The 121,896-nt window shown below is 45.4% G+C and overlaps 2 protein-coding genes across 2 annotated transcripts; one reads left to right on the top strand and one right to left on the bottom strand.

The window, feature by feature from the left end:
* Window positions 1–20,717: 20,717 nt before the first annotated feature.
* Window positions 20,718–62,559, bottom strand: GEN1 (GEN1 Holliday junction 5' flap endonuclease). Its single transcript, XM_066596982.1, has 15 exons — window positions 62,479–62,559; window positions 61,994–62,130; window positions 59,257–59,446; window positions 57,340–57,526; window positions 55,056–55,232; window positions 50,698–50,808; window positions 42,397–42,470; window positions 41,755–41,846; window positions 38,538–38,688; window positions 38,291–38,327; window positions 38,134–38,214; window positions 33,235–33,365; window positions 30,945–31,006; window positions 27,130–27,273; window positions 20,718–24,151 (listed from the first exon to the last, which is right to left on the bottom strand). The coding sequence occupies exons 3-15, from the start codon at window positions 59,415–59,417 to the stop codon at window positions 22,332–22,334; spliced, it is 3,228 nt and encodes a 1,075-aa protein (XP_066453079.1). The 5' UTR covers window positions 59,418–59,446; window positions 61,994–62,130; window positions 62,479–62,559; the 3' UTR covers window positions 20,718–22,331.
* Window positions 62,560–66,946: 4,387 nt separating this feature from the next.
* SMC6 (structural maintenance of chromosomes 6) lies at window positions 66,947–120,801 on the top strand. The gene is made up of 27 exons (XM_066596995.1): window positions 66,947–67,066; window positions 71,307–71,455; window positions 73,536–73,653; window positions 76,361–76,466; window positions 77,766–77,902; window positions 78,755–78,816; window positions 80,039–80,119; window positions 80,271–80,372; window positions 81,735–81,854; window positions 82,094–82,192; window positions 86,185–86,331; window positions 86,760–86,848; window positions 89,709–89,873; window positions 91,252–91,430; window positions 92,077–92,278; window positions 93,561–93,675; window positions 94,269–94,429; window positions 94,856–94,991; window positions 96,624–96,704; window positions 99,477–99,647; window positions 111,202–111,339; window positions 113,166–113,311; window positions 114,125–114,250; window positions 117,826–117,931; window positions 118,011–118,163; window positions 119,785–119,882; window positions 120,182–120,801. Exons 2-27 carry the CDS (start codon window positions 71,342–71,344, stop codon window positions 120,291–120,293), a joined length of 3,264 nt encoding a protein of 1,087 aa, XP_066453092.1. The 5' UTR covers window positions 66,947–67,066; window positions 71,307–71,341; the 3' UTR covers window positions 120,294–120,801.
* The last annotated feature ends 1,095 nt before the right edge of the window (window positions 120,802–121,896 follow it).

The raw sequence follows: 121,896 nt of genomic DNA on the forward strand, positions 1-121,896 counted from the left end.
GGTCAGGAATCATGAACAATGTCCATCTCCCTCTAAGAGAACCCAACAAACAGTTGCAGGATGAATGGAGGGAAATACCAGCTGAAGTGTAGCAGAGGTTAGTAGAAAGTATCCAATGTCATTAGGGCCAAAGGAGCCCCACTCAGTATTAACACATGTAAATAAATACTACTGTGGAGTTTTGCTCAAGTGTCCAATTACTTTTAGTACAATAGTTTGTATAGGGGAACCCAGCTATAAGTGTTCAATGTCCCTGCAGCACCCCCGCAGGGGAAATGAAGCAGGCTATCATGCATGGATGCGGCGGGTCCTCCATAAAAAGAGCGTTTTTTGGAATAGCCCCCACTCTAGCTAATAGATGAAGGTCCAGCACAGCAGACGCCTCTCTATAAACTCAGAATTCCCTAATAGGATATTCTGTATGAAAATGGGTTTTCTAAATCACAGTACTAGATTGTGCTAATAAAAGCGCACTGTGCAAGCCCCAGAGTTTCTCCATCTCACAAATCACTCGCACCGCCGCTTTTTTTGGCCGGTTCTTTATATGGGAAAAGCAATTCCTTGCCAATTTTAACACAAATTATCAAGTGTGGAGTTTAGAGCAGTATTTGTTTCTCATAAATGGCATGTAGCCCCGCTGTAAATCAACTGTGTAATTTAGGCTGTAAACATAAAAGACTTTGCACCATCATAGGAACAAATCTCCTTTTAACCCCTTAACAGCCAGTATCAAAGTTGCCAGAATAATTAAATTACCAAAAATAAAAGTTCTAGAAAGTGATAATAAAGTTAATCTGAACTAACATATAAAAAAAAAAAAAAAATCACAACATAAAATAATTGTCTCTAAAGGCAGTTGATTGAGGATGTAGGTTTGACTCCTGGAACTCTTAACAGTCAGATGTTATTGGTTGAAGCTTCATTCAGCTATACATTTTCGCAACAGCAGTAATACATGTATGGGCCAAGTCAGTGATTGGCTTCTAAAAGGTGGTTAGGAGTAGGGTACCCTCCACTATGACGTCCATATGCTGTCAGAGCACAGAAATGCACTAGACAATGCCCTTGAAAGAGTTCCTAGCAGCAGAATTATCGCTAAAAACTGCCCCCATAGCGCTATTCAGCATTTTCTATGCAGTGCCTATATGTATTTGTATAAAAAGAGAGCGTAAACTCCATCACAAATCCTTAAATAAAAAGAGAGTAAACTCCATCCCAAATCATGAAATAAAAAGAGAGTAAACTCCATCCCAAATTCTAATTTTAATCTTTGGTGCCTTGTATGTAAATACCCATTCTCGAGTCAAATGGGTGCTCTTTCCAGCTCTCCTCCTCCTTACCGCCTTCCCCTAGCTTTTGATATCAGTTCTTGCCGCACTAAAATCCCGCATATCGTCCTCACCCATGTGCAGTGAATCAAGATTAACTTCACTGCCGCGCTGCGGTTTCTACAGCTCTTCGAGTCTCTACGTCACCAGAGAGACCCATGCCCTCCTCCTGATCGCCACCTCCCCATGTGACAGTGATTCAGTGAGCTGGAGGCACTGTCTCTTTAATTTGAGACGGGGTATTTACATATAAAGGCGCCAAAGATTCAAAGGATTTGGGCTGAAGCTTAGTCCCCTTTTACACGGAGCAATAAATCGTTCGCACAAGCGAGCAATGGCAGAGTTCACTCGTTCGAATTGTTTATAAGGGCAGATATGTAAAAGATCTATGATGTGCCCGCTTGTTTAGTCATTCACATCTACGACTAAACGATCACCGTTTACATGCAATGACGTGCAAACGCACGAACAGTGATTTTTTCTTTTTTTTTTCCTGCATAAAATGAACGGTCAATGAGAAGCGAATGAATTCTCATTTGTTGTTCAGTCGTTGGCCATGTTTACACTTAACGATTATTGTTCAAATTCACACGATCCATCGATTTTTGAACAAGTTGTTCAGTTTTTGTCCAATTCTGGAAACTTTTCTTCTACTTTTTTGTGATGGCTGATTCATACAGAGAATGCCCATTTGATATGAGAGCGATAGTACGCCCAGAATTTGTAACATAGGGGCAGTCAATCAAAGTTTTTATTCGAACGTTTTAAAAAGTTGCATCCCAATTTGGGCAGACAGCGGACCGCTTCTTCCAACATGACCGGCCCACATAGCGCCACCCTTTTCTCACCCTCTGTATTCACCTTCTCCGTGCGACTTTTTTGTTGTCTCGGGTTAAGAGACCTCAAAGGAAAATGTTTTGCTGATGTTGAAAAGATTAAAGGGGTTGTCCCGCGAAACAAAGTTGGGGTATACACTTCTGTATGGCCATATTAATGCACTTTGTAATGTACATTGTGCATTAATTATGAGCCATACAGAAGTTATTCACTTACCTGTTCCGTTGCTGGCGTCCCAGTCTCCATGGTGCCGTCTAATTTTCAGCGTCTAATCGCCCGATTAGATGCGCTTGCGCAGTCCGGTCTTCTCCGTGTTGAATGGGGCTGCTCGTGCTGGAGAGCTGCTCCTCGTAGCTCCGCCCCGTCACGTGTGCCAATTCCAGCCAATCAGGAGGCTGGAATCGGCAATGGACCGCACAGACGACCTGCGGTCCACCGAGGGTGAAGATCCCGGTGGCCATCTTCGCAAGGTAGGTAAGAAGTCACCGGAGCGCGGGGATTCGGGTAAGTACTATCCGTTTTTTTTTCAACACATGCATCGGGTTTGTCTCGCGCCGAACGGGGGGGCTATTGAAAAAAAAAAAACCCGTTTCGGCGCGGGACAACCCCTTTAAATAAAAACTGGCACAAGTACTAAAAGACATCAATAACGACGAGTTTAAAAAATGCTTTCAGCATGAACGAATATATTGCTTCACATGGGGACTGAAGGGCCAAAATGTACAGATAAATATTTTTAGAAATGGAGCGTCTGCTGGACCTTGACACAGATTATATGACGGGGTCTGTCCTCGACCACCTCCCCTTTTCCTGCTGCTTGTGGGGAGTGAGACGGTCTCCGTTAAAGTTGTTAAGTTCGTTCCTGTTTTTCTACATTTCAGGTTCGGTCTTGGAGGAGCCTTCCGTCTATCAGAGAGACAAGAGGGGATGGTTATATAACCCCCTTCATGACGCAGTCCTTTTTTTTTTTTCCATTTTCGTTTTTTCCTCCCCCCTTTAAAAAAAAAAAATCATAACTCCTTTATTTATCCATCGACGTCGCTGTTTGAAGGCTTGTTTTTTGCGGGACGAGTTATAGTTTTTCTTCAAAATATGTTTATTGGTTTACAAAGACATATGCAACATTGCATTGATAAATGCTTCAAAGAAAATGAATTAACTTGACAGTCTATATGCCTAAAGGAGGCGCGGAGGGGACGCCGAGGATAGACCCATTTGGAGGCGCCACCCAGCGGACATGTACCATTTGATCTATGTGTCATTTTCCAGTGTCCTGAGTCAGTCGCCTCCCCCGCCTCTCCCACCAGTCCTCGGATGACTCCCCTTTCTCTACTGATGTTGTTGGTTGTTACTGGGGGTTCCCGGCGTCTCCCACGCCCCCCCGGCCTCTGGTGAAATCTTTTACATACCTCAGGCGAAACAGAACAAAAACATCAATGCAAGATATACGATTTTACTAGTAGGTATAATTTTTAACTAAGACTATAGTCGTAGCTGAGATGCCAGGACAAACATAGTAGGGTAAAATAGGGGTGATCAGTGGCGGGATGAGGGGAAAAACATAACGGAAGGGAGGAAGATAGAAGAAGGGGAGGAGGGGAAGGTGGGGAAGAGAGGAGGGGGGGGGGGCTTAGGTCCTCTACCGCCTCTAACCAACATTATACATATATGCACAACAAATAGAGCCTAACTTAGGGTGAGCTATAACCGGGCTAGGTTCCTTCTGATGACTCGAGTCCTCTAATACTTGAATGCTCATAATGAGCCGTTAATCAGCCACGTATGGTAGGTGGGTGACTCTTTAAAGTCTATCCAGGTAGTCCAGACATCGACTGTAGTTTCTCGTGTGGTTCCAGGAACTGAATCTGAACTCCTGAGGACTTCCATGTGTTTTATGTGTTCCATTGCCTCTATCCAGGCCGATCTACGGAGTTCGCCTCTTTGTCTCCAATGTTGAGAAATGATGAGGCGCATAGCCACTAAAAAGTGTCTCAAGAGGCCTTTTTTGATTCTTGATATGGTGCCCGGTATCATTGATAGAAGGGCAATTTCTGGAGTCAATACTATATTGGACCGACAAATTTTGTTATATAACCCGGCAATGTCCCCCCATAATGGAGCAACTAATGGGCATATCCACCATATGTGTATCATGGAACCTACCTCCAGACCGCATCTCCAGCACTCCTCTGGGACATCAGGAAAGATTCTGTGGAGTCTCTCTGGGGTCCTATACCATTGCGAGATGATCTTATAATTGAGTTCCTGGGCTTTAGTGGAGATGGACATCTTGTGGGAGAGCTTGTACGCTCTGCCCCAGAGCTCCCCGGAGAACTTCCTCCCGATTGCTTCTTCCCATCTTGTCTCCCACTGCAGCCGTGTGTCCCCCAGCCTACTATCGAGCCACAACCCATACAGCAGAGATATCGTATGTGTCGGGGCGTTAGGGGCCATGCAGATTTCCTCAAACAGAGTTAGGTCTGAGGTTAACTGTCTTGGTGTCCCCAGTAAACTCAGGTAGCTCCTGATTTGCAAATATTGCATCCAGGCTCCCGGTTTGGCTCTATGATTCCCCAGGATGTCATTCAAAGGGCGCATACCCCCCGTTCCCCAAACCTCTCGCGTAATGCATTTAATGTTGTCTGGGAGGATGTGTAATGTCTTAGTCGTTAGTGTGGCCGTAAGTTGAGGATTTCCGGTTAGAGGTGTGAGGGGGCCAGGTATGTTCGCTATCTTGCTGTGTCTGGTTACTCGCCTCCATGCTCTTATTAGGTGTAGCGCCAATGGGGAAGTCCTCTGACCTTTCCAGTCTACCCTTCCTGGGATCCAGAAAGCTCCCTCCAGGTTCAGGTCATTTTGTTCTAGCTCCAGCGCTACCCACGATTTTCTCTCTGAGTGGTGAAATATGTCTAATATGCATTTGCCTATAGCTGCTTTGTGGTAGAGTTCGAGGTCTGGCAGACCTGCTCCCCCGGATACCCTAGATCTTGTTAAGGTCTTGTGGCTGATTCTAGATTTTTGTTTTTTCCACACAAATTTCACTAGTGCCTTTTGTAGTGTGCAGAAGAAGCTCCGAGGTATGTCGTAAGGAGCAGTCTGAAAGACGTACAAAATCCTGGGTAACAGATTCATTTTAAGGGAATTAATCCTGCCGAACCATGATAGATTTAGCTTTGACCAGTCGTTCATCTCGGATTCAAATATCGAGAGGAGCGGCCTGTAATTCAGATTGAAGATGTCTTGTGGGTCGGCAGGGATGTGTATGCCCAGGTATTTTATAGCGTCGTTTCTCCAGGTATATGGGAGGGACCTGCTCATCTGATTGGCCTCTAGGATTGGTAGGGAGACGTTTAAGATTTCTGATTTTTGGGCATTAATTTTGAGATTGCTGAGGCTCCCGTATCCAGCGAGTTCCTTTTCAATCTCAGGAATTGATGTGCTAGGGCTTGACACGTACAACATTAGGTCATCCGCAAAAATGGATAATTTGTGTTCTCTGCCTCCTCCCACTATTCCCCTAATGTCGGAGTTTCTTCTCAGGGCCTCCGCCAGGGGTTCCATCGCCAGGATGTATAAAAGGGGGGACAGGGGGCAGCCCTGTCTGGTGCCATTCCGAATCGTGAGGGGTGCTGATAGGAGCCCATTGACCCTGATTCTAGCTGAGGGGGTACTATAGAGGGACATGATCCAGGAAAGGACCCTCTGACCTAGACCCACCCCCCTCAGCACCGACTCCAGGAAGGTCCATTTCACCCTGTCGAAGGCCTTCTCCGCGTCTAGCGCTAGTAGGCACAGTGGTGTATTGGTGCTTCGAGCTTTGTTAATTAAGGAGATTGTTCTAATGGTGTTATCGCTGGCTTCCCTGCCAGGGACGAATCCTACTTGGTCCATATGTATGAGGGCCGGTATAAGGGGATTGAGTCTATTTGCCAGTATTTTCGAAAAAATTTTTAGGTCACTGTTTATGAGGGAGATGGGTCTGTAGCTTTTGCATGACCGAGGGTCCCCTCCTGGTTTCAAGATTACCGCGATGTTGGCCTGTAGCGCCTGGGGGGGGAATGGACATCCCCTTGATACCGCGTTAAACGCGGCCAACATGCTTCCTGCTAGCTGGTCCCCAAAGGTTTTATAGAATCTCGGCGTGAAGCCGTCGGGGCCGGGGCTCTTCCCTACTTTTAGATCTCGTATGACCTGACTTAGTTCCCCGGCAGAGAGGTCCACTTCAAGGGCCTCCGCCTCTGTGTTTGAGATGGTTCTATGGATGTTTTGCTGAAGATAGTGTGCTGTTCGTTCTTTTTGCATGGGCTCTTCCGTATCTAAGGGGCTAGGGATATTGTAAAGGTCGAAGTAGTAAGTCCTGAAGACTTCCAGGATCTCGCTTGGTGTATGTACCTCGCTCCCGGAAGAGTTCCAGATGGACATGATATTCGTCTGAGGGGCCCGAGGTCTCAAGGCCCTTGCGAGCCATCTCCCACTCTTATTGCCGTACTCATAACATCCTGCTCTAAATCTGTCTCTAATGTGTAGGAAGTTCTGTTCCAGTATGGTGAGAATTTTATGTCTGATGTCTATGATTTCTGTCAGGAGCGTCTCTGACTTCTGGGTTTTGTTGGCCGTCTCGCGGATTTCTAATTCCCGGAATAGCTTCTTGAGATTCTGGGACCTTTCTTTTTTAAGTCTCGCTCCGTGGGCCATAAACACCCCTCTCAGGGTGCACTTTAAGGCCTCCCACTTAATCGGTGCAGGGGTCGTGTCAATTTTATGGGCCTCTAAGAAAACCTCTATTGTCCTTTTTATGTCAGTTAAGCATATGGGGTCCTTGAGAAGATTATCATTAAGTTTCCAATTGAACCCTTTGTACTCTTGTCGGGAGGGTTTGAGTTCCCCTAATATGGGTGCGTGGTCTGACCAGACATATTGGCCTATGGAGCACCTAGGGAGGCCGTCTAAGAGTCTGTGCGATACAAAAATATAATCGATCCTGCTGTATGTGTTGTGCACCCGTGAATGGCAACTGTAATCCCTGTCGGCCGGGTGGAGTATTCTCCACAGGTCGACTAGGTGTAAACTCACCAGTATCTTCTTGAGTCTACGGACGGCCGAGTGGGAGACCGAGGAGCGCCCCGAGGTGGTATCCAGGAGCGGGTCCAGTGGGATATTAAAGTCCCCTCCTGCCACGATCATCGAGTTTTCTGCGAATTCCGACAGTCTCCGGAGAGCTCTGGAGCCGAAGGCCACCTGTCCCTGATTGGGAAAATATAGGTTAGCTAGCGTATACGTGTCATTTAGCAATTTTATTTTCAAGAATATATATCTCCCTTCGTCGTCCATCTCCACTTCCAGAACTTGTGGCTTTAATAGCCTATGAAATGCTATGGAGACCCCTCCTACCTTGCGGTCTGGGTGCGGGGCATGATACCAGTACGGGTAGTATCGGTTGTGGCAGCTAGGGGTGCTTGCCGCAGTGAAGTGAGTTTCTTGGAAAAAATTTATCATTACTCTCTTTTTGTGGAGGCTGTACAGAATTTGGTTTCTCTTACTAGGGTTGTTCAAGCCTCTGACATTATATGAACTCACGGTTAATGATGCCATCTTACTGTATCCGGGGGGGGCATTGCCGGGATCCACGGGTGGTAGACCCCTGAAATTGGCGGAAGAAGACCTCGGGGTGTTGATAGACACGGGGGTGATGATGGAAGGTGAAACATCAGGGGTAGAGAGAAAGGGAAAAAAAAGAAGAAAGGTTAAGCAAAACACATATAACATGTTGAGACGGGGTCTTAGGCCAAGAAGGCCCCGCCTCCTGTGTAATTTCACGTAGCAAATAAGGCTACGGATATAGTAATTTTAGTGCAGCAACTTGTGCTGCTGGCCTAGGTTGGGGAAGCCTGAACCAGAGTTTGGCCTACAGGGTCCCCCAAGCCCCGACTTCAATGTCTGAACCCTTTCTTGGGTTTTGATTTAATTTGGCAACCACGGACAGTGGTAAAGATACTTCCGTCAGTGACGGCTAAATAATTGGTACGTGGGGAGATGCCCACGTGTTGTTGGATATCGTCTTTTCTTTTATCAATGTTTCCCTGAAGGGCCGACCAGGCGCCATGTTTCTTTGGGAGGTGGCGGATCCGGGGCTCCGACCTTTGGCCAGTCTGGAAGTGCTGTCATGGGAAGTTCGAATTTTGCTAGAAATCTCGGAAGGTCTCCGAGGCCCCTGAAGATAGCTGTGTTTCCATCTTTTCCCGCTTGTAACTGAAAGGGATATCCCCAACGATATGGGATGTTTTTTTCCTTGAGCGCGTTTGTTACTGGTCGTAGGGCCCTCCTTAGTTGTAGTGTTCGCCTTGATAGATCTTGTAGTACCAGAAGTGGGCTGCCTTTGTAGGTGATCGGGCCTGTTTCTCTAATTTTCCGAAGGAGTTCCTCTTTCTCTCTATAAAAGTGGATCCTACAGATGACGTCTCTTGGTCTAGCCGGGTCTGTGCTTTTAGGGCCCAGGGCTCTGTGGATCCTGTCTAACTCGATCGGGTTGTCGTCTTGCCGATTGAGTTTATCGCCAAAGCTTTTGGTTGCCCACTTTTCTAAGCGTGTCGGTTCCACTTCCTCGCTTAAGCCGCGTATGCGTATGTTGTTCCTTCTGTTACGATTTTCAATGTCGTCCAGATGGGTAAGTATGTTCGTGATCTGCAAGGAGTGGTCTAGTAGGATGTTATGATGTTCAGTAATCTGCGTCTGTTGTTCGGTCTGAACTTCTTTAGTTTCAGCGACTCTGTGGCCAATATGCTTTATTTCAGTTTGCAATGCTTCTATGGCTTGCATTTGCGAGCTCGTCGTTTTTGTCAGTAAGGCGTCTATTTCACTTCTGGTGGGAATGCTTCTTAGGTGGGCTTTCCAGTCCCATGCATCGTCGTCTTCCTCTTCATCTTCCTCTGGGTCTGAGGTAGGAGCATGATGTGCATATGTTTGCAGAGTATGCCCCTTTGTGGGTTTAGATGCAATTTGCCTCGAGGTATTGATTGTGCTCTCTTGTGGAGTATCTCTGGGGTTTAGTGCGGTTTCGTGAGGGGTCTTACTGCCACTGCTTGCTTGTGTGAGGGGGAGGGAGTGGGCCTCTTCTTCTTCTGAGTCCTGTGGGTCATGGGGGGCATGCTCTAGTCCCTCTCCTTCCTCAGTGTTTAAGCACCTGTCCCCTCTCTCTGTGCTTGTGCCTGCTGCTTGCACTAGTGTCCCCTGCAATCTGGTTGCCATCCCTGGCTCTGTGTCAGTCGGGCTGCGGGCCGTTTTTCGCCCTGGGGGGTCTGGGGGGGTACCTCTTAAGCTCCTGGAAGGGAGCTTGCTCTTAGGCATGGTGCCGGTAGCGGTGGGCGGAGCCTGCCTCGGCACCTCTCTTGTCTGCTTTTGCTGTCTTTGTGGCTGTGGAGCCAGGTACCTTGGATCCTCGGGGTCTGCCTGGTTGTCTCCTGCAGCGCGGGGTGTCCTGGTTTGCTGAGCGGTGGTTTCTACAGCCCCAGCGCCGCTCAACGGCGTAGCTCCTCCCCCTTTTCGGAGCGGCGGCGCCATCTTGGATTTCTCCTGGGACGCCGACCGCCGCGGCAAATGGTCCAGAAAAGCGTCCAGGGGCCCCGTTTCTTCTCCTGCGGGCGCCCCCTTGTCTCCTGCCTTCTTCTGACGTCTCATGATGTGTTTTTTGTGTCCGTGGGTGCCAGGAATTGCACTGTTTAGCCGGGGTTCAGCGGGAGCCTTCAGCCTGAGCCTCCTAACTCTTCATGCTCTTGGCCACGCCCCCCGAGTTATAGTTTTTAATGGTGCTATTTAAAGTACCATATAATGTACTGAAAAACTTATAATTTTTTTTAAAGTGGAGTAAAATGAAAAAAAAACAACAACAATTCACCATCTTTCAGTGCGTCTTGTTTTTACGGCGCACCAACTAAAAAAAAAAGCGACATGATAACTTGATTCTACGGGTCAGTACAATTGCTACAATACCAAACTTGTAGTTTTTTCTTTTTTTACTATACTACCCTTTGTTTTTTTTTCAAAGACATTTAATTTTTTTCAATTATTTTCTGCGGTCATATTGTGCACGTAATAACTTTTTTATTTTTCTGTCGACGTAGTTGAGCGATGGCTCATTTTTTGCGGGACGTCCTGTAGTTTCTGTTAGTACCAATTTGGAATATATACGACTTTTAATCGCTTTTTATTGCGCTTTTTCTGGGAGACAGGGTGACTGAAAAAGTGTATTTCTGGTGTTCTTTATTTTTTTTCGGACGACGTTTACCGTGCGGTGTAAATAATGCGCTACTTTGATAGATCGGACTTTTACGGAAGCGGCGATACCAAACATGTATTTTTATTTTATGATTTAGATTTTTTAATAATAGATATGGCAAAAGGGGGGGGTGATTTAAACTTTTATAACTTTTTTTTTTTACAATAAAAAAAACTTTATTTATTTATTTTTTTAACTTTAAAGTCCCCCTGGGGGACTACAACCAGCGATGCTTTGATCGCTCCTGCAGTATGACGTAATGCTATAGCATTACGTCATACTGCCATTTGACAGGCAGTCTATCAAGCCACCCCACGGGGATGGCTTGATAGGCTGTCTGCTAAGGCAGCCCTGGGGCCTTTCTAAAGGCCATGACACCTGCACGGCTCCCTCGATCTCACCGCGAGGGGGGGGGGGGGGGCGTGCGGGACCCCTGAACATTGTTCGGGGGATTTAAATGCCGCTGTCAGAATTGACAGCAGCATTTAAAGGGTTAATAGCCGCAATTGGCTGAATGGCCAATCGCGGCTATTGCCCACGGGTGTCAGCTGTAGTAAACGGCTGACGCCCGCACTGTATGCAGAGAGGTCACCCCGCGACCTCTCTGCATACATACCCCAACGCTGCAGGACGTAAATGTACGTCCTGGAGCGGGAAGGGGTTAAAGGTTTACATAGTTTCGCCGGGCTACTGCTGCTCGGGGTTCATCATTTGTAACCTCATGGAGGTAATACGTTTACATATATTTAAGGTGGGCGCAGCCGTGGAGCACGTTCTTACCCCTTGTGCGCTTTCACTCTCCCTATTAGGCGATTAGTCACATGACAGTGTGACCTCTGGCGAGTCGCTAGCGGTCAGGACTCATCACCTAATGGCTGTTATATGCCGTTCACAGTTTTTCTCCTTCTCTTTATTCCTGCTTTCCCTTTTTTTCTCTACTCTCCTATTTCCCATCCTCAGTCCCTTATCTGTCCAGTCTCTGAGGAATACCACACCGCAGTCACATGATGGCTTATTTCACATTTGGCACCTTCAATGTAAGGGGCCTAAACAAACCGGCTAAAAGAGGGTACATACTAGACTATTTGCACAAACATTGCATAATGATGGCATTATTTCAAGAGGCATATTTTCAAGTAGGAAGTATTCCTGGGTGCAAACACCGCCATTACACAACCTGGTACCATAGCCCTCATCAGCAGAAAAAAGCGCAAGGCACATCTATTGCGATTCATAAACAATTCCCGCACAAACTTCTCTCATCTGAGGCTGCCCCGGAGGGACGTTACCTGTTCCTGAAAATACAGCTGGGTACAGAGATATTCACTATCGCTAACGCTTATTTTACAAATCAGGCACAGATTCGCTTCAGGATCCAGATACTGGGGGCCCTGGCAAACTTTGCAGATGGTTTCATCATAATTCTAGGAAGAGACTTCAATTTGGGCATGAATCCTGGCCTTGACTTGTCGGGGGGTAAGTCTGGCGTCTCACGGCGACACGCAGACTAATGAGGGAGGTGACGAACTTACGATTAGTGGACATGTGGCGGGTACTGCACCCCAAAGAAGGGGACTCTAATTACTACTCCCCAGCACACAATAGTTGCCACCGTCTGGATTATTTATTAATTTCACATAGACTACTAGACAGAGGTCCTAAGTGTTCCATTGGGTCGTTTCTATGGTCAGACCATGCTCCGGTCTGGGTGTCTTTGGAGTGGGGCCAGAGGGACAGAAATAACAACTTGAGGCTTAATGACAATCTGTTAAACGATGCAGTATGCCTACCGGGGATCCAACAAGCGATAGAACAGTTTAAGGCCTTAGTCAGACGGGCGTTTTTTCGCGCAACTTGCGCATGCGCATGCGTCCGGCGATTTTTTAAAACCATTGCTTTGCAATGGTATCGGACACATGAGCGCTTTTTATGCGCTCGTCCGATAAATTATAGAACAGAAATCGCAGATTGCACCTATCTGCGATCTGCGATTCCTGTTCTCTTCTCTATATGCGCTCAATGGGGCCGGCGGCAGCAGCGCCGACCCCATTGAGAACATATAGAAGACAAATCCTTCTTCTCTGCCACAGCTGTAACAGCTGTGGCAGAGAAGAACGATGTTTGCCCATTGAATTCAATAGAGCCGGCAATACAGCTGACTCCATTGAAAGCAATGGGCTGCCGGCGTGCGCGGGATGAATTGTCGGGAAGGGCTTAAATATATAAGCCCTTACCTGCAATTCATCCAGAAATGTGTTAAAATAAAAAATATATATATACTTACCTTGTCCCGGCAGATGGAGTTCAGAGCGGCCGGCCTGCAGTGGGTGTGAAGGGGGTGTGAGTCAGACTTGCCCCTGATTGGCTCAGCGCTGAGCCAATCAGAAGCAAGGCTGACTCACACCCCCTTCACACCCACTGAGCCAATCAGGGGCAAGTCTGACTCACACCCCCTTCACACCCACTGCAGGCCGGCCGCTCTGAACTCCGTCTGCCGGGACAAGGTGAGTATATAGATTTTTTTTATTTTTACACTTTTCTGGATGAATTGCAGGGAAGGGCTTATATATTTAAACCCTTCCCGACAATTCATCCCACACTCGCCCGCAGCGCATTGCTTTCAATAGAGCCGGCTGTATTGCCGGCTCCATTGAATTCAATGCGCTGGACAGCTCCGGCCCGTTTCTAATGAAACACGGCTAGGAGCAGATTTTTCGGGCGATTTTTTTGGCCCCGGTCACGCGATTTGCGGATGCGCATCCGTCATGCGATCCGCAAATCGCACGAAAAACCGCCCGTGTGACTAAGGCCTAAGGCTGATCACTTATCAGATAACACTCCAGCTCCAACTAAATGGGTGACGCTCAAATGCCCGCTATGGGGCATTTTTATTTCCCATGGGCAGGATTGAAACAGGACAGAGCCAGGGCCTTAGAGGAACTGGTTGCTAAACTGGGTCTCCTGAAGTCATTCAACAAAAAGGCATGCTCAGACCAAAAGGCAATAGAAATATCAAATGTTCGCAAGAAGATCCTACTTCTGTTAGGCCAAGCTGCGCTATGTCAGAGCAAAGGGGAGCGTTTATGAATATGGGAACAAATGCAGCAGGGGGTTGGCTAGGGCCCTTAACCTGAAGACCCCGCAGACATATGTTTCCTCCATCCAGTCGCAAAGAGGAAGGCAGGTACATGCTAACACGGAGATCTTGGACAGTGTTCGTTCCTTCTATCACAGTTTGTATAATCTGCCAGAAGACCTCACGGGGACGTTAAAAAAGACAGACAGAGTGCGGGACGCCTATCTATCACAGAACACCCCTGAAAGTATCCCTGAAGTTAATAGGGGTTTTCCCCTCGAGATGACCAATGTATTTCAGACCCTCAAGATGGGCAAGAGCCCCGACCAGACGGTTTTACACCACACTTTTTAAACTGTGTGGGGAGGCGATAGCTCTTATAATGTTAGATGCTTTTAATGCCATCTCACACGAGTGCTCTTTCCCACCACAGGCCCTGCAGACCATCATAACGGTTATACCTAAACCAGGGAAGGATTCCTTCGTATGTAGCAGCTACAGGACTATCTCACTGTTAAATATTGATATAAAGATTTACTCTGGGATGTTGGCGGCCCGTCTGAGGCCATTTATTCCCTCACTGATAGACAAGGACCAGGTGGGATTTGTTCCAGGAAGGGAGGCAGGGGACAATACAATTAGAACTTTGGCCATCATGTCCAGGGTGCGTTGCTCGGGAGACCCACTGTGCTTGCTGTCCGTAGGTGCCGAGAATGCATTGGATTGGAAGTTCCTCGAGGCGATTCTACAGACGGTTGGCATAGGCCCACGATTTTTGAGTAAGATTCTGGCCCTCTATCTCGACCCTACTGCCAGAGTGCAAGTTAATAGACAGTTGTCTCAGCCAATATAGATCAATAACGGCACTAGGCAAGGTTGTCCCCTGTCTCCCTTCCTCTATATATTAGTGATGGAAACATTAGAGAATGCACTGAGAGCCAATTGCAGCATCCAGAGGGTCAAGATAGGCAGTGCAGAACATAAGGTTGCTCTGTCCGCAGACGATCTGCTGATATACGTCGCCAACCCTAGAGTAGCATTCCCATCTATTCTGAAGGAATTTGAGGAGTTTGGCAAGCTATCCAACTTCAAAGTTAACCTTAATAAATCTGAGATATTTAATGTAGCATTACCTAGGGATGAAAAAGAATCCTTACAATTAGCATTCCCCTTTGCCTGGAGGGAGGACAGGATCAAGTACCTGGGGACAGTGATAACAGCAGACCTTGATAATCTCTTTGAGAAAAACTACAGTCTCTTGATCACAGCCCTAGAGAAGGACCTGGATAGATGGAAGACTCTCCCACTGTCTTGGTTTGGGAGGATAAATACGATTAAAATGAACTCCCTCCCTAGGTTCTTGTACGTTTTTCAAACGGTCCCTATAAAATTAACAGGAGAGTTTCTGTCGCGGATTCAGCGTAATGAGATTTATCTGGGGTAATCGTAGGCCCAGATGGAACTGGAGGACCCTTACTGGCCCGAAGAAAGGTGGAGGGGTGGGGGTCCCGAACTTTTCATTGTATCATAGGGCATCCTTGACCAAGTGTGTTTTAGATCTGCTTCATGGTAAAGCGTGTAAAAGATGGGTTGAAGTGGAACAAGACTGTGTCGTTTGGAGGGCAGGGATACGTCTGGATTCTGGCCATAGATAGACATAGAGACTTGGAATTATCTGCCTTCATAGATAATTTACTCAGCACATAAATTGGTCCTGCCATTAAATCAGGACTAATTTTATCGCCGGGCCCACTCACTCCCCTAGTAGGTAACCCGGACGCATTGGCCTTCTTTAAGGGTACCTCTGACGGCTAGGATGATAGATCCAGTTCCTAGGATAAGGGAGGTAATAACAGGTACAACGTTAAAAGACCCTACAGGAGATATCAGACGGAGGAGACCCCCCCGACGGGAGCTTGGTACCAGTACCTACAATTATGCCACTACATTAGGTCTTTGGGTAGCCTACAACAACTGGGGAGACCAATTACGACCTTCGAGAATACCTGCATGTCAAACCCAGACAACTCGTTGAATGTTTTTTTCGCTCTATAAATCATTATTAGAGCTGCATACATCTGGAAGAAACAGGACATTGGAGTTGACCTGGGAAAGGGAATCTAGCAGAGTACAGGAGCTGAATTATAAAATTCTAACACGATGGTATAAGACCCTGGCGGGGTTAGCCAGGGTATACCCCCCAGTATCCGAATCTTTCCTGGAGGTGATTTGTGAGCGAGGGACTTTTGTCAACTTATGGTGGTCCTGCACAATAATTCAGCCACTATGGTGAGAGGTGGGAGCTCTGTACGCAGCCATCTGTGAAAACTCACTCAACCTTACCCCTGACATGACACTGTTGTCCATGATTCCGGGGTTGTTGTCACGAGCAAAAAACTTCCTTATTGTGCTTCTTTATACAAGCCATGAGGCAGATTATCCCTAGGAAATGGAACTCCACAACTCCCCCTTCAAGACTGATGTGGCTGGAAGCCATGGACAACCTAAAACACATGGAGAAACTTTATGCCAAAAGCTAGATGAAATTTTCTAAATTTTACGATACCTGGGCGGTTTGGCTAGTTTCGGGCTTTGTCTGAGCTAGGTGCATGGTTGATCAATGGCGTTGTCGCCCCCTGAACATACTTGACACACCACTAGCACTGAAAACACACTATGATCCGATGGTGAAATTGCCTCAGAAGTTAAAGGGGTTGTCCCGCGCCGAAACGGGTTGTTTTTTTTCAATAGCCCCCCTGTTCGGCGCGAGACAAACCCGATGCAGGAATAAAAAAAAAAAACGGCCAGTACTTACCCGAATCCCCGCGCTCCGGCGACTTCTTACTTACCTAAGTAAGATGGCCGCCGGGATCTTCACCCACGGTGCACCATGCGGTGCACCGTGCGGTCCATTGCCGATTCCAGCCTCCTGATTGGCTGGAATCGGCACACGTGACGGGGCGGAGCTACGAGGAGCCGCTCTCCGGCACGAGCGGCCCCATTCAGAAAAGAAGACCGGACTGCGCAAGCGCGTCTAATCGGGCGATTAGACGCTGAAAATAAGACGGCACCATGGAGACGAGGACGCTAGCAACGGAGCAGGTAAGTGAATAACTTCTGTATGGCTCATAATTAATGCACAATGTACATTACAAAGTGCATTAATATGGCCATACAGAAGTGTATAACCCCACTTTGTTTCGCGGGACAACCCCTTTAACTCAGACTGGACAGACTGCCCCTGTACCCTTAGCATCCTCCCTTCCCCCACACTCCTATCTTTCATAATCTCATTTAATTTCTTTACAAGGTTTAGATACCTTCATTTTTCTTCCTAGCCCCCAGATAATGGGATATTCTGTAGCAAATGCAAGGGGGATTATGTTACGTTTTATTTTGCTATGTTTTATCCGAAAATCTGCACAAGTTTTTGATTAATCCCGAAACATACAGGAGTAAGGCAATGTAGCCTTGTCTTAATTATATTCCGATTTCTCCTGTGAATGTATGGTTATATCTGATGCAGCTAATGAAATACTTTTGAACAATAAATATTTTTAATAACTGAATTGCCATTTCTTTTGGGTTCCCCCTCGCAAAATTCCAGGGGCGTGTAGAAGGTGCCTTTTCATGTGGGTGAAGGTGCTGTTGCCTGCTGCACTACAACCCCACATAAAAGGCTCATAGACCCTGTTTAAGCCCAAGTGCTAGTGTCAAAGCCCATAAAAGTGATGGCTTGTTTTACACTCTCCTGTGCAGGAAGGGACCGCTCCACACAACTTGTGCATCTACTTATCAGCCTATCTCACACCTTAGTGCCAAAAGTACAAGGAGAAACATGGAGATCTTGTAAGGTCTGCTGATAAGGCTGAAACAATACCTGCATACAGGGATGGTTCACTACACTGTGTTCTATGGCCCCAACAGAGATGCATGGTCATATCAGTAGGGTCTGCGGGATAGAGCCTTAGTTCAGTTTCCATGTATGGAAAGCTGTGTATGAAGCCTTCCATGTAGTGGAAATGACCTTGTATGCTTAAACTAGGAATGTCATGGTACACAATTGTATTATGGATTTGTAATGTGCTACCCCTAGATGTCTATAAGCCCATATGGTACCAACAATCTCATACTGTGGCACGGTCCTCTGCATGTTGTATCACAGGAAGGTACTACACGGCAGTACATTAAATGCATGGCTTTCTGTAAGAGAACTGGAACACAAGTAGAGTCCGTTCGATTGGCGGCTGTGAGGTTCAGGAGGAGCGATGTCAGCTGCCCTCCGGTAGCAGGAGGTTGACTTTGCATTGCCACTGTCTCCGACCAACAGCCCCAAGACTGACCACAGTCCCAACATCCTCCAGACTCTCCTATTATCTCAGGCCCTCGAATGGTCCTGTTAGTTAGTCCCCTTTTTCCGACACATCATAGCTGAAGGGTTAGTATATGGTAACAAGGGTGTAAGTCCATGAAGACTCCGGCACCACATCCTTTTGGAGTACAATGCTGCTGTTCCTGCTTGACAAAACTACGCAGCTCTCTTAGGCTTACCATCACCTCCTCACTCTAACTAACCACATATGGCAGGAGGCTACTCATATGTAGCACACCAGTGCTCATGTGAGTACACTCAGCATATCCTACGCCATACTATAGAGCTGCCAACCAATATGGTAGCTAATGCTTTAATTCCCCGCCGCCATATCTGTTAGGGCATAGCCCTTACCTTGAGGACCACCACTTCAACAGGCCAAGAACTGGTCCCCATCAAACAACAGGTGCAAAGAGCCGAATACACAGGTTAAAAACAGATACATTTTCTGCCAACTAAAAAAGTAGCATAACACGTCATACGTGGACAGTTAAGCTGGTAGAAGTAGTGGGCTTCAATACTTTACAAACTCCCGGGACTATACACAACAGCTATCATTACAGCTGCCCTGCTACATGCTTCGTAAAGCTTCAGGAGAATCGCAGCGCATTAGATGAGTGGGCATTCCCACCAAATGTCAGACATTGACACAACTCATCCACATTCAAGTTAATGGAGTTGTCCCATAAAAGATTTCTATCACCTATGGGGCCATCAAACAGCCATGGAAGGCGCTCAGCTGTTTCCACCAGCCCCACAGACTACTCATGGAGGGCAGGGTGCATGCTCAACCACCACTCCATTCACACTCCTCACTTTAGCAGTCTATTAAAGAGGTATCCCCAGGGACCCCCATTCTACTGATCAATGGAAGTCCCAGCAATTAGGCATTTATCAATTATGCTATGAATAGGTGTCCCTTGTGGGAAAATCCCTTTAACCCCTCAAAGATCAGAATGTTTTGGTAATATAGGACCAGATGATTTTTAGTGATTTTATCCATGTTGTGGTTTTACGGCCCTATTTTGTTTTCCTGGCCCGCCAAAATTATTTTTGCTGCATCTTTCCCCGTCAGATATAGGGCTATTTAATGAACTTTTTTTCACTGAAGTTTCCCCCCCCCCCCCATTTTACTTTTTAAAATGCAATTATTTGTAGGTGTACTTTTTTTTTTTAAAAACCTCTTTGTCCCTCATGATATCAGATAAGACCGCTGGGGGACATTCACAATGCATTATTTTCACACTTTTCCACTATACTTCCAGCATCCATAGCCGCCCCAGTTACAGGGAAAACCATCTCCCTAATGTGACCGTGGTCAGGGGTCTGCTAAAACTCAGCAGCTCTGCCATGCCAGGGGTTGCTGACGATATTGCGATTAGGTCCTACGCAGGAAACGGCATTTGTACTTCTTGCATTTTCTATATAGTGCTCACTGAGAGCTACGTAGCTTGTAAAAGAGTAGGCAGAGACGGTTAAAAAACACTTCTACCTGCTCCTTTGGGTCCTCAGCTGTCTCTGCCAGCCAAAAACCCAACCTGCTTCTGCCAGATTGCAGGAACTTTAATCTTACACCATATATTTACTATCAGGCGGTATGGAAGCCCAGAACCTTTAATGCCTAAATGGGATAATATAGCTGAGTTGTATTACTACATACGCCCAACGGACAAATGTGATGCTGACGTTTTTATCTTTTGAATTCTAAACAAAAACTTTTTGATATTAATTTTTGTATTTTATAATACAATGAAAAGGCTCGATATCCTCATTCTATTGGAAAGTCCAATGAACATGACTGTCTTTATAAAAGATCAGTGATTGACCAATGTAAACTAGAATGACGTTTTTGTTGTTGTTAAACCCAACATTTTGTATATTGAAAAAAACTTTTTAATTACAACATACAACATTTTAAAACTTACATAAAAAACTAAAACACAATATATTTTACCCAAAGCAAAATTCGGAGTTAGCAGACGGCAGCAACGTCGGTGCTCAGAGGACAACGGTAATTAGGGCGCTGAAGGAGTTGTGCCAGTTATAGGGCTGGATAGGGGACAACCTTGTGATCCATGATGATCGGACTGCTGGGACACCCACCAATCACGAGGACAGGGGTTTTGAGTGTCCCGTCCCTGATTGAATGGAGTGACGGTCATACATCCACATTGCTATTCCATTAACCCTTTCCAATCCACTGTCTGACCTCTGAAGACATTATGATTTAAGGCTGTACAGCTCCGATGTTGGAAGACGTCCGTCGGGGTTCTCTTACTGTATATTGCCAGCCTCTCTGCTGTCGGAGCCTATCCAACGTGTCACCTCATGCAGTACTGGCTTTAGCCAGCAGATAGCGCCGTTGTATGACAGCAGAAAAAAAAGAGTAAGCCCCCTAGGAAAACCAGGATACAAATTGGATTGGAAAGGGTTAATGTCCACGGGACTCCCGGAGATAGAGTTCAAATGCTTGGTTGACTCCGGCAGTCCTATTGAATGAATGAATTGAAATGAATTCGCCTTTGGGACCCCATTTCTCAGGATTGGTGGGGGCCCCAGCAGTCAGACTCCCACGGAACGAAAAAGTAGATAAGGAGTAGCTTTAAAAGTCAACATTATTCAATTTCCGATAGGTGGGAGTCTGACAGAAGGGTAAGCTTAAAAGTCATCACAACTTTATGTCATGTGTGATGGTGGGGCACAGATACACTGCTACCTTTTTCCAGGAGCAACCAGCAGAATTTTGAAAACTGCTATAAATATAGATGGAGGAACAAAAGGACGAAACCAGAAAAAAAAACTTAAATCAACACAAAACAAATAAGGGAAGTATATTTGTAAAGTTATTTATTTTTTCCCCCCAAAAGGTCTGCTTTTTTTTCATGGAAATTGCACCACTCTTGCCCATGGGTTATCGCTGGTACTGCAGTTCAGCCATGAATGAGGCTAAGCTGCAATAGCAGACACAACCCATAAGTTGCACTGTTTTTCGAGAAAGGGGAAAAAAAAGAAACTTTTTTGTAATCCTGGACAACAGCTTTTAAAGTCCCATGTAGATGTAACTGCTAAAAGTACCGGAAAGTGGAGGAACATTGATAAGCATACGAAAGACAACTTTCCATAATTAAAATAGAGGCTGTAGTCAATAACACCGATCCAGAGCTGTATCTCAGTACTGGAGGAGGCCTATACTGAAATTACCATAGTCTACTTGAATAGGAGGGCAGGGAGTGCACTACACGATGGTATGGTGCACAGGGCCCCGGAACATGGTTTTTGATTTTGTATTGTGGCCAGAAAGAGTAAAACCCAATAGCAAAGTTGTAGAGTAGCATGTGAGAAGCAGAAATGAGCTTAGGGCTCGCTCACATGGGTATTTTGGCTGTGTACTAAGCGCTTATATTATATAGAGTAATACGCAGTGCTGAACCCCCATACAAAACAACTTGCAGAACGTCCTATTTTAGTCCGTATTATCATCAGAAATAGCCCATGCAAGTTTATGGCGTGGCAAACGTACGCATGATACATGTATATTCACTGTGTATTTATGCAGGCAGGGCAAGGGAATCTCCTTCAACTTCCTACTGATCACTGCGTATTTATGTGCACAAAAAAGCCGAAATCCACAGGGAATACACTTGTTGCATGTATACACTGCGTATTACAACGGCTATATGCATGCTACAATACATACATGGAGCAGTCGTTGGACCCGTGTTCATTCCAGGGCCTCTCAATGCGGATCGGTACCTGAATCTGCTGCAGACGACGATGCATGACTTCCTGGATGATCGGCCCCCAACATAGCAGAAGGGGGCCACTTCCACTTGCCTTACTTCAGTCATAGCAGCGGTCCCACAGGACTTAGAGAGAAAAACCCAATTGCACAGTTGAAGAGTAACATGTGAGAAGCAGAAACCCGCTTTCTGTGTCTCTCCAGCTATTACAGGGGTCAAAATACAAAAGTGAAATCCACGTTCCTTGTGCCCTACTCAAGTACACCACTATTTCTGTAAGACAGCAGTAGTAAGATACAGCGCTGGATCCGGCTTATTGACTACATCCTGTCTAAGCAACAGTGTTTGCTTTATGTGTCTTGTGCTAATCCTAAACTACATGAAATTTATTTTTCTTTAGTCATGTCTAAACCAAAATACCACTAGTTATGTGATACCAGAGAGCAGTGCATTGTGGATGTTCAGAGAACAAAGCCATGTCCGACAATAGAATGGAGCTCAAACTTCTGCTAGCTGCTCCTGGAAACAGTCAGAAGTTGTCAAAAGTCATGTAAATAAATGGGCAAAAAAATCATCATATAACTAAAACTAAACCACCAAATACTGGAGTTTACTCAACTTTTTGCGCAAGTTTTAACTTTGACATGGTCTTGTTAAAAGTCACTGGACACCGAGAGAAAAAAAATCAAAGAAAGAGTATAAAACATTAACTGTTCTGTAATTGTCTAAGTTTTAGTCTTTCGGCCAGCGGCAAAGGACTGTCCACAGATATTATAGAGTCATCGTCATCACTATTCAGCTCATCCAGAGACTTGGCAGGTAAGACTTTGGCTTCGGGGCTTGAGAATACATTATCCAACACATTATCTATACTGGGAATTCCAAAAGTATCTGGTTGCAGATTATTTGCTGTCCTGACAGGAGCCATTATGTTTACCGGCATGTCCGATTTTGCACGCTCTTTCTTGAAGACATGTTTCGGTCTACCACTTGTTCCTTGTTCGCCCTCATCCTCACTAGACGATGGCATCTTGAGGCAGACACTTTTCTTTTGAGCCACTTTGGTCAACGGTGCAAACGCCTTTTTGCTGGAAATGCTTCCCTCTGATAACGGCCTTAGGGAAGCAAAAGGGATATTCTTCACAAAAGTGAATGATTTGCTGGTGAGATGTTCAGGCCTTCTGGTTGCATTGATCTGCTTTTGACTTTTTTGAGAGCTTTGTTCTTTTGTTGACTTGGTTTGTTTGTAGGTTACAACATTTTCCTTAGAATTTACAGTATGGTTGGAAATAAATGTTGTGGTATCCCTTTTATTGAGGCTTTGAGATTTAGGCTTTAATGGTAGACATTCTTGAAGGACATTTGCTGGTTCTGAGGAGGCATACTGGCTGGCATTCTTTAATAGTAACCTCTCTCTTAACGGCAGGTTTTCTAGACGTGCAAGATAAGGTGAGGCAGCCAAGGCTAGTCGTTTGGAATTAGTGTTTCTACTTGGTTCTATAATTTCTTGTGTTGGGTTGACATTGTTGGTTGCCTTTATCAACTCTCCAGTATTTGGGCCAGCTTGGACACCGTGTGTCTGACCATCGTCTATATGAGATTCAGCATGAGGGGACATGCTAAATGAGATGGCTTCCCAATCGATTCTACTCAGATGTAGATCTGCAATCACAGATGAAACATTAGGAGAAGCCACTAGAGAGTCTTGTTTGTTATCTAGTCCAAGTGGTTCAGACTTGGCATCCTTAAATGGTTCTACAATTTCTTGGCTTGGGTTGTTGACATTGTTGGTTGGCTTTATTGGTTCTGCAATATTTGGGCCAACTTGGGCACAGTGTGTCTGACCACTGCCTGTACGAGACTCCACATGAGGGGACATGCTAAATGAAATGGCTTCCCAATCAATGCTACTCAGATGCAGATCTGCAATCACAGAAGAAACATTAGGAGAAGCCACTGAAGACTCTTGCTCATTGTTTAGTCCCAGTGGTTCGGACTTGGCATCCTTAATTAGTTCAGGAATTTCTTGAGTTGGGTTGTTGACACTGTTGGTTGTCTTTATCGGTTCTCCAGTGTTTTGGCTAAGTTGGACACCATGTATCTGGGCACCACCTGTACCAACATGAGGGGACATGGTAAATGAGATGGCATCCCAATCAATGCTACTCAGATGTAGATCTTCAACCACTGATGAAACAGGAGAAGCCACTGAAGACTTTTGTGTATTATTCAATGAAGACCATTGCTCATCAAGTCTGACTACATCATCTTCAATACATAGAGGTCTTGAGGAACTTTCTATGTCACCCGATACCCAGTTTACCATAGACGGTGAAAGACCAGTAGTGCCGGGTAGGTCTTTCGACTGATCCCTTCCTTGAAGACGAGTGGTAGTTTCAGGTTCCTCACTTGTTCCTAGCGGTGATCGTTTTGTCTCTATAGTTGGGGCTAAACTCATTTCAGACAAGAGCGAAGCAACATCATCCACATTCGGAGGCACCTTGGTTTTAGGTTTGTTTTTCTTGCCTACAAAACAACAAAATGCCACTTCAGAAACTGCTTACTCTACAAGCACGATCAATCACATTGTCCATTACATTTAATTGGAAGATTTTGTAGTGTAAGCAACTACTGACTTCAACAACTGCTAAAATAATCGTTGCGCGGGTTAATTGACAACATCTTACCTAAAAGAAGGAAATAGCAGAGGTGTTTAATTTCAGCCCGTTACCTCAGCTGCACTTTATTGGGTGTCTTATTGGACATCGTTCTATGGACTCCGGGAGACGCAGCAATAGCAAGTAATGAAAAAGAAGTACCAGACCTATAATGCGGGCGGTTTTGACAATATTTTATATCAACGGCCCATCACAGCTCAGCAATTTTCAGCTCACTGCAGTTATATTTCATCTTCCGTTTAATAACGCAAACAAAAGCGAAGCCACATGCTCCGGAAAATGCTGACACGGCAAATGTATACGGAACCGTACAGGAATGTATATTGTAGAAACTGGCTTAGAAAGGTCCTGCCAGTTTCTGAGGGGACATGTCTATTTTAGTAAATACTTGCATCGTGCATTAAAACAATAATTCTGAAGCATCTTTTCTAAATTAGCATTGTGCTGATCCTCTGTTATTCCTCCTGTAAATGTAAGAATAAACTGACAACTGTTACTGTTTCCCTGAAAATAAGACCTACTCTGATTTTTTAATGGGAGGCTTGAAATATAAGCCCTACCCCTAAAATAAGCCCTAGCTGCATTACAACATTAACAGGCTCGGTCCGGGTCCTCCTGCTGTTGTATGGAGCTCCGCTGTGCGTCCTGCAGTCCTCGTTTGCAAACAGAAGATCACTTTCTCGTTACAGGATCCATAAATCCCATTTCCAGGAAGCAATGGTTCTAATTGGTTCTTGAGAGCTGCTCAGCCAATCAATGCAGAACTTGATGAACCAATGCGATGGTTGTGATTGGTTCTTTGACCGCTGCTCAGCCAATCAATGCAGCGCTCGATAAACCAATCACAGCCATCACATTGTGGGGGTGGGATTTATGAATTGGTCAATGTATGCCACGGTTCAGCGTGTCGGAGTTCCGGAGTGCAACGTGAGGGCCCTGGACCAAGCCTGCTAGGTAAGTATAATAACCACCCCCCTCCCTGAAAATAAGACCTAACGCCTCTTTTGGGGCAAAAATTAATACAAGACAGGGTCTTATTTTCTGGAAACACGCTTCTTGTCAACAGGCCATGTTCTTGCATACATTCACAATGTCCGATCTGTTATATCAGCGGACAATGTAGAAGTCCATGTTATTAACATGGGGAATACATCCAGTTGTCATTTTTTTTTCATGTTTCCAGGAGAACGAACAAAGAAACTACACAACCGCGAAATGATATTTCATCGGGAATACAAGTATTTACTAAAAGCAGGCATGTCGGGAGAGCTGGGAGGTCCCATTTATGTTGTTTTGGCTACAGAGAGATTATATTATTTTTACATACAGTATATTTTACTGAAAGGGTACTTCACACCGGGCGAATGTCGATGGAATTCTCGCTGAAAACAGTGAATTCGAGCAATAATTGTCCCGTGTACACGCAGCTGCCAACAGGGCACCGACGAAAAATTGCTCACGTGTTTTAGAGCAAAACTAAAAACCAAGCAACTATCGGTCCGTGAAACACAGGCACCGCTCAATATTTGGGCGTCTTCGGCTTACTATGAATGGAGGCCGTCGGGGTGGAACAATCCAGCCCACTCGGTCTCCATTCACTTGAACTATTACTCCTATGTAAACACAAGAGTGGTAGTCTGGTAGCAGTCCGTGGGGCATCCCGTGTAAAGAGACCTTTAATAACACTGAATGGTCACTTTCTTAGAAACCCCATCTAGTAGCGCGATGGACCTCCTCTGGCCTTCAGAACCGCAGAAATTCATTGTGACGTCCATCCACAGGTATCAGAGAACCTAGGGTGTGCCAAGAAAAGTCCCCACACCATTACTCCACCAGCCTGAGCTATTGTCACCTGACAGGAAGGGGTCAGCGATCCATGCTGCTTATGCCAAATTCTGACCTCCCATCAGCACAGGGCAACAGAAATCTGGATCCATCTGACCAGAAGATGTTTTTCCGCTGCTCAGTGATCTAATTTTTACATTCTTTTGCCCATTTCAGTCTTGTCTTGCTCTCAGGCATTAATGACGCTGGAACCAGTCATCTGCTGTTATAGCCGATCTACACTAGGGAATGACAAACTGTGCATTCAGATGTGTTAGTTGGAACAGCAGAGTTTTATTTAGCTGCAATTTGTTTGACTGTGCACTGCCTGTTCAGCAGAACGATTCCCGACATCCTCTTCTGACCCCTTTCATTGCATTTTTTTAATCACATCGTCGTTTTAAGTATACCATTACGTGAGGAAATCCCACAAGCTTGGCAGTGTATGATAGGCTGCCCCTGGCTAGTCCAGCACCGATGACTGGGCCTCATTGGAAGTCGCTCAGATTGCTGGATTTTCCTATCTAATGTGGACTCACACTGAAACTGATCCACGGGAACCTTTGTCACATGATTTCACACTATACACTCTGGGGTCACGGCTCTAATTTCCATACAGGGAAGCCCCAATTATGAAAGGGCTAGGGGCTCTAATAAAGTGACCATCTAGTGTCATACACACATACATAAAGAAGTCATAGATTACAAAATACTGTAGACATGTATTTCTTACAGCAAGGGTAATGTTGCAGACCTCACAGATATTGGGGTCAGTTCTGTACAGCGGTTGTGTCTATGTTGGAGACAAACTCCACTATACTGAATGAAGCCCCATATGGTGATATACTGTAATCCACACACCCATACAGGACAAACCATCCTCTTCATGCACGGCTTCTATTACATTCAGTGGCATATATCCAGAGGGACACTTTCCGCCTAGCTCAGTTTAAAGGTTCAGTATATCATAGGCAATGGAAATGAAAGTCACAGCCTACTTACACTTCTGCTTCAGCATCTCAGCCTCTAGTTTGTATTCTTGGAACAGTTCTACAACATGAGGATAGGCCGCTGCGAAGAGACATTCTTCTTCAATGGTCAACAGTGGGCCACCAGGCGGGTGCTCATCGGAGAAGATGTAGCCATCTGTGACAGGAAAATAAAAGGAGCGGCTATATTAAATAGATGTTATACATATATTAAAGGTTTCACTCTGAGTTTGTTGTAGAAGCCAAGAAAAAAATTCTCTCTGCCTGCTATCCATCTATCTCTTCTCTCGCATCCATCTCTCTAATATCCATCATTCCTCACCTTCAGCAACGACTCCCGCTATCGGCCTGAGCCTCGCCAGTCCTGGCAAAGACCCTCCTCCTTTCTGCTGCCAGCTACATCAGGCTGCCAAGGAATCTAGTGCTCCTTGACCACACCGGCCTCGCCACCTTAGTCAAAGGGCACTCGCCACCTCACCTGCAGATTAAGGGACATCCTTTGGCTCTTGTTCCCGATTTCTATTTGACTTGGAGTCTAGCCTTAGGTGACAAATTTAAAGAGCAAGACCGTAACATAATCCAGAAAGTAAGCCAATACCAGTTATCCTACTCCGGGTTCATTTTCTAGTCGTTTAACCCTTTCCAATCAAATTTGAAGCTTGGTTTTCCTAGGGGGCTTACTCTTTTTCTGCTATTACACAACAGCGCTGTATGCTGGCTAAAGCCAGTACTGCATGAGGTGACACATTGGATAGGCTCCAACAGCAGAGAGGCTGGTAATATACAGTAAGAGAACCCCGACGGACGTCTTCCAACATCGGAGCTGTACAGCCTTAAATCATAATGTCTTCAGAGGTCAGACTGTGGATTGCAAAGGGTTAATCCCTCCATCTGACCATTTTGCAGGTGATAACTGTTGGTTAAAAGAGTTTTTCCAAGACTAGACTCTTCAAAAGGTATATAACGTCATGTTCATCGATCACATGGACTGAGCTGTTCTACAAGGCATAGTAGCTATATGGACTGAAGCATTCACTGATGTCAACTGGCAGGGATTCCAAGCTGCAGACCCCCAGCGATCAACTAGTGATGATCTATCCCAAAGATAAGTCATTAACCCCTTCCGGCTCCAGGACGTACATTTACGTCCTGGAGCATCGGCGTATGTATGCAGAGAGGTCGCGGGGCGACCTCTCTGCATACAGTGCGGGCGTCAGCTGTTTACTACAGCTGACACCCGCGGGCAATGGCCGCGATTGGCCGATCGTGGCTATCAAACCTATAAATGCCGCTGTCAATTCTGACAGCGGCATTTAAATCCCCCGAACCCGCACGGCCCCCCCGCAGTGAGATCGAGGGAGCCGTGCAGGTGTCATGGCAGCCAAGGCCTTTGGAAAGGCCCCAGGGCTACCTTAGCAGACTGCCTGTCAAATGGCAGTATGACGTAATGCTATAGCATTACGTCATACTGCAGGAGCGATCATGCATCGCTGGTTGTAGTCCCCCAGGGGGACTTTAAAGTAAAGCTTTAAAAAAAAAAAAAAAAAATCAATAAAGTTTTATTAATTGTAAAAGAAAAAAAAAAGTTATAAAAGTTTAAATCACTCCCCTTTTGCCATATCGATTATTAAAAATAAAAATCATAAAATAAAAATACATTTGGTATCGCCGCTTCCGTAAAAGTCCGATCTATCAAATTAGCGCGTTATTTTTCCAGCACAATGGATGGTGGACGTCGCTCGAAAAAAAAAAAAAATTAAGAACGCCAGAAATGCACTTTTTTAATTACCCTGTCTCCCAGAAAAAACACAATAAAAAAAGAGATCAAAAAGTCGTATTTATTCCGAATTGGAACTATCGGAAACTACAGGACATTCCGCAAAAAATGAGCCCTTGCTCAACTACGTCAACGGAAAAATAAAAAAGTTATTGCGCGCACAAAATGACCGCAGAAAATAATTGAAAAAAATTAAACGTCTTCGAAAGAAAAAAAAAAAGAAAAAGAAAAAAACTAGTGCAGTAAAAAAAAAAACTATACAAGTTTGGTATCGTAGCAATTGTACTGACCCGTAGGATAAAGTTATCATGTCGTTTTTGTTGCAGTTTGTGAGCCGTAGAAACAAGACGCACTGAAAGCTGGCAGAATGTCGTTTTTTTTTTCATTTTACTCCATTTATAATTTTGTAAATGTTTTTCAGTACATTATATGGTACTTTAAATAGCACCATTAAAAACTACAAGTCGTCCCGCAAAAAACAAGCCCTCATACAGCGACGTCGATGGATAAATAAAAGGAGTTATGAGAAAAAAACGAAAATGAAAAAAAAAAAAAAAAAGGGGCCGCTTCATTAGGGGTTAATAGTTTAGTCTTGGGGAACCTCTAAGTTTTATTTTTATACTACGCTGCAGTTCTGTCAGTGCATCCACTGCCAATTGGTGACCATCATGGAATTCTGTCCAGAGAAGTCCAAACCTACTTTAGTTTAACCCTTTCCAATCCACTGTCTGACCTCTAAAGACATTATGATTTAAGGCTGTATAGCTCCGATGTTGGAAGACGTCCGTCGGGGTTCTCTTACTGTATATTGCCAGCCTCTCTGCTGTCGGAGCCTATCCAATGTGTCACCTCATGCAGTACTGGCTTTAGCCAGCATATAGTGCTGTCGTATAACGGCAGAAAAAGAGTAAGCCCCCTAGGAAAACCAGGATACAAATTGGATTGGAAAGGGTTAAGGGTGAAGAATAGGGAAATGTCTTAGGATCCTTTTACAGGGTACGATTATCAATCAGGTCATTACTGCATTGTGCGATACTCAAACTAAACGATAATTGGCCCGTGTAAACAGGAAGTCATTCATCTATGAACTGCCTGTTTACTGTGAATGGAGGAGGGTGGGCAGAAGAGATCTCCAGCCTGCCGTGCGTCCATTCAGTGAGCAATTATTGCGGCTATGGAAAAAGCACTGGAGCGATGATCTTTGGGACAACTGTCGGGCGTTTCAGCATCTGTCAACCGTCCCATGTGAAAGACTCCGTACCCTATTGAATCCAGCACCAAACCGATTGCGTATTAGAAACGCTATCAGAAACCTCTTGGGACAACTTATCTTTCCTCAGACCAAAAGGATCGGGCATGTTGAAATTCAATAGGACTGATCCTTCATTTGCCCATCTGTTGCTGGAGGAGAGTTAGGACACCACCACGCACAATCAAGGACTGGCTGGTCCCGCTGAAATTAAAAGGTTCAGCCAACAGGCGTTTATTGTGTATGGCAGGCTTTACTCTGCCTTCCTGCTGCATGTATGAATCAAGTTGTCCTGACATTTACCAAAACCAGATTTATTCATCAGGCTGTAAAATAGTGCAGACAGGCACTACTTCACAGTCCAATGGTGTTGTGCAATTAACTCCTCCAACAACCATGTGTACGGTAAATGATCTTGTACAGATGAGAGTAAGGTCCTCCGCACCCACTGATTCTGTGACTATTTTAACCACTTCTGCCTTCTTTTTTTACAGGCTATATAGCGCTCAATGAGCGTTATGTAGAGAATGCAGGAAGTGGCGCTGCAGTTTCCTGCATAGGACCCAGCGATCATGTGATCGCCGACAACCCCTGACATATCAGAGCTGCAGGGTCCTAGCACAGACCCCTGACCAGCTCTGCCAGTGACCACTATTACACTAGGGGGATGTTTTTCCCTGTAGCTGGGGCTCCTATGTAAGAAAAATACAGCGTGAATGACCCCTAGAGGTCTTGTTTGAAGTCATTGGAAGTTAAAAAACCTGCAGTCGGGCTCAGACATGCGTTGGCTTTCTGTACCCACCTGGCTTTACCCACTCGATTTCCAAGCAGGGAATCCCATTTCTGATGCGCGTTTTCACAATTCTGTAAGACAAATAACATACTTTGTGACCATCAATCTGCTTACAAATCCCAAGTTCTAGACCTGTAACCAGCGGAAGGAGTTCTTCGCAAGGAGTACGTCCACAATAGTGTAAGCGCAAGCAATGTGATGGAGAGTGCAAGAAATCTGCAGCGTGTGAATTTATACTGTGGAATTTCAGCACAGATTTCAAGTCTCTACCAAATTGGCTGCATTCCATCAAAAAAAATGGCAAAACGTTGCGGATCTGTACCAAAATCCACGGCATATTTTGCATTGCGGCTTGTGACACGGATCTGCAGCCGACATCATTCTTTCAGTTCAATGGGTAAAGTCTTCGGGAGATTGCTTCATTGCTTCAGATTTTCTGCTGCAGAAAACCCGCTAAGTGTGAATGCACCCTTTGTGGATACGGTTTTTGCTGCTGTAGATTTACACTAAGGCTGGGTTCACACTGGGCGGCGATCTCGCGGTTTGGCCGCAGCAAAAAAACGCGAGACTTCCGCCGAGAATCCGCTGCTTCAAAATCTGCGGCACTTAGCCGCGGGTTTTGAAGCAGCCTGGCCACGCGCTCTTCCGTTGCGGCTGCCGCTCCCATAGAGGAGAGCGCAGCAGAAGAAGAAAAAAAACGAACATGCTGCGGCGGGGAATCCGGGCTGCAGCGCCGTCTTCTGTCGGCTTTGCCCTTCCCGTGTGGACAAGGTCTCTGAGAAATCTCGTCCACATGGCTGGCTAATCCCGGGATTAGCGGCCGCATGCGGATCTGCCGCGGCGAAATTCCGGCCGGAATTTCTGTGAAAAATCCGCCCAGTGTGAACCCAGCCTATGGGTCTACTTTGTGTGTCCGGACCCAAATGGTTTATAGAAGAGCAGATCACAATGAACTTCACAGCAAACAGAGATAAGACAGACATTAAAAATGGCACATAAATGGTGTTACACTCTTACTTTTCAACCAGCACTGCATGCAAAATTCTGCAAGCTTCGGAGCTCAAATCATAAAAGTATTCCCAGCTGGATATCAATGTCTGTGCAAAGTTTATTTTGGTGACTTGTATTGTAGGGAGTATAATCTATAAAAGGGCTGTACCACAATTGGAAGTTAGCCCTTAGGCTAATAAGGATAGGGAATAACTTGAAGATCGGTGGGGGTCTTACCGTTGAGAACCCACCAATCCCAAGAATGGGGGTCCCATGTCCTCCTCGCTGATGTGTAACTGCACCTCCTGCAGCGAGGAGGGGACTGAATGGAGCACTGGTCACACAAACACACCAGCACTTCGTTCACTTTCATGTCAATGGGTGCCACTTTGGTATCTCTGCAGTCGCACTTGGTCAGTGCTCCCTACATGCAGACATCACTGCAGGGGGAGAAGCGACCCCTGTACTGACAAGCAAAACAGGATACGAGGGTCCCATTTTGCTGATATCCCCACTGATCTGCAGCGAGACCCCCGTGAATCAACAAGTTATTCCGTATTCTACTAATAAGGGATAATTTACATTTGTGATACAACCCCTTTAGTGGCACGCCCGGAAAACCTACAGGGCTTGCTACACTGACCATGCAGTTAAATACCGGAAGATTTTCGTGGACAGTTCTAGTGCTGAAATGTGCAGAGCACTGAGCTGTCATCTGAAATCTTCCGGGGTTTTTACTGCATGCTCAGTGCAGCAAGCCCCAGAGATTTCCCTGCCATAATACCAACTGTCAAAGTAGTATAGTACTTTCAAATACTTGCGAGATTAAATTGCATTGCTGACTCATTTAGAAAACCTGCCCTGTGAGGCATGACATGGTAATAATAAACCTGCCACTGAAGGGGTTAAAAGTACGCTTACACATTACAGAATTGGTGCAGAATTTTTGCAGAAAAAAACCGGTGCTAAAAACAGCTTAAAAATCTGCAACAATGCTGCAGATTTTAATGTGGATCTGCAGCAAACGTCACCCATTAAAGGGTCAAATCTACTGCGAACTGTGCAGGAAATATTAAAGTGGATCCGGAACCTAAATCTTCTCCAAGGCCCCTTTTTTCTCAGGATTCGGGGGTCCCAGAGGGCAGACCACAACCAATCATGAAGAGATGCGCTATCCTAGCAGTACGCCATTACTTTGTCAGATGGAAATAGCCCTTTAAAGCCGGGAGAGCAGAATGCAGGGACGGGTCTGAGATTCCTGCTGGAGTCCATTGTGATAAGTTGACAGTCAATAAGTATAATGTGTTACCGGACAGCCTGTAGCTGGGCGTCATGTACTCGGCCGGCCTTCCTCTCATGCATATCATGGTATGTCAGCAGGCTCAGGACCTTCTCACATGAATAGTGTTTGGGCCACTCCATCCACTCCAGGGCAAAGTTCTAAAAAAAATGACAACAAAAATATCCAGTTATGGTACAATCCATCATCTACTCGTACGACCGGAAACAAATCTCTTCATTTTATCACTTGAGCTGCTTTTAGACGGCCCGATGACCATTAAAAAAATCATTCAAACAAGCAAACATTTGGTCTAAATGCGTGCCAACAGCCAAATGATGATCATTCATTCTATGCAGGTATAACAACCATCGTTGGGTTGTTCGCTTCTTCTTCGGTTTAACCAGCGCTTGTCCAGTCCTTCTCAGTCACTTAGGCCTCGGTCAGACAGGCGTTTTTTCGCGCGATTTGCGGATCGCATGACGGATGCGCATCCGCAAATCGCGTGACCGGGGCCGACCATTCGCCGAAAAATCTGCAGCTAGCAGCATTTTAGATTGAAAATCCCGGCCTGCTGAATGGGCTGCCTCTGATTGGTCACAGCCCTCACCAATCAGAGGCAGCTGTCACTCACCCATTCATGAATGGGTGAGTGAGTGCTGCCTATGATTGGCTGAGCGCAGGGACCAATCAGAGCCAGCTCTCAGCTGTCATTCAATAGCTGAGAGCTGCCTCTGATTGGTCCCTGCGCTCAGCCAATCAGAGGCAGCACTCACTTACCCATTCATTGAATTCAATGGGCGAACATCGTTCTCCTCTGCCACAGCTGTAACAGCTGTGGCAGAGGAGAACGATCTTTAAGTATATGTTCTCAATGGGGTCGGCGCTGCTGCCGCCGACAGCATTGAGCGCATATATAGAACACAGCGATGCGCAGAACGCAGATAGGCACGTTCTGCGAATCGTTATGTCCTAATTGATCGCACGTCCGCATAAAAAGCGGACATGTGACCGATCCCATTGGGATGCATTTGGTCTATCCCATTGGGATGCATCGCAAGCGCGTCTGCAGATCGGACCAAAAAATGGCTGTGTGACCGAGGCCTTAGGGTGCATTCAGACAACCGTATATTGGCTGGGTTTTCACGCCCAACCGATATACGGCGTCTTTCTGCAGGGGGAGGAGGCTGGAAGAGCCGGGAGCAGTGCTCTGAGCTCCCGCCCCCTCTCCACCCTTCCTGCACTATTTTAAATGAGGAGAGGTGGGACAGGGGCGGAGCTAATTCCCAGAACTTAGCCTTGCCCCTGTCCCGCCTCCTCACAATGCAAATAGTGCAGAGAGGCAGAGAGTGGGGGAGAGGAGGCAGAGAGGGGGCTGGAGCTCAGAGCACTGCTCCCGCCTCTTCCAGCCTCCTCCCCCTGCAGAGAGACGCCGTATATCGGCCGGCGTGAATACCCGGCCGATATATGGTCGTCTGAATGCGCCCTTATACAGTGAATGTGAAAAGCTGAACAAGCCAACGATGTATCTACACAGCATGAGTATTCTCTTAACCTTCAAAAGAAGATCCTGAAGCCGGTGTATGATAACAAGGACCACAATCCGTGCCATTACATGTCCACATGACCGGGTTCAGCCCTTAAACAGAGCCTTGATCACCTGAGTGCTAAAAGTGCTTCCCTCTTACAGGAAGTATACTTGCAATCAGAAAAAATGGCTGAACATTAACACCTAAAGTGCTGGACTCAATAAACTGCAATGCTAAAAGAGTCAATGCAATGTATAGAGTATGTATAATCATGCTATTAACCCCTTAATGAAATGGCCTATTTTGAACTTAAGGACGCAATGATTTTTAAAAGCCATAACCTTTTTATTTTTCCGTCGACGCGGCCTTATAAGAGCTTGTTTTTTGCGTGGCGATCTGTAGTTTTTATCAGTGCCACTTTTGGGTACATAGACTATATCGTAAAACTTTTATTATTATTTTATGATAACAGGGAGAGAAAACGCTTCAATTCTGCCATAGATTTTTTTTTTTTTTTTACAGTGTTAATCATGCAGCATAAATGACAATCCATTTTTTCTGCGGGTCGGTACGGTTACAACAATACCAAAATTCCTATTTTTTTTAGGTTTTTTTCCACTTTTTTGCAATAAAACCCCCTTTTTTTTGGAAATTTGTTATTCTCTATCGCTGCATTCAAAGTTCTGTAACTTTTTTATTTTTCTTTGTACGGAGCTCTATGAGTTTTTATTGGTACCATTTTGGGGAATATATGGCTTTTTTGATCACTTTTATTGCATTTTTTGGGAGGCAAAATGCTAAAAATTAGCATTTTGGCTTTGTTTTTCTTTACGCTTATTGCCATACAAAATAAAAAGCGTGTTCAACATTTTGTACATGTCGTTACGGACGCGTCAATACCAAATATGTGCCAATTTAATTTTTTTTTACCTTTTCATATTCCTATTGGTTATGCATATAATATATATATTACAAAACTATACAATATATAAATATACTCATTATTACTGAAAAAGGATATACAGATATTTATCTCATGAAATCCTGTTAATGGTCCGTCACAATAAATCACTTTAATATACCTCACTTATCAAAATGGTGCAGATCAATAAATAGCAGTATGCAAACACAAAAAAACCACACATACAGAAAAAAAACAAAAACACAAAAAACATCAATAAATAGTGTATTAATAGAGGTATAGCAGATCTGATTTTACATTGAGCCCCTCGGGAAAACGAGTCCGAAGGGTCATGATCCAAAAAGCTTCTCTCTTTAAAATTTGATTTTGATCTACATCTAATTTTCTGTGGTTTTTAACCTTTTCAATACCATAGAACGAGAACGTTTCTGCCCTCCCCTGATGTGTTTGGATAAAGCGTCGTGCTGCCCCTGAGCAGCTCCCACTACCATTTTTGATCTGTGTGAGGTGTTCACTTATTCTAGTTTTTATTTAGCGCATAGTACAACCTACATATTTTACATGCAATAACAAATTATATTTTTTGACTTACAATTCGTATTTTTTATGCAGCATTTCTTAAAATAAATTTTTTGTACTTTATTGCATACACCGCACCTTGGCAGCCCACATCTATAAAAACCCTTATGCTGGGTCCAAAGGCCCCGATTTTTTCGTGGGTTTTGAAATAAACTTGGGGATAAAAAATTACCCAGATTTTTATTTTTTCAGGGTACGCATAGCACTCCTTTACTTCATTTTATTTAATGAATCATCCTGTTGCAGGATAGGCAGATAATAATGAAATAAATCCTTGATTTTATAAAAATCCCTACTATAAGGGGTGGAGAATAGTGTTGAGCAAACGTACTCGTTTAGGGCGATTTAGCAATCGAGCGTCGCTATTTTCGAGTACCTGGTTACTCGGGTGAAAAGATTCGGGGGGCGCCGGGGGTTGCAGAGTGGAGTGGGGGGTAGAGAGAGAGAGAGCTCCCCCCTGTTCCCCACTGCTACCCCCGACTCCACCACGCCGCCCCCCGAATCTTTTCGCCCGAGTAGCCAGGTACTCGAAAATAGCGACGCTTGATTGAGTAATTGCTCGAAACGAGTACGTTCGCTCATCTCTAGTAGAGAACACTATTTCATCAAACTTTTACTCTTTTTTCTCCCTATTTTTATCTAAAAGATCATTGCAGGTATATTTCTTAGCTTCTACTAGTGCTTTATTCAATAATGAATCAGTAAAACCCCGTTTTTTAAAGATTGTCAAAAATTGAATCTGTTGTTACTTTAAGATCTTCATCAGTTGAGCAAGCCCCTTTTGCCCTAACTATTTCTCCATCAGGTATGGCATTTTTCACACGTCTAGGGTGGGCACTGCTCGCGTTTAGAATTGTGTTCCCTGCCGTGGGTTTATTGTACAATGCTGATTCTATGCATGCTAAACCTAAATTCAACAATGTATCTGCCTGTCTAAACAGGCTGCACGAGAGCGAACGCGCTAGCAATGACATCACTCGCTTGTTCAAACAGTAATTGGCTTGTCTAAAAGGACCACAACATTTCAGGGGTATGGAGTCGGCAGGAACAATCAGTCAATGGCCACTTTATTAAAGACCCCCTCTAGTAACGTGTTGGACCTCTTTTGACCAACTTGTGCCGTCAAGCATGCACATTGCCTCTCCAATCATCTCTGCCACAGACAGACGATTTCATACGGAGTGACAAGAACCTCTGTTCTCATGCTCTGTGGGAGTCATAGCAGTGGGACCACCATGGAACAGACAGTTTAAAACTTGACGTATCTCTTTAAATGTACGTCTCGTCATGGGCAAAACCAATAATTATATTAATCTTTAAGCTAATCTAAAGGATTATGCCAGCAAAAAACAATTCTCACCCCCGGATAGGTGATAAATGTGGGGATTTGACATCAGGAAATACCAGTGTAACCCAAAGCCAAAAGACTGTGGATGGTGAGGCGGTGGAGTATGGGTGCTGGTGCTCCATTCAGGCTCTACGGGTCTGCCGAGTCTCTATTCCACCATTCAGAGATCAAGATTGCCACCGCATGAACGCTAACCAGTCTATTGTTTACCGCTAATAATAATTCATACTTTCCACATAAGATATGGGGTCTGCCTTTTGATGCCAAGAAACAGGGCCACAGGTTGGGGAATCCCTGTGACCGATCATTTGACAGCCAATTCCCAGTAGCAGAAGACCAAACGACCCAAGCCTACGATCAGCGAACCCCACAGTGGTGGTAAGGCAATCATTGCTCCTGTCCAAGAGACCTTTTGATGCAATATTGCAACTTGGCTCCAATTCACTTCAATGGATTTGAACTGCAATACCAGACACAACCTATGGACAGAAGTGATGCTGTTTCTGTACAACCTTTAAAATCCCATAAATGAAGACATGGAAAAACTGTACCTGGAAGCACAACAGACTGGGCCGTATCCATTTCATCACTTTCACCAATTTATCCTTATTTACGAGAAATTCCTGAATGACCTATAAGACCCAAGAAGGGAACGTCACGGTCACATCTCCATTTTCTAATTCTATGGGCAAAGTGAAGTCTACTTACCTCAGGATGCGGGAATCCCTCACACTTCCTGGCTTTCCTGCAGAAAGAGACAAAGATTACAACAATCAAAGATCAGGACCAAAGTAGTCCAACAGGGATCGTAAGAGGATCGATCCGCTCGATTCACTATTTGTGGGGCAAGTGTTTGATGCTTGAAGAGAAATGGGGAATCCATTTCAACCACTGTGTCCTACACCATGATGGACTGGCCAACCAATTCTTTCTTCGTTGGGGATGACTTACGTACATCTTAAGGGTATATTCCAGAGAACTGTTCTTTTTATCTTCTTTGGCCTTATGCCAGTCACACGGGCAGCAGTAATCATAGTCGTGAGGCTCACAGTACTTCTCACTTCCACATAAAGTGCAACCTTTCCGCTCGTGCTCTTTTTCAGAGCCTAAAAATGGGAACAACAAAATATCAAATAAGTTTAGTTGTGGATACTAATATTTGAGGTTTCCCCTTGTAGTTATCCATTAGGTCGTCCTCAATAGTCACTAACAAGCATTGATCATGGTATGAAAGGCTGAAAGAGAACATGTTGATGATCGACTTTCGGCCATCCCTTAAATGCTGCCTTCTTTAAAGGAGATATGCCCTCTGAGACGTTTAGGTCATAAATGTCTGACAGGTGCGGGACTTCTGGGACCCTCATCTATCAGGAAAACTGCCCTCCACCACCAACCGGCTTTACTGCCACTGCCAGTGGGGCTTGGATTTTACAAGAACCGTTAGGCCTCCCTCACAAAGGGCGTTTTATACAGCGTTTAGCGCTGCCTTTTCAGCCCAGCGCTAAACGCTGTACAACACTCCCATTCATTTCAATGGGGCTGCTCACACAGGGCTGAAAACGCAGCGCCTTCCAACGCTGCTCTTTGACAGCGATGCAAGTTCTATTTTGGGCCGTTTTCAGCCCTGCGTCGCCCATTAAAATGAATGGGCAGCGGTTTTAGCACTGCTGAAAACGCGGCAACACTTGGTGCCGCGTTTTCAGCAGCGTTAACTGCTCGCCGATATTCGGGGTGAGGGCTTGCAATAGAATCCCTACCCCGAAAATCAGTCCCAGCTAGGTAGAGAAAAAAAAGAAAGCAATAACTCACCTAGCCGCTGCAGTCGGGGTCGCGGCCGCTGGTCTCTGCCGCTGATCCGGGCTTCCTCTGCACTCACAAGTCTATTGCCGTAGGCCAGGTTTGAGAACCCCGCCTCCAGCAATAGAGTGCTGCGATTGGTTATCGGCACGCTTGATGCCCAATCACAGCCCTTCATTGACTGTCTTAGCCAATCAGCGCCGGCAACCTCTGATTGGCTGAGACAGTCAATGAAGGGCTGTGATTGGGCATTGAGCAAGCACCGACAACCAATCACAGCACTCTATTGCCAGAGTCAGGGTTCTCAAACCTGGCCTCTGGCAATAGACTTGGGAGTGCTGAGGAAACCCGGATCAGCGGCAGAGAGCAGCGGCCGCGACCCGGACTGCAGCGGCTAGGTGAGTATTACTTTTTTTTTTTCTTTTCAGCATTCTTGGCTGCGTTTTCAGCAGAGCTGAAAACGCAGCCAAAGTGCTGGCATAAAGTATGCCAGCGCTGCTGAAACGGGGCGGAATCTGCAGTAACGCAGCGTTTAAAAACGATGAGTTTCTGCAAACGCCCTGTGTGAGGGAGGCCTTAGGCTGTTTTACACCGTTTCCACATCTCAGAATTAGGTCATGCAAATGCTGTAGCTCGCTGTGCTGCACTATTTCCATAACTCCTATTCACTTCTATATTAGTTACAGACGTTGAGTAGTAGTAATGCATCCATGGCACTCCTTTATACAGCGCATACATTTTCCTGTACTCAGGGTTTTGTCCCCATTGGGGCTCATAACCTAAACGCACCCATTTGATTTTTTTCCACACTCCAAAAACATACCCGAAGGGAACCCATGCAAACACGGGAACAATATTTAAGCTCCATGCACATGTTGTCCTTGGTCAGACTTGAACCTGGGATGTCAGCATTGCAAGGCAAGAGTGCTAACCGCAAAAGCCACCATGCTGCGTTGCCAGCTACCGATGGCCCCGCAATTCAGATAGCTTATTTCCATATAAGTCATGAGCAGGTAGATGGGAATACCCCTTTAAAATAAACCTGCCAAGTGATTAGTTGAATGCCGTAGGAAGTATTGCAGTTGGGGAAAGTTGCAGCCATAAATTTCACCTGCAGCGGTAACTGAAGCGTTACAAGGAATCCATTCACGGCTAGCTGTTCATGCAACGCACAGACAGCGGGGTCCCAGAACGTCAGCTGCTGCTATTTAGCGACTCTCTACTACGACTCAAAGAGGGAGGTTCCCAAGCGGGAAAACTTTCTGTCCAATAGAGCATATACAGTATACAGGGCTTGCCCTAGTGAGATTTTACATGAGGTCTTAAAGGGGTTGTCCATGACGTTTACTTTGGATGGCCTATCCTCACGCTAGATCGAGATCACCACCAATCAGTTGATTGTTGAGCCGGCTGTCAGTGGAGAGAGAACAGGAAGTAGATAGTGTGGTCCATTGTGTAGCGGCCCAGTACTGCAGGCACAGCTCTCACTTAATTCAATGGGAGCTAAGCCTGTAGTACCAAATCCGGCTGTTGTAGCGTTGACAGCGTTATTTGCTTATAGCACGGTCTGCACTGATATAGTGGCTGGCAATCAGCTGATCAACAGGGATCTCAAACAGTGGACCCAGCAGATCAACTATTGATGACCTATCCTAAGGGGAAGTCTTGGACGAACGCTTTAATTGGACAACCTCTCATACGACTATAAGAAAAGCAAAAACAGGGCTTCCATGGTGTAGACCTCCGAGAAGCATTCGTAAACGCTCACCTTGACTAAAGTTATCAGAGTGCAGCAAGGGCAGGCATGGAACGGCAGCAGCCCTCCACCCACCGGACTACAGGGTTTGCATCCGGTAGAATTCAGAAATGTCAGGAGAAGCAAAGGGGCAGATCGGCGCTGTTGTAAGGAGGACCAGGCTTGTGAGAAGAGAAAATTCTTTATTGGGCTATGTGTTTGTGAGCTGGATCGGCTCTTTCATCACGGCACTAGTTGGCTATGATACAGTAACAAATATTATTAAATTTGTTATTGTACCATAGCCAACTAGTCGTCCGACGGAAGAGCCGGGCCGGCTTAGAAACATGTAGCCCAATAAAGGATTTTCTCTCAAGCCTGGTCCTCCTTACAACAGCGCCGATCTGCCCCTTGTTTTTCTTGACACTTCTAAACCTCTTATAAAAGACCTTACAAGAAATAAATTAAAAAAGACCCCAACCTATGGATTAAAAATCGGAAAACAGTCTTTAAACCTTATTAAATAAAACTTTTTAAAAGTGGTTCTCCGAGATATATTGTTTAGCACTAAGTTCAGTTCCATTTTTATGGCCAAGCAAGAAGCGGTGTTCAACCTGAACAGTACTGTAATCCCATGTACCTGGATGGCTGCAAACAGTACAGTGAACTTTTTTTTTGGCAGGCTTCGAGTTCATTGTGGGATCATCAAACTGTTTCCTCCACTGGTAAAACCTGGAAACGAGAACAGAACCATAAACCAGTGAGGGCAATGACGAACCTTCCATGTCTGAGCCCCGCGTTGTAAAGTCATTCCTCATACTTTTCTTTATATATTATTTCATACTGTATCATATTATATATATATACACACACACACACACACAATTATATGGGGAAGTCCACATTTAAGGGGAAGTCCAGATTAAAAACCTTTGCTTCTATTGGAAGAAGCCATCAGTGTTGGTACATGAGGTCAGTGACCGGCCGTTCTCCACACTGAAGTCACCTAAGCACTTTGCAAAGTATCCAAACTCCTTCAGATGTAGTTGAAGCCGATTTTACTGGAAATCCTCATCTGATGCTCACACTACTGCATCAAAGTATTAATGGAGATATCTAACACTAAGGGGTTTGGGTGCTTTATAACAGAATACCAAGCATTTTGATTCCGGCATCAGATGCTCCTGACATGGATGGCATCTCTTGGCATGTCACAAGTTGATTTCGAGAACTACAGAGAAGTAATAGGAGTGGTTGAGTCTCGGGACAGACACCATCTTACCTCTGCAGAATACTTTCTCCATTAAGAGACTTAATGAACTTCATGGCAAGTTCTCTACCAACACCGGGCAAACCCTTCGAAGACATAAGAAAATTGTAGGGCGGTGTAAATATATTTCTCTCCCTTAAAAATTGACCTTAGTAGTAGAAAAAGGTTGATATTACAACCAATCACATAAAAAAACCCACAAGAACAAAGCCTTATAGTGTACCTATACTTTGAGATGACTTTTCAAAGGGAGATTGCATGTGCACGTTGCAATAGCTCTTTATCTGACGTTATATGACTTGTAGCCTGCATTTAGCACCAGTTTTCCCCTCTGTGGACCGTATTGCTAATTTTCACTTCTCTCTGAGCTGGTGGGAGTAGACCAGCTACTATGATAAAGACACTGTTCACAGAGAATAGCAGGAGGTCTTATTTATCTCTCTGTTGTACACCCTCTTAATAAAAAGCATGACGGAGGATATTACATAGCAGGACTGAGCAGTGGAGATGTGATTTTAGTAACTTCAACACAGCAAGTCAGTCACTCACTATTAGCTTTAGTATCCATGTTTTTGAGAGCCTTTTTTTGTCTTTCCCCTCCATAGACTTCACCCTCCTTCACCTGTTATTCATCCTGTGATCTGCTACTTAAAATGGACTTCACATAAGAGGCAATGGACAGCACGTTAGAAGAGAGATCCTTAAGCGTACTTCACATGGGGTGATTATCACCCGAAATCTGCCCGGAAACACTGAATTAGGGAGATAAATCGCCCCATGTACACCTGGTTGCCAAACAAGGTGCTGAGTGAGAAATAGCCCACTTGTTGGCCTGTGTAAACAACAAATGTTTGAGCAACTCCCATTTACGGTGAATGGAGGCAGACGGGCCCCAACGATCCTGGCCAACTCTACCTCCATTCACTTGAACTAATCGCTCATTTAGTGGCCAATACTTTAGGGGGATTTTCAGCACAAAAACATAATTTTAGGTAATGATAGTGATTTGTACTTTTGCAAGTCATCACACTGGCTATCATACTAACATAAGTTGTTTAAAGAGTCAGTGGCCATTTAAAGGGTTTGTCTCACCCCAGCATAAGGCCAGGACTAGGACCTGCCATGTTCTGACAAGTGGAACGAGCTGCATACCTTTACAGTAGGGTCCTCGCCGATTCTTCCGATATTTATATTTTTGTTCTATTTCCCCTCTGTTCGCCAGTAACTACTCATTTAACTTTGAGACCTTGACACTAGTCAAGTAGGCTTTCTCCACAGCCCAATGTAGATTAAACATCACCATAAGACTGATCCGGTCACTTGACATTGGAGTGGTATTGGGCTCTAAAAGTATTGGGAGTCATTGCTCGCGAACGAGGGGGTCTAGAGCAAAGGTTAAAACGGTGCAGGAGTCAGTGAGAATGCAACGGTCAAGGAATGCAACCCAATCTGCTTGTCAGAAGATTAGAGAGGTCCTCTTCAATCTCATGCTGAGCTGCCTGCATTAACCTACAGGCTTCGGAGTTCACACCATCCAACACTTCCTGCTGCATCAACGTCTGCAGTATAGTCTGTATACTAGACACTGTACTATAGTCTGATGTAACAAAAACCAATTCCCTCAGAGTGCAGTGTAGGTATGCTAGCTGCTTGAGGTGTTAGCAATCAGCAGAACAGTAAGGCCGCCTGCAGACGGCCGGGTCGGATCCGGCTGGGAGAATTCTCGCAGCAGGACCCGACCCGAGCTCCTGCAGAGAGCAGTGCGGAACTCACTAGCTCCGGCTCTTTCATGTGCCAGCTGCCGGGCAGTGACCTTTCTGTGCTGCGGTGTGTTTTCTGCATGGGATTTAGCGCAGACAAACCGCGTCCGTCTGCATAGGATTGCGTGTTGTAATGCAATCCTATGCAGGCGTGTACGGGTGAAAATTCTGCGTGGAATCCCACCCTGGAATTTCCGCCCATCTGCAGGCGGCCTGAATGTTGCATGTTACAGTGCCTATACACATTAGTTATTTTCTGGACTCTCCAACTTGCTTGACTGGGCATAAGGAGAGAAGAATAAGGGTCTGTTCGGTGTAAAAGGGCCGTAAGCCAATGCCAGACTCGTCCAGCAGCAGCTTATCTCCGCTGGGAACAAAGGATTGGGAATGTTGAACTCCAATGGCTTGATCTTCTTCTACCGTCAGTGGAAAGTCAAGACCTCCTCATTCAAGGAGGATTTGGCCACATTTCATGGACAGATACAGTGAATGCACAAACTTGCTATTCCATCATCTTTATTACACAAGTTCCCTGTTAGTCTCAGTAAGTACACAGTAGAGGAGTGACCGCTTCTGGGGACTGCTGGTCATTGTAGAATTACATCCCTGGCTCCAGGCAGCGGTGATGGAGGACTGTATTTATATGTTAATCAAATGACGTCCAGTTATCTGTTTTACCACACGGAGTATTAAAAGGACGGTTATGAAGGATGGAAATTAGTTGCGAGTGACTGCAGTCTGTGTGCCGCATATAAATAATGGATAATAAATGCAAAGTTCACCGTCACGTTGAGGCTCCTCAGCAACCTCAAGTCAATGCAGTTTATCACTGATCTTTTTCAACATTTTGGCAACATTAGATGACCCAACGCATGCAAGGCTATGGGTGCATCTGCCTCTAGTGGATGGGAGGATCAAGGCTCGTTTAAGAGAGGAGCCATCAGGACTCCTGACACCTCTATTTTAGTTAAGGGGAATCTGTCAGCTGGAACATACGGTCCAAATCGCAGGCGTCATGTTATACCGCAGGAGGAGCTGAGCCGATTGATATATAGTTCTATGGGGAAATATTCCGTATATCTTGTATTATATTCATTTATGTCTCTGCACATCCTAAGCTGAAGAGTCCAGTAGGCGGTCTTATTAGTGATTGACAGCTTTGAATTTATAGTTATTCACAGATAGCTGTCAATTACCGATAGGACCGCCCATTGGACTGTTCAGTAGAGATGAGCTAACATGCTCGTTTTGGACAATTACTCGATCGAGCATCGCTTTTTTTCGAGTAACTGCCTACTCAGACGAAAAGATTCCGGGGGCGCCGGGGTGGAGTAGGGGGGAAACAGAGGGGAGCTCTCTCCCCCCCCCCCCCCCCGAATCTTTTCGCCCGATTAGGCAGTTACTTGAAAAAAAAGCGATGCTCGATCGAGTAATTGCTCTAAACGAGCACGTTCGCTCATCTCTACTGTTCAGCTCAGAATGTGCAGAGATATAACTGAATACAAGTTATACTGAATCTTTCCCCCTGAAACTATATAACTTCTATTTATTTATATCTCTGCCTCTTCTGAGCCGAACAGTCCAATGGGCAGTCCTATCGGTGATTGTATGTATAGTTATTCACAAATGGCTGTCAATCACCAATAGGACCGCCCACTGGACTCTTCAGCTCAAGATGTGCAGAGATAGAACTGAATACAATACAACTTATATTGGATCTTTCCCCATAAAACTATGTAACTTGTATATCTCTGCAATTCTGCTGTGCATTAAACTAATTGGCCATGTCACTGGAAGAGTATCGGTGCACTTTTTTTTTTTTGCGCACAAAAATGCAGTAAAAAACATTGTTGCCCATACAAATATGCAACGCCGATGCGCAAAAACATTTTTGGGGAGGAAATATTTCTGAACATAGAGATGTTCTGTAATTCAATTGCAGAGCATTCTCTCTCTGGCAGCCATCGTCGGATCTTACTCTTCTGCAGCAACTTCTTTCTGGTCTAATTGCTCCTTCAGTTTTGTCAATCCAGCTTCTCTTTTCTCCGCAGAACAGAGGAAATGTGCCGAGCTCGGCATTCAGCACGCCGCAGCGCCCGCCCAGCAGATTACATTGATTGTGAATGTCTTAGATGGCGGAAATATCAGTCTCGGTACTTGAATGCTCGCTGGTGCAGTGCCGGATTGGCTGGGACGGCTCCGACAATACGTTCCACACAATACTCCATTATGATGAGCGTTTCAATAAAAGATAATTTCCTCTTTATGGCTGACAACACTGGCGGCAGCGCCCTGCGATCATCACAGCTGCGAGGCTGGAGCTTGTATTGTTTGTGGAGGGAATGAAGCATTTTGGAGGATTGGCAATAATTTATGAGGTTTATACCTAGGACAGTGAATTAATAGGAGCAGCTGTGGCCTCCTCCTCCACAGAGCACTTTGCTTTTGACTTCTCAAAAGAGACTGAAAAGAAATTCAATTTCTTATTAAGAGAGTGTGTCCAAGTTTTATATAAAGTGCCTCTGAATGGGCACCCCATGGTATAAAACAGATTATACTCACCCACCATCGGAGACTGTCCCTGCTGTTGTTCTTTACAGGCTGCAGTCAGTCTGGGATATCCTGTAAACCTGCTGCTGCAGCCAATGGCGGCGCTCAGCGATCGTTGCTGAGCGCGGTCATTGGCTGCAGCAGCAGTTTGGAGCCGGCTCAGGCTGACTGGAGCCTGTAAAGTTGGAGTTAGCCAGCACACTGGGCGCAGAAATGGGTACAAGCAGGGAGTATCAGCTGTTTGTTATTTTAAACCACAGGGGACTGGGTCAGAGGCACTTTATATAAAACTTGGACTATCCCTTTAATTTTGAAGGGGGGAGGTGTGAGGGGCTTGAAACAAATAGGGGTCAGGGAGTGACCCCTTGATCTATTAGTCAGTGCAGCAACCTGCTTTTTCTCAGGAGAATCCAGCATTGCCAATGCCTCCCCGGCCCGCTCTCTTCACCACGCCAATGCCTCCCCGCCCCGCGCTCATCACCACGCCAATGCCTCCCCGCCCCGCGCTCATCACCACGCCAATGCCTCCCCGCCCCGCGCTCTTCACCACGCCAATGCCTCCCCGCCCCGCGCTCTTCACCACGCCAATGCCTCCCCGCCCCGCGCTCTTCACCACGCCAATGCCTCCCCGCCCCGCGCTCTTCACCACGCCAATGCCTCCCCGCCCCGCGCTCTTCACCACGCCAATGCCTCCCCGCCCCGCGCTCTTCACCACGCCAATGCCTCCCCGCCCCGCGCTCTTCACCACGCCAATGCCTCCCCGCCCCGCGCTCTTCACCACGCCAATGCCTCCCCGCCCCGCGCTCTTCACCACGCCAATGCCTCCCCGCCCCGCGCTCTTCACCACGCCAATGCCTCCCCGCCCCGCGCTCTTCACCACGCCAATGCCTCCCCGCCCCGCGCTCTTCACCACGCCAATGCCTCCCCGCCCCGCGCTCTTCACCACGCCAATGCCTCCCCGCCCCGCGCTCTTCACCACGCCAATGCCTCCCGCCCTGCGCTCTTCACCACGCCAATGCCCCGCCAGGCACTGCACTGGTTGCCTATCCACTATAGAATATAACAAAGTCATCATTCTCACCCATAAAGCTCTCCACACTGTTGCACCACCATACCCATGATCTCCGCTCTGCTAATGACCTTAGACTAATGCTCCATTTACACAGGACAAGCTGTCAGGCAAACGATGCCCAAAGTTCATACCAGTGATGCTGTGCCGATGCTGTTATACAGGAGTAAGTATCAATGGCATCGCTCACAGTGTCACCACCCACCTCCATTCACTGTAAACAGACAGTCGTTCATCATTATCTTCTATATACACCTATATAAATTACAGAGCATAAGTATCCATTCAGGAGGATGAGCTGTGATCTCCTCCATTATACCTGTGTGATCATCAGTAACTGTAATAGGAATACCAGTGGCCCCTTTAGGCAGTTTCAGTGGTAGATCCATGTAACAGCATTACACATACTGAGAATCTGACTAGAAAATAAATACATATCCCCAAGTTGCTCTTAGCTTGTCAAAATTAAGATCACATGACTATCTGAGGAGAAGGAGAGGCCGGAAGTTATAGACAGAAATAGCTTTCCAGAAAGCCACTACCTGACTTACGTATACTAAGGGGGATAGCTACATAATGAATGAAAGAAAAAAAAAACAGAGTGGCCCTTTAAAGTTTAAAGGTGTATTAGGCTCTTTTCTTCCCCCTCCGTGCCTATAAAGATCAGTAAAGGCTCCATCTGTACTAATAGACAGGACTAAGTGATTTCTTTGGGATTCGTCCAGCATTAGCAGATGGGTAATTACCACACTCCGGGATGAAGGTGTTGTGCATTTAGCACAGGTATGAGAGCAACAGCAAATTGGAGCCAGATGGCACGCCTGTGTCAGCCATCTGCATTATATGGCCAGGACCCGGTACAGGATACTTATTAGTCTGACACATAACTTACAGCACGGACGCCCCGTCTTGTCTTAGATTATAATTCAGGATGCACGGAGCAAATACTTATAGTCTATTAACTCACTGAGGACACAAGCATTTTTCATTTTTTTTCTCCTCGCTTTAAAGAAAAAAAAAAATAAAACATCTAAGTGGGAAGAAGTGAAAAAAAAAAAAAAAAAGACAACTTTTTTTTTTCCTACACAGGAGTCTTGTTTTTACAACATGCACAGTACGACAGAAATGACATGTTAACGTTATTCTGTGGGTCAGTACAAGCATTTTTTTTCTTATACTTTTAAAAAACTTAAAATCTTTACAATAAAAGAAATATTAATATATGACCACTAATTTTTTTACATTTTTCCATCAATGGGGTTGTGTGGGGGCTCTTTTTGTGGGAGGAGCTGTAGTTTCTATTGGTAACATTTTAGCACACAGGACTTTCATAGTTTTCTTTTTTTTTTTAATTTTAAAATAAAAATCTGACTTTTACGGATACGGCATCACCAGGTTTTTTTTTTCTTCTTCATTTTGAAAATGGGGAGGTTCAAGGTTTTAAGGTTTTTTTTATAATAAAAAAACACAACAACTTTGTTTCACTTTTTTTTTGTCCCCTTTAGGTTTGATCACTTATACAATGTACTGCAAAACTTCAGTATTGCAGTATATCGAATTTCTGCAGTATTTCCATTAAGACTTGTCACAGGCATGGCTTAACAGGCAGCAATGCATGGCAGACCTGGGAGCCTTCACAAGTGGCTATTCAGGAGACAAAAGCTCACTCCCTTTGTCAGGTCATTTAAATGCCATGGTCAGAATACAGAAGCATCTAAAGGGTTAACAGCTACAATCAGAGTTATGTCAAATCGCAGCTGTCAGACAGCAGACATTAGCGGTGTACTTTAGATCTACAGCCGGTAGCTCTGGCATGGGTTCCACTAGACCTCTGAAGTGATCCTGTGGTATCTACCAAGACGTTAGCAGTAGATCCTGCAAGTCCTGTAAGTTGTGGCCTCCATGGATTGGACTTTCCAGCACGTCCCACAGATGTTCGATCATTTGAGATCTGGAGAATTCAGAGAACAAGTCATCACCTTAAACTTTGTCATGTTCCTCAAAACATTCCTGAACCATTTTTTGCCGAGTGGCCGAGGACATTACCCTGCTGATAAAGAGCACCGCCATTAGGGAATGCCGCTGCCATGGAGGGGGTACTTGTCTGTATAATGTTAGGCAGGTAATATATGTTAGAGTACTATCCCCATGGATGGCAGGACACAAGTACCCAGGAGAACATCACACTGCCTCTGACGGCTTGTCTTCTTACCATAGCACGTCCTGGTATCCTCTCCTTTCCATATGGCCATCCACATGATGGAAAAGAAAATGTGATTCAACAGACCAGGCCACCTCCTTCCATTGCTCCTTGGTCCAGTTCTGATGCTCACATGCCCATAAGACCTGCCATATTGGAGATGCTCCGACCTGTTGGCCTTTATCAAACTCTTTCACTTCAAGACTGTTCACTTGCTACCCAATATATCATTGTCACCAAATAATCAAGGCTTTCTCAGGTATGCTTCCAAGGGAAGAAGCATGTTGAGATGGGTAGGTAAAGTCCCCTGGTGCAAGCACTCCTAGGGTGATTGCACATTGTGACGTTTTCTTGGCAGACTGTTTTTGTAGGGTGGTTTGCCATTGGCTTCCCCAGTCATTTCTGTACCCCCCAGCAGGTTGGGTACTCATTTTACCACCCTCAGAAGGATGGAAGGCCGAGTCAACCTTGAGCCGCCTACCTGAACTCGTAACCTTCAGGTAGTGAGCAAGAGCTTAGGACTGCATTCTGCTGCCTTACCACTCTGCACCACATGGGGCTCCTTAAAGAAGGCTATGAAGGGTCAAACATGAGGCTGGAGAAGGCAGGTCTGTGTTTGACACTCTCAGACGAATCTCACATTGCTCAGGTCTACCTGCTAATGGAAGACGACAGACTGGCGAAGATTTCATCAAAATTTGGCACCAAGTGGTAATATATGTGTAAGATCTCACCTTTGGTATATAATCACATCCCAGGAAGATTGCCAGTCCAACCAGCGATTCTCTGTCCAAACCCAGCCGGTCTTTAATGGCGGAGACTTCATAGCAGTCAACATGTGGATCCTGCAAGAAGGCAACCGCCAAATACATTACAGCCACTGGCCACAGATCACACCATAGACATATCAATGAAGCAGGTGAAATAATGGCTCCTAGTGAACAGGAAGTATATAGGCTTGCTTTCTATATACAATGAATGGCTGGTTTACTAGAGACCTGGCCCATTGGCACTACCCTGTATTAGAGCTGTGACCGCCGAGTGCAGTAAAATCATGTGAGCAAGTTCTCCGTGGATCAGTTTTAATGTAAATCCACATTAACCCTTTGGCATACTAGACGTAAGTGCAAGTTGCAGCGGAGAGTCTTGGATGCAACTAGCACCGGACAGCATATGGACAATGCCCAAGTGGTTCTCCACGTCCAAAGAAGTTCAAAGTACAGAAGTTGTCATCCAGGGGGAGATAAGCATGGGATAGTGCCTTCCCAAAGGGGTCTACTATCACGGCTGTATATTACACAACACTTCTGGATAAATAGAAGGAGACACGGACGTCTAAAAGGCACAGAAACTTGACCCAAAGTCTCATGTTCATGCACAACAATGCCTTGTCCCATACAGCGGCCATCACCCAGGGTAAACTGGTTACCCTGGGCTTGGAGATACTGGATCATTCTCATTGTTCACCTGATCTGGCCCTCTCGGACTAATATCCGTTATCTAATTCGAAGAAACATCTCAAGGAAACCAAGTTTGCCTCCATTTTTGATGCCATTGCAGCGGCTGATGCCTGGTTGGTTGCCCAACCAAAGGAATTCTATCTAGAAGGGTTGAAGAAGTTGTAACAACACAGTCAGAAGTACATTGATGTTCGAGAGGACGGTGTAAAATAACTATGAAATTTCATTGCTTTAGGTCAATTTTTTGTGGTCAAAGCCAAAGACTCATCAGCACGTCCTCATAGAGGAGACTGTCTGCCCACCACTGATACCCTAAGGAGCCCTTTCGTTCAGGGTATTTAAACCCCTTTGGCACCGCTATGGACAACTTTCTAAGCATCAGACCAGTTCTATCAATAACAGGGTCCCTAGCGGGTGTCAGACATCCCTTACTGTACGGGCAGGAAGATCGGTCTTCTTCATGAGCGATGCACCAGCACCACCTACTGGACAAAAAGCTCTGCAAAAAGTACCATTTGTCATTGGCGCAGTGAAGAGTCATATCAAAAACAATGTAAGAATACGGACTCGATACGGGGCGGTTTTGGATGATGGAGGTGGATTTCCAGGTGCGATTCTTTAGTTAAGCAACTCTTGGGAAAAGCCCTAAAGAGTAACAGCGGCCAGCGATTGGCTGCAGGGATCTTATTTCCGTGTTGAGAGGGACGAGGTAGAAGAGATCGGCGGGGAAGCAAGGGAGCGTCGGAATAGGAGAAGGGTGGGATGGAGAAGGCAAGGAGGACTTATTATGTTTTACACCCTTCTAAGCCTTTAAAGAAAAAAAAATGTAAAAAGTAATCATCCGGATATCCCCTTTAAGCAAATTCTGACGATGTGGCTAATGCCACATGAACCAGTTGTGCTCCACTGTTAGAGAGTAACCACAAGGGCCCTACTCACATGGGTGCATGTTAAATCCCCATTGCCCATATTGGTGTGTAATAGTAACAAAAAATAGGACATACTGCGTTGCGAGAGACTCGCAGTAAGCACACAATGACACTACGTACTTGCTGCGTGCCGCCAATCCCCATGCACTATCTTGGCATGTGCCAAGATGCACTATTTATTTTGTGCGAGTAAGGCTGGGCTCATACAAGCATATCAGTACAGCGTATTCTGTGCACAGGTCTAGCACGTGTGTAATACACTGTACCAATCTGCCACTCCGACATTCCACTTGGAATCAGCCCTGTGTGAACCCAGCCCACGCCAGAGACTAGCTGTTTCACATTACCAAAGGACTGGCGCCATCTAGTGTGCTCTTATTGTACTGCTAAAAGGGAATCCGGCACATTTTCCCCCACTTACCAATGCTAAGCGTAGATGGGGGAAGTATAGACAAACCCAAGCTTACATTTGTTCCAAGGCTTGTACCTCCGCGGCCCTGAAACATCCCATGCAGATTACACACAACCAGCTGGAGAGGGCGCCACATAGTAATCCCGAAAGTGCAGCGCACTTACCGTAGCCGAAATTCACAACATCTCCGGCCCAAGGGGCGCTCTGTGTTGCAGATACAGTATGTGCTAAACTACTTCATGACTGGCGCATGACCGTCTCCAGCTCAAGGCAGGGGTTGCAGAAGGAGGAGGAGCCAAGACAATTTCTAAAGAGTGAACCTCCAATCAGACTGTTTGTGCCTAATTAGCATATGGTGTAGGATGATTGTAAATGGCAATTTTGAGGCCATGGAGGTACAGACCATAAACCAAAAAGGTGTACTTGGGTTTGTCTACATTTTGCGATCTACAGCTAGTATTCGCAGGTGATGAAAAATGTGACTGATGAATCCCTTTAACATCTTAGTTTGCCCGGGCAGTTTAGGTACAGAAAAAAAAAAAAACAAACAGAAAAAAACACTAAATGTATTAACTGCTAAAATAAAAGAATTGAAAAAAATCCCAAAAAACTATTAAAATGGGGCATTATTTATTCAGCTCTGCAAATGCCTTACAAAAAAAAAACAAAACACCGGGCCAGAATTAATTTTTTTGTCACTTCACCTCCCAAAAAAAAAAAAAATGTAAACGACAATAAACTCGTATGAGCCTCAATATGGTACCAGTTAAAACTACAAGTCATCCTGCACATAAAACCCCAAGCCTTCACACACTGAGGAAAAATATAGAAAAGCTGTGGGTTGTCATATTCTAAGTGTTGTGCAAAACCACAAACTCCTGCGTGTGGTCGGCATTACCGTAATCGTACCGCTGCTCGTATTCACTTCAATAACAGCTACGCAAGCAGCGCTGGGCTGTTCCCGACAGGTGGTAGCAAACAGAGGGGCGGGTTATCTCATCTCAGCTATGAGAAGCAAAGATGGGCGAGCTACAGCGCGGAATTCGAACGGTTTAAAAATAAAATATTACCCGGTTCATGCGCTAATATGCTCCGTAACAGCGAGTGGATTTAAGCGTGCGCCAGTTTATTTTAGCCCTTAGCTAGATGCTTTACAGCAGCCTCATTCACACAATAGACAGGAGAGACCCAGTGACTTGTATGGAGACTGTTCTAGACCTGCTCTGTGACCGCTGCAGGGGTTATTGTGCAGGGAGGGGAGTAGATGGTCCCAGCTTATACCTATTGTAAATGGCGGACTCTGTCATCTACATATAGGAGTTACCTCTGTGTGTAATCGTTTCTCTGATATTAGTGAGGTGACTGCTGAAAAACTTCCTCTACAGAAGTGACAGACTAGTATTAGGCTCTCTGATCAGTGTGAAAAATGATTTACGAACAGATACAGAAAAAAAAAATTATATGTATATAAAGTCTACTAAATATAGATTGTGACCAAAAACGTAGAAATAGCAAAACACAATAAAAAAAAAAAAAGAAAATCTTTAAAAATATGTTATAAAATAGTCATTTTCTAATGGCACATTCCTTTTAACCCTTTCGAATCCACTGTCTGACCTCTGAAGACATTATGATTTGAGGCTGTACAGCTCGGACGTTACAAGACATCCGTCGGGGTTCTCTTACTGTATATTGCCAGCCTCTCTGCTGTCGGAGCCTAACCAAAGTGTCACCTCATGCAGTACTGGCTTTAGCCAGCAGATAGCGCCATTGTATAACGGCAGAAAAAGAGTAAGCCCCCTAGGAAAACCAGGATACAAATTGGATTGAAAAGGGTTAAGGCCTAAACTGTCCTGGTCGCTTAATAGAAACGTTCTGCTTTATTGCATCATACCCCTGTGTAAATATTGGAGCCCTCCTTGTCTATATGTAAGATGCTGGAGATGACGCGGTTTATTCATCTGACCGTCTCCTCACCGGCTGCGCACACTTCTGCACAAGCAGTGAACAGCAGCTGAATGTATCCAGTAGAGGCACAGGAGACTATCTCCTGTGTCCATGGATGAAGTGCCTAGCGCCTGCCAGAAGTGGAGGCAACCCCTGCCAGCGAGGGTGTGATATAAGAACCCATTGTGCCTCACATTAGTGGACGAAGTGGTCCTTCACATACAGTAATTGAGTACCCTTGGTCTATGCTATTGCATTAGTAGGGGAAGACTCATGGCAGCCAATACCCTAGATCATGAGTATGGAAGAGTCTCCAGTGAGACGCTTGACATCTCAGCTCTCACCTTCACATTCATAGTGAAATTCCTGTACACAGTCCGAGCTCCATAGAGAAAGACATCGCCATCGTTGGTGATGCATCCATCCACATAGCCATTTGCATCAAGGTATGCACACATTGCTTCTGCTTCTCCGGCGGCTTGAACCCATGGCACCCCCAAGCAATCCAACATGCGGAGGCACTGTGGAGAAAAAGCCAAATTTGATATTTTTGTTATGACTTTATGAAGATCGAAGTGGGATTACTCTGGCTACCATTATGGAGACAGGAAGGATTTTTTTTCCCCCTCCAAATCAGCTAAATTGGCTCGTTTTTTTTTGGCCTTCCTCTGGACCAACAAAAGGGGGGGGGGGGGGAGGGTTGAAATAGGATGAACTCGATTGGACATGGTCTTCATTCAGCCTAACATACTATGTTACTATGTGACCCCCATCATCAGGATTCATTCTTTAGGAGATATTACATTAAATTAGATGGTGTCCAAGTCAGTGGGTATCTCTGCAATAGATAGATGCCCCAGATTAAAGGTCACGCATCCGCGGCATGGCCCTAGCTACGGCATGGCCCTGGTTATGGCCACGCATCCGGGGTATGCACATGCACTTGACAGACACAAGGGGTGCCCAGTGAATAACTAATGTGGCCATATATTGTTCAGAGAATGCACCATAAAGTATAGTTGTACATTAGCCACTATATAATAGCTATAGAAAATAATGCCATAATATACAAATAAATAATGCCGCTATGCAGTACAGACATAACATGCCCCTATTAGCAGCAGCAGTGCCGCCAATGACCTCAGAATACCACCAATAGTGCCACCATGACAGTAGGGATTCTGCTATAAACTGTGCCACCTAAATGCTACCCTCTACAGTAGTGCCAGCAGAATGTCCCCTATAAATAATGGCAGTTGAGTGTAACCCATAATATTAGCCCCAGTGCTCCCAATAAACCGTAGCGCTAGCAGAGTGCCCCATGAACAGCGCCAGCTAAGTGCGATCCATACAGAACAGTGCAGCATTGCGCACTCTGTGCTGATCTTGGGTAGTATAATAGTGAATGGGTACATACGCCACCTAACAGAGAAAACATGACACCATGAAGATTGTCGGAGTATTATGCAATTTTCTGGAGATGCAAATTGATGCAATTTCGGATGGTCTTTAGATCGCAATGCCGCAGAAACTCAATGAGATGTGTTGTGGGTCAAATGTTGAGAAGGTGCTCTGGAGAATGAAACGCGCATCATGGTAGCGGGACTGGAGCACCGAGATGAACGTCGCAACGTACAGATCATGCTGTAGCGGCTCCATGAACGATAACTGCCAACATTTGGAGTGTTCGGACACATTTAAATAATCCAATTGCGGCGATGACAGTTTCTCCAAGACTAGTTGATAGAGGCTACTCAAGCCATCCGTTGGGAAGACTGCTCATCATACCGCACCATCGTCATGGATGCTTGCAGTGGTGTCGCTCCAGAGCTACCTGCACCGTGTGGTGTTGAGCATCAAATTAAGATTCTGTCTCCATAGTGATGATCACTGAGCGAGGGTTTGGAGGTGACGGGCTGATCTGCCTTTTTGGAGCTGCACCCAGCTTGTTAACGTGAAATCATCGTTTGGTATGCCATCAACAGCTGATGAGCCCTAGTCTATGTCGGGCACACTGATGGCACTACGATGATAAGTTTTGTCAGTCTGTTGCACTACCATATCATCGAATGGACGCCGAGTGAATGGGCTCCAGCAGCTTTGTAATGTGGACTATGGTTAATACCAAACGATAGTATTCTAGCACTCACCTAATCGATGCCACATCATGTTAATGAATGCATCGCCCAACATGGTGCCCCACTGCTTACCAATCATGCGGGTTATTGGGAACCAGTGGAGGCGAAGTTCTTCAAAATTAAAATTGATGGTTCAAAATGTAATTTTCTGTGTGTTGAGTTTCATCTCATTACAAAGTTTCTTTACGGTGCAACATTTTCTCTTTGAGGCGATGAACAACCCTAGGGAATTCTGTTCATAAACGTCTAGGATCTATATCAGTGTTCCCCAACTCCAGTCCTCAGGGACCGCCAACAGCTCATGTTTTCAGGATTTCCTCAGTGTTGCACAGGTGATGTAATTATTGTTGGTGCCTCAGATATTGCCACAGGTGTTCTTACCATAGGAAATCCTGAAAACATGACCTGTTGGTGGTCCCTGAGGACTGGAGTTGGGGACCCCTGATCTAGAGGAATCACGGACTTCGATGAGCACATATATTGCATTCACCTCTTTCAAAACGGACTTGAAGTAAGACCGCCCAGGTCTTGCAGGGACTGTTTTCTTTGTGGCTCCGTACCTCAATGCATTCCTCTTGTTCATGGTGTCTGCTTTAACTTTCGGCGCTTGACCCTCCGTTACAAATACCAGTTTCACACCCATCAAATTCAAAGACGAGACGCGAAAGAAAAGGTTCCTTGGAAAAACACAAAAAAAAAAAAGTAAGTAATAAGGGATGGGGTGAAATGACAGAAAACACTAAGGGGGATGGAGAGAGGAGAGTATTCCATGTCGAATCAGTGTTACAATTTCCACCTTGTGAACACATCCTAAAGGGGCTTTCAAATAGAACAATTAGTGTTCAAAGTGAGAGAGAACTGTTCAAGCGAATGACCAAACAAGAATCGGTCACTTTTTGCTAGTCCATTTTATGCAGGCATAAAAATTATCGCTGGTCTATACCATGTTTCTCCGAAAATAAGACCATGTCTTATATTAATTTTTGCCCCAAAACAGGCACTAGGTCCTTTTTTCGGGGGAAGTTTTATTATACTTGCCTAGCAGGCTCGGTCCACGTCCCTCCCACTGCTCTCCGGAGCTCCGGAAGGCTTCCTGCAGTACTTGGCCACTCACAGATCGCTTCCTGGTTACGGGATTCATAAATCCCACCTTCAGGAAGTGACGGCTGATTGGTTTTATAGCGCTGCCCAGCACTGCTTGTGAACCAATCACAGCCATAGCGTTATGGAGGCAGGATTTATGAATTAGCTGAGCCGTGGCATTGATTGGCCAATTCATAAATCTCGCTTCCACAACGCAATGGCTGTGGTTCTCGAGTGCTGCTCAGCCGATCGATGCAGCGCTGGATGAACCAGTCACAGCTATCGCGTTGGTTCATCGGGCAATGCATTGTTTCTTGAGCGCTGCTCAGCCAATCAGAGCCATCGCTTTCTGGAAGCGATCTTCTATGAGTGGCCGAAAACTACAGGAAGCCTGTCAGAGCTCCAGAGGGCAATGGGAGGGACACGGACTGAGCCTGCTAGGTAATGTATTCCTTTTTTTTTTCTTTTTTATGTAACGCAGCCATGGCTTACTTTTGAGGTAGGGCTTATATTTCAAGCCTCCTCGAAAATCCCAAAATATTAGGGTAGGGCTTATTTTCGGGGAAACAGGGTAGTTTGGTTGAAAAGCTGATTGTTCAGTCCTTCTCATTCACTGTATAAGGCTTCTTTCACACGAACGTTTTATTGCAGATATTTTGTCGCGATAAAACCCCCATTAAAAATCGCGACCAGCTGAAGCATTGAATTCCAATGCATCCGTTCAGATGGGCGATTTTCCGGTGTTTAAGATCAGCTGGAAAAGTTAGCGCATACGGTGCGCATTCCGGCCGCCCGCTTTTACGCGCATCCGGAAAAGATAGGACTTGTCCTATCTTTTTTCAGAACGCGTAGCCGGTTCCCATAGACTCCTATGAGAGCCGTCAGAAAAAGGGAGGGGGAGGGAGTTTAGCAGCGGCTCGCATTGCTAAAGTTCCTCCTCTTGCTGGCTGCTCCCATAGGCTGGGGAGGGAGGTGGAGGTAGTTTAGCCCGACTCGTGCTGCTAGAGTCCGTCCCCCTCCCAGCAGCTCCTATAGGCTTCTATTGCCGCAATCAGTCAGCAAAGGGAGGGGCACTAAAGTCTATTCCCCTCCGGCCGATGGAATTCCGGGGTGCGGCGTATTTACACCGCAGCCCTGCTGTCTGAATGGGCGAGAAAACGGAGATTTAACCACGACTTGGGTGCGGCTTTCTCTCATCCATGCGACTGCGTGAAAGAGCCCTAAGGCTGAGCGACTAAACAGCCTGCGAGAGCAACAACGTCACTTACTCAAGAATCAGTTCATCCTAAAGGACCCTTAGGCTTCTAGATCTTTAGACACTCACCTGAGATGAGGTTTAGTTACAACCCCGATCATCTGCTTAACGGACTGCGCTTCACAAACCCAAATACTCAAATCCACGGCGAGAGTCTTCCCGCTGAGACTTTGTAACGAGACGTGCTTCTTGACCGGCTCCAGAATCTGCCACAGCTCGTGGACCCCCATTGTGCTCGGCTACGTTCACACAGAGACCCCTAAACATAAAGGGCAAGAAGTATCACACTTTGAACCGCAACTCATTTCACCCCACTTAAAGGGGTTATACCAAAATTATAAGTTATCCGTCATCCACAGGCATTTCCATCAGCCCCATTGAAACCAATGGAGTGCCAACTGCGCATGTTCAGCCAACATTCCATTTATTGTGATGTCACTACGGGGTGAGAAATGACCCCCACAAGGACAGGCAAAGGGGGATATTAGACCCCTGCTCTTGAAATCGACAGGGATCTCAGAAGCAATCAGCAAGTTATCCTCTATTCTGTCGATAAAGGAAAACTTGTCACCTTGGTACAACCCCTTCAATGTTTAAAAGTTTTTCAGTATATTAAATATTACCATTACAAAGATACAAGTCATCCCGCAAAAAAACAACAAGCCCTCGGACAGATCTGTTCACAGAAAAATTAAAAAGTTGCGGTTTATATATAACAATGGTCTTAGAGGGGTTAATGTTTCTACAATGGGTGTGTGTGGGGGTGTTGCAAATAAAAAAAAAAATTAAAAAAAAGTTACAGGTCTCAATGATGGAAAGCAATTTTTGTTTCCAAAATGTTTTGGCAATTTTTCTTTCTTAATGTTTTTCTTAAAAAAAAAAAAAATTAACGAAATTTGGTATTACAGTAATCATACTGACCTACAGAACCAAGTCCATGTCATTTTTACTGCACTGTGAACACTGCAAAAACCAACAACCCCCCCAAATAGCATAACCGCATTTTTATTTTCTAATTTCTCCCCACTTAAAAATGTTGTGAAAGTTTTTCCATACTGGTAGCATTAAAAAAAAAAAAAAAAAGCCCTCGTATGGCTATGTCAAAGGAGAAAAAAAAACCTGATGATATGGCTCTTTGAACGGGGGATGAGAAAAATAAAGACAAAAACAAAGCCCTCTGCTCCTGACAGGAGTTCTAGAGTAACCGGACTTTTTATTAAAAAAAAAAAAAAGTATAGAATGGGCAATTATAAGCATTTTTACAAGATGTTTAATTGGCCTATTCTGTACATTCTGCATAGAAAACCCCTATTTAGATGGAAATCACTGCTAGAGAAATCAGTCTGCAGCTCACTGCATAGCCGAGCAGGGAGCTCCCGTCTGACTGTTCTCTCTAGTGAGTGCAGGCGCAGCAGGTGTCCATATTATAACATAGGCTTTATATTTCATTGGTTCACATACCTAGAGCTGTTCTAGACCTGCCCTGCCTCCTGCTGATCTGACCCCCCACTGTGTAAGCAGAAGGCATTCTGTGCCTACAGCTTCTCCTCTTCATAGCACGCCGTTCCCAGCGCACTCTCATCAGATTGTAACATACATCGCATGCACTGACAGTGCATGGGATCCAGCATGGACACTGAAGAGGAGAAGCTGTCAGCACAGAACAGCTTCTCCTAAGGCCAGCCATAGACGAGAGTGTTGCATCCAATACGCTTGTCTGTAGCCGGCCTTACACATTTATGGGGTACAGGTGAGAGGAAGCAGAACAGTACTGCGTTCACACCTGGCGTTTTTTGCTACACTTTTGAACCACAGCAAAAAAAAAAAAAAAAACTGTAACATAAATGCAGCCTAATTTCAAAAAAGCGCGGGACAGATCATTAGGGTGCGGGAGGCAGAATAGTTCTAAGGTAAAACAGCTCTATGCATGAAAACCAATGAAATATAAAGCAGACTAAGGGTACGTTTACATGCCACTGATTGGTTGCCGATTTTGGCGCAAATCTGCAGCAGTTTTCGCCCTTCCAATTGAAAGAGTGAAATCTGCTACAAATCGCCATCAAAATCAGCAACATATAGACATACCCTTAAAGGGGGTTTGTCGCTACAAACAGAAACTTCTCTGACAGGCTCGACATAAAATAATTTAAAAAATAAAATAAAAAAAGACTATACTCCCCTCTCTTCAGCCGCTGGAGCCACAGCTGAGCAACTCCCAGTGTGTACGTCCAGCAGAAGTCAGGTGACTGCTACGGCCAATCAGAGGCTGCAAGCATTACGATCCCGAACCTCTAGCGCCCAGGATATGAGCGTTGATACAAGTTCAGGACGGGTTGCTGCGGCCTATTCTGTACATTTTAGGAAAAAAAAATTAAAATGCGGTTACACTTTCAGAGCCTCCTTCAGACGGGCAGACTTTAGCAGACTTTACCTCCGCTGTTGGTCTGTTTTGCGGACCGTATTAAGGAGCTCATGTGAATCTCTGTATCTATTCACATCTGTATTCTTCGCGGCTGTTTTTTATTTCTTTTTTTGGCGTTTGTGCCTCCGTATTTGTAGCCTCTCTTTTATTGGGTGAATACGGATCGGTATTTGCCCAGTAGAATATAAAATATACGGAGGACCAAAGATCAAATAGCGATGAAACACTGATGACGTACGGTTGTGGTGTCATCTGTGACCCGTCCGCATTACAATACGCTCGACTGACACTGGCCTGATTCTAGTAACCTGACTATGTTAGGGAATTGCTACCCAGGGAGTTTCCTAAGATAGACCCCTCCCCCAGGGGAGGAGCTTCACTTACCGTCCAGGATGGATGCAAGATTGGATCTAGATCTTTAGCGTGCATTCACATGGGCGTATGCGTATTTCGGTCTGTGAATACGCTTTTCTGCCTCACTGCAGTCTTTTTACTTGCCCAAATACGCAGCGTATTTACTGCTGCAAAATGGAAAACACAAAATCGCATTGGTTTACTGCATATTTCATACATATTTACACACGCCCATTGATTGCAAGGGATCCAACCCAATGAAATCAATGGGTTCTATTCACTGCATATTGTGGACGTAATATGCTGCACAAATACGCTTGTGTGAATGACCCCTATAGTTAATCGAATGTTGCATTCCTGTGTAATCAAATATGTAAATCAGCCTCATCAGCACTTATTAACCCACTCATCCCCTGCATATATATATATATATATACATACACGCTACATGTCAATGTTTGTAAATCATATGGCTTTCGCTCCTACACATCTTCTCAGCTACATCATGATCTCACCTACAGATGACAGTGTGAGCCCTAAAACCGTCCCCAGCCCTTCCCCGGCATTGTCATCACTGTCGACAGCGCGATTCCCGCCATACTAATTTAAATCGTAAAACGGCTTCACTTCCGGCTACAGAACTTGACGGAAGTGACGTAAGGTGAAACCGCTCTATTAGATTCCGTGGCTGCAGTCACATGACAGAAGTGACGTAATGTGAAACAGCTCTATTAGATTCCATGGCTGCAGTTCCTGCAGATATAGAAGGTCTCCTTACAGCCGGGACTGTGCAGACCATAGTGGTACATGTATACTGATCAGAGACCCTTGTATCACACAGTCAAGTGAAGTATATGGTGCGATATTTAGAAATATATATGTATGGATACATTGAGAGAATAGGATGAGTATATATATATATACTCATCATATATATATATATATTTGTATATATATACTCATATATATACACAAATAAATATGTATATATACATAAATCTATGTGTGTGTGTGTATATATAATATATATATATATATATATATATATATATATATATACACACACACACATATATATATATACATATATATATATATATATATATATATATATACACACACACACATATATATATATATGTGTGTGTGTATATGTAGCTCACCACCTGTGTGAGCCCTCTATCGCCACATATGGGCAGAGAATGTGCATTGTGCGGTCATGCGCAGTGTGACTTGTTTCTTTTTTTTGTTTTTATTCCCTGCTCGTTTTTTATAGCGGCGTTCGTATCGTCACTCATACGCAATATACGGCGTATGGGCATCTTTGCATACTGTACCCATAGAAAAGTAAAGGGCTGTCCCTGTGTGATACGCGGTAAAATAGAGCTTGCTGCCATCTTTTTCACGCGCCAATCTCCCCGCAGTCTTTGCACACTAATGTGAATGGATGAATGAAAAGCCACATACCTTCATTGATTTCATTCACCGCGTGTCACACGGCCGTGCACCGCGTGTGTAATGCTCTTGTGAATGAGCCCTGACAATGTTCTTCCAGGGCATGTGTATTTACTGGGTGAGAATTGTTACAACGATCGGCATACGGCCCGCGGCGGTATCATATGAGCACTCAGTTTGTCATCGCTCCGGGGTGTATTCTCAAGAACGATTTTCACACGCAAGGTGTTTTCGCTTGCGAGACGTGTGGACCTGGCACGTGAAAAGAGCCCATTAATTCCAGTAGGGTAATTCACACAGGTTATTCTCTTCAGCCGGTAATCAGAGATTTAAAAATGGCGGCCTGTCCTATTCTTGGGGGATTCTTGTTCAAGAATTGCCCCTTCTTTCCTATGAGAGTCGGAAAAAAAACTCATCGCAGTCGCATGCCACTTTTTTTTTACCATGCTAGGGGTGCGTTCACACGTAGCAGAAATGCCGCAGCAGAAAAATATACGCAGCACTTCCACAAAAGGAACCATTTACATGGAGTTTGACTCGACATGTCTGCAGCGCTCCTCCTCGCCAATTCTTCGCACTCTCAGCGCAATATTTCACCCAGCCGATTTCGAGTCACAATCTGCACTAACGGATGTTTTGGCTGCGAAATTTTTGCCGCTGAGGTAATTAAACAGAATCGCCGTCCTGTGTGAATATTCTCTTAGGCTGACTATCAATGGGCGTTGCGATATCCCGCGGTGGATCTTCGCCATGGGAAATGCTGCCGGGGAGCAGGAGCCATCTGACGGATCTCTGTGGTGGGCCTTTCTGATAGATAGGCTCACCGCGGAGAATCGCGGCAAATCGCAGCGTGCTGAGATTTGCCAGCCGCGAGCAGAGAATCACTATGATTCTCCACTCGGGACAGGGTGGCTGCGCTTTCCATAGCCGGATTATCGCCGGTGAAAAATTGCCGGTGGACAGGAGCCCTTAAAGGAACACTCTCATTAATGTTGTTGATGCATTATGTAGTTATCCCCCCAGTATATATAAGTGACTCTTGGATAGTTATTCTTTTCTGTCTGAGACTCCTCAGATGGTCATGTGATGTTAGATATGACAAGCTCATATTTACTTGGGGTTATGTATTCATTTCCTAGTCAATTTCTGAGTCTGTGTGATGCTGTTACATGGATCTACCGCAGAAACTGCCTAGAGGAGGGAGACAGACACTCCTATCACAATTACTGATGATGATTGGAGGCTCCTGTCAGACAGGTATAATAGAGGAGATGACAGCTCATTCTCTTGGCTGTATACTTATGTAGCTTATTTAGGTGACTATAGTAAAAAATAATAATTAAACTGTCCCCCCAGCAGGCAGAAACGGTATAGCCTCTAGCTAGTGCTGATGCATCATGGGATTGATGTGAAACTCAAAGCAAAAAAATCCCACTCTGTGGGCTTAAACGCACGGGCACATATGCTAATACGCTGGTTGCTACAAAGCATATTATCACATCAATTGTTTTTTTTTTTTGACTATGCAAACTCCGCGCTATAGGAAGTCCTATCTTTTCTCACGCGTAGTATTAACACGCGAGAATCCTGATAGGGAAAAGCGGGATTCTGGTTTTGTTTCGTCTCGTTATGTGGCCGCATAATGGGAGAAAAACGCTCCCATCTGTGTAAGCACTGAAGATGGTGCCTGATAAGCATCAGACAGGGGGCTGCACTGCAGGGAAGTGCCTGCAATACACAGAGGAGACCTCCAGAGTGCAGGGACGAAAAAATGTGTTTTCGCCGGAGTGACCCTTTAAAGGAAGTCTGTCAACTAATTTTAGTGATACGAGCAGATTGTATCACTAAAATAAGGGCGGTCCACCTTTGTCTCGTTTTCTTCCTATTGCCTGAAAACTGCCCCATTCCATCCTTCGTAGCGCCCTGCGTTCCTCCGCAATGCGCATGCACTGCTCTGAGCGATCAGGCACGTATATGGTGACATCAGTGCGGCTGAGAAGCAGTCACCGCCCATGCGCCTGATCGTTCAGAACGGCGCTTGCCCATTGTGATGGAACGCAGGACATCTCCAGCGAGCAGAGCTGGCGAACTCACCAAGGACAGAGGGGCAGGTTTTCAGGTGATGGGAAGGGGGCGAGCCAAGCGCCGCAGGCAGAGAAGTTTTATTTTTATTCATTATGTCAGCCATTTTTATTCAGTATTGAAATCCAAAAAGAAAAATTCTGCACCAAAACCACCGGGTCCGTGAGGCCACATTCACACGAGCGCGAATCTCACGCAAGTTTTGTGCGCTGCCAGATGCAGAAAAATCGCGTGAACTTGAACTGCATTCTTTTGAATGGAGTCATACGCCTGAGCGATGCTCTCTATCACAGCGTTGCTGCGAGTTAAAGAAATCGCTGCATGTCTTGTTTTCAACAGAACTGAGGCATTTTTGCATGAAAAACGTTTCACATCTGCAGGTAAAACGCACGTTGACAAGCGCGATAACGGGACGGGTTTCTCGGGCTGATATGGCGCTCACCCGTGTGAATGTAGTCTGAAAGGTTTTTTTTAATGAGCTGCAGTCTATACAACTTTTGCCCCATATGCTGCAGAACATCACAAGGTTTGTAGACCTCAGATGCTGCGGAACATCACGATGTAGACCTCAGATGCTGCAGAACATCACAAGGTTTGTAGACCTCAGATGCTGCGGAACATCACGATGTAGACCTCAGATGCTGCAGAACATCACAAGGTTTGCAGACTTCAGATGCTGTAGAACATCACGATGTAGACCTCAGATGCTGCAGAACATCACAATGTAGACCTCAGATGCTGCAAAACATCACAAGGTTTGCAGACTTCAGATGCTGCAGAACATCACGATGCAGACCTCAGATGCTGCAGAACATCACAAGCTCTGCAGACCTCAGTTGCTGCAGAACATCACGATGCAGACCTCAGATGCTGCAGAACATCACGATGTAGACCCTAGATGCTGCAGAACATCACAAGGTCTGCAGACCTCCGCTGCTGCAGAATATCAGGATGCAGACCTCAGATGCTGCAGAACATCAGGATGCAGACCTCAGATGCTGCAGACCTTCTTTATAAGAAAAAAATGAACATTTATATCAATCAACAAGGGTCCATCTGGGTTCTTAACTTTTTAACGGCTAGAATACCGCAGCGCGCTGCACTATTCTTTCCGTGAAATCTGACAGAATGGCGAACATTGGTGGCTCAGCCAATTGTGTTTCAACATTGATTTGTAAATTTAGTATCCACTTATGGAAATTGCTCAAATTTGAAGCCACTTTGGAATGTCATTATGGCTGACACCTCTCCATATAGCTCTCTGCTCTATTCAGTACAGCAGGATTACAGCTCCTGAGTACAAAGTACTACTCTCCCCACAGAGACATTATTAGGACTCCAGAAATATGGCTCCCTGATTTGGAGACCGAGAGAGAACATCACGTTCACCCCCTAGCAACCAGTCGCTGCTTGGCAACGCTGATGACGTCCTTCCGGCTGAGCGGCCGCTCTTGTGGTAGGTGAATGGGCGGGGCTTGTGATCCCGCTTCCTGCGCTGTGGAGCGAGTTTGAACTGGTAGTTAGCGACAACGGTGCCGGCGGATGAGACGGTTACCGGGCGCGGCGGTGAGTGACCCGGGACTTCGTATGTGGTTATTACATGGACGGGCGGCTGGTGCTGAGGATATATAGGGGGGCCTTCTGTCCCACCGCAGGAGTACACTGTGTCCCCCATAGACATGGAGACCAATTACCACGGCTCCCTTCCCAATATCTCTGCTTGCTGTCAGTGAATGGAAATGCCATTGTTTACAGGCTGCTGAACCCCATCACACCGCACTGCGCCCACAAGACCCTCCAGTCGCCGGCTGTCAACAAGGTTTCCATTCACTGACAAGCAAGCAGAGGTTTTGAAAATGGAATTGAAACATGACTTTTACTTTTTTTTTTTGCCACTTTTACCGTCCGCGGGCTGCGGGGCGAGTTGTACTTTATAATGGCGTCATTTTTGGTTCCAAATAATGTATTATGTAACTTTTATTAACTTTGGGGAAGTAAAGTATTTGTTTGTTTTCTGGATTTCGGTTTTCGGGCGTCCAGTGTGCGAAATAATAAATAAAGTGATGTTATTCTCAAGGTCGGCACGATTCCGAGGGCACCAAGGTTATATACACATTTGTACAGTCGTGTATTAGTTCATTAGACTGAAGCTGAGCCTCCTAGGCCACCGTAGCTGGCAGAGCCTCTGGGTAAGGATCACACCGCCGTAGGTGAGAGTACTCTTCCTCTGTTTACATGATGCTGTCACACTGACTGTGGCATGTAAAGGGTTACACTGCGGGGATCTGCGGTTTCATCGGTCCCCGCTGTTAGAGCAGGTGCCAGGCTGTCCATGCCAGGCTTCTGATGCAGGGCAGGGGCATATAGATGTATGGGCGGTGGGTGAAGGTAGGTGCAGATGTTGGAATTTTTCAACAGAAACTTATACGGAATCCGCATCCGTTCCGCTTACATATTTTTAACCCCTTATGCTACAGGATGTACAGTTATGTCCTGCAGCTGTGGGGTGTATATGAAGGGAGATTGCGGGGCGATCCCGCTCCACACATGAGTGCCGGTAGTTTCTTACAGCCTGCACTCACCCGCAACTGCTCCGGTGAGCCGCGCTGCTGATCAGAGCTCTTAACCCCCTTAACCCTTTCCAATCCAATTTGTATACTGGTTTTCCTAGGGGGCTTACTCTTTTTCTGCCATTATACAAAGGCGCTATCTGCTGGCTAAAGCCAGTACTGCATGAGGTGACACATTGGATAGGCTCCAACAGCAGAGAGGCTGGCAATATACAGTAAGAGAACCCAGACGGACGTCTTCCAACATCGGAGCTGTACAGCCTTAAATCATAATGTCTTCAGAGGTCAGACAGTGGATTGGAAAGGGTTAAATGGCCCAATCAATACTCTAAAAGGCCCCAGGGCTTCCAATGCAGAGTGCCTATCAGGCCGTGCCTGTGGTCACATCGCAGCATGATGTAATACTATGGCAATACATTATACTCCAGGAGCGATCAAAGCATTGTAAGTTCTCGTCCCCTCTGGATGCTAAAAAATAATAGTAAAAAAAAAGGTTTCCAAAGTTTTTTTTAGTAATTATTACAAAAAAAAATAACCGGTAATAAAAGTTTAAAAAAAAAAACCCTTTTGCCATATTTATAATAAAAAAATCTAATAAGACAAAAAAACCGAATTTTAGTTTTGTTGCGACTGTAAAAGTCCGATCTATCAAAGTAACGCATTAGTTACCCCACACGGTGAACGTAGTATATAAAAAAAAAAAAAGGCAGACTTGCGCTTTTTTTTTTTTTTTGTCACTCTTGTCTTCAAGAAAAAATGTAAAAAATCCAATCAAAAAGTTGTATATATTCTCAAATGCTACCAATAGTATCTTTCAAATTTGAATGAATACACTGTGCAACACGATTTTTGTAACCGATAAGCAGACAGGTGTCTCATGGTAACTTTTGTGCGCCGAATTCAAATATAATATCAGTTTTTTTTTCTGCCACGTAAGGTTTTCCAGTTACATTTATACTTGAGTATAAGCCTAGTTTTTCAGAACATTTTTTTTTTGTGCTAAAAAAGCCCCCCTCGGCTTATACTCGAGTCAGGGAAGGCTTTAAAAAAAACCTCCATACTCGCCTCCCAGCCGGTGTCTGTGTCTCCGGTGGCGGTGCGCAGGCTGCTTGAATTCTCTCCGCTGTCATCCCCCACCGTCCTCTTTGCTCGGCTCTGTCATCCCTCGCCGTCAGTGCTTTGTAAGTAAGAGCTGTGATTGGATCGAGCCTCAGCCAATCACAGGCAGTGCTCGATCATTCACAGCCAATCAAGCTGCTTTAGAATTCTCCCCGCTGTCATCTCCCTGCTCGGCTTTCAAATCCCCTGCTGTCAGTGCTGTCTAAGTAGGCGCTGTGATTGGATCGAGCACCAGCTGTGATTGGCTGGCGCTCAATCCAATCACAGCCCTTACTTACAAAGCTCTGACAGAGCCAAGCAGAGAGGTCAGCGGGGGATGATAGCAGGGAGAATTCCAGCAGCTTGTCGCACAGACACAGACGCCGGCTGGGAGGGTTTTTTTAACCTAGTATATACTCAAGTGTAGCTCGGCTTATACTCGAGTCAATAAGTTTTCCCAGTTTTTTGTGGTAAAACCTATTGTCTCGGCTTATACTCGGGTCGGCTAATACTCGAGTGTATACGGTGTGTGGAATAATGTAATCCAATTGCCGATACAATTAATCCAGTCGGCTCGCCATTAACCTTGTTAATAAAAAAGAAAAAAAGTGATCGCGCAACTATTTTACAATCGCTGTTACACACCGCCCACTGACTGAACTCTATAGGGGTAGGTTTATGTAACATATAGGGTATGTTTCCACATGCTGTAAACACTGCGGATCGTCCACCAGTAAGCTGTAATTAATGAACTGTGTATTTACAGGTCATCGGTTAGACTAGATAAAAAGAATCCAAATCATAAAACAAAAATACATATTTGGGATCGCCGCGTCCGTAAAAGTCCGATCTATCAAAGTAAGGCATTATTTACCCCGCACGGTAAAAACAAGCAAAATTTAAAAACACCAGAAATGCGGTCCGACTCTAAGAAAAAATGCAATTAAAGCTGATCTAAAAGTTGTGTGTAATCCAAAATGGTGCTAATGCAAACTACAGGACGTCCCGCAAGAAATGAGCCCCGACACAACTATGTGGACGGGAAAATAAAAGCTATTGCGCGCTGAAGAAAATAATAAAAAATTAGTACAGCAAAGCAAAAAAAAAAAACGATACAAGTTTGGTATTGTAGTAATCGTACCGACCCATAGAATAAAGTTATCAGGTCATTCTTGCAGTTTGTGCGCTGTAGAAACCAGACGCACTGAAGGATAGCGGAATGTCTTTTTTTTTTTTCTTTTCTTCCTTTTACTCCACTTAGAACTCTTTAAAAGTTTTTCAGAACATTAGGGAGAACCATTAAAAAATACAACTCGTCCCGCAAAAACAACAAGCCCTCGTACAGCGACGGCGGCGGATAAATAAAGGAGTTACGATTTATTTTTTTTTAAAACAAAAAAAAGCTTGGTCACTAAGGGGTTAAATAACGGAGCCGCGCTGCTGTTATTCAGTGTTACCGGTGGAATCAGCAGGTTATAATTCTACAGAAACGCATCAATTACGTTTTGTTACGAGTTTTTTGACATTTGTTGCCCAGTGATATCAGTCAGTATAAATGCGGCCAGCGACCGGAAATCCCTTCACTTCTAATTATCATTCATTTCATGTAAGCATGAAAACCAAAACTAGAACAGACCGTGCTCGAAAATCGCAGCATTAAAAACGCCGCGCCGATCGCAGTAGTGAAAGCGACCTTAGACACATTTCCACCCTATAGTCAAACCTCCCCTACAAACCCTCGTCCAGCCGGCCCCAAGCACATCCGATACATTAAGGCCGCCTTTACACGGATGTATGCACAACTGCGCACGCCTTAACACAACATTTTACGCTGTGTACAAGGCTTTTTTTTTGCGTGTGCTTAAAGCTGATTCGCAATGGTAGTGCACACTTGCATCGGGGTTCCTCCATTTGGGGAGCAGGAATGGGGAATCCCCACGGCCAAACGGTTCTGTCCTGACACTGAGCCAGACGGAGCCCATTGACTTGTACCGGTAAGTAAGAACTCGATCCCCTCCTCTGGGTGCAGAGGTTTGCATATTAATCACCTGATTGTACCCGCAGCGTCCGCCTCTGTATTTGTGCCTCACCAACCGGCACTTCTGTAACTCCTTTGTGCTTTTTGTTATTATTGGCAGGTTTTTCTATAGCGGTTTTATTTGCTTAACCAGCAATGGGTAAACGAAAGGAGTCGAGTCCGCTGAACACGTCTGTACCTGAGAAGAAGGCGAGGGCGGGCGCCGAGCGGGAGGCCAGTACGTCCTACGTGAACGGGGGCTCTCAGTCAGTGAGTACAGGCCTTTGTGTCCTTTATCGTCTCTATGCAAAAGTCGCCCATATACGTTGTACAATAGTTAAAGGAACGGTGAGCCTAGAAACGGCGGGCAGTGCTGTCCCCATTGCAATCTGTGCGCTTCACTAACATGCAGAGAATCTAAGAACACGGGCGAAAGAGGACCCACCGCCCCCATGTGCGGTTTACTGAATACTTGTAAAGTAACCATTCTGGAACGTCTTGTCTTAGACTCTGCTTTATGCTGTTCCTCTGTTATTCCTCCTGTTAATAAATGACTACATTCACAATTTTGGCATTGCCTTTTGTCAATGGGCTGTGTCCGGACAGTATCAGACGCTGCAGCATGGAATGGGAAGTGACCATGCCCCATTCACAGAGTAAGGTGCAGCATATTTAAAGTGGGCAGATTTGCTCGTTGCACGTTCTATTTTCTGCGTTGCAGTGCTACATCACCCATTGAAATGAATGGGTTGCGTTAAGAAAACCACAGTAAATATGCAATCTTACACGTAATACTGCTTTTCTTACGCAGGTTACTATGCGACCGGGAGGGGGGGGGTAGTTGTGACATCATCAGCTTGCTGTGTAAAAATACACCGTAAAAACGCAGGCAAACAAGCACAAAAAAGGAGTAAAACACACTTTTGTGTATGAGTGGCCTTATGATGATGCCTTAAAGGGATTCTCCAGGAAGCGCCCATTGGAGTATACCGGGATTGGGGCGGAATCGCTGCTCTGACCCTATATAGTGGCCGACTCTTGTAATTGCAAACGCACTCTCATTAAAATCAATGGGAGCCCAGCCTGCAATTACGAGCGCCAGCCACTATGCAGGGGTCGGAGCAGCGATTCCGCTCCGACCCTGGTGTATCCCAATGGGCGCTTCCTGGACAACCCCTTTTAAGGGTACGTTCACACTTTGCTGATCTGCAGCGGAATTCACTCTGAAAGGGTGAAATCTGTTGCAGATCGGCACTGAATTGGTGGCAAGATCCACAACAAACCACACTTTAGGCTGAATGCACACGGCCGGGTCGGATTCTGCATGCGGGATCCCACAGTGGAATTTGACCCTGTGCCGGACAGTGACCCCTGCGTACCTGTCCGGATATTTCCTCTTGTGTTTTGTGGATGTGCCGTCCAGCGGACATGCACAGTGCATGGAATGCTGCAGATCCGCTGCGTTTTCAAAATTGACATTTCAGAATCGCTGCGTGTTGGATGGCTTCCATTGCAGTGCCGCACAAAGATAGAACACGCTGCAATTCTTCCTCCGCAAGCAGAAATTGCAAGCGATTTCCGCTATTGTGCGTGGAAGAATCATTTTACAATGCTGCAGAATCCGCAGCCAGGCGCCCGCCGCAGATTCGGCAGCAAAAATCTGCCTGTGTGCATTGGGCCTTAAAGGCCCTTTACTGCCAGGGCCCTTTTAGACGAGCCGACGCTGATGACCACTGACCGACAATGAGACACTTGTTCCTCTGTGTACACAGGCAGATAATAGAATCTATGGGGATGACTGATTGTTAATATGATCGTTCATCACCAGACAGCCATCATTGATCAGATGTGCGTCTCCCCTTTTACACAGAGAGGTATATAGCCGACTTTACCTAAACGACACAATCAGTCAATAAACGAACATTTGCTCGCTCGTTGGCTGATCGTTCGTCCTTCTACACGGCCCGATTTGCAGGGGGAATGAACGTTTTGTGACTTTGGGGCATGATAATCAGACGTTAAATGTGACATCTCTAGTATGATTAACCCCTAGTACACATTGTTATAAAGTAGTCTTCTCATTAGGACATATGGACCCTCTATCCACTCATCACCTCCATCTTTTATCCAAAGTGAAGAGTCAGTAACAACTAGGTCTTGTCTCTCTGGTCTTGCCGGGCCATCTACCCCATTGGCGGGGGTTTATTTGTGGAATATTGCAGTAAACCGCGTGGCCCGTTGTTACTGACGTTCTCCACTATTCTGCTGGTTACAGTTTGGCCGCATGTTGATTAGCTGACTGCTTTGTATGAAATGAACCTCCTGTGCTAACTTGATCTTGTATTAATAGAGTACCGCTGAAGTCGGGATCATCGAAAGCATCTCCTTGAAGAACTTCATGTGTCATGCCATGCTCGGGCCGTTCCAGTTTGGACCTAATGTCAACTTTGTGGTTGGGAACAATGGCAGTAAGTGATATAGAAGAGATCCATGTATGTTCAGGCTGTTATAGATGTCTGCTTATAAAACAACTTATACATCGTGGTTCCTGCCAGATATCCAGTGTGTGTCTCGTCCTCTGCTAGTAGGGCAGCGGGGTAAGCGCTTACCAGTTCATGGACTTTCAGGGCTCCCTCACACAAGCGTTAGCAGTAAACGCTGCGTTTAGTGCGATTTAAGCAGCACCGGCATGCTTTATGCCAGTGCTTTGGCCGTGTTTTAACGCTGGCTCTGATTGGCACTGGATTAGCCAATTAGAGCAATCTATCGCTGGAGGTGGGGTCTTCAAACCCCGTCACTAGCAAGAGATGCTTTGACAAGTGCCCTGAGCCCCAGAAAGCAGCGCCAGGGACCTGACGACAGCAGCATCAGTGAGTATAACTTTTTTTTTTGGAAGTGCAGCTGGTGCTCCCCAAAGCGTGGCACCAAGTTGTGCCACACTTTCAGTAGTGCTGCTAACGCTGCCTATTCATTTCAACGGGCGACGCACAGCTGGAAACTGCCAGAAAGAGAACATACATCGCTGTCAAAGCGCAACATTGAAGACTCTGCATTTTGACGTCACTTAGCTTCAATTATTCACTGGTATGATGGCTGCTTGCTGTCTATGAATGCTAACCTTTATGCTGATGGACAGCAGAGAGTTTTGGTTCTCACTGAGAACAACTATAGCTATCGGAACTCACTGTCGCTACATTTTTTTTTAACAATGATACGGTGTAGCAAAATATCAGAACATTACCTCACAGAGGATGGCTGCTCCTGCTTTGAGGCCCAATGTCCACAGCCTGGTCGGATTCTGTACGGGAAATCCCACATGTAATCCAGTCCTGCCCACGGCCAGTGAGCGCTGCGTTCCTGTGTTATTCCGGCATCCGCACAGACCTCTCCACTTCTGGGGTCGCTATACTGAGCATGGTTATCACGGCTTGCCGTCGGACATGCGCAGTACAGTTTTGTTTTTTATTTTAAATTCTGCTTATCCGCAGGGTCCGCGTCACATCCACAGTGTCAGCTGTGGGTGTGCCGCAGATCGGACGGCTTCCATTGACTTCAATGGAAACCGTCCATGTGTAAACCGCCCAAAAATGCAGCATGCTGCGATTTGTTTTCCAGACCAAAAGATCAACAAAACAAATCCACATGCTTTAATCAATTTGCGGACGCCCATGCTCCTCTATGGAGGGCTTGATTGGCGGATCTCCCACAAATCAAATTTGCTCGTGGACTTTGGGCCTAAGGAAACCTGTATAGAAATTGTAGTCAAAGAGCAGCACAAACCTGGCACTGAGTTCAGTGAGGCGGTGAATATGCAAAGCCCACAGGATCAGGAACCATCGATCCAAGTTAAATCCAATTTAAAAAAATGACGAAAGGGCAGAAAATTGGTGCAAGCAGACCTCCACAGATGCAAGCAGACCTCCACAGATGCAAGCAGACCTCCACAGATGCAAGCAGACCTCCACAGATGCAAGCAGACCTCCACAGATGCAAGCAGACCTCCACAGATGCAAGCAGACCTCCACAGATGCAAGCAGACCTCCACAGATGCAAGCAGACCTCCACAGATGCAAGCAGACCTCCACAGATGCAAGCAGACCTCCACAGATGCAAGCAGACCTCCACAGATGCAAGCAGACAAGTAACAGCACAGCAACGCTTCAAGTCCCCAGGAGTCTGTCAAGCTTTAGGGAAACCTGTCATCACAGAAAACCAGCTATACATGTAAAGCAACGACAGATTGTACCATACAAAACCACAAGAAGGAGGAGGAGGTATAAACTTTATCCTCACCACATGTAAAATCATGGTGACGGTCCGGTGACTGGACTGTGTCTGGTGGGCTATCTGGACCATTTCTTCTGGCTGTACTAGATCTCCATTAACTGCCCCTCTCTGAAACTGTGGCATGGATGATCTAGAAGACTGTGCATGCTTCACATATCCTGGCCCAGCGCATGTGTGGTTCATCTGACCCTATTGAACTGCGCATGTGCTGCTTATCCCCCACTTTCTGATCTATGATCGGTGGCGCTGATGCCTCCTGTGTCATCGCGTCGCAGTGCCAGAGAAGGGCAGCATGAAGGGATGTACTACAGCCAGAAAAGAAGGTTCGGTCACCCAGCAGAGACAGTGCAGCCCGCTTACCATGACTCTTCATGGTAAGCATGGGAAAAGCTTGTACCACCTTTATCAAGGCATGAGTTGACCAAATGTTTACCAAAATGTTTAGTAAAGTACGCTACTTCATTGTTTTACCAACAGAGACCGTTTTATGCACACAGAGGTAACTATTCTGACAGCAGCATTTGAATCCCCCGAACGATGTACGGGAGTGCCGTACCCCATCTCTTCTGATTTTTTTAAAAGGGGGGGGGAACGGAAATGAGGGGTGGGGGGAAAGGGGCGGCGTCATTAAGGGGTTGAAGGGTAAAATCAAACGAGCATACAAAATTTTGATGTGCAAAATCGCACATTTTTCACCACGTATGTATTAAGTGCAATTATAGGGCATATACATTTTTTTTTCACACTTGTTGCATCCGTATCCATTGTCTTCTGGCAACTTGTAAAAACGCAGTGCGATACACAAGCATGTTTTTCACATGCTGTGATTATTTATAAATATATATATATATATATTTTCTCTCTATATTTTTTTTTTATTTCTTTAAGGCGGCAAGAGTGCGGTTCTGACAGCTCTTATCGTAGGACTGGGGGGAAAAGCTGCGATCACAAACAGAGGTACCTCAATCAAGGGATTTGTGAAGAATGGTCAGAGGTAAGTGTCACCTGCTGTAAGGCATGTGTCTGGCACGTCTCCACGTGTTTTTTCCTCGCTCTTCATATTCGCAGTCACACTGAATATGGCACCTTGTTGTAGATTGCTGTGTAATGTGGGGAATTCTACCGTGTTTCCCTGAAAATAAGACCTACCCCAATAATAAGCCGTAGACTGTTTTTTTGTTTTTTTTTGTGGGGGTGGGGTTGTGCTGAAATATAAGCCATAGCTACACTACGTGATAAATAAACACTACTCGCCTAGCAGGCACGCTGGGCTGCGGTGCTCCAGCAGTCTCCCGTGTAGTCCTCAATGCTAAGGGAGCATTCTCTTTCTGGTAATGCGGTTTGACTACCCCGCCTCCAGCAAGAGATTGCTGTGATTTGATTACGAGCCTCGGGGCTCAGCCATTCAGAGCTGACGCTCAATGAACCAACCACAGCCATTCGATGAAGGACATTATTGAATGGCTATGATTGGTTCATCGAGTGCCGGCTCTGATTGGCTGAGGTGGTGTTCCTAACCAATCATGGCAATCTTTTGCTAGAGGTGGGGTATTCAAGCCCCATTACCAGGAAGACAATGCTCTCTCGGCGCTGAGGACTACATGGAAGACTGTCGGAGCCCAGCGTAGTAAAGCTGCAAGGAGGGGGGAAAAATAGCTCATTTAAATAAGTATATTCAAAAGAATGGGGTTCATTTTGGTGCATCTCGCGTGAGCTTTTCGCCCGTGTGAATAAGCCCTAGGGTTTGTGTCCACACAGAATCTGATGCAGATTTTTCAGCACTGATTCTGCCTCTAAAAATTGCGTTCGGAATCTGCAGCTATGCGTGCGTAGGCCCGTGGATCCGCACACAAGTCTGGCTGTTTTCAATGTGCAAATTCGCATGCAGCATTCTTGACACACCAGTGTAGAATCTACAGCAAGAATTAGGATTGCTCTTACCTCTTTTTTTTTTTTTTCCCTTCATTTACACATGGATAGGAAATCTGCATGCGGGGAAAATCAGCACTATATAGACCGTTGCGCAGAATTTTATTGAAGGTAATGGGGCACAGATTTGATCTGGAATTGGCACAGATTCTGCGTCAAATCTGCTGCAAAATTCTCTCGTTGGTTTGTAGTTCACTAGATCGTCCACTAGGGTGCAATAAACAAAAATTTGATTTTTTATTTTTTTTTCCATACAACCTATTGCAGTTACCACAATGATATGTCCTTCACAGTATAAAGGTTAAAACTCACCGCATTGTTAAAGGCTAATGTCTTGGGTTAAATGTCTTCGCTATGGTTTCAGTTCAGCTGACATTTCCATCAAACTGCGGAACCGAGGACACGATGCATATAAACCGGATGTGTACGGAGAGTCTGTTATCGTACAGCAGCGCCTCACAGCAGATGGCGGCCGCAGCTATAAACTCAAGAGCTCCACAGGTAAGTGCAGATAATGCACACCTCATACGTTCCCTCCTACAGGTCCTTTTATATGGGCCGATTACTAAGCCTGAACGTTCCTCTGAACACTCCTTCGCCCGACAATGAACGAGCAAACAAGCTTGAAAACTTTCACGGATTGTTTGGAGCCTTTGGCTCCATTTATGGACCGTAGATAACTCCTATTCAGTGGCATCTTCCCCGGTGATACTTATCACATGGCCGGCATCTCATGCTGCTTCATGATGCTGCTGCCTGCTGGCCATATTATTTATACTTTATCTCAAGCCAAGGAGGCAATTACTGAACGAGCACGTCATAGAGACAAGTCACAATATTTCATCGCTGGAGGTCCGGCTGTGGACACATACACTGATCATTGAAATGCTGCCTCGGCTCACTAGCTCCAGATGGGTACAAAGAAAGCCTATGGGCCCGTCTGTAGCTGTGGAGAGCGTGCACAGCTCTTTCTTCCTTCCAAAAGCTGGACGGATCCCATTATAGTCAATGGTGTCTGCCCGGCGCTGTTCGGTTCAGACACAAAGCTGTTTGGCCACAAGGATTCCCCTTTCCTGCTCCCCAAACCGGAGCAGGGAAGCGGAATCCCCCACACAGGTGTGAAAGCACCCTTAGGCCTAATGCATTAGGTGCTTCATCAGAATGGTAAAAACTGCTGGTAAATCTAATCTTACCAACCCTCATTTTGAAGAGACCCTTTATAAAGTGTAAGAGGCAATCTGATTGGTTGTTTCTGACAGCTACTCCACTTTTTTCCTTTGTAAAAGTTCTGCTACATCTTTCCCAAAATGTTTTCTTTCCTAAAACCAAACATTGTAATGGTTCCTTTTTAAGGCTCGTTGGTTTCCACGAAGAAGGAAGAGCTTACTGCCATGCTTGACCATTTCAACATACAGGTAATGTGAATATAATGACACGGTCAGGGGTGTAATTATAGGGGATACAGGGGATGCGGTTGCACCCGGGCCCAGGAGCCTTAGGGGGCCCATAAAGCCTCTCTTCTCCATATAGGGAGCCGAGTGCTATGAATAAAGCATTATAGTTGGGGTCCTTGTTACAGGTTTTGCATTGGGGCCCAGAAGCTTCAAGGTATGTCTCAGGACATGATGGTAGTTATATTTTGTGAGCGGTGCTTTAGAATAAAGTGCCTACTTCTTGCCAATCTATCGCCTATGTATTAGCAAAAAGTGGAAGACTGGTGGGATCAGTCCTCCACTTACAGGTTGTAACCATGGAGACATATTTTTGGAAGCTCTATACACTAAACAATGCAAAGTTGCTTCATTTTCTTAGATGTGTTGACGCAATCGGGAGTAACAAATTCGGTATAGCCTTTAACTCCTCGAGGACATGGCCATTTTTTGTTTTCTTCAATAAACGTCACTTTATTTTTCCATTGACAGAAACACGTGAGGGCTTGTTTTTTTTGTGGGACAAGTTGTATTTTTCAGTGGTACCATTTAATGTACTGAAAATTGTAATTTGAAAAGTAAGGCGAAATGGGGTAAAAAGGCAGTTGTGCCATTTTTGAGGGGGCCTGCTTTTATAGTCTCCACGGTGTGACAAAAACAATGTCTTGACTCTATTCTGTGGGTCCGTATTACGGCGAGACCAAATTTATGGAATTTTTTTGGTACTGTTTTTAAAAGAATACAATATCTTTAAAAGAATTACTTCTGACTATCGTAACTTTATTTTTCTGTTGATGGGGTCGTACCACTGTTTTTAGTTTTTTGGTTTTTTTTTTAAATTTATTTTCACTTTTGCAAACCTTAACGGCAGCACTGGGAGCCTTCACAATGCCCCATGTGAATGGCAAACCAATAGCTGTTTAGGTGACTGGCAGAGTTCCTCCCTCTGACATTCAGTTGGGTCATTTATTTGGCATGAATGGCATTAACACTCTGGAGTTCATTCCATGCAAACTCTGTGCATATCCGATGTACATATACTACAGATGACACCAAGGGATTATGTATTAGTGTTCATGCTTCAACGGGTTCCCCTTACATATTAGCTCTCGTCATAAGACCAATTCTGGGAGTAGTACGTTTACTGGCACACTTATGTATAATTATATGCACCTGTATTGTTTCACCTCCTTGTGTTTCTTTGCAGGTTGACAATCCAGTATCTGTTCTAACCCAAGAGATGAGCAAGCATTTCCTACAGTCTAAGAATGAAACGGACAAATATAAGGTGAGTTGTAGTACCGTGGCTGATACCATTACCGATCCATGGAGCCGGTCCCACTATGCGCCATCTGCTGATGCATTCTCCTGTCTTGTAGTTCATCGTTTTCTGATTTCCTTGGATTTACAGCAGCTCATTCTGCTTTTTTTTTTCTTAGTTTTTTATGAAGGCAACTCAGTTGGACCAGATGAAGGACGATTATTCCTACATTATGGAGACTAAGACCAGGACTCGTGATCAAATCAATTTTGGAGCAGAGGTAGGGAGGGGGCTGTTAAATAGAAAAGTAAAATTTAAACGCTTCAATAGAAAGTAAAAGTTTACTTAGTGCTCCCAAGATGCCTTATTTAAAGTGTACATCCCCATGCACATTTCAGCATTGTTGTGTGCGTGCAGAACCTGAATGACGAATGAGAAGCAAACAAATTCTCGTTCATCGTTCAGTCGGGGCATGTATTTACACCGAATGATTATCATTGTTTCCTGCGATCCAGCGAGAGTCTGGGCGATAATTGTTCAGTGGTAAAGGGGCCTAGCTAAACCATGAGGATAGGCAGTAACTTTTTGAATGGTAAGCTATCACTATTGAGACCCCACCAATCCTGAGAGTGGGGCTCCAGTAATGAAGGGAGCAAAGTTGCACGTGTGCATGCTCCATTCATTTTAATGGGAGTGCCAGAGATAGTGGTGTCCAATGCTTGATCTCCAGCACTCACATTGAAGTCAGTGGTGGAGCAGTGGTGCGCATATTCAACCACCATGCCATTTATGTTGGGGACCTTTTGGATCCCATTCTCAGGATCAGTGGGGGTCTCAGCGGTCAGACCTCCACCGATCAGAAAGTTAACCCCTTAACCCCTATCTTGTGGATGGAGGGGAACACATTCTAAATTGGCACAACCCCATTAAACCTATAGCTAAAGTTTAAAATCCCTAATAGGAAATATATCAGATACATAGACATATATTTTTTTTTTTTTAACTATAACCGGACGGGACATACATTCTCTTTCCTAATCAGTATTTTTCTGTATTAATTTTCTGGTTGTAGATAGAATTAAAAAATATGTTTTCTGTTAGCAACATAAACTAAGTTATGGTGTTCATATAGCAGGTTCTGAGGAGTCCGGGGATGTCCTTTTTATACTTATCCGGCTCCCTGTTCCAATGCTGTCACCTGTGAAACTGCCACCAGACTCCTCTCTGCAGGCTGTGCGCATGCACTCTAGAGAACTGCATGCTCTGGGCAAGCTGTTCTCTATGGGAGTGTGTATGCATAGCTGCAGGTATGAGTTCGCTGACAACTTCCACAGGTCAGGCGACAGCACAGGAATAGGGAGCGAAGTGAGTATTTAAAAAAGCAAAACGCTATTTTCCCGGATTCCTTGGGACCCTCTCAGACCTCTAAAACTAAGCTTATGGTGCTTGTAAGTGGTGACCGTTCCCTTTAACAGCATTGAGAGATGCTTTACAGCAGCCACATAGACCATAGGATCCCTGGAGATGGTCATTACCTTCTATGGGAAGGCTTCTAATAACCACTACGGTGTAATGCATTTGGTTACAGTCTATAAATTAGCCCTGGTGGTTTTGATAAATGTCGTTACTTTATTCCTTGCAGAGACTTAATGAGCTGAAGCGAGAATGCATGGAAAAAGAGGAGAAGTTTAAAAATCTGGCTTCACTAGGGGAAATGAAGGAAAAGCTGGAGGAACTGAAGCAGAAAATGGCCTGGGCCGTGGTGAGACCCTTTACCCCTTTCTTATTTCTTTTGTTATATGATGGGGCGCCCAAAAGAAACAGAAATCTTCTAGTGGGGGGCGTTACTGACAAATTTTGTGGATTTGCTGCAGATTTTTTTTCAGCTGCAGAAAATCCGCAGCAAATCGGCTAAATGTGAGTGCGCCCTAAAGCTGCGCACGCATCTCTCTTTTTTAAGATTGCTACTTTGAACTAACTTTTTCACATTTTATTGTTCAGGTGAGCGAGGCCGAGAAGCAAATCTTACCATTCAGGGAGCAGATAGCGGCAGAGGAGGGGCGCACCGTGAAATTTGAACAGAAGATCAGTGAATGGCAGGTACTTTATCCTTCAGACTATAAGACACAACTTAAGTTTAAACAGAAAATAGGAAGAAATATTTCCTACTAATTTTAGACTTCCCTTGTGCCTAAGGAAGGGGATTGGTTAATGTCACTAGTTTTGGTGGTCTAGGGTAGCGCCTCCTTTCTTGGTATAACAAGGGTACATGAGAGGGTTAACAACTAATATTATGTTCCTGGTAAACTCACTGTGTTGTCCTCTTTTGACCACTAAAACAAATTGCAGTGCAGTACTGGTTGTTGCAAGATACACAACTTCTTTTGAGAATGTGGGGTTCGAGTCGATCAGCTGATCGCCTGAGTCTTAATCTTGCACACCTGGCCAACAGCTGAAATTGCCGGGCAAAGCCACAGCCAGCCTGACATTTCAGCCGCAGGGGAAACGTAGTATTACAGGGCAGCCGTTTACATGAAAGGCCGTCTTAGTAACCGGATGTCAAAAGGTCCATCAGGATTGAAGCCGCTGTGACTGAGCACTTCTCCATTCTCATGTAGAGAGCGTTTCAAGTGAGGGAGCTCTGCTCTATGAGGGGTATATGCCCGAGTAGGGAATACCATCTTGGTACAACTGCTTTGAGTATTATTTTGCACACTCCTCTGCAGCACACACGCGGTATGTATTTGGATAGAAGTACGCAAATACCTGTACACAGCTCTTCCGCATGAACACACACACACCCAGCTCTGCCACATGGATACGCACGCAGAACTTTGCTGCACGTGTACCCACAGAGTTCCATATATAATGGGGTTGTGCAATAAGCATAGAGATGCGTGAAAAACTACAAAACACACACATCTAGAACTAATTAGTCTTGCAGTTGGTAGTGTGTGTATACACATAAATATACTCGTTGTAAAAAATAATGAAGCCCCTAGAAGGAGTTGTCATTATGCTGCAAAACTCAGCATGCAGTTACATCTTGGGCAGATATGCAAATAAGTGTTGTGGTGTAGAGGTGGCTCAACAGGCTACTAGAGCCTCCATGCCAGCCTGTATCTTGTATCCAAGCTAGAGGCAGTACAACATGGTACTAGAGCCTCCATGCCCAACTATATCACATCTTGTATCCAAGCTAGAGGCGGTACAAACAGGTAGTAGAGCCTCCATGCCTGTCTATCACATCTTGTATCCAAGCTAGAGGTACAACAGGGTACTAGATCCTCAATGCCTGCCCGTATCGCCTCTCCAATAATGTAACCACTTTCTTATATGAACGTTACAATCACACGGAGAAAGTGTCGTTCTCTTCCGGCGACTTCTAGATGAGGGATTTAATTTTTGACAATGAGTGTTTACATGCATACCATCCAGTTTGTATACATATACAGATATAGACCTACACAGTAGGCATCCACACACATCTCTGCTGAAGACCTCTTGCTTTTAATAGTCGGTATAACTACCTGTGCACTAGTTCCCAGTGTAATTACCTTTTGCACCTGTTCACACGCTGCTTGGATATGATTCCTCACATGATGGTGAAGTCCTCTTTAGACCACGACCATCGTCATCACTGCTGCCATTTGTGCCATGCTCTGACTCTGCCGAGGTTGAGAGGACCTCCTCGGTGGAAAGTCCGTCTCTCCTACATGTCCCTCTGTAGCCTCCTCTCCTGTAAACGCTGATATGACAGGTCCGTGTCGTATTTGAAGAGAGAGAACTGAATGGCCACATAGTTCTCTGAGGGGTTTCGCAGAGCAACAGAGATTATTATGGAGGCGGTTGGGGGGATCTGGCATTGTTGGACCCTCCTGACTTCAGACTATAAGATGCTTTCCCTTTTTTTTTTTCGTGCGTCTTAGAGTCCAAAAAAAGTGGCAATTAACATTTGTCTTTTTATTTTATTTTCTCCCTGCCAATGGAACTTCTAAGCTGCATGGCCAGTTTTTGCTCAGTGTTTAGTGGTTGGCACAAATCACAACAATGTTCTATTTCCTGCGAACGGCACCTACTACCCTGTCAGCTTGCGGTTGCCTTGGTACCACACACAGCAATGCCCTGGTTTGGATCCTTGCAGTAGCTGTGTTTCCATAGTCTTCTATGTAACCGTAGCATCTTACCTGGAATGCATTTGCTCTTTGACCACGGCTGTGCATAAGCCCGCCAGTATTGTCTAATTAGTTTCCTGTCATGAATCAGAAAGCTAGAACAAGATCAGGAATTGTGGCATTTTTTTTTGTCAAGCCCCAGTTTAGCTCACTTCCCCCTCAACTTCATCTTATATAAAATTTGACATTAACGAGCGGGGGGGTAATATCACCAGCCGCTCTCCTTTCTTGCATTACTGCTGCAGGTCCGCTCGGCCTGGACCCCTCTTCTATTTTCCAAGATGGTTGTAGTGCTTCTCTCACTACTTTCTGCACACCATGCATCAGTAGTCAGGCACTTTCTCATGCTTTCAGTTGGCTAATTAGAGCAGATGTCAGAAAAGTAGAAGAGTGGCCCAAATAAACTGATGGATTCTCAGCAGAACTGCAAGGAAGAGCGGAAGATAATATTTCAAGTCGTCCGTCCCCTCCTTCCCCGTCCCTCTTCAACTCCAGTACCAATTTGGTCTCTAGACCTAATCAAGGTTGTGGTAACCTTTAATTTCCAGGTGTGCCAACCAATAAAACCCCTGGGTGCTCTCCATTTACTCAATGTGGCAAAGTCTGGTGTAGAAGTTTTTTTTTTCTAGGATTTTCTTTAATCACCAGCATGCTTTCCCATTTTACACTTAAAGGGGTACTTGATTTTCAAAGCCTACCAGAGTTTTCACCAAGTTCTCTAAAACCGGTTCTCCCTATCCATTGTTTCAAGTTTATAAGTTCAGATTTTCAGGTGGTTTTTCCATAGTTTTTTGCTGCTTTGCTGTTTGCAATCCATGTTCAAGCGGGGGGCATGTAATAAGCCTTCTGCCAATAGTTCCCTGTCCTGCACTTTCTTTCGCTCACTTCCCATGCTGCACTGCTCTGCTTCTAGTCCAATCAGCAGGGTGCCAGTATCTGAATGCACGCCTCTCTGCTTTGCCAGGATGAATCGGGCATTCGGAGATATTTTCGCCAGATGGTTAGTAAACGCTTACACATGCTGTAATAGCAGGAGACCGAGAGATTGTGGAGACTGCAAACACTGTCTGCAGATCTGTCAGCCTGTAAGTGCAGGGGAGCGGTCTGGGAAGATGGCCCTTTTTCTAGCATCCTAGTAACTACAGAGGCTCAGTTCCGAAGGTTGCAGAAGGTCTGGAAGGGAGACCTCTAGTGGTAGCCACTTCAAACTTGATTTACCGTGGTAAACAACAATTTTAATAAAGTATATTACAAGATTGATAAGACACACACCGGCTTTTCATGAGCGTAAGTTGAAAAGTTAGTGCCCCTTATGGAAGGCGTTTCCTGAAAATAGTCCATCAGCTGTTTTTTAGGGTATGAATCTGATTTGTGCCAGAAGACGACTGCTCTGTTCTCAGTGCAGTGGCCTGGGTTGGTATTGCAGGCAAAATTGCAGTTCGGTTGGATAGAAACTTGGATATTACAAGTAGTCGTGAGGATGGGCCATTAATAGCTTGAAGCTGGACGTCTCCTTTCGTCTTGCTTTGAGTAGCTCTACAATGTGCAGCAACCGTTTGCCATGTCCGTTCTTAAAGCGGTAGGACAGTTATGTCAGAGACAGCCCACACCTGCTACTTACGGAGCGTCCTTGGCTCCTGAACCTATTACGTACACTTGACACCCGGCAATCTCCATACATGACAGCGGATGTCGGCAAGGGGTTAATTAGTCTAATGTGTTTATTACTAGTATTGCAAGTTGTACTTCTGTTAATTAGGAGGGCTAAAAACTGAGGGGCTCAACTTGTTGAGTATTGTCAGTGTTGGAGTCCTGGGGCCACGCTGCCAGGAAAGAGCTGTCACTACTGGCACTTGGACAGCAGAAATCTGTCAACCAGTTCCCTTTAACGTGATTTTCTTTGTTTCCCCTTTTAAGGACAAAGTGAAGAAGGCTCAGGAAAGTTTCCAGGCCTTACAAGGAAAGCTGGAGGAGATCAGCAGGGAGGCCCAAGCATTAAAGCCCCAGGGTACTGCTTTGAAAGCTAGCATGCAAAATAGGAAGCGGATTTACCATGAATCTGAGGTATGTGATTGCAAGGCTGCAAGTCAGTCCATATGCCAATCAAAAAGTTAAAGGGGCTGTACAGGGTTAGAAAAACATGGCTGCTTTCTTCCAGAAACATCATCACCCCATTGCAGCGTACATGAAAGTGAATGGGGCTGAAATACAATAGCAGACACAACCTGTGGACAAGTGTGGTGGTGTTTATGGAAGAAAGAGGCCATGTTTTTTTTTTGTTTTTTTTAAATCATGGACTATTCCTTTTTAAAAGGGGTTGTCCAGGACTAAAAAGCAATAGCATAAACCGGATGATTTTTTTTTTTATTGTGTGTCTAAATATGTGCAAAAATTTCAATAAAAACACATTAGACATAAAAATAAATAGCAGCAGAGGGATTGTAGCTTTTTTGTCTGATTCACAAATTTTGATTTTTCTTTCTCTTTTTTAGGTCATTTATAATCGCTTCAGGATGGAGCTAAAACGTCTGGAAAGAGATGGTGAGCAGCTAAACAGACGTATCCAGGAGTTACAGAGCAGGTGATTGCATAGGAATGGATTTACTGCCATGTTGTGTTCCCTTTTCTTTTGAAAAAGAGCTTCTGCAGCAGCAACTACTGGGCTTTCATTATACAGTGCGGTGGCCTAAATGCTGCAGCAGACAACTGTATGTAAATGATGAGGGTGTCTCATAATAATTCATGTACAGGAAACTCCATTTCTCTTTAAAAAGTAGTTCTGCAGCAGCTGAGATGTGTGTAATAAGGAAAATACACCCCTACTGTAAAGCATAAAAGCTGCATTCCCACCACAAGAAGTTATGTGGAGGGGTGTATAAGAGTCCTCCTCTGCCCGCTCTTCAGGACTTGTTAGAGCTGCTTTCTTCGGATCGTTGGGGGTCCAAGTGGTCGGACCTCCACTATTCGGCAAGTTATCCCCGATCTATGATTACACGCTGTTCTTGGAGCGTAAGCATCGCCATTTTAAGTATTGAAAAAGTTTCTAACTCCAGCCGCTGTCATGTGGGTTCTGGGCACTGGACGATGCTGCCGTCTGTCTCACTCACCCCTGAAGAATGCCGGTGTCTTCTAAAATATGTCCCATGTATGTTTCTGCTTTTCTTCCTAAGAAAAAGATTAGGAGACCTGAGAACTTAAAGGGGTTGTCCCGTGAAAGCAAGTGGGGGTATACACTTCTGTATGGCCATATTAATGCACTTTGTAATGTACATTGTGCATTAATTATGAGCCATACAGAAGTTATTCACTTACCTGTTCCGTTGCTAGGGTCCCCGTCTCCATGGTGCCGTCTAATTTTCAGCATCTAATCACCGGATTAGACGCGCTTGCGCAGTCCGATCTTCTTCTTTTCTGAATGGGGCCGCTCGTGCCGGAGAGCGGCTCCTTGTAGCTCCGCCCCGTCACGTGCCGATTCCAGCCAATCAGGAGGCTGGAATCGGCAATGGACCGCACAGAAGCCCTGCGGTCCACCGAGGGTGAAGATCCCGGCGGCCATCTTCACCAGGTAAGTAAGAAGTCACCGGAGCGCGGGGATTCAGGTAAGCACTCTCCGGTTTTCTTTTTTAACCCCTGCATCGGGTTTGTCTCGCGCTGAACGGGGGGGCTATTGAAAAAAAAAAAACCCGTTTCGGCGCGGGACAACCCCTTTAACCCATTCCAATCCACTGTCTGACGTTTGAAGAGATTCTGATTGAAGCCTGTGCAGCTTCAATGTCGGAAGACGTCCGGCAGGGTATTCTTACTGTGCATTAATGGCCGCTCTGTTGTCGGGGGCCTCTCCAGCTTGTCCCATACCGCAGTACTGGCTCTAGACAGCAGATGGCGCCATTGTATAATGGCAGAAAGAAAAAAAAAACCCTAGAAAACTCTGAATCCAAAATTGGACTGCAAAGGGTTAAATGCGTCTTGTAAAGGGAACCTGCTATTAAATTTAACGTGATTAAAGGGCTGTTTAAAAACTAAGGACCATTTTACACAGACTAATAAATCATTCAGATTCCCACATCCCACGGGAATGTGAACAATTATCTTTCGTTGTGAATGCGCGCCCCGACTAAATGACGAGCAAGATTTCGCTTCTTGTTCGTTTCAGTTTCTGCATACAAAAACTGATCGAGGGATCAGCCCATCTAAACGGGCTCCGCCTTCATTCGCTAGCGATGATCGCTCCTGTGTAAAAGCACAGGAATGCTTATGACTGGGATGACCTGTCGGGCATCTACGCCCGACAAGTTGTCCCGTGGGCCCAAGTTATTGATGACCTATTCTCAGGACTGTGCTAAAATCTAGCCCCATTCTGCTCCTTTAAGTAAAATGCAGAGTGCATACAGAAACCGTTCAAGTGAATGTTCAACACCTAGAAAGTTGCTTATCTCCAAGCCCAGTATTCATCAGCTCTTTTGGCTGCGAGATGCTGAGTAAGGGAATAAATAAAGCACAGCCCAGACCCGGTGAAGTACAGCAACACGTCTTGGCGATTCCACACATTTATTATACTCACAGACGATAAAAGAGCAAATGCGTAGAAGTATAAAACACGGCATGTCTCAGATGTGCCGGCTGCTCTCTGTATGCACGGTCCGTTGGTATTTCCTTTCCTTTAAAGGAGCGGCGTGGGTCTAGATTTTCCTACTGATATGTTTTAGAGTTGTAGTCACCTATACCCAGCAACTACTGAATATAGACTTACCGGGACTTGAACACAATTTTTGTTTTGCCTTTTTAAATTGGATTTTCTGTCCTGAGTGGGCATAGTACTTAGGCACAGCGCCGTACATTGTATAGAGGTCTGGTGCGACTGGTTATAGCAGCTCAGTTCTATACACTTTAATGCTGTTGAACTGCGCTGTGGTCACATGACCGATGGAGAGGACGTCACAGGCCTGTGAAAAGGCCGCAACACATGCCCAAAAGCCTCAGCCTTTTAAACCAGCTGATCGGTGGGGATCCAGAGCAACAGACGGCTAATGATCTGATATAGATTACCTATCCTGAGAGAATACATCATCAATATCTTGATGCTGGAAAGCCCCTTTAAACCACGTTATGCCTCAAAGACATGGTAACCATTCACCACTGCAGTGCTGGCCATACGGGGGTTGTGAAGTAGCGTACAATGTTTGTATAACTTCTCTTGCCGCATAGTGATTTTGACCATTGTCAGGGCATTTTATACAAGCGCTATAGAAGCAGACTGGTGTTTAATCACGTTCACTATCGTCAGGTCCCCTTTAATGTTGAATCAGTGAGTGTGGTCTTTTAAAGTGACGTGATGCGATATAATTACCACCACCGTCTTGTAGGTAAGGAGATGGACCCTTGAAGATCCTAACCAGTGTCTTCATCCTAATCCATGTCTATATTCTTTTTCTCTCTTTTAGTTCAGATAATGTATCCGAGGAAGAAAAGATCGCAAGGCTGGAAGAAATAGATCGGCTGAAAGATAACATAAAAGCACTTCATGACCAAGACGTTACAACCTCTGAGCAGATCAACCAGTTCCAACAAGCGGTTTATAGGGATAAGGAACAACGCAACAGAATTGTGTACGTCCTGTCACTTCGCTAATGCTTCATTTATGTGCAGTACTAGATTTATACCTACATACTGTGAATACTCAGGCACACTGTACCCTATAGTCAGTGGTTGGAATACGCCTCTAATTTCCTGGTTTTATTTAATCCCTTGCTGACAGTAGCTGAGCCCACTGTATATGCAGTGAATGACCTCTGTATATACACAGCTGACACCTGCCTGCCATAGTCAGCATCAGAGATAATTATAGTGCCAGCCATTTCACCACTTAGATGCCACGGTCAATAGCAGCGCCGCATCTGAGCCTCCAGGTCTCTCATCTTAGTACCTCTGCACTCCTACCACCCGCTACTGTTACAGCCAATCACTGGCCTGAGTGTTATACAGCACTAGACCACTGAGGCCAGTGATTGGATGAAGAGATTACTTGGTTATACAAACACGTTATTTCTGCAGCCATGTTATCAAAGACTGGAGGATTTATTGAGGCAATGCAGTGTCTCAGGGGTTAGCAGGGTTGCCTTCCGATGATGGGGTACTGGGTTCAAATATGCATGGAGTTTGTATGTTCTTCCCATGTTTGCGTGGATTTTCCACGGCTACTCTGGTTTCCACCCGGACCCCAAAAACATACTAATAGATGAACGTAGACTGTGAGCACATCAAGCGATGTGGAAAAAGTATGTGCTATACAAGGGCTCATTCACATGACCGAATCTGTAAAACGCTGCGTTTTACTGGTCTGTGTAAGCCGCAATAGACTGCGTATGGCAGTGAGTGTACTGTGCATGCCCACGGTCATGCGCAGTGTGACCTTTTTTTTTTTTTTTAATACCCGTTCTGTTTCCAAGCGGGGTTGTGTACGAATCACTCTCCATACGCAATGTATTGCATATGGACAGCATTGCATGTGCTGCGCATACAAAAGTATAGGACTCCCGCTGCGGAGAAATAGAGCCTGCTGTAATATTATTCTCGTGTGTATCTACACATAATGTTTTCATGCTCATGTGAACGGATCAATGAAAGTCCATTTACTTTCATTGACTTATTCACCACTTGTCATGTGGCTGTAATACGTGCCGGAATCAATCATGTGAATGAGCCCTAAATGTGTACAATAAAGAAGTAATGCTGCTTCTCTCACTTTTCCCCTTCTTGGCCAAGGTTTTTAACAATTGAGAAAATACCCCTTTTGAGGAATGAAAAATGGAAATTTGTTGATTTTGCAGATCCATGAATATTATAAGACAATGAATGTACTTCACCAGTGACTAATTAGTTTTCTTGCAAAGAAGAATACAAGAACCCCAACTTAATGATCATTTAGGATTTTTGATGGCGCTTCTCAGCGAATGACTATGTTTTCCTGTCTGTTATCTTCAATAGTAATGCAGAGCGTGATCAGAAACAAAAAGTGGACGGTCTTAAACGACAAATAAAGGAGCTGCATGATAGTAAGACGGACAGGTTGAGGAGGTTTGGACAGCATATTCCTGCTCTGCTTGCTGAAATTGATGCAGCCTACGAGCGAAGATGCTTCAAGAAGAAGCCCATCGGACCATTAGGTTAGTGGTTTTTTGGTTAAAGGAGTTTTCATATTAAATACGTTTGTCCCTTATTCACAAAACAGGGTATAAATGTCTGGTTGTTGGTGGTCCGACCGCTGGTACCCCCAGCCATCCCAGATTCTGCTCATCCCAAATGCCTCATGTGAATGGAGTAATAGTACGCATATGGACCACCGCTTCATTCACTTCGGTGGGACATAGGGCGATTGCCAAGCAATTGGTTGGTGGTCACCCAGGCACTTTACTAGTCCATTCACATGGGCAGTAGGATCCTTGTGATCCAACGTTCTTCGACTAGTCCTTTATCTCATGGATAGGGAAGAAATGTCTTTAGAGAGGTTGTGTGGAACTTTTACTGTTGATGACCTATCCTCAGGACAGGTAATTAATAGTTGATCAGCGGGGGTCCACCCTTGGGATCCCAGACTATCAACTGAGAACCAGGCTCCCTGTTGGCACTGACAATACTGAACGGTGAGGATACTGAACGGTGAACTCCACGTATCATCTATTGATGACTTAACATGAGGATAGGTCATCCAAAGTAAGAGTCCCAATAGTTCCAGACAACCCTTGTAATAGGGACTGAATTTGCCCTGCTGAGACACCACCGACTGAGCTAATGACAGGTTTTTATACCCAGGTGCCTGCATACGTTTGAAGGACCCTCAGCTTGCTCTTGCTGTGGAGAGCTGTCTGAAGTCTCTTCTCCTCGCCTTCTGCTGCGATAACCATCAGGATGAGCGGATGCTGCAAAGCCTCATGTCAAAAGTCTTCCCACACGGTCAGAGGCCGCAGATCATTGTCAATGAGTTCCGCAATCAAATGTACAATGTTTCCCAAAGGTGAGAAGGGAGATTCAATTGGCCTGCTTCTCTGTCACTTTTTAATTATCCTGTTTTATTATTGAACTATAAGGTCATCATATAGTGAGATGTAAGGCCCCTTTAGACCCAACGGTTCTCGCTCAAAGCCGTCTTTTGAGCGAGAATCGTTGGGTCTAAGTGCACTGACATCGTGCAGTTTTCGTGCACAGCTTGTTCCTCGCTCAATTCTAGTTTTCTAGGATGAACTCTTATCAGCGATGCAGGCTGTTATCGCAGTCGGCAGCGCTGATGAGATTCTTTCAACTCGCGTCCCGCTGGTAGTTCATAGAAGGATGCGAGCTGTAATCACGGAGAACAATACAGCTGTTTGCTTATGCAATACTGGTAGTTTGGCGTCGCTCTCCAATGAATTTCAACAGGCAGTGGGATAAGATTTACCCGACTTCTCTTTTTATTGTCAATTAAACCCAGCAGATACCTGTTTCAGGATCGGCCCCTTTATCAGTCAAGCTGGATTAGACATAACTCTCGGGGCTGGAGAATAAACTCAAAAGTGCTGGTGTTACCAGAAGGCACTGCGAGCCGATCAGGGAACACCAGGAGAAGTGGTGGTTTTAATTGACACAATAAAAAGAGAAGTTGGATAAACCTTATCCCCCTGCCTGTTGAAATTCATTGTAGAGCAGCCCAGCCCGGGCTAACAGTATTGTTTCTCCATTTGCTCCATTTTTTTTTCAACTGATAACCTATGTAGAAAACAGATTTTTAACGGAGATCCGTCACTTGGGAACACCATCCATTAGCTGATCCACCGGACCACTGTCAGTGTAGTGCGGTCGGGCGTCGTCGTGAATGGACACGGGCAGGAAGTGGGTCGCCGGCTTTTGAAATTAGTGGGAGCATTGCACTTCCTGCTCCTCGTTACGAACAGGATGGGATGTCAAGTCCTGTCTGGAGTAAGAAGTATTATAGAAGCATGGCTCTCCCAGTGATTTCAATGGCAATGAAAATAAGCTGGAATACCCGCTTAAAGCGGTTATTACAGTTTCAGAACATAGAGTTTATGCATTGTGTTCAGTTGAGTACCTGTGTGACCTGACGAGGTTCCTGTTGAATGTCTACAGGCAGACATCTTGAAAGCTCTGGAGAAAAGTATATTGGAAAATTGTATAACTTTTAGTTACATAATGATTTTATTTTTTTTTTAAAGAAAAAAATGTGCTTTCTAAGAATGTAAAAGTTTTTCACACATTGCATATTATGACTCTCGAGCTCATCTATTCTTTAATTGCATCTTTAGAGCTGTGAATCATGAACATTATCCAACTGTATTGACTGCTTTGGAAATTGATAATCCCGTAGTTGCCAACTGCTTGATCGATATGAGGACAATTGAGGCGGTGCTGCTCATAAAGGTATCTGAATGCTTTACATTATTCAAGGATTTAGTTTTGGTCCCTACTAGCATGATTATAATTTACATCTCAGGTCTTCATTTACTGCACATAAGTAAAGAGAACCTGTCATCACTTTTGACCCCCATAACCTATGGTATAGGGTTCAAAGTGGATGGAACCGGGAGTTTGGGGAGTGGTGTTAGACTTGTATTGAGTTTGTTTTAAAGAGTTTTTCTCAAGATAGGTCATTAATAGTTGATCAGCTGGAGTCCGTCTCTTGGGACCCAGACTGATCAGCTGATTGTGCGCCTACTGACAGCATCGCAGTTACACAGAGGTCGGAGTGGAAGTATGGCTTTCACTGGAATCACTGGGAGCCGTGCCTGCAGTTACAAGCGCCTGCCACTTCAGAGGTCGGAGCAGAGACTTCCACTCCGACCCCTGTGTATTTCCAACGCAGTCATCTGATTGGAACCCAGCTGATTAACTATTGATGACCTATTGTAAGGACAGGTCATCAACTGTATTCTCCCTAGGAAACCCCTTTAACACGTAGCACTTACAAGCAACTAGAAGTGTAACTTACAGTTTTGATGACTCTTCCCCCTCAGAATAACAGTGAAGCTCGAGACGTAATGCAGAAAAAAGTTCCACCTAAAAATTGCAGAGAGGCCTTTACCGGCGATGGAGACCAGGTGTTTAAAAACCGCTATTATTCCTCTGAGTTCAACAGACCCAGATATCTCAGCCGCGATGTGGAAGGAGAAATCAGGTTGGTTTGGTTCCCAGTCTTGATAAAGATCTACTTTCCTTATAGCCAAATAGCAGCGTTTGCTGTAGTAGACCCAACGTGACCATGTATTACATGCTCAGCTATGCATGAAATCCTGCCTTTTCCCTGTAGAGAAATGTATGGCTGGTGATACTTGCTGTGGTTCATAAGCCAGACTATCTGGAGTTAGTTGACCAGTGGGCCAGCTTCATATGGGTGAAACCCCTATAATGGCTTACCAAAAGTTGTAGGCCAGTGTGAACTGTTTGGAGGGCTGTGCACTGATATCCAATCAATTAGAACTAAATATTCACTGGTCAGCGCTGTTTTAATAGCATGAGGGGGGTCTAACAATGTTATGTTATTGCTGATTGGTTTATATAGTGTGCCAAGTGACTAATAAACCCTTTTCTTTTGTCAATTCAGTCACCTGGAGAGAGAAGTTAATGACATTGTAGCTCAGTTTTCCACTATTCAGCAGGAGGTACGTTCCATAGACATGGACATCAGGAAAAATGAAGTCTTACTCCGCCAACATCATGAAACAAAAAAGAGAATACAGGTAAGTGAGGGAAACCGGTATGGGGTAGGTAGGTTCAGATTGCTTTACTGTGTCTGTTCAGCCTTTCCGAACACTGGGACATGAAGGCTGAACAGAGATAGTGACGCTGTGTGAAGCCAGTGTAAATAATGTGATCTGTTCCGATTAGTATTGATGTGGCTGTCGTTATAATGCAGCAGCCATGATAACTCAGTTTACGGCATTGTAGTTGTAATAAGGTGACAAGTTAATGTTTGCTACATCTGTAAGTGCAGCCCCTACTGTAAAATCAGTCAGTGCGATTGATATAGAGACGGAAGTCCCATCACTTTTGCCACCCATCATATTGGAATGTGTAATGTTCGAGTATCGTACCAAATATAGATACAACCCGAATCGAATTTTGCTGCGCGCTATGTAGTTAATGTAGCGTGCATTTGCCATTTATGTATTCCTGTAGTGATTATAGGTGAATTACTCTGCATATAGTGTAAAGGACTGAACTAGGTGTTAAATAGATGTAGCTCACCAAACCTTAGTTTGGAACGTCCTGCATCTGTAGTTCTTCTGACATTGCTGCTGTTACATGAGAGCTCAGGTAAACTGTAATAAGCCCTTTCAGCAACCATCTATCTGCAGAGATTAATCTCTTAAGGACCAAGCTCAGTAAGTATATGGCACTTAGTCCTGGGCTTTAATCCTGACCGATGGCGAACGTACAATTAAAGCTTCTCCAAGCAGGAGCAGATCGGCTTCTTGGCTATCAGACAGCCGAGGAACCGGAGGAGAAGGTAGAAGCATTGTTTAACCAGCTCCTATGGATGCCCCAGCTGCAGTGGAAAAGTGTGAAATTAAGTAATAAAAATAGTGTGAATGACCCCCAGAGGGGTAAAAATAGCTGCAGAAAGAAGTTTAAAAAATGACAATATATAAAAAAGAGGAAAATTGTTATATATATATATATGTGACCCACTGCCGACGCCAACTAAAACTGCCGCAATATGCACCATTTAGCCCAAAACTATACAAATTATATATCAGTGGTGCTTTATTAGGCACAATGCTGGTGTGAGCCTTTGATGATGTATTCCGCCTGGTAATCGACTGCTACTGTAATTCAGAAATCCATCGCTGGTCCTGCCAGGTTACCGGGTGCTCAGTCAAGACGTAGAGGGCACAAAGTGCTCTGGTAAAGTGGGTGCTGCTGGGGACGTGTAGAGAGCGACTGGAGTATCTGCTAAAGTTCATTCATGAGACTCTGCCTTGAGACGTTGTGAGAGTTAGTGCGCACCCAGCCTTAGGGTATATCTCACGACTTTTCAAGGTACATCCAGTTATGTCCTGATCTTTGTGTATAGACTCTCCCTCATCTATTGCCCCGGTGTCTTTAGTATCCCACCATATGAATACAAATAATACACTTCTTATTGCCTGATGAAGATTCCAGATCACAATTGAAATGCAGTCTTGAGAATAAACCTTTGGACTTACTCTGGTCATTCCGGCTCCTTATCTAAATCTCTCCAGCCTCGCCTGTTTTGTCTCTTCTACACTATAAAGCCCCTAAGATGATGATGATGTGACCAGGGTTTCAGTGGTCTCTGAATTACATCCGGTTTATTTAATCTGTTTTGTGTTTTTCTACCCATACAGATACAGATCAAGGAAGCTAACGGTCGAATATCAGAACTGGAGAACGTGGAGGAGCAGCCGTCCATTGACATAGCCACGCTGGTAAAGTATCTTCAGTTCTTGTAAGGATTTATTTAGTCTCCTGCTTTATAACTCTTCTGCTTAAAGCATTGTGTCTGAAGTCAGGGGATTTAAAGGGTCAGGGTACTTTTACCTGGGGACGACTGTTTGATGAATGGAGGCGGAACACGACCTGAAATCTTTTCCATCCACCAACCTTTGTTCACTGAACAGGCAATCGCTCATAGATCAACAACTGCCTGTTTACACTGAGCAAGAAGTCACTCGCTGGTTGTTCTGTTTCAGCGAGCGCATTTAGCTGCACTATTTCTGTTACCACAGCGTGGGCTCTGCGTCGCCAAAACGGCGTAGCTCAATCACGCTTTTCAGTTTCTTTCCTCATGGCCACCTCCTAACCAGTGGTGTTTCCTTCGCTGCCTACATGGGAATATCCTTTTATTGTATTGTATCTTCATGTATATTTTTTAGCTTGCTCTTGTTGGGGGTTTGCAGGTAGTTGTTGACCTACTGGTGTTATCTAACGTCCAGTGGGTCAGTGACACTAACCAAGCATTGCAGTCTGTCACAATCAATCTGCTGTTTCCTTACTGGGGTTTATACCTGTGTAGAGAAATATGTCTGCTCTCTTTCAAAAATAGTGCCACACCTGTCCGCAGGCTGCATGTGGTATTACAACTCAGTCGCATTCACTTCAATGTTTACTAAAGATAACGTTGAGGCTTTAGGCTGGGTTCACACAGGGAGGAATTGTCTTGGAAATCCCACCTGCATTTTTAAACCTGAGACTAATCGGCAAAGCGGACGAAATTTGCAAAAATCTCGTTCACACGCTGCCGACCGTCCACTGCAGACAAGCCGCACGAAAATGACATGCGGCGCTGAATTCAAATCTGTGACATGTCAATTGTATCACTGTTTCCGCTGTGTGCTCTCTCTTCTCTATGGAGAGAGATTTACGCAGTGGAATACAGGCGGAAAAGCTGCTTTCAACCCGCGCCGAAGGGTGTGAATTTTGAAGCAGCCTTTCCACAGAAATCTCTCGTAATTTCCGTGCGGTCCAGCTGCAGACATTCTGCGAGATTTCCGTCCCGTGGGAACCCAGCCATAGTGTCTCTTTAACCCCTTCCCACTCCAGGACGTACATTTACGTCCTGGAGCGTCGGGGTATGTATGTAGAGAGGTCGTGGGGCAACCTCTCTGCATACAGCGCGGGTGTCAGCTGTTTGGCAGATCGCGACTACTAACCCTTTAAATGCCGCTGTCAATTCTGACAGTGGCATTGAAATCCCCTGCACGATATTCAGGGGTCCTGTATTGCCCCCCCCCCCCCTCCTCCCCCCAGGGCTGCCTTCAGATACTGGCTATCAAGCCATCCCTGTGGGGTGGCTTGATAGGCTGCCTGTCAGAATGCAGTATGACGTAATGCTAAAGCATTACGTCATACTGCAGGAGCGATCAAAGCATTGCATACTGTAGTCCCCCAGGGGGACTAAAAAGTGAAGTAAAAAAAAAAAAAAAAAATCGATACTTTTTTTTTTAATTGTAAAAAAAGAAATAAAAAATGACCGTTTAAGTCGGCCTCCTTTTGCCATATCTGTAGTTAAAAAATCTAAATAATAAATTAAAAATACATATTTAGTATCGCCGCATCCGTAAAAGTCCCATCAATCAAAGTAGCACATCATTTTCCCCGCACGGTGAACGTCGTCCAAAAAAAAAAAAAAATAACGCCAGAAATGCACTTTTTCAGTCACCCTGTCTCCCAAATAAAATGCAATAAAAAGCGATCAAACAGTTGTATGCATTCCGAAATAGTACTAACGGAAAATACAGGACATCCCGCAAAAAATGAGCCATTGCTGAACTACGTCGACTGAAAAATAAAAGTTATTGCGCGCAGAAGATGGCGGCAGAAAATAATTGGAAAAAAATTAACCCCTTGAGTGGCACGCCCGGAAATTTTCCAGGACGAGCTTCACTGCCGATAGTGATATAGCCCGCTGAACGCCGTAAAAATGAAATCCAAAAAACAAATGGCAGAATTTCTTTTTTTCCCCCTCAATCTCCCTACAATTTTTTTTACAAAAGTTATGCAATACATTATATATACCCAAATATGATGCTATCAAAAAGTACAACTTGTCCAGCAAAAAACAAACCCTCATATGGCTGTCTGAATGGAAAGATGAAAAAGTTATGGCTCTTGGAACGCGACTGCAAAATTTGTTGAAATTACATGATTAGACTATTTTAAAAACTTGCCCTGGTGGGTCTGACAGGGTGGTAAGAAACCCGACACTCAAGGGGTTAAATGTCTTTGAAACAAAATAGTATAGTAAAAAATATACAAGTTTGGTATCGTCGCAATCGTACTGACCCATAGAATAAAGTTCTCATGTTTTTGTTGCAGCTTGTGCGCCGTAGAACCAAGACGCACTGAAAGATGGCGGAATCTTTTTTTTTTTTTTTTTTTTTCATTTTACTCCACTTAGAATTTTTTAAAAGTTTTTCAGTACATTATATGGTACATTAAATAGCACCATTAAAAACTACAACTCGACCCACAAAAAAACAAGCCCTCATACAGCGACGTCCATAGATAAATGAAGGAGTTACAATTTTTTTAAAGGGGGGAGGAAAAAACGAAAATGGTGGAAAAAAGGGGCCGCGTCATTAAGGGGTTAAACATGTGTTGTACGTCTGATGTTTTTTCTATGTGTAGCAACAGTATATTGTCATAGATTTTTTTTTTTTTGCTTAGTTTTATATATGTGCAATTTTTTTTTTTTGCAGGAGGGCGAAGTGCAAGAAAACAAGAATAGAATTGAACACGTTAAAGAAAAAGTAGAGAAAGCTAAACTGGAAATGGAGGATTATAAATGTCAGAGTTTGGATTCGGAACGTCAGTACGATGACATTAAAATGAAGATCAGCTCCGTATCGGAGGTCGCTGAACCAGTGAAGGTATGTTAGCCCTCATTTACCAGTTATTCGTGCCCTCACCATATAGCTCTTATCCCATGCTGAGAGCTTTGTCCTATGTAGCCATGTCTTATATCCCAAGTTATAGAGCAAGTGATACATATATATTTTACATTGTTCCTGTTTTACACGCAAATAAAATAGCGGTCTTCTAGTTTCAGAAAACTTTTATCATGAAGTTTGAAATTAAGAAGACACATGAAAAGGCATGTTAGGAAAACGAATATTTTTGGTATAACTTACCGTAAAATCTCTTTCTCGTCACATTCATTGGGGGACACAGCCAGACCATGGGATATAGCCACTGCCACTAGGAGGCGACACTAAGCAAAAGTGTTAGCTCCTCCCACCAGGCTATATCACCCCTGCAGGCACTCAGCTAATTAGTTTGTATGCAAGCAGTAGGAACAGCCAGTGGGAGTACACTAAAAATTATTTACACTTTAACGTAAACCAAGGAAAGACATACCAGTCTTCTGGATATATATCTCGTCATCTGTGACCTGAGACCAAAGGGCTCCGCCCTGCTACAAAGAAATTAATCCTTGGGAGGGTGCTGTGTCCCCCAATGAACGTGACGAGAAAGAGATTTTACGGTAAGTTATACCAAAAATATTCGTTTCTCGTCCGTATCATTGGGGGACCCAGCCAGACCATGGGACGTACAAAAGCAGTCCTGGAAATAAAAGGGTGGGAATTCCCAGAAAAAAAGGTCCCAGTAGTCAGGGGACTGCCGCCTGTAGAACCCTTCTACCCAGGGCAGCATCCGCTGACGCATATGTATGGACCATATAGAAATTTGCAAATGTATGCAGGGACGCCCAAGTGGCTGCCCTACATACCTGTAATGCTGAGGCTCCATGCTGAACCGCCCAGGAAGCCCCCACCGCCCTTGTAGAGTGGGCTGTTATCCGGAATGTTTGCTAGTGAGAAAACGCATGAGATGTATATGGCAGTCTTCACACCAGCTGAAAAAAGCGTCTCCATACGCGATAATAAATTCTCGAGGATGTCGGCTTCCTGGCTTGGACCCTAGTTCGGATAACTGCTTCCGAGAATACCCGTGTTTTTTGTTTTTTTTTTCTTTCCAATATCGTGGTCTCAACGGCCAGGCCGTCAAACGAAATGCCTTTGGATTCAGGTGGAAGATTGGTCCTTGTGATAGTAGATCCTCCCGTTCTGGGAGTAGCCAAGGAGCGTCGGCCAACATTTCGATTATGTCTGGATACCATGCTCGCCTCGGCCAATCCGGAGCGACCAGGATTGCTGGTCCTCCTTCCCTCTTGATCTTCTTTAGTATCCTCGGAATGAGTGGAAGAGGAGGAAACACGTATGGTAGACTGAACCCTGCCCACGAGACCAGTAGGGCGTCCACTGCTACCGCCTGAGGATCTCTTCAGCGTGCCACGAAAGGGAGAACCCTGTAATTTAGTCTGGAAACCATCATATCCACGTCCGGGGTGCCCCAGCGCTGACATATCGCTTGAAAGACCTCCGGATGCAGCTGCCATTTGCTGGGGTCCACTGTCTTTCGACTGAGAAAATCGGCTACCCAGTTTTCTACCCCCGGGATGTGAACTGCCGATATGGACTGTAGATGTTTCTCCGCCCAGCTGAGTATGCCGGATACCTCTGTAATTTTTCCTGCACTTCTTGTGCCCCCCTGCCGGTTGATGTATGCCACTGCCGTGGCATTGTCTGTCTGGACTTTCACATCCTTTCTGTTGAGCTGTGGATGGAAAAACTGCAGTGCTCGCCGGATGGCTCGCAGCTCCAGGACGTTTATCGGTAGCCTTGCCTCGTCCTGTGACCACCTCCCCTGGGTGGAGTGTCCCTCCAAAGTACCGCCCCAGCCGTAACAACTGGCGTCCGTGGTCAGTATCCTCCACTGTCCTGGAAACAGTGACTGACCCCCTTGGATTCTCCGGAGACTCGTCCACCATCTCAGGGCAAGGCGAACCTTTGGTGTTATGGAGATTCGCTGGTCTAACGTCCACTGCGACCTGTTGCAGTGTGTCAGAATGAAATGCTGGAACTCCCTGGAATGAAACTGTGCGAATGGTATGGCCTCGAAGGAGGCTACCATCATGCCCAGTACTCTCATGCAATACCTGATGGTCGTTTGCCTCCCCTGAAGTAGCGGGCGCACCTTGTTGACCAGTGTTACTGCTTTCGCTTGCGGCAGGCGAATCTGGTGCTTCTTGGTGTTGAACACCATCCCCAGAAATTCCAACTGTTGGGTTGGTACTAGACATGATTTCTCGTGGTTTATGACCCAACCGAATTCCTCTTAAGTCTGAAGTGTGATTCTCAGGCTCTCTAGATTGCCTTCCTGGTCTGGAGCCTTTACCAGTATGTCGTCCAGGTAAGGGACGGCTATCACCCCCCTTGTATGGAGTAGTGCCATTACCGCTGCCAGCACCTTTGTAAAAACTCTAGGGGCTGTCGAGAGCCCGAACGACAGCGCTACAAATTGGTAATGGCTCCCCTGGACCTCGAAGTGTAAAAACTGCTGGTGAGAGTCGCGAATTGGAATATGCAGGTACGCATCCCTGATATCCACTGACGCCAGGAACTCCCCCGGTTCCATAGACGCTATTACCGACTTGAGGGACTCCATCCTGAAATGTCTTGCTTTGACGTAATGATTTAGCCGTCGTAAGTCGAGGACCGGTCTGACTCTGCCATCCTTCTTGGGAACTATGAAGAGATTCGAATAAAAACCCCTTCCGTGCTGACACACCGGCACCACTACTCCCTGCGCCAACAGTTGCTTTTTTGCCTGGCGCAGCTGTGTTGCCTTTCCTGGGTCCTTCGGTATCCTGGATCTGATAAAATGCTCCCGTGGAAATGTTGCAAATTCGATGGCGTACCCTCGTGAGACGACCTCCTGTACCCAGGCGTCGGTCACGCGGGCTAACCATACATTCTGGAACCCTAAGAGCCTGCCCCCCACCCTGTGAATAGCAGGTGGGGAAAGACCCTCAAACTGATACTCCCGTCCTTGCGCCCCTAGGTGCCTTGGAGCGAGCTCACCAGGCTGGCCTGGTCTTAACGGCAGGATTCTTCCTCTGCTCTGCTGGGGCCCTCTTTGACTGTGTCCTGATGTGGGCCTGGATGTAACCTGCCGAAAGGAACGAAAAACGGATTCCTTCCTAGGTGGCGCCATTCTTGCACCCGTAACATCCTTAATTATATCGTCGAGTTTTGGGCCAAACAATCTCTTGTCTGACAGTGATAACACTGCAGACGCTTCCTCCTCCTCCAGACCGCTACTACCCCCCGAAAAACCGTGCGGAGGCTGATCTTGGTCTGCAGCTTGAAGAGTTGAGGAGCATGAGGCCAGTGAGGGATCCGATCTAACCGACCTCCCTGTATGCAGAGACCGCTTAGAAGCTTCCCTGGACCTATGATACGTCCGGGATGCTTCCCTGGAACCAAGAGGAGCGTGAAAGGACTCTCTAGATTGTTGCGACCTAGAAGTCGGTACAGAATGTCGTCCAGATCAAGACCTGTGAGAAACCCCTTCAGAGCTGCGGGATCTCCGCCTTTTGCGCGACCCTCCCTGAAAACGCTCCGGGGAAGACCCCCTCCGAATCGGATTCTAATCGGCGCAATATTGCAGCCGACGATCTGGCTAGTCCTGACACTGCTGCGGCCAGTGATCTAGCCCATTCAGGCTCGGTTACCTGCTCTACAGGGGCGGCGGGGGGCACCGGGGTCCCTGGAGCTGATCGCACTAGGTTACAGGCTACACAGCGGAGCTCCGCCTGACCGCTTGGGAACTTAGCGTTGCATAACGTGCACGCATAGTATTTCGCCCTCCCCATAGCCTGACTGGAACCCTCTGGTCTAGGGTCAGACATGAAGCAATCCACACCGATAGATAACCGCAAGGGAGTGGTGGGAATAGGGGTAGGGTGTCTCCGTGTACTGCTGAGAGCGAGTACCCGCAGGGGGTAGCAAACACAGGGGAGAGCTGCCTTGGCAGGGCTTACCCCGTCCTGCGGTTGTCCTGGCCCAGCTGGAGCTTCTAGGTCCTGGCTGCCTTCTCTTTGGTACAGACGCTGGAAGCTGCCGCCACTGGTGACTGTCGCCGCTGACCGACGGGTGCCGCTGACTGGAGCTTGCTGATTGTAGAACAAACCGCACTGCCAGGAAGTGCTTGCGGTTTGGAGAAAAAAACTGCTGCAGTAAGTGCCAAAGGCAAGAAGTGGAGCTGCTCACTAGTAAGTAGTTCCTTGTAAGAGCTACTGGGAGCGGCCATCTTCCTTGCTGGCCGCCTCCCTGAAAGTCCCGCCCGGCTGGGGTGGGCGTGGCCTGCCCCGGAAGTCCAGACGCATCACAGGAAGTGCTAGGTGCACCATACTAATGCGTCCCCGCGGCCGGCGCCCCGCCCCTCGGGGCGCCGCAGCTCACTCTGCAGCCTGCTCCTTGTCCCACAGCCGTGATCCACTGCCTGCGGCCGCAGCAGTCACCCGCGGTCGCCCGCAACCATACATTCCTGTGGGCGAGCATCCACCCCCTCCCAGCCTTGGCCGGTAAGCACCCAGCCCCCCTTGTTCGGCAGTGTCTCTGGATAGAGAGGGGAGAGGGGGGGGGGGGGAGAGGGGGGGCATAACCCTATATGCACTGAACTAGGCAGAGGAGAGAGGGGGAGATAGGTAAAGAGGAGTGAAAGCACCTGAACTCCTTTCCCCAGGACCTTCCAAGGTGGTGGGGGTCCTCTGAAGGGGTTCCTGGCAGCCGACCGCAGACTTGGAGGGAGGCTTGAAGTTCCGTTCCCTTCTCCCGGATACGCTCCCTTCTCTCCATCTGCGTTCCAGCAGTGTTCCCTGCTGCGCTCGCCGTCCGAGAGGGGCGCTGCTCCAGAGGGGGGAAACCCTATTGCTGGCGGGCCAACGACGCCAATGCACATAGGCAGGGTCGTGCCACCTTTTCTTCGCTGGGTAGGGCGCCGCAGAGTGGTGGAGACACCATCTGCCTGCGCCCTCCCCGGCAGTACAGGAAAGCCAGGGAAAAGCCCCGACTCCCCGTATGCCCGCCATAAAGTCCTCCTGGACCTGACATGTCTGCCTCCTTGCTAGACACTAAGCTAAAAACTAATTAGCTGAGTGCCTGCAGGGGTGATATAGCCTGGTGGGAGGAGGTAACACTTTTGCTTAGTGTCGCCTCCTAGTGGCAGTGGCTATATCCCATGGTCTGGCTGGGTCCCCCAATGATACGGACGAGAAATACTAACATGCAAGTGGATATTACAGCGTGGTAGGCATGAATCCATAAAGGCAAATGCCTTTACGTCTCAGTTGTACCAGTACAAAAACAGCGCAGAAGGTGTAGAACAAAGATCTAACCAATAAAGGAGGCAGACATAACACAACGGTAGTAACAGCAGAGAAGTCCTATAGATACAGCGGCCAGTATGAGGCCTATATCATTCATCAGCATCCATGCAGAATGCAGATTAGAAGGGAATATAAACCCCCCTTTGTGGCTTCCTCAGGCTCAGCCAGAGGCGTATCAGTCATCCCTGTCCTACAAATTCTGCTCAAATGACAAACAACCTGTCTCTTCGTTGTGAGAAAACTTCTCCCATGTCAAAGGCTTTGATCGGCGAGAGTCTGGTTGCTGAAATTAAGGAGCAGAAGCACTCGGCTGTGCATTAAAGGGATATTCCCATGTTGGCAGCAATGAGAACACTGTTGGTTAGGAGGTGGCCGCGTGGAAGGAAACTAAAGCGTGGCTGGGCTACTTCTGCAACTTGGAGGTAACTCGGACAGAGCTGAACACTGCTGCTGCCCCTTTACAAAAATCAGTGAGGGTCTCTGCTCCGGGACCCTCACTAATTGACCCTTTCTGACGTGTCACTGTAACATGTTAAGTTTTTTTTTGCAAACGTGGAGGTGCACTTTAATATAGCGAACCTGTAACTATGAGCATTATTTCTGCTATAGACCATCCCTATTTGTTAGAAGACTCCAATACGTTGATCACACAGCGTCCCCCTGCTTGGACCCACAGTGATCAAATGTAACCATTGCCGAAATCTAGCAGAAAGTGTTCAATTTCCTCTCAGCCCAGCTGTATGGGCAACTAAGCATTACACAGTTCTCCTTTAAGTCAGTAGTTGTCTTTGTAGTACAAGACCGCTCCCCCAGAGAGATAGTGATGCCCTTCATAACAGGAGGTGAAGATCCTGAACAACAGAGGACCCCCCCACCCCCTCCTTAAATTCAGAATTTCCTAAGACCGCTCTTATGTAGGCCGCTTTCTACCACGATTAGCACGGCGTTTTTAAACTCTGCGCTAATCGCAGTACAATGCCTTCATTGATTTCAGTGGGGCTTTGCAGACCTGCTCCTGAATGCCTCGATTTTCGAGCGCTGTCCGCTCTATTTTTGCACATTGTTTTGCGTAACGTGCTGTGATTTCGAACACGGTGTTTTGTGAACCCATGTGTGAGAATGGCCTAATGTGTTGTATGAAAAAGGTTATCCAAACTAAAGACACTTAAGGTCCATATTATGCGTTCATAGATTTTATTATATCGGTGCGTGTGCTCCAGAATCCTTAAAGCGACCCTCCAGTTTCAGGACCGCATGTTGTCCTCGAAGTCTTTGATTGGCCAGCACTGATCATGTGAGCATTACACTGCTCAACAGCATTTTTGCATCGGGTGTGCAATATATCAATTCTTGGATTTTTGGGTGTAGAATCCAAATTTACCTTTAGAAAGACTGTATCACGTAAGGTTTTACATGTAATTTAGATTTTTTTAAAAATTTTTTAAAAAAGGTATTTGTGCTCAATTAAATCAGTGACGAAGCTAAACTCTTTATTTGAATGTAATACACAGTGGATAAAGTTCTAAAACTGGTCACTAGATGGCCGAACAATGTAGTTGAGCAGGAAGGTTACCGACATGAGCCTATCTGTACAGCTGTTTAGTGTTTGCTGTAATCTGCATGAAGCACTGCTCTTCATTCTTACCTCAGCATATCGGTATTTTTTGAGTTTCCTTCACAAATACCAGAAAAACATTACTGAGTTCTGAGTGTTACTTTTTTTGTATTTAAAACCAGACAATATTTGGCAATACTGCATTACTGTCTATGTAATAGTGCTACGTATCTCAGAAATGTGATGGGATGGATAGAATCTGATTCTTCCACTGAATTCAGCGCCCCAAAATCAAGCTGTTTCCAAACAAATACAGAAAATTTTTTCTTGATTTGTTGACCAGTGTAATTAGAGCACTGTATGTATGAGTGCATTATTAAAAAAAAAACTGTATATAGTAAACCAACTCGCCTATCGGATGCACGGATATTAAAGGGGTTGTCCCGCGCCAAAACGGGTTGTTTTTTTTTTTCTATAGCCCCCCCGTTCGGCCCGAGACAAACCCGATGCAGGGGTTTAAAAAAAAAAAAAACCGGATAGTACTTACCCGAATCCCCGTGCTCCGGTGACTTCTTACTTACCTTGCGAAGATGGCCGCCGGGATCTTCACCCACGGTGGTCCGCAGGTCTTCTCCCATGGTGCACCGTGGGCTCTGTGCATTCCATTGCCGATTCCAGCCTCCTGATTGGCTGGAATCGGCACACGTGATGGGGCGGAGCTACGAGGAGCAGCTCTCCGGCACGAGCGGCCCCATTCAGAAGGGAGAAGACCGGACTGCGCAAGCGCGTCTAATCGGGCGATTAGACGCTGAAATTAGACGGCTCCATGGAGACGAGGACGCCAGCAACGGAGCAGGTAAGTGAATAACTTCTGTATGGCTCATAATTAATGCACGATGTATATTACAAAGTGCATTAATATGGCCATACAGAAGTGTATAACCCCACTTGCTTTCGCGGGACAACCCCTTTAAGTGTTCAATAGCAGCCAAATTAGAAACAATGAAGATTTCAGCATTCATTAACCCTTTCCAATCCACTGTCTGACGTCTGAAGACATTATGATTTAAGGCTGTACAGCTCCGATGTTGGAAGACGTCCGTTGGGGTTCTCCTACTGTATACTGCCAGCCTCTCTGCTGTCGGAGCCTATCCAACGTGTCACCTCATGCAGTACTGGCTTTAGCCAGCAGATAGCGCCATTGTATAATGGCAGAAAGAGTAAGCCCCCTAGGAAAACCAGGATACAAATTTAATTGGAAAGGGTTAAAACACTACCTTTATTCCAGTGCATAAAATGGCATACGCCCTACAGATGCAGACACGCCTGCCGACGCGTTACAGACCATCACGTGGTCCTTAGTCGTAGCAAATACAGCGCATTGTATTCTAACACTACTACCCTGTTTCCCCGAAAATAAGACGCGTCTTATATTAATTTTTGCTCCCAAATATGCGCTACATCTTATTTTCAGGGGGTGTCTTATTTCGCCGCGGCAAATCTGTCTGTGGCCGCTAATCCCTCAATTGGCCAGCTTTGTGGACAAAATTTCTCAGAAATCTCGTCCACATGGGACAGCAAATCTGTCACGGCAAAGCTGGGAGAAGGCGGTGTTGTGGTGCGGATTCACCGGCCACAGAAACGGAAAAGCGTGCAGCCAGGTCGCTTCAAAACAAGCGGCTGAGTGCCGTGGGTTTTGAAGCAGCGCTTTCCCGGCAGAAATCTCGCTGTTTATCGCTGTGGCCAAACTGCGAGATTTCCGCTGGAAATATGCTCTGAGAACCCAGCCTTAAAGGGGTTGTCCCGCGGCAGCAAGTGGGTCTATACACTTCTGTATGGCCATATTAATGCACTTTGTAATATACATTGTGCATTAATTATGAGCCATACAGAAGTTATAAAAAGTTTTATACTTACCTGCTCCGTTGCTGGCGTCCTCGTCTCCATGGTGCCGACTAATTTTCGCCCTCCGATGGCCAAATTAGCCGCGCTTGCGCAGTCCAGGTCTTCTCCTGTTCTCTATGGGGCTCCGTGTAGCTCCGCCCCGTCACGTGCCGATTCCAGCCAATCAGGAGGCTGGAATCGGCAATGGACCGCACAGAAGAGCTGCGGTCCACGGAGGCAGAGGATCCTGGCGGCCATCTTCACAGGTAAGTATAGAAGTCACCGGAGCGCGGGGATTAAGGTAAGCGCTCCGGTGAGCTTTCTGTACGTCCCTGCATCGGGGTTGTCTCGTGCCGAACGGGGGGGGGGGTTGAAAAAAAAAAAAACCGTTTCGGCGCGGGACAACCCCTTTAAGAATCACACAATCACACACAGGTTGCCTGACTCACACACAGAGCCATAAAAAAATAAGGGCTGTAAAGTAACGTACCTGTCTGCAGACAGAAGTTCCTGTACCACTTGTAAGCAGGGATGGTATTGCAGCTTCCGGCCACCAGGGGGAGCTCATCACAGCAGACATGTACAGCAGGAACAGAACATACAGTATGGACTTTTCCAGCCAGCAAAGGGAGCTCACAACAGCACACTTGTACAGCAGGGACAGGATAACAGCAGACTGTCTGCAGATCTACCTATACATCTGGAGGTAGGAAACAACGGGGATGGCAGCAGGGAACAGGCCTCTTGACTTGCCTGCACACTTTACAATGCCTTACTATCGGGGGGTGCCTTATATTTGGGACTTCTGCAAATTTCAGGGGGTGTCTTATTTTCAGGGGTGCCTTATTTTGGGGGGGGGGTGCCTTATTTTCGGGGAAACACGGTAATACATGGTGGGGATTGTGTTTGCCATCCTGAATGGCCAAAACAGGACTGGTAAATGGATCGCAGGGCCGGCAAAGAACAACAATTACAATGCCAATATACCTCCCCTTCTGCTTCCAGGACAGAATTGTGTCCTGAAATTAGTAATATAGTTGTTTTTAAAAACCATTCATCTCTGGCCATCTGTCCTTCACAGAATAGACCTAAAAATCAAACTACAATTAAAAAGCCGGAGCGCACAAATAGACCTGACTGCGTCGTGTCTCGATAGGAGGTCTGGCGCAACCGGTCTATAATCAACATGTACATCTAAAGTCAGGCAGAATCAAAGCTATAGCTCCCCTGAGAGGAAGGGCATTGCCCTTCAGATGAGTGAGGGGGAAGGGCAGATGTCCAACGTTACCAAGCTGCTGAGACCAGTCCTTAACCATATGGAGGGTTTGAGCTATATAGCTTTGTTCCTAAATATATGTCCAAAAGATGGTGAATGTGATACTAAAGCACCACCATATATAGGGGCGATGTAATTGCACTATTTGGGATACCATTAAACCCTCTGAGAACAACCAGAGGTGTAAATGATTACGGTTCTTAATACGGAGCCAAAACTGGGATTCATAATTTACAAAAGCTCAGGTTGAAAGTTCAACGCGTTTCCCCGCATATTTTGCGGTTTATCAGGAACTGACGAGCTTCTAGTGAGAACCTAGATCTGTGATGGCAATAGTCCGTACCTCACCAACGACGTGTTTATGGCAAGAGCCTGGAGTGGAAACCGAAGACTGATGGCAGCAACCAAAACCGCTAGATTTCCGTGGTGATGGCTCCCCATGTGATCCCAGCATAAGGCTGGTTCATATCTTAGCCTGTTTTATCAGTCAATACACCCACCTAGGGGGTTGCATAGATAGATCTCCTTAGGTTAGAATAACAGTAAGGCGTGTGGCCTTGATCAAATCTTTTCACTAGGTGGTTTAACGCCGCTAGTCAGTTCAGAGCCTCTTGCTTCATTTTTTTTGTTTTTTGCATTTAGAGATGTAGGCCAGGCGATTGAGCTTATTGCTAACTAGGAAGTTAGAAACTATTGAGACAGAGTTATCACTCCCCCTGCTGGCCATGAAGATCGAGTACTTCCATTTAGCTCTGCTGATATGGCCACAGGAGAGCACTGTAGAGCGGCTACAAACTGACTGGAGGCTTTAAACCAACCAGTGAAGAGATTCGATCAAGGCCACACTCCTTACTACTGTTCTTAATTAAGGAGATCTCTCTATACAAGGCCCTAGGTGCCATTACATAAATAAAAATGTATAGTTTTATTTATCTATGTCTATTCTGTGATGGGCCTTTTAAGATTAAAATAACTTTTTCTGCCTCTGTGACAAAGTTCTGGCTACCTGTAGCCACCAGTAGGGGGAGCAGAGGAGCCCAACAGATTAAGGCTTTATTCAGACAGCACACACTCATTATAGCCTGAGTCTATACACTTGGGCCAGTTTTCATATGAACTGGCAGGCCGTGTGAAGAAAACTGCTGCATGTCCTATTCTCGTCTGTACGTGGACTGGTGCCTGCATACTGCCTAATGTGAGACGTGTCCAGGATTGCAGTCTGAAACGGAGTAAAGGCTAGGGCTACACAGCGGCTTTGGTTTCACGACATGAAGATCATAACGTCTCATCAAGTGATTGTTAGTGGGGGTCACAACTGCAGCCCCACCCTCCCCAGGGAGAAGAGAAACCGCCTATGAAGTTGGTCCTAAATCTATGACCACACAGTTGTCTTCTGCCGTTCTCGGCACACAGAGCTACTATTGAGCCTGCAAGTAAAAAAGAACTAATCCTTTTGGATTTTTTTTTTCGTTCCAGGAAGATCTTCAAAAAGTGGACCAAGAAGTGGAGACCTGTAAACGTCATAAGAAACACTACGAGGAGAAGTGCAGGGAGCACTTAAATGGGATTAAGAAGCACAGAGAGGAACTGAACGCCAAGGAAAAAGACCTGGAGGTAAAGCGGAAACCAAAAAGAGTGATAAGAGTTTAGATGTGCGAGGTGACAGTTCTTAGTATGGGGCTGCACCGTAGATGGCTCAGTGGTTAGCAGCATTGGCGTCCTTGACAAAGCATCTGATCAAAAGCGACACCTGCATGATGTCTGTATGTCTTCTCACTTGCTTGGGGTTAAAGGGTTTCAGTTGTAAACTATTGGTGGCTTATCATCAGGATAGGTCATTAACCCTTTCCAATCCACTGTCTGACGTCCGAAGACATTCTGATTGAAGGCTGTACAGCTCCGATGTCGGAAGACGTCCGGCAGGGTATTCCTACTGTATATTACTGGCCGCTCTGTTCTCGGGGGGCCTTTCCGGCATGTCCCATACCGCAGTACTGGCTCTAGTCGGCAGATGGCGCCATTGTATAATGGCAGAAAAAGAAAGCCCCCTAGGAAACCCTGAATACAAAATTGAATAGCAACGGGTTAATAGTAGCTCAGTGGGGATCTGTCACCAGAGACCCCTGTCGGTCAGCTGTTCTCTGAGTTCGACAATGCCGTTCCCATTGCAGTGGCCAGGCTTGGCATCAAGGGCACAGTTGACATTAACATCAATGGGAACTTTGCCTGCAATACCAAGCCTGACCACTGCAGTGGAAACAGAGCTGTCTGCTTCTTGCACACATCAACTGACCTAGCGCACAGTGAATCCACAGGGGTCCCAGGCAGAAAACCACCACCAATCTATTATTGATGGCTTATCTCGAGAATAGGCCACCAATAGTTTGTAGCTAGAGAACCCTTTTAATTGTATTCATTTGAAATTGCTCCTTATGTAAGAGAGGGAATTAGATTGCAAGCTTTGCTGGTGACAGGACTGTTGTGCATGATTTATATCTGTACCTTGCAACAGAATATATTGGTGCAGTGAGAATTAAAAACACAGAGAACGGCACATTTTGTTCTCGGTCACAATGCCGGTCTACAGAAAGCTCATTATATATGCATGTATGCGTCTGATTCAGAGACCGTACTAGGAAACTGCTCATAATGCACTGCTGTAGGATATCATCCGCTTGTTTGTGTTTTATTCTTTTTGAATCCCTTTTTCTGTGAAGATAATAATATATATCTTTAATCAATAAATAAATATATATACACACCGTAAATACCAGTATATAAGACGACCTTTTAACCCCGGAGAATCTTCTCCAAAGTCGGGGGGTCGTCTTATACTCCAGGTATAAGCTGTAGAAGAGAAAAAAAAATAAAATACTCACCTCCCGCGGCGCTGCTGCAGGCTGTCGCTCCCTCCTCCTCGCTGATAAAGCATTGAAATCCCCACCTCCAGAAAGCTAATGCTCTGATTGGCTAACTCAGGCAGCATCAGCCAATGAAAGCTGGCGCTGCATTAGCCAATCACAGCCATTCAATGACATCATTGAATGGCTGTGATTGGCTAACGCAGCACCAGCTTTCATTGGCTAACTCAGGCTGCGTCAGCCAATCACAGCCTTTCAATAATGTCAGAACGCAGAACGCCGCGGGAGGGGAGTATTTTTTTTCCCTACACCGTATTCCCAGTGTATAAGTTGACAGTTGGGGGGTCGTCTTATACGCCGGAATATACGGAGTGTGTGTGTGTGTGTATATGTATGTATGTATGTATATGTATGTATGTATATATATGTATGTATGTATATATATGTATGTATGTGTATATATATGTATATATGTATGTGTGTGATATATATATATATATATAATTTTGTGTGTGTGTGTAATATGTATATGATATGATTTTTTTTTTTTACTTTTCTTTTGGTTTTAAACCTGCACAGGATAAAATTTCTAAGGCAAAACAGATCTTTCCAGAGAGGATTGACGTTCCCCGTACAGCTAGGAGCTTGGATGCTGAAATTAACCGCCTTCGCACAAAGATCAACTCAGAATATCATCTTCATGGGAACAGAGATGAAATAATAAAGTAGGTTCACAGTGAAGCCACATTGGTTATACCTGGTTTTCTGTAGGGTTGTAGTTCAGCCGGACTGAAGTGACTTGCCACATGGTTTGTACAACACTTAAGATTTGCTGGTGTTACATCACAGTCATCATATATTACAAATACACAAGACAGACATATCGCTGCAATCAGCATGTCCATCACTACCGTATGCTGCCACCTCAGAGACAGCAGCATGAAGGTGGTGACCGACTCCTTTAGAAGGTGCTCATACACCTGTAGTAACGGTCGGCTGAACCATTGTCCACCAGTGCTCGGTACAGCTGGGCATTGGTATATTCTTAATGGGCAGCTGGGGAAAGAGCTGCTGCAATACATCTTTTGGCGACTTATCTCCAGGAAGGACAAAAAGATTGGTTGCGTTTAATTTCAATGCCCAATCTCTTTCCATCAACATCATTTTTGGGGGAGTTGACCCATTGTGCTAAAATTAGTTGGTTCGGACTACTTTCCCCTAATGCCTGCAGGGTTTTTAGACACAGCCCAAATGCAGAGTCGGCAGCCTTTACATTCAGGAACGCGGCTCTCAACCTGAGCGCTGTGTTCTGTGGTTTATAGTCACAGCATTGATTATTTCGGTCCCCTGTCACAGTACAAGTTTGGTCTGTCAGTGCAGCATCCTGTCAACGACTATGTAGCTACATCGGAGATTGTCGAAAAGCTAACTGGCTTCTGACGGCGATCATGCTATTAGTCTGTTAGTTATCATGGGGTGGGCAAAGAGGGGTTAAATCAGTTCTGACTAACTCTAGTGACAATTTACCCTTCTTCCAGAGAGTACCATGCTGCGAAGGAGAACTATCAGGAAATGGAAAGTAAAGTGAAGAACCTGAAAGTCTTTGTTAAGTTGTTAGATGATATCATGACGCAACGATACAAGATGTACCGGCAGTTTCAGAGGTTTGTCCGTCCGTCCGTGTGTATTCTCTACGTCATCAGCCTGTAGGAGAACCAGGTCTCCCCTCACATCTGGTTATCTTGTATGAACAGTATTTCGGTGCGCACTTTATGTATAGAAGAGGAGAATGTTCACATCTCCCATTTGGTTCTGTCTGCATGTGTAACCCCTTAAGGACACGGCCGTTCTTGTTTGGAGGCTTGTTTTTGCGGGACTTTTTAATGTACCATATAATGTATCGAAAAATGTTTAACATTTTTAAGTGGAGTGAAATAGTAAAAAAAAAATGCCAGCTTTGTAGGAAGGAAGGATTGGGGTTGGGGGGGGGGGGGGGGGGGAGGTCTTGCTTTTATGGTGTAGATGCTGCCGCAGAAATAACATGATAAACTGATTCTGTGGGTCAGTATGTTGTGTTGCTTTTTTATTTTTTTGCTGTACTGCTTAGATATTATAAATAGGGGGAAAGGATTTATCCTTTAGTATTGCAATATTCTTTTTTCACTTATTTTTACATGTTTCTTTTCAGACCCCATACGGGATTTGATCTTGTGATAGTCTGATCACTCAAACAATAGACTGCAATACTTCGTATTTCAGTATATGGTATTACTGCTGGCATTGTGTTATGCCGTGTCACAGACCCATCTTAATAGGCAGAAATGCATGGCATAGAAGCTTTGTGAAAGCTACAGGCTGCCATAACAACTGGGTGACACCTCATAATCTATGCATGGAGGTGGTGTCCAGGACGCATATTAACATTTTCCACAAGACTTCTGCACTATTCAGCAAATCCAGCAACTTGATTGGTTGTTAAGTAAATCAGCTAACCCAAACAACCAATCACTGTGAATCAGACAAGCAATCAGGTTGCTGGAATTGCTGAATAGTGCAGAAGTCTTGTGGAAAATGTTAATATGCGTCCAGGACCCCCGAATGCCAATTGGGACATTTACACAAGGGGTTAGCAGACATGATCTTCGATCGTGACTGTTGCGACCAGGTGTCAAAGAAATTTGATGCTGGCCATGTATGGAGTGGTCTCGGCTTCCGAGTTTGTGCCATATTAACCTTGCGCACCTGTGACTTAGAGACTCTGTCACCTACTAAGTTTATAGACTAAAAGTAGGTGTCCCACTGAGTTTGGCAATGTAAGTGTTTTACTTGCCTTCCCCGTCATTCCCCCGGTGTCAGCACTAGAAGCTGCTGCTCAGTGCATTGAGTGGCTCTGTCAAGTGGTCCGCCCGTTCTAATTTTATAATGGACAGACTACTTGGCAGCGCTGCATCCACTAACCTCCCTGGACTCACTGGGTCACCTACTTTTAGCCAATAAGCTTGGCTTATAGGGATAAAAGTAGGTTACGGAGTCTCTTTAACCCCTTAACGTTGAAGGGCATACAGTTGCGTCCTGCAGGTTTGGGGTGTGAGATCACAGGCCGATCCCCCGCTCTATACAATGCGCATGCCGGCTGTTTCTTGCAGCTGACACCCACCCACAACAGCTCTGATAAGCCACGTCACTTATCGGAGCTGTTAGGCTGTGTTCCCACAGGGCGGAATCCAGCCGGAAATCTCGCGGTGTGGCCGCAGTGAAAAACTGCTAGATTTCCGCCGGGAACCTGCTGCTCCAAAACCCGTGGGCTCCTCTATAGAAGCGCCTGCTGCAACGTAAAAAAAAAATTACATGCTTCCGGTGACCGGGGAATCCGTGCCGGCTTTGCCGCGACCGATTAGCCATCCCACTTGGACAGGAAAAAGGACAAAGAAAATCGATTAAAAAGTCGTAACGTACTAAAAAAAAATGGTACTAATAGAAACTACAGGACGTCCTGCAAAAAATGAGTCCTCTTACAACTATGTGTCAACGGAAAAATAAAGTTCTGGCCGTCATGGCAGCAAGAAATGGTGCTAGAACATCTTAGAAAAAATAAAAGTAGTACAGCGCAAAAAACTATATGAATTTTCTACCGTAGTAATCGTACTGACCCGTAGAATTAGGTTACTAGGTCATTATTGTTGCAGTTTGTGTGCCGTAGAAACAAGACGCTCCCAAACATGGTGGATTTTGTGGTTTTTCCCCGTTTCACTCCACTTAGAATTTTTTTTAATGTTTTTCCGTACGTTATATGGCACATTAAATGGCACCACTGAAAAATACAAAAAGCAAAAAAAAACATCTGCGTCAATGGATAAATAAAATCGAAAATGGAAGAAAAAAAAAAGGGGGCGACCTCCTTAAGGGGTTAAATATGTGTCCTATAGCACAATGCGGTTAAGATGCTGTTGGGATTTGCTACAGAGATTCATTTCCTGGGTTCAGGCTCATCGAAAGTAAAGTGTAACCATACCCTGGCCATGAGGGCTTCATGAACCCGCGGTCTGTAGTCACTGTAGGGTTCCCCCTTTTTCATTTAGACCTGGTATAATACGCATGGAATTGATGTGATTGATGGTTTCCACAAAGAGGGTCTCACATATCATTGCTTTATGGGCTATTCTCACTTTAGACATTTATGGTATATCCAGTCCCCTAGAAATGATTGGCAGCTGCAGAAACAGCATAGCTGTTTCCCTAATCCCAGACTCCCCTGCACCCAACTGCAGCCTGGGTGCACCAGGCAAGACAAGTTCTTGAAGTACCAGAGGTGTGGATCCAGCATCTAGTAGACATTTCAGCTAGGGCTACACAGTAACTTCAGCCACAACTCGCATTACGTGGTCAAAGAACGCAGTGTGCTATAGCTCAACCTAATGTAAGCGAGACCCGACAATGGCAAGAAGCCCAAATCTTCTAGGACTTGAAATTGTCGGGTCACATTGTAACAAGTCCAGCAGATTTAGACTGCTTGCAGCTGTAGACTTACATCAACTTGCAAGTCGGCACGTGACCACATTCATTTAAAGGGTTTTTTCAGGAAGAATACTACTGATGACCTATCATCAGGATAGGTCATCAATAGTTGACCGGCTGGGATCCGTTGCGCAAGACCCCGACCGATCAGCTGAGCGGGTGCATGCTGTCAGCACCACAAATACACAAAGGTCTGAGCGGAACCCTCCCCGACGACCTCTGTGTAGTAGCTGCTGCTCGTAGCTGCAGGCACGGCTCTCATTGAAATCAATGGGAGCTGTGCCAGCCACTTCCGCTCCGATCTCTGTGTATTTGCGGCGCTGACAGCATGCACCCACTCAGCTGATTGGTCAGGGTCCTGAACGACCGACCCCAGCCGAACAACAACTGATGATAGGTTATCAATAGTATTTCCCTGGAAACCCCCTTTAAGTTAGATGATGATGATAAAGCGTGGCCACTGCGGCAATCTTGTGCCATGTGACCGTCGCCATGCAAACTTAGCCGTATGGCACATCTTGAGAATCAATATGGAGGGTGATATCCAGTCTCTGGGCAGCCAAACGGGTGTTGAGCTCTTTGATCAAGTGGCTGCATCCTTTCCAGTTTGGGGTTATATTGTCTTTATCGAATGTCAATTGAGCTGAATGTGAGTGCCAATCTTGAGTAGTGATGGTTGCTGCCGCTGGAAGTGTTCATCCCTCCTCTGCTCATTCTCCTGCAGGTACCTTAGTCTACGCTGCAAGTATTACTTCGATTCCTTGCTGTTTCAGAGATCTTATTCTGGGAAGATCTCGTTTGACCACAAGAACGAATCTCTCTCAATAACTGTAAGTTGATCGTAGAGATTGGTTAGAATTGGTGCCCGCCCTTAAGCTTCATCAATGACCATGTCCTATTCCACCACAGGTCCAGCCCGGGGAAGGAGACAAGGCAGCCCTGTCTGATATGAGGTCTCTTTCCGGAGGAGAACGATCTTTTTCTACTGTCTGTTTTGTGCTTTCTCTCTGGTCCATCGCAGAATCTCCCTTCAGATGTCTGGATGAATTTGATGTCTACATGGTATTGTTAATTTCCTGTTTCTGTTAATATAGCCTTGGGCTACCTGCAGATCTAGGCTCTAATAGATGCCTGTGCATCTATTACAGTGTGATGGTAGTCTGACTGTTGGGATCCCACCAATCTCGAATGAAGGTTCCAAATTGATGGAGTTGCAGTCGAACACACACGCTTATGCTTCATTCATTTTATTTGGGACTGCAGGAGATAGCCGAGTTCAAGTGCTCAGCAACCTCCGGCAATCCCCTATCAAATAGAATGGAGTGGAATGGACCACCACTCTAGTCATTCAGGGACCTTCAGGACCCCTTTTCTCTTGATCATTGCAGATCCCAGCTGTTTCACCAGTCCCCACGCCTCCACACTGATTATTAGTTTTCGCCTATCCTGCAAACACTTTCAATCTTGGCACAAACTCTTAAAGCCCTACATTTTCTTGGTGCTAAGAATTTAGAGGGTCAAATGTAAGGAACTGCAGGCAGCAGGTTTTGTGCTTTCCCAGTCTTCCGGGTTGATGCTTGATGAATATAGGGCTCCGGAGTCGCAATTGCTGATCAGACACTTTATTAACTGTAAAACAAAATTCTTGTGACCCGGCCATTTCGGAGTATCTCAGTCTGTCAATGTCCATTCAGTTCAAGAATCTGTATGAATGTTTGGTAATCTGAGTCCTAGCCCGATTGACCAGGATCAGCAATATTCAATATTTGTCTCAATAAACACTCTTTAGGTACGTCAATGCGGGACACTTGTAAGAACTCTATGCCCAGATGACCAGGGGTGACTCAACCTGTGCTAATGGACCAGGAAATCGGAAGGGAGAGAACCACTTGGCACTGACTTAACTATTCAGCACTCCTTTCCGTGTTCATTAGAGGAAAACCGCCCATAGGCCAATGGCTACAGTCCTGTAGCACAAACCAGGAGAGACTCCCCACTTCCACTGTTCACAGCTTAGCTGCTCTTTGCAAACTTCTCAATGGCTGTATCTCTTTCTCCTGGAGGGAACGGTCCCTAGGACTGTATCTGTATTAATGCAGTATACCAGGAGAGATACCTGCTTCAACCTCTGTCCTGCACTCTGCACCTCTCTCTACTACTTTGTCCTATCTTTCTGCTCAACTCTGTTCCTCCATTCTCGCCCCTCTTGAAGTCGTAGTTTTATTACATATTAAAACTTCACAAAAACAATGAGCAACCATACCTCTATTACACAAGAGACGCCCATCTGCAGACAGCATTTTTTCATAGTTGCGGCTCCATATATTTTGGCAAAAGGTTGAGAGACCCAACAGCATGGATGTACAGGTGGGAACTAGACCTCAGAATAAGACTTGCGTGTAGCTGAGTTTTTCCAATGTGCTTCTTGCAAACCACCTTCACATGTATTTGTATTGCAAACTGTTGCACAGACGTGTAACAAGTTTATCTTATCCAAGTTGCCCATTGACTGAACTCAAGATTTTGGTCAGACATTCAGAGACGTGGTTTCGCCCCAAACTAGTCAGTATATTACATCAATAAATGATGTTTAGAACCAACACAACCCCACATGTTCACGTGATATTTGTGATTGTTGACCTTCTAACCTGCTCCTCACACTTACCTCTCCTTTGTCCTGTAGGATATGGTGAACAGGAGGATATCAATGGATATGATGCTTACCATGGCTGACTCTCAGAGGTTTCGGCAGTTTATTTTATTGACCCCTCAACATATGAGGTAAATCATTATTATGTTATAGATGTAGCCAGAGAACGCCACATGGGTTGTCCCACCAAAATGATTAATCACCTATTCACAGGAAAGGTTGATCAGGTTGAGCTGTAGTATCAGATGCAGCAGCATGTGTTGGTACTACAGTGATGGGGCTGTAGCGCTCCCGGTGGTAGGACCTCCACCTGTCACACATTTTATTATTCTATCCTAATGGCAAAACCTGTAAAACATGTTTTAGATGGTTTTCTTTTTTTTTCCTCACCAAGTATTTGTACTTATTAGTGTCCTACATTCCTTCACAGCTCTATTCCTACCACTCATCTTATCCGAATTCTCAGAATGAACGATCCTGAACGAGGACAAACCACTCTGCCATTTCAGGCTGTAAACCAAGAGGAGGAAGAAAACGATTGATTTGCCATCCTCTTAAAGGGTTTCTCCCGCGACTTACAATTGCTTCACAACTACTCCTTTCTTCCTGGTTGCTGCTGACCAGGACATGTGACTGCTGCAGCCAATCACTGGCTATAAAAGGTCACTGCTGTGGCCAGTGATTGGCTGCAGCTGTCACATGGCCTGCTCAGCGGCAGCCAGGAAGAACAGAGTGGCTGTGAAGTGGTTTTTACGTCTTGGGAGAAGCCCTTTAAAGTAGATTATACGCCGTTGACTGTTGGGTCACCAGTCCACTTGGTTGCTGCTTTATTTATACATATAGTTCTATTTTTTACATTTCTACGACCGATGGATCAAGACACATTGCTCCTGTGTGCACAACAAGACATTCTATTCATATAGCTTTTTCTATATATGTCTCATATTTTGGGTAAATGTACAAAAGTTTTATATATATATATGTATATTTTCAATCCTATTTTGTTACACTTCTGCTTGTTTTCTTAAAGAGCTAAAAAAAAACCTGAAAGGAATGTTCAATTCTTAATTATTTTATAGTAAAGTTGTTTTATTGAAAACCTTGATCAGGCCTATGTGTTTGTACCAACCGCACCCGAGGATGAAGTTGGTTTAGGTGGTCTCATAAAGCAATGGCTACTCTTAAGTCCACATTTAACCCTTTCCTATCCACTGCCTGACGTCTGAAGACATTCTGATTGAAGGCTGTACAGTTCCAATGTCGGAAGGCGTCCGGCAGGGTATTCTTACTGTATATTACTGGCTGCTCTGTTGTCGGGGGCCTCTTCAGCATGTCCCATACTGCAGTGCTGGCTCTGGCCAGCAGATGGTGCCATTGTATAATGGCAGAAAGAGCAAGCCCCCCCAGGAAACACTGAATCCAAAATTGCATTACAAACGCTGGGACCCCGGCGCAGGCATGAGTCTAGTTCTGTTGATTTTCGTACTAATAACCCCTTCCGAAACAGGTTTCTCTAAGAGCTGTCCTGTATTCTGTAACATATGCATGCAGAACAGCCTCCGAAATCGGAGTGCTGTCCTGTAGAGCGTTAGAAACATGAGTCGGGCCTCATCCGACATCGCAGCTATGCAGGGAAATCTTGGTGTCGGACGAAGGTGAACACTGGATTGGAAATGCTATAGACAACTTTGAAAAGGAAACATTTATTTTTACATGTGTTGGTTACTGTAAAGGGGTATTCCCATAATTTACTTCATCACCTATCCACGGGATAGGTGATAAAAGTCTGGGGGTCGCACCACTGATCTCGAGAAGGGGGTCCTGTGTCCCCCCCTCTCCTCAGTGCATCTTCCCCAGTAAGGAGGAGATTGGATGGAGTTGTAGTCGAGCATCTGCAGTGCTGCTTCATTCTTCTTCAATGGGAAAGCTGGAAATGGCCAAATGCTTTTACTTGGCTATTTCGGTCAACCCCGTTAAAATGAATGGGGCAGCACCGTGCCACTCCATTCAATCTCCACATCACTGCGGGTGTTGCATTGAACCCACATTGAGGAGGAGAGGGGGACACATTACACCCATTCTTGGGATCAGTGGTGAGACCCCCACCAATCAGACTTGTATCACCTATCCTGTGGGATGGGTGAT

Source organism: Eleutherodactylus coqui, chromosome 1 (genome assembly GCF_035609145.1).
Source record: "Eleutherodactylus coqui strain aEleCoq1 chromosome 1, aEleCoq1.hap1, whole genome shotgun sequence".
Lineage (NCBI taxonomy): Eukaryota > Metazoa > Chordata > Amphibia > Anura > Eleutherodactylidae > Eleutherodactylus > Eleutherodactylus coqui.

Coding starts and splice junctions, on each gene's coding strand:
- SMC6 (XM_066596995.1), top strand. CDS start 71,342: ATGGGTAAACGAAAGGAGTCGAGTCCGCTGAACACGTCTGTACCTGAG. Junction 89,874..91,251: donor GAACAACGCAACAGAATTGT/GTACGTCCTGTC, acceptor TATCTTCAATAG/TAATGCAGAGCGTGATCAGA. Junction 113,312..114,124: donor AACAGAGATGAAATAATAAA/GTAGGTTCACAG, acceptor CCCTTCTTCCAG/AGAGTACCATGCTGCGAAGG.
- GEN1 (XM_066596982.1), bottom strand. CDS start 59,417: ATGGGGGTCCACGAGCTGTGGCAGATTCTGGAGCCGGTCAAGAAGCAC. Junction 50,809..55,055: donor ATTTCACTATGAATGTGAAG/GTGAGAGCTGAG, acceptor GCCTTCTTGCAG/GATCCACATGTTGACTGCTA. Junction 38,689..41,754: donor TACTGTTTGCAGCCATCCAG/GTACATGGGATT, acceptor TCCCATTTTTAG/GCTCTGAAAAAGAGCACGAG.